This window comes from Equus asinus, chromosome 18 (genome assembly GCF_041296235.1).
Source record: "Equus asinus isolate D_3611 breed Donkey chromosome 18, EquAss-T2T_v2, whole genome shotgun sequence".
Taxonomy (NCBI): domain Eukaryota; kingdom Metazoa; phylum Chordata; class Mammalia; order Perissodactyla; family Equidae; genus Equus; species Equus asinus.
The window spans coordinates 30,334,986-30,446,907 of NC_091807.1; the positions used below are offsets into that span (position 1 = coordinate 30,334,986).

Genomic DNA, 111,922 nt, shown 5'->3' on the forward strand with positions numbered 1-111,922 from the left:
TGTGGCCCCATGACAAGGCTCTTAGGGAGGGAACATCTCCAGGGACAGTAGGGTGGTAGGCTGGGAATTCTGCCTGGTCTGGGAGTCAGGGGGGTGACAGGAGCAGCACAACGTGCCGGGAGCAGATGGGGCTTCCTGGGCACCAGCGCTAATTAACCAGCTCAGCCATTCAGGGCCCGGGCCCAAGCATATTGCCCATGGCCCTGGGGACAGAGCACACACGGCTGCACGCAGGCGGGAGCCCCCAAGCCCAGAGTCCAGCCCCGAGACCCCAGTCTGGGAAGAAGCAGAAGGAAGGCGGGAGAGGGGAGGTCCCAGGAACAGGTCATCTCTCCATTCTCCAGGCCAGAGGCCGCTGCCCTCCCCAGGCCAGGGAGCAGCGGCTTCCAACACAGATCTAGTCTTCTTCTTCAGCTGGTGCCAAGGACCCAAGGAGAGGAACAGAGGGAGAGGAGGGCAGGGAAAAGACTGAGGGGCCCCTGCCTAAGGGGGCTGCCACCACTGCCTACCTGCGCCAGGGAAAAGTGGAACTCTCAGAGATTGAGAGAGACACTGCCTGTGTGTGTGTGTATGTGTGTGCACGCACGCGTGACAGGCATTTGACAGCTTTTCAATCACTTCATTTCCAAACCCAGGCAGCTGCTGGTACCTCCCACCACTCTGGGGAGTCCCCTGGGGACGTGGTCACACTGAGCGCCTTGTGGTGTCCGCCCTGCCTCCTCCCAGCCCTCCCGTGTGCTCCCTCTCCCCCTCTTCCCTCACATCCAAGTGGAGAATTCATTTTAAGTGTTTCCGCTAGGAAACGAGAGGCACTGTGTGTGCTGTTAGGGGAGGATGCTGAAGGGAAACAGTTCAAGCCTTGTCATTGGAGTTGCATGCGTCCAGAAAGACATCTTTGGTCTGTTTGTGAAACTATAGACACCAAAAATGGGCTGCATCTTATGTGTCCCCAATTAATTATCAACACTTGAAATTTGACCAGGATCAAGGTGCATTTTTAAGTTATGAGCAAGAGAAAGAAACAGCCCAGACACAAAGCAACCCGTACACAGCTCTGCGGGGAGCCGATCGAGCTGTATTTGTATCCAGCCTGATTTGCCTGATTCTCTCCCAGCTCAGATGTTCTGTCTCTGAGTCCTCAGTGCATAGCACTTTCCTGTCTCAGAGTAGGAATTAGTATATATTTGTTGAATAAATAAATCCTCTTTTCAAAATACAGTCCCACGGGGCCAGCCCCGTGGCCAAGTGGTTAAGTTCATGCGCTCTGCTTCGGGAGCCCAGGGTTTCACCGGTTCGGATCCTGGGCACAGACATGGCACCACTCGTCAGGCCATACTGAGGTGGTGTCCCACACAGCACAACCAGAAGGACCTACAACTAGAATATACAACTATGTACGGGGGGGCTTTGGGAGGAAAAAAAGAAGAAGAAAAAAGATTGGCAACAGATGTTAGCTCAGGTGCAAATAATAAAAAAAATACAGTCCCAGGTTATACAGAGTACTAAGGTATCCTCTCTTATTGAATGGGACAAGCATGTTCCCAAGTAGCAAGTCAATAGTGACAAAATAATACAGAAATTAGCACCAGTCTACAAGGCAAAATAAATTGCTTTTGTCCTATATTGCTATGTTTAAAAAAAAAGTCCTTCCCTTTTATATACTAAAGTATTTCTGGATACAATAATCTAGTGTCTAGATTTGCTCCAAACCACCTCAGCAGACTGGGAGTAGAGATAAGGTAAGACGGCCGTGTGTGGATAACGGCTGGAGCTGTCCGAGGGTACATAGGAGTTCATAAAACTATTCTCTAATTTAAAAAAAATGTGTGAAATTTCCCACTATAAAATGTTTTTATTACCCCTGTCCTAGGAAAAATTTAACTGAAACAAAGTAGAAATTTCAGAAAAATTAAGCGTACAACTCACTAGGTTGGTATCATACTCTTTTAAGACACGTGCTCAGCCACAGCTCCCATCAGTCCAGTCAAAGAAGCATAATGTCCACAGCAGCTGTGTTCAAGGACATCCTTAGCTGCTGCCTTGATGATCTGCAAATATAAACTCTAGGCATCAAAAATGAGTACTGGTCAGTTACCTTACTACTTCCTCAATGGTAACTGATCAAAAAGAAAAAGTAGTAAACAATCCTAAAAACAATGCTTCAGTTTGTGGGAAATAATTATACCTTCTTGGAAAACCTTTTTCAGAGACAAGTATAAAGGGAGAAATTAACAACCGATTTCTAGCAAAGTTCCATTACTTCCACAAGTCTTGGACAAAACCTGAAGCAGGGAGAGTAAACATAAATGCTCTCACCTTTGATGATGCTGTTTTACTGTTAGGGAGCATCTTCTATGTTGGAGTCTGCAGGATGTTTTCAGTTTTGACCATTTGTTAAGGTTTTTATCCTATATCCTTTCTGCGCAATTTGGAAATTCGGTTGTTAAAAATAATTTTAAAGTACCTGGAAATTTAAACCTTGGTAGTGATTTCAAAAGACAATTAAGTGCCCAAATATTTATTATCTAAATAATAGTCTAAGAAGTGCCATTCATCTGAACAGCAAAATAAGTCGGCATGCTTGGACTTATTCTGGGCTCCCAAATGCTCTCTGACAGATTCAGGTTGCCCTGTTACAGGGGTCTGCAGCAGATTTCCGAAAGGGAGCACATTGCAATGTCACATAACCCATCTTTAGCCTGATATTTGAGCAAGCATCACCATTCCACAAATGCTGGAATCGTATTTCCAAATGCATCCCAAAATGACCTTGGAAATTCAGCACAGTCATATAATATTTTTGGAGTTGGCAGGGGATGGAATTAAGAGAAAAATAGTTACCAGGGGTTGGGGGGGTGTGGGAGAGTAAGAGAGATGTTGTTTAAGAGAACAAACTTGCAACTAGCGGATAAATGAGTCCTGGTGATCTAATACACAGTACAGAGGGGAGGAGATTTGCTGGACCCTGAGGTGGGGAGCTGGGCTGCAGGCGTCTGGCCTGGCTGCAAGTGGCTTGAAAGCGAATGGTCTGACTGGTCCCCCAGGCAAGCGGTTCTGAGTTTAATCTGGGGTCCAGTCCCTCCCGCCAGCTGCCTCAACCTCTGAAAGCCCTCGTTCCTCTTGTCTCACAGGCTAGGGCAGATTCTGAGGGGGCTAGGCTTGTCTGAGGGCAGCGCCTGGCTGACCAGTCCACTGGGAGTGTGAGAAAACTTCTCTGATAAGGGGACTGGCCCGGAGTTGTAGTCACTGCTCTTCTGCGACTTCCTGTGTTTTCCACTTATTCTGGAACTGTTCCTGGTCGTCATTGCATCCCTGGGGCCTAGCGCTTTATGGGTCTCTTAGAAAGTCTGGTGGAGGGATGGACGAGCGAATGGATCCTGGTAAATGGTTCCTGCCTATATCAAAGATGGGAGAGAAGAAAGGAAATGAAGTGTTTTGTTCGGGGGCTCTTGAGACTGGTCTGTGTCAGGAACGGCTGTTCTTGTCCACTTGGGGACACCTGCGTGTGCTCTCTGGCTCATCCAGGCAAGAACCCACTTGGCATTCCCAATATGCAACATTCTTTCTTCCCTCCAGGTGAAATGTGCAACTCAGCGTAAAATTTCCATTTACCTGTGGGAAGACCATCTCCTCCAATTTCCCACCCACAAGAAGGTAGACTCAAGAACTCAAGACAGATAGAAGGTAGATGGAGATGGAGTGAACTTTTGGAAGAAAGAACATTTTGAGTGCAATAGGAGTTTCCCGAAAGTCTATTTCTACCATGAAATCTAATGGGGAGGAGCAGAACCTGCTTCTCCCGTGGAGAGAGGCCTGGAGGATGAGAGGCCATTTGGGGCAGTTCCAGATTCTCCCGAGGTAAATGAGATTCACTTCAGTTTCTCTGTAAATTTATCTTTCCATCAACTGCTGTTAAAATGTACTTACTCATCGCTGTTAAGACTAAGATTTTAATTTACTTTACATTTTCCAAAGCACTTTCTTATACGTTATCCTATCTTAGGAGGTAGCGACTACCTGGTCATCTCCACTTTGCCAATGAGAAGATGTGCCCAAGGTCAGACAGGAGTACAAGGACAACCAGCTGAGTCACCAAAAGTCAACCCGCTGTGTGATCCATTTGCTGAGTGAGCAACTCACTGAATGACCATTCACTGAATGTTCACTGAAAGTTCACTAAACGTACTGATGCCTTACGGACGTCTTCATTTCCCTGTAGATTTACTGTATCTTCACTCCGGTCGTTTTACTGCGTTTGGCTTGCTCTGAATTCGTTGGCCCAGTGCAGTCGAATGTTGGTTCTCCTGGTGTGTCGCATCTCTGGAGTCAAGCACTTGCCCAGTGCATTCTTTTTTTTCCTTCTCCTTCTTTTTCTCCCCAAAGCCACCCAGGTACATAATTGTATATTTTTAGTTGTGGGTCCTTCTGGTTGTGCTATGTGGGAAGCCGCCTCAGCATGGCCTGACGAGCAGTGCCATGTCTGTGCCCAGGATCCAAACCAGTGAAATCCTGGGCCCCCCAAGCAGAGGGCACGAACTTACCCACTTGGCCAGGGGGCCGGCCCCCTGCCCATTGCATTGTGTTTGTGTGTGACTGCTCGAGCTGTCCTGCTGTGAATTTCACCGTCCTCTCTCTCTCTGCACTTACGTCCTGCCCCTGCTGCTGCTTCCGCCTTTGGCAGCAAAACCAAAATCTGCTCAGACTCAGATTTAGGAATCTATCTTACAGTTTCAGCAAATGAGTCATTCTGTGAATTAATTTTCTGCAAATTGAACTTGAGCCTCAGTAAGCAGCAGAACCTGGAGAACTTGAACTCGAAATGCTGTGCTGTGGCTCTTCAATGCTAAGTTAGCTTCATTGAGCCTTACATGACGTAAGCTGGTCACTGGGCGTTTGTTTGGGTGCTCATTCACGTTTCTGTTTTGTTTTTTTTAAAAGATTGGCACCTGAGCTAATATCTGTTGCCAATCTCCTTTTTTTTTCTTCTTCTCCCCAAGCCCCCAGTACATAGTGGTATATTCTAGTTGCAGATCCTTCTGCTTGTGCCATGTGGGACGCTGCCTAAGCATGGCCTGACAAGCAGTGCCATGTCCGTGCCCAGGATCTGAACCAGCAAAACCCTGGGCCACTGAAGCAGAGCATGCGAACTCAACCACTAGGCCACAGGGCCGGCCCCGTCCTTCACGCTTCTTGATCAGGGTCTGCACAGCCTCTGCGTGAGTGCTGGCACCTCCGATCCAGCCTCAGGCATCAGCAGGTGCAGCCTCCGCTGTGCCTTCCTGTATTTTCTCTACATCTCCCAGCACCATTCCACATGCAATTAAGTGCCTAATAAAGGCTCTCTGCTGCTGATGACGATAATGACGATGCGATGGCTGTGATGATGATCGCAACTGGGAGCAATTGAATGAAATTATGCAGAGGGATGTGAAGATACCCATCAAAATCTCCTGATGCTGAAATTTACAGAATTGTTGACTCCTCCCTAGGGTGGGTTGGAAAAACTCCTCCCTGAAGACAGCCCATCTCTCTATATCCACATCAGGGCACTTATAGCCTGTATCACTAAGCATAGGAAAGGGTTTCCGGAGAATGTGCTTCCAGACCCAGGGGCGCATGTAAGGGATGACTAGGTGCCCTTTTCTAAATCTGCTTCTAATAGTAGTTCATCAGGAATCTGTAGAAAGGGGAGCCTTGTGGTTGTAGTGCATCTAATGGGCATTCATTCTTCCTGCTCCTGCACTGAGTGGTGGAATCTATTTTGCCTCCCCTTGACTCTGAGCTGGTCTAATAAGTTGCTTTGACCAATAGAATGTGGTTTCTATAACACTGAAGTTACCTCGTGCCAGTTCCAGATCCAGACTTGAAAATGTCTTGCAGTTTCCTCTTTTGCTCTTATTGCTCAGCTGCGTGCCATGAGGCAGACTCCTGGATCGTGAGGGGTCATGTAGAGAGAGGACCTGGGTGACGAGTGGCCATCTTGGACATTTCAGCCCCAGTCGAGCTCCCAATTGAGTGTAGCCACGTATGTGATCCCAGCTGACATCACTTGGAGCAGAACAGCCTGCTGACCTCCTGAACCGCGCAATGCTGAGAACTAATACGCTGTAATTGTTTTAAGCCACTAAACTCTGGAGCAATATGTTTTGCAGAAATACACAACATGTTATTACTCTGTTGGAGCCAACAGGAAACACAGAGAATCCACCACAGACTGCAGAACTCAGACCTCTAGAGGAACTCCATTCACAAGCCCTTCCAGCCAGGACTGGTCCATCTTAGGTGTAGATGCAGAGAAGAACAGGCTGGTCAGAGGAGCCCTGGTTCCTGTTGAATTAGATGGCCCTGCCCAAGCCTTCCCAAGGGCTCAGACACCCGCATACTTACAGGGGCTAGACAAGTCATGTGGACAAGTGGAGTGGGTGGAGTGTTTGCAAATCAATCACCTAGAAATTAATATTCTTCACTTCCAAAAAGACTGATGTATCCTTCCATTTTCTTGAAACAGGCAGCCTTTCCTGGGTGTTTCATTCTTACTTTTGCTGGAGGTATCGGTGAAAGAGAAATGGTCTCTACCGTAAGACACACGACAGCACAAGGGCAACCGCAAATGACAAGTGACACTTGGCTTCGGGCTCAGGGAGGTGATAGGGTCACGGTGGTGTCGTGGATGCTTGGTGTGTGGCCCTGTCGCTCTACAGGACTGACATACTGCTGGGAGTGTGGATGCTGGGGCCTCCCAGTAGGTCGCTCTCTGGGGATGGCCCTCAGCTGAAATGATCATCTTGCCCAAGGTCATGCCCCTTCCTTGCAGCAGCCCACACAGAAATGGTCTATGTGGGATATAAAGGTCTAGCTCCCTCCCTTGAGGCAGGACAACCCTGAAAGACCATCGTACCTACCTCCTGGAAATTTCCACATTAGAATCTCAGGTGGGTCACATGGCACGACACCAGGACATCGCCTTCTGAGTGGTGAATACCCCAGTTTCTCAGCCTCTCACTCTCCCGTCCACCCGCTTTGTCCTCCATTGTCTGAACAGAAAGTCGCTAGCCATGTTGATTCTGATCAGTGAAACTCTAGAGCCTCAGCTTTAAATTTTAACTTATTTTTGAAACTCTTGGTCTGGGATCAATGCTCACATCTCAGCAAATCAGAATTCTCCTCTACGGTGCCCTGCACGTGGTAACTTACAGATGCTCCCAATAGCTGAACGAGCTAGAAACTGAAAGACAACAATGAGTGGTGGTCTGTCCATGCCCATCATCAGGCCTTCTTCATTTCTCATGTGCCTCCAATCAAGGAGAGATTTCATCTGCATCTGCTTCTTTCAAGCCACCAATCCAAAAAGGCACAGGAATGTGGACACAAACTAAGGGTCCATCGATGGATGAATGGATAAAGAAAATGTGGTATATACATAATGGAGTATTATTCAGCTGTAAAAAAGAAGGAAATCTTTTTTGCAACAACATGGATGGACCTTGAGGGCATTACGCTAAGTGAAATAAGTCAGATGGAGAAAGACAAATACTATACAATCTCACTTATATGTGGAATTTAAAAAACAAAAAAAAACAATGTTCATAGATACAGAGAACAGATTGGTGGTTGCCAGAGGTCGGGGCGGGGGGTTGGGGGGGGGTGGAGGATGGACTAAATGAGTGAAGGGAGTCCAAAGGTATAAACTTCCAGTTCCAAGATAAATGTCATGGGGATGTAATGTACAGCGTGGGGACTAGAGTTAACAATCCTGTACTGTATATTGGAAAGTCGCTCAGATTTACTGATCTTAAAAGTTCTCATCACAAGAAATAAAAGGTTCTCTAACTATGTATGGTGATGGATGTTGACTAGACTTAGTGGTGATCATTTCTCAATATATACAAGTATCAAATCGTTATGCTGTACACCTGAAACTAATATAATATTTATGTCGGTTATATCTCGGAAAAAAAAAAAAGGCAACAGGAAACTTGCCTGTTGCTCCCTTTCTGTACGAGGAAACGCTGTTGCTTTTGTGTTTCTGCAACAGGAAGGCAGCCAACTGGTTTTGCCCATTTACAGTTAAAGTTGTCATGTCTGAGCAGCTTGATGGCATCACATCTGTGACTCTGGCCAGTTAGCATTTGTCACCGCACTACTGGCACTCATTTGGCCCCTGCTCCTGACCATAGGTGACTGGACTAACCATTGAGAAGAAGTACGACCCCTTACAGGTGGCAGAAAAACAAACGCTGCCATACCGGTTATCCTTTTTATCCAAGTGTGCTAGGATGTGCTAGAATGTGGTAGGCTCTCAAATAAATTTTTGTGGAATGAATGAATGGCATCAATTCAGGCAATTTCTCAATGATATTCCAATATAATTATTTAAATGCTCAGAATTTAAATGTCAGCTCCTTGACTTTATCAAATAATTCTACTTTTTCCCCCAAATACTTCCGATGTCCAACTTTGAGAATGTTCTTAACTTAAGCGACCAGGCTACTGAAGGCCTTACATGACCTGCCCCCAACTCACCTCTTCAGCTTCATGTCTCGTATGCTCCCTTCTACCCACAGCGCTCCCACTGCATACAACTCCCTTCTCTCCTACAAAGGAGCAGGACTCTTCTTGCCCCAGGGCCTTTGCACACCCTGCTTTCTCTGCTGCAGCATTCTTTCACTATTACCACTAGCCCAGATTTGATGTCATTTCCCTAGGACACCTTCCTCAACATCCCCCCCCCCAATTCCTCTGGGTTAGGTGCACTCCTGTGTTCCTAAGGTTTCCCTATTTTAGCACTCCTCACACTGCCTTGTAACAGCCTTACTACCTGTTGTAGGGAAGCTCTTGCCAGCCTGTCCAGGTAAGGCAGGGAAGTAGATTTACTATGTGTCTTCAAGGCCTGACAAACGGGAGGTGCCCGCACTTACACATGTGAGTTTTGATTGGTTGGTTGAATAAATGAATTAATTGGACACGAGAGCTCTATTCTTGTGCCCTCCAGGAGGTAGACAATGCGGGATTCGAAGAACAGACTTTGAAATCAAACAGACTTGGGTGTGCACCCTGACCTTACCAATACCAGCTATGTGAATAAGATGATAGAAACCACTCCAGATAGCTTAAACCTAAAAGGAATTTATTTCAAAATATTAGTTAGCTCATAGAAGCTCTGTGAAACATAGGAAACCAGAGATGCCAGCTGTGCTGGTTTTAAAAATCTGTCTGACTAAGGAAAACAGTATGGAGATTCTTCAGAAAATTAAGAATAGAACTACCATATGATCCAGCAATTCCACTGCTGGGTATTTATCCAAAGAACTTGAAAACACAAAAGCATAAAGATACCTGCACCCCTATGTCCATTGCAGCATTATACACAATAGCCAAGACTTGGAAGCAACCTAGGTGCCCATCAAGGGACGAATGGATAAAGAAGATGTGGTATTTATACACAATGGAATACTACTCAGCCATAAGAAACGAGGAAATCTGGTCATTCGTGACAACACGGATGGACCTTGAGAGTATTATGCTAAGTGAAATAAGTCAGAGGGAGAAAGTCAAATATCGTATGATCTCACTCATAAGTAGAAGATAAAACCAACAACAAACAATCACATAGAGACAGAGATTGGATTGGTGATTACCAGAGGGGAAGGGGGAGGGGAGGGTGAAGGGGGTGACGTGGCACATGCGTACTGATGGATAGTAATTAGTCTTTGGGTGGCGAACATGATGTAACCCACACAGAAATCAAAATATAATAGTGTACACCTGAAATTTATATAATGTTATAAACCAACGTTACTGCAATAAAAAAAACTTTTTAATAAATAAATAACAAATAAAAATCCGTCTGAAAATTTCTGGACACACACCCCATCAAAGGTAGACTCTAATTCCCCTCCCCTTGAGTGTGGGCTGGGCTTGGCCACATGACCTCTGAAGCTAGGTGACAGCTTCTGCCTGGTTCTCTCTCTCTTTGTCTCTCTCCCGAAGTCCACCCTTGGAACCCTGCCGCCATGTTGTGAGGAAGCCAAGCGGCTACATGGGAAGGTGCATGTAGGTGTTCTGGCCATAGCCCCAGCTAAGGGTCCACCCGAGAACCAGCATCAGCTGCCAGCTATGCAGGTGAGCAAGCCTGAGGTGGTCTCAGCCACCTGCCTTCCAATCCCTCTGACGGATGCTGAAGGGAACAGAAAGATTGTCCCAGCCGAGCCCTGCCCAGCAGAAGCAGAAGCAAAATAAATATGGCCACTGTTTTAAGCCTCTAGGTTTGGGGTGGGTGCCTATACAGTAACCGATGACCAGAACAGCAGCTCTCTGGCCAAGAGCATCACCCAAGGTGCACCTCAGGAGTGCGGAGCCAAGGCCCTGTGCCTCTCCTGCTGGGCGGAGACTCCCAGATTCACACCAGGGGTGCTGGACACCGCATTCAGTGCTAGAACTCCTCCCATGGCTGCAGGGGCATCTGACTGGTGGGGCCAGGGCCACAAACGAACCCCAGTGGGAAGGAAGGCTGGGGAGGTGAATGTCTGGGGGCTTCCTGGAGGAGGAGCAGACTCAAGAGATGGAGACCTCTCCAAACAAGGAATGGATGCTTGCAGGAGCCCAAGGTCCTGGGCGTTCCTGTGGACACCTCCTCCAGAGGCTTAGCCAAGGACTTAACCTGCCAGTGATCCAACTCGGCCCACCGGAGGACAGCCGGTCAGGTTGGGGGCAGGCTTCCCAGGAGCCCACGAGCTTCCCAGCAGGGAGAGGCCCTCCAGCCTTGTGCCTGCATCTGAGCCATGGCTGGGCCTTCCTGTGCTGCCCCCAGCCTGCCCTAAGCAGCCCTGCTCACCCCTGACTAGGCCCTCCCCCTGCTGGGGTTCCCTGGAGTCAGCTCGGGAGAGCGGGGCATCCCATGAGTTTTCATCTTGTCATCAGAGCCAAATGGCCTGGGGAGCTCCCCCGCTGCAGGAAACCAGAAAGACCAGAGCTGAGAAACACAGAAGCCGGGCATCCTGATCCAAGATCACACGGGCTTGGTCTCTGGCAGGGAGGACAGGAGGGAAAAGAAAGGACAGGTGCATGAGCGGTTTCAGAGGAAGAAGTCCATAGATGTGTGACCCCCGAGGGTCATCGTCAGGGCCCACGCCATCCGAGTCCTGCTCTCGGCACTGTGTGGCCGTGACAAGAGGCAAGGAAAGGTGACCAGGCTCAGGAGCCCAGGGGCTGGCCAAGAGTGTGAACCTGGAAGCCAGGCAACACAACGCTGCTATTGACTAGCTGTGTAACCTCAGAAAAGCTTCCTAACCATTCTGGGTCTCAATTTCCCTTCTCTAGAGTGGGATTACTAGTGGCGCGTAGTTCACAGAGTTGTTGTGAGCATTAGACAAATCAACAGAGAGAAACGATGACAGCAGCACTTGCTCAATGAGTGGTCATTATCATTTTCTGACTTAGCTCCTTCATCTCTCTCTGTCTCGTGATGTTTTCCCTTCGCAGCTGTTACCACTGTATGACCTTATTATGTCTAGCTTTGGGTTTGCTTGTTTGCTGTCTGTCCTCCGTGGACTGTAAGCTCCATGTGGGCAGGGAATTTGTTCTGTTGTCCCTGAATCTTCAGCGCCTGGAAGAGTGCCTTGCACATGCAAAGCGCTCAGTAAACGCTTACTGAGCAAACGAATGCAGAGGCTGATACAATCACAGAGAGCTACAGTAGGGCCTCCAGTTACGTTAATGTGAAACAGAAGGCAGTGAGACTCTAGGAGAGGTACACAAAGCTACAAGTCTTCAAGGACAGAGAAATCCATCAATTGAGCGTCCTAGGAAAGGCTTTGGAGAAGCCATGGGGGATGGGCCCCAAAGGGGAAAGAGGGCCTCAAGGGATGGAGATGTGGTGGAAGGAGCGGCTGGAGGGAGAATCAGGAAGAGCAAAAGCAAGGTAGGGAAGGCCAGCGGATGCTCAGAACGCAGTGAGTGGTGTCCTTGGGGTGGTCCAGAGGGAGTGGATGGGGCTGAGGTTATACAGGCTGCTTGGGAGAGTGCATGGAGATTTGTTACAAATTTCCTTGTGTGCGCCTCAAAGGGAGAAATGTTCTCTGGGTCCCTGGTGGCTTCACCACGGGCGCCTGCTGCTCAGCTCCATCTGGGCCTGACCCTTCCCGTGAGCACAGACTGATCCATGGCGCCGCTCTCACGGCTGAGAGGGTCCCAGGAGCTTTCAGTCTTCTCCTTTTTTTTAAGAACGGAAAGCACGGAAGTTGGGTTTTCCATTCTGAATTCTAAAAAAAGAGAATACCCCCCACCTTTAGAGCAATGAGGCTCCCCCAACGTTATTCAACACCGAGACGGACAAGCACGCTTCCAAGAAGACCCGAGAGCGTTGCACGCCCCAAGAGGGAGTCCAGGTCTGACTTGGCTCATCAAAGGAAACTGCCTTCTCAAAGGGAAACATGGGGGACACAGCGGTGGCCGCTAGCATGGGCATTTTCTCCTATGTTGGGAGGGAAAAGAACCAAATGGGTCGCTTCTGCCCATGTCACCGCAAACAGACCCCACGTTGTGTATTTAGAAGCAGCAGCAGTGTAAGCTGCCTGGCCCAGGAGCTGACGTTCTGTGGTTGGTAGGGTAGAAAAGACGCCCTTTTCATCGGTGCGTTTAATACCAAACAAGCAGTGAAAGTTAAAATAATTACCTGCGAACGGCTGTGTATGTTTCTGTCATCTAATTAGGTAATCTGCCCAGGTGTTTAGCACCAAGGCCTCGATGCTTTAATTGGAAAAAGTCAAGGACAGAAACTAATTAGCAGCATTAATCCAAACCAGAAGTCTAATGATATTAACCACAAATCACCATTGCAATCAGGAACCTTTCTTCTAGAACATTTTCAAAGTGGGGCAGGAAGGGGAAGGAAACAAAAGATTTTTGAGCTTTCGAATACGGACTTCTAACCGCCAGTCCCTGGGAACTTTGATCCACTCTCGGAGAGAAACTGAAAGAAAGAAATGTGATTACAAACAGGCAGCACAGAATTATAAGTGAACCAAGACCTCATTCCTACCCCTTTTTTTTAGACAAGAAAGAATTAAATACCGTCTTAAACTCGATAGCACTCAGTTCTGTTCGTACATTGAGCCTCACCCCCCTCCTGCAGACCCCTCCAACTTATAGATGATAACGCACGTGTACCTGGAACTTTCAAAGGGCAGATCGATTTTCATGACCTTAAAACTCTCCTAAAATTTCCCTTTCGTTCATTCCAGTTTTTATTTCAAAGCAAGAGAAAAATAACCAAATTCCATGAAAAAAAAATCCCCAATTCCAAAGTGGCTAATGGGCTTTGGGGTTTATAGAAAGAACCACCAGGTTGTTTTTATTATGGGCCTTTTCTGCTTGCATCCTTGGCTCTTTTCCAGAATTTTCCATTTCTTGTCACATTTTTTTAGGAGACCTGGAGGTTTGAAAACACAGGTAGAAACAGAGCACACGGTTTTGGTTTGGGGTTTTTTTTGTATCGACTAACATAAAATGATATTAGCATAATTTTAGATTCCTGACACTCTGACATTTTAAGTGATTAGATAAAAAGCAAAACAGGATAAAAAGCCCAATTTGGGTTTGAGCTGAGGACAAAAGAAGCTCCACTCCAAGGATTAGGAAACTCAACTACACTCCAGTCTGAATTGGTTGTAAGGGCGTGCGTTTTTGTGTCCCACGCCTCTCCTCTGATGGCTGGGTCTTGTTCATCTTGCGGTCCAGATCCCTCACGGCCAGGGCCAGCTAGCTTAAACTTGGGCCCCACCAGGAAAAGGATGTTGAACGGTCATTTGGAGGCCCACTTCTCCTCCAATTTTCTGAACCTCATTCCCCACCTTCACTACCACCTCTGAGCCCCCAAAACTGCCCCAAATAAACAAAAATTTTTTTAAAAAATAACATTTCAAAGGATAAAATCTAGGGATTTACGTAATTCACTATCTGCCTTTTAGAAATTAAAAAAAAAAAGTTTTCACTGCCTTTCGCTCACTGTGCTTCGGGAAAACACCCCTGTGTCCCGAGGACTGGCCCTCTGAGGTGGTGGCTTAGACACGAGGGTGTAAATAAAACCTGTGTATAGGGTAATGCTCCTGGCAGCTGCTCTGGGAGGTTCTCCCGGCTTGTTTATTTATTATTTTTTTTCATCCTCTCTTTGTTTGACACACGCTAGGTTTTTCCGAGCCAGCTATCAAACACAGCTCACGTTGAGGGGTTAAAATAATGGGGTCATTATGGGGCTGTTCCCGAGGAACAGGCATAGGACCCACAGCAGCCTTGCTGCAGCTGTCAGGCAGCCCAATTGCCATCCACAAGGGAATTTGTTTATTTCTATATCACAATCTCCCACCTTGATAAAAAAGAAAAAGAAAAACACACACCCATTTCATTTGGACTGTGTACTAAGAATAATTGCCACCAATATTGATTGGCCCTTCGGGACCCCGCTGAATTTAAAAATTGCAGACGGTGAAATCCCAGCTGACGTAGCCTCGAGGAGATTGCTGCTTATTTGCGACATGTTCCTATGTTTAAACTTATCTACAAAAACTGTGAAATTAATATCCTCATGTTGAGGACAATATGGTGACACACCCGGCTGAAACGCACAGCTATTTTCGTTCTTGTTGTGTTAATGCCGGCGTCTGTCTGCGTGCGCACCATTGCCAGTCTTCCTGATGCTAAGGAATAAGTACATTTGTTTCCTGGAGTCATTTTTTCTATTTCTTTTGAGGGATTGGGTGAATGCGTGAGGTTTTTCACTCTCCTTTGCTGCACGTTTCGCTGTAGCCGGTTTTTAACCTAGCAGGCTCTCCCAGCGGCCTCTGGCTTGGTTGTAAGTTTATTCCAGTTGCCTTCTCAGTTACCCCTTCCTCGTGCATGCTTCTAACAGAGGAGGCTTGCAGCTAGAAATTTCCCAACAAGTGCTTTTGTCTGTTAAAAGCAAAGAGGAAAATGTGCTCGAGTCTTAACCACTAAATCCACAGTTTCGAGGTGCAAATACATCAAGGATGGAAATTTCCAATGAAATTAATCACAGCTTAAGAGGAAAAGTCTTTTCATTCTTATTTCGTTCTTAAATCGTACAGAAACGTGCTTTCAATTGATGCAAAAAACAAATACGACTCTGACGATGGGAATTTCATGGTGTCATGGACTGTTACTACGACGTAAATAAAAGCAGCAGAAACCACGGCACTCTGCTTTCTGTCTGTCTACAGTTCTTTGTTTCATATGTTATTATCAGAGTCGTTGCAAAACCCCACCTTCCTTCCTCTCCAGTCCACTCTCCTCCCTTCCTCATATTATACACAAATTAAATGACTGTTTTCAACGGACCTGGGCAATACCATTTTTAAAAAATAAATACATATGGAAAAAAGGATTGAAAGGATGTACACTAAAACTCACAGAGGCCCTCTCTGCGTGGTACAATTATCTGTGGTTTTTATTTTTCTTCTTCTGTGGTTTATTTTCTGCTTATCTCTATGTCCTAAATCCCCTCGAATGTCTGTGTATCACTATTCTAGTAAGAAAACAAATATATTTAAAGATACACCACTGCTATAAACAGCGTGACTTCTACAGTTTATGTGCAAATTATATATAATTTCACTTCTAAGTTACTTAATGTGAAAACTATATTTACAAACAAAAAAGTTGCCATTAATCTTCCTACTTAAATTTTATGTTTAAAAAGTTGACTTTTATGTTAAATTTTTTCAAGTTCATTCTGATATATCCCAGTGAGTAATTAAAACATAGCTCTTCTTTCTTCTTTTTATTGCCTATGTGGCGGGTTGGTTAGTTGGTTTCATTTGATGTTTGGCAGTGGTTTTCCTGTTCTTTACTTTTATTGAGGATTTCATCCTGAAGTGTCTAACAAAGGGTCCCAGTTTTGCAAATCCAAGCCATAATTAATAAGAAGGAAAGCCTGTAGCATGTGAAAAATACAAATGCAAAACACACACACACACACACACACACACTACAATTTAGGTCGCTATCCCAAATTTTGAAAGTAGTTTCAAAATCGCAAACCAGCTAGTTCAACAAAGATGCTCTAACGCACTGAAGAAGAGCAGAAAAAAGTCTAAATTCATTGACACCTCCAACAGAGACGCAAACTAATTTAAGCAGCAACTTAAGTTCTTTTCGTACAGGCCCTCTCACTTTTTACTGAAGGCAGAACATAAGAAACAAAGAGAAAGCATATTCCTAATTACTTGGGGAAAATTGTTCTCTCCGGGGGTTCTTTAGAATCAATGTATTTAAAACTGTCTGAAGCTGAGTCCACAGTGTTGATGTTACTTGCACAGAATATTTCTGCAGAAGTCATCCTTTTGTTGGGCCCACTACAGCCCCACCCCAGGAATCTGTCCCTTTTGCAGCTCAGGACGTACAGACTTGCTGCAACAGGCCGGCTGCGTGCCTGCTGCCACATGGGGCGGTCCCAAGTCAGGAGGCAAAGAGGAAGCTGTATTCCTAACCTCCGGCTGGAGGGCCTTGTTATTATGAAATGCAACTAAAGTTTGTTTTGTTGGGTGCCATTGGTTATTTTAACTTGTCATGGCAGGTGTTCCAGAGAGATGTCAAAGTGGCCCCTCAGTTTATCTCAGCTAAGTCAGGTGGTCTGTTTATAGTCATCGTCCCTCTAATTAGAAAACATAAACCCTTCGAGTTCTAGAAACTTCCTTTCAAGATTGAGCTGTGCAAAAAGGTAATTAACGAAAAGTGATGCAACACTGCTGTGATTTCAGCAGCCACCTCCTTGCCAATTGGTATCGTTTTAAAATAAATAAATGAAGGAGAGGAGGAGGATTTCCCTTATTTAAATCTGGAAGGATCACGGCTTGACCGAGCACAGACACACAAACGTTGTGTCACAGACTCTTCTGGGAAGGGGTGGGGGGGGGGGGTTGCTGCACACCCCACATCAAAAAGAGCACTCGGAAACCTGAAAATGGTGTGGAGGTTGTCTGTAAATAAACCACGAGTTTCTCGCAAACACACTAGACAGACAAAGGAACAAGTAGCAGTTTTTTTCCAATGGGTGACGTGTGTACATTCACAATGCAATGTATTCCTAGAGGTATTCTAAAATGTGGTTTTTCTTTCTAGAAAAGATTTTTTAGGAGTAGTAGTTCGTTCAGGAAATTCTTATCCGACTTCAGAAGACAGGGCAAGGGGAACCACATCCAGGCGTCACATGTGGGGATAATGCAACAAGGTCACAGCCAGCCACTGCCTCCTAGTGCCCCTGGCTAAGGCCCCAGGGGCAGGGAGCAGGGTGACAGAGAGGAGAAATGGTGATTCTGGTGATAAAGCCATCTCCTCCGGCCATGGTCTGCCCCAGTGCCATTAGTCTCACAGAGTTGCCACATAAAATACAGGACATCCAGTTAAACTTGAATATTGGCTAAACCATGAAATTTTTTTAGTATAAATATGTCCCAAATATTGCACAGGACATATTTTTTAAAGTATGCTATAATTTAGTACACAGGCTATACACTAGTAAATGTGCTAAATTATATATATATTTATTATAATATTAAAAGTTAGAATATGGGCCAGCCCTGCAGTCTAGTGGCTAAGTTTGGCGCACTCTGCTTCAGCAGCCCAGGGTTTGGTTCCTGGGCACGGACCTACGCCACTTGTTGGAGGCAAGCTGTGGTGGCGACCCACATACAAAATAGAGGAAGATTGGCACAGATGTTAGTTCAGGATGAATCTTTCTCAAGCAAAAGGAGGAAGATCGGCAACAGATGTTAGCTCAGAGTGAATCTTCCTCAGCAAAAAAAGAAGTTAGTATATTATACCAAAAACGTTTATTATTGATCTGAAATTCAACTTCAACTTCGACTTCAAAACTACAGGGCATCCCATATTTTTATTTGCTAAATCTGGCAACCCTGGCACACACTGACCCACATAGTGACTTCAGAGGAGGGTGGCTGAGGATTGGCCCCAAGCCCCCCACATGGCCCCTCCTTCACTTCCTTCCCATCTCTGGTCGGATGCCCTCTGGGGGGAGAGTCCTTCCATGACCATCCCATCCACCCGCATCCTTTTGCTCACTCCAGTCCCCATTACCCTGCCTTATTTCCCTGCCATAGCTTATCACTGCTACATGACATGCTATATATTTTAAATAAGTAAAGTGTATTTTCTGTCTCCCCCACAGCTCCATGAGGCCAAGGATTTTCATCTTTGTTCTGAGCCCTTAGAATAGTGCTCGCCACATCGTGGGTCTCAATAAACATTTGTGAGGGGGCTGTCCCCGTGGCCGAGTGGTTAAGTTCGCGCGCTCCGCTGCAGGCGGCCCAGTGTTTCATTGGTTCGAATCCTGGGCGCGGACATGGCACTGCTCATCAAACCACGCTGAGGCAGCATCCCACATGCCACAACTAGAAGGACCCACAACGAAGAATATACAACTACGTACTGGGGGGCTTTGGGGAAAAAAAGTAAAAAATAAAATCTTTAAAAAAAAAAACATTTGTGGAATAGCACTAATGAAACTATGTGGGGCAGGAGAAAACATTGACATGAAAATAGAGACTGAACTGAGTCGAAGGTTTACAGTCATTTCAGCTCGCCTGACAGAGCTGTGTGTTCTAGTCTCTCACGGTCATGGGCGCACGGCTCACCTGGGGAACCCCGTCGAGTCAGATGTGGTCCCATGGGTCCGAGGTGGGACCCGAGAGTCAGCATTCCTAACCAGCTCGCGGGCAATGTGCTGTAGCCATTTAGAGAGCAGTCATTGAAGAGAGGTGGATAAATGGTAAAAATAACGAGCAGATCACAGCCTGAAGATTCTGCGGTTCTGTTGTATCACAGGAAGGTGCAATGGGGGGAAATTTAAGTTAATTGATGAACAATATTTTTTCAGGAAGTAGAAACCCAGTCTTGCCGAATCCAGTAGACCCATATTTCAGAAATCATCTGTTCTTACTGGTCTCCCTTAGCTCTGAAGGAAAAAACATCTGCAAGAATAATAAAATCCAACTCTCCAAGACAAACAGGGGAAATGGTGCTGCTGCCGCGGAGAGAATGGCTTCTGTGTCATCAGAATCTCAAGGGAAGTTTTAACCGGTGCCAAGAGCAGAAGCACAGGCCCTGCCCTTTTTAGCGACCTTGAATTCTGTAAGACAGGCATCCAGCACCCAAAAGGACCCTCACTGGCCTCCTCTTGACAACCCCACCCTGAGAACGTAGGACACGTCTCTCACTTTCCTCTGTTATCACTATCCCCAGAGAGTAAGCAAAAGCTTACTTTAAAAAAAAAAAAGTGATTTTCACAACAGAAACCTTCTAAAAGATTGAATTCTTATTCTGTACATGCCTGTGGGGATGTACCTGCCACACCCTCTCCGTAATATGCTCCACTTTCAATAAGTTACAAGAGGGGTTAAAAATAGCTATTTTGGAATTATTTTCATTACCAGGCTGCTATCCATGAGCACCTTTTAAAAACCCACATGTTGGGGCCAGCCCAGTGGCACAGTGGTTAAGTTTGCGCACTCTGCTTCGGCGGTCCGGGGTTTGTGGATTTGGGTCTCGGGCACAGACCTACACACCACTCATCAAGCCAGGCTGTGGCAGCGTCTCATATACAAAATAGAGGAAGACTGGCACAGATGTTAGCTCAGGGACAATCTTCCTCAAGCAAAAAGAGAAAGATTGGCAACAGATGGTAGCTTAGGGTGAATCTTCCTCACCAAAAGAAAAACAAAAAAATAACAAAAGCCCACATGTTGTCTCAAGTATGATCATTTAAATAGAAATCGTGCTTACTTACCTACATTTCAAAACAAAAAAGTCAGTATAGAATAAAATTCCACTCCTACCAATTATTTTGCTTCTTTCAGATGTATAGAAAAAGAAAATAAATCATCTGTTAAACCACAGATGTATAAAAAGGCTTTTATAATAAAAACCAAAACAGCTTGAATCTGGCCTGCGATTAGGAGTAACAGATGTTTGAAATTCAATGACAATTTGATTCTTTGGCAATATCTCCAGTTTAGGTATCAATGATTCATTCAACTTTGTTTTAATCATTATTCATTGCCTGATACCTTTCAGGACCAGGAAATCCTTAGCATAGTGAAAATTGCAAAAGTTTATTATCCAAGAGACCCGCGTCTAGACTTGCCCTGTGTTGTGACTTCCAGCAAGAGTTTTATATCACTGAGTCTCAGTTTGCTTGCATGGAAAAGTGAGGGAGTTGCAGATTCTCTCCAACTCTGTCTATATCTGAAATGATGGTCTATCATTTCACATCCGTTTTAAAACAGGGTACCAGCATCCCCACGCCTTCCTTCCTTGAGAAACAGCGCCACCTTCAGGTCACGATGAGCATAACAGAGCTGCCCGAGGAGTTGCTTCTCCAGCAGACACGAGATATTTGCCAGATCCACAGAAACCCTTCCCCCTGGTGTCCTTTGGGACGTGGTCACACATTTGTGAGCCTGCCAGCTGGGTTAAAATCAATGTGTATGGACATGGAGCCAAGCTGAGATAACTGGCCCACAGGGGACAGATGCATGACCTTGGTCTAATTATGACAGCCCCCTGCGATCGGAGCTCACCCACGGAACAATTCCTGATAGAAGGAAGGGAAGCAAGGAAGGTACTGGATTAACGGAAGCCTGTGAGACAATGATAACGAGCTCACCTCTTCTTTAGGGAATTCCACTTACAACAGTTTCCACCCGTTCCTATTTCAACACGATAACTACTTGGAGTTATCACTCATCTATTTTTATCAAGAAAAATTATGTAACAAATTCTTAAGTAAATACCATTCTTTCCACCCAGCAAATATTTATCAAGCAGCTGCTTAACGCCAGCACAGTGCTGAGGGGTCTCAGAAAATTATTTTAGTTGAATTTTCACAACAGCCTTTGCGAGGGAGGAATTAAGATTCCCCCTGTTTTGACACAAGGAATTTCAGAAGCAGAGAGACCCAGGAGTGACAGCTCTGGCCTTGGAGCTCGAATGTGCAGACACACACATTCACGCAGTCCTCCTGAGTAAGGGTGGACCACAATCAACCATGAGACTGTACCAGCAACTTCCCCTTTCCAAAAGCTTATCTCTCAGCACAGAGTTGTTCTGCCAGTTGCAATCAGCAATTAAGGTAGCTCCAAAACTCGGCTTATTTCTTTGAAGTACGATCTATCTGCAGAAGATAGCCCTATCTTTGCAGCCATCCTCAGCCGCGGCTTGGCTCTGTATAAGGTGTGATATGGTGATTTGTTACTAAGTATTACTGTTTCTAAATGCTGAGTCTTCTGAGAAATAGAGTAGAGATTTGAGTGTCTCTTTGATAATATCCCCCCCCCTCAAATTCCATAGGTTTTCTTGATTGGGAAAGAGGTGGGGCGACTGCTAGCCCAGGAGGATGCATCACAACTGGAAAGACCACGGTTCCTGTGCATCACGGAGGAGAGAGACGAGGAGCCATTGCTTGGTGCTGCAGTGTTCTGGGCTGCGTACCTCGTGCTTTCCTGTACTCATGGATGTTTAGATGACTCTAGTTGGCAAGACTGGAGTTTCCAGTCTTTGTATCTCCCACCACACTTTACAGAATACTGGGCACAGAAGTACAAAGTGACTAAATATTTGTTGATGTGTTAGGGAACAAAGATATGACCTACATGCAGAAAACAGGAATTATACACGCTGGGGTGATTGGACTTATTTGAGACGACAGCTCAGTCATTTTAGGACAGAATCGAGGAAGGAGCCAGCCTGAGACGGAGATGGGAGCTGTGTCTGTGAACTTTGGATTGTGGGTGGGGCAGGAAAAGACTCAGAAGGAACCACACACGAGTTGGGTTGACCCTTTGGGGAAGGAGAAGTTAAGACATGACATCTCAACCCCAAGGCAGATGCCAGGAAAAGAAAAAAGAATAACATATTGTGTAAGCCAGGAACTTCTCAATTTTAAGCATCTTCTTAGGCTCAGAGGAAATTATGTTATTTAGGGCTGAGTGATCACCAAGTTGCAGCTAATTAGAAGTTGAGAAAAAAATGCTCCATGGTTGTTATCCAGCTTTTTCAAATAATCAAAACTGACAGTGTCGGTTCTATGGTGTTTCAGAAGCTGAGTCTGAGGAGGAAGAAATAGAAGGGAGTCAGCCTGGCTTGGGGCTGATGGTCACACTACAGAGGGAACCACCAAAGATGAACTGGAACAGAAAAGCAGAACCGTCTGCCTGGCATGTGTCTCTGGAAGAGTGTTGTGCAGCGAGCCCCAAAAGCAGCAGCAGTGGCTGAGCTAATCCTGATTGGAACCTGGTAAGACCTTTCTCAAGCCCAATAATGATGATGGTAGATTAGCCATCCATTGTCGTTTGTCAATGTCATTCATGTTTCTAACTCTGCTAGCCTCCTCTTTTCCCTCTTTCCGCCCCACCCTCAATTACCCATGCTATCTTTTTTTTTTTTAAAGATTTTATTTTTCCTTTTTCTCCCCAAAGCCCCCCGGTACATAGTTGTATATTCTTCATTGTGGGTCCTTCTAGTTGTGGTATGTGGGACGCTGCCTCAGCGTGGTTTGACGAGCAGTGCCATGTCCACGCCCAGGATTCGAACCAATGAAACACTGGGCCGCCTGCAGTGGAGCGCGTGAACTTAACCACTCGGCCACGGGGCCAGCCCCACCCATGCTATCTTTTTATAATTTCTAATCTACAGGTGGCTATGACAACAGAGAATTAGTATTAGTTATCATTGTGCTTAAAATAAGAGTTAATAAGCTAGGAGAGAGCACTGAGGGTTGCCTCTGCAGCATCCAGAGCGTGCTCCTCCATGCATTGTGTTCTGAGGCTGCTTTCTTTTGTTCTTGGTGGAGGCTGGAGGGCTGATGTAGCTTCAGAGAGATGGAATGTTAGACATGAAGAGTTTGAGTCAGCTTCGATGCATGCACAGAAGTGAGTGCTAAATGATGTTACAGTGAGGACTGCATTTGGGCAGAGTAAGAGATGTTCCCATAGGAAGGTCCCCATGTTTTTGAAAACAGATTCACTCAACTACACATTATATTGCACACCTACTATGTGCCATGCACTGGGCGTAGAGTGACAGCCACAACCAACCAAGGCCTTGGGCGACTCTAATGGAATGTAAGCAGTGAGGCATTTGGCTGGAGCCAGAGGAGGTGAGAATTTATGCAGAGGGATAAGTGACATCTCCCTGAGGGACAAGGTCGATGGATGGAGGGTGGTTTTACCTGGACAGAGAGTCTGGTACCTGTAGGTAAAGAGGTGAAGATGAGGACAGTTCAAAATGAGGAGCAGCTGGTGACTGGCAAAGAGGCTTTACTCCTGGTGAGTTGGCGCACTTTCAGTTTCTCAAATGAGCCAGGCTTTGGGACCTGCCAGCCCACAAGGCTACTTTGTGCGAGTCTGGACAAGGCATACCCTCCAGGCTGGCGCAGCCCAGGTGTGGTCTTGGCAAGCAGAGGTGGCCTCCGTGGGAACCGGGTCCCACCCACAGCCCCACAGCTGGATTTGAGTCCTGTCGGGTGTGCGTGCTGCCTGGAGCCTTGACTCGGGTTGTCCTGTCTTCCTGAAATGCTTCCTCACAAGCCCCTCTCCCCTCCTCCTTCCGGTCTCCCCCGGAGGCGACCATCTCAGTTAAGCCCTCCCAGGTCCTCGCAGCTGGAAGTTGCTTGGTTTTCCATTCTCCTGTTGCCCTGGCACCCTATACTTCTCCCTAATTAGCCTCATCACAATTCCAGGCCCTTGTGAAATTGTCTTCCTCCCCATGAGCACTCAAGCTCCCAGAAAGGAGGGTCTGTGTCCCCCGCGCTCACTGGCGTATCCCCTGCACGCGCCGGCACACAGGGTGCGCTCAGTCAATGCTTCCTGAAGGCATGACTGGTCGAATGAATGGGAGGTCCAAGTTCAGAGTCGGTGGAAGCTACTTTGTCCTTCTAAGGGGAATGGTTTGACCACACTCTCCCCTTCATGCAGCCTGGACATGGCAGGACAGTCCCTCTGTCAAAGGCCAGGTCCTCTTATAAGACTGGGTCGTGGAAGCTGAGTCTGGACAGGCTAGCCTCTTCTGTGCTTTCACCCCGACTTTTCTCATTTGTGTCTAGAAGAGGTGCGCTCTGTGCATGTTGCAGAAATGTGCTCTTGTCTTCCCCAGACTGTACAACAGACGGAGTCCTCACTTTGTCGAGACCATCTAGAGTAGCCAGGGGCCACCCAAGTTTGCAACACAGGCCGCGATGGTGTCTAATCTCCATTCACTCATTCGGAAAAAATATTTATTGGGCACCTACTCTGTGTACCAAGCACTGTTCTAGGGGCTGATTTTTCCGTTTTCATGATAGCTTTGGGGGCACAAATTACCGTAGCAATCATGCAGGCTGAAAGTGCTGGAAAGCTTAGCACTCGAACTGCGAGCGATGCACCGGGCTGCGTCTCCAGACCTGCTGTCTTGTTCTAGGCTTAGCAACGCAGCTTGACCACCAGGAGGAGAGCGGGGTAAACAGCATGAGTCTGACTTGCGGTCGCTGTGCCAAACCACAGCACGACAGTGATTTCCTGCTTAGCAGAGAGGACTTGCGTGCGGACTGTTCCAGAGCACCAGACTAAGTTACAGATTTTCGGTTTTATCAGGAAGTGTAGGAAACTATTTTTATATGATTACAAACTGATCTTCAGCCAGACGCCCAGCACAGCAACATCTTCCACGCGGGTTGGTGCATCGTCGCTCCCCCCACCCCCACTGCGCCCCACACTGTCCTGGCCACTCAGTCCCTCCCCCAGGACCCTCCCCGCCACCTCCTCCCCGTCCAGCCTCCACACTGGGCACAGCAGGGAGGAGCCACTCCCGTTGCTGAATATTTTAATATCAACTCTGATTCCAGGTGAAGGATTCCATGAAAAATTCTATAAAGATTCTACAGTCTATATTTTATAAGAGATTTTATAAAGAAGCATCGAAGTGCTTTCTTCTTAATTCTGTGCTGTCCAAACGCAGAATTCCTTGTTTCCAGGGCATTTGGCCTTAAACTTAAAGAGCCACCAGAGGGAGCTGTTCCCTAGCATAAAAGTTGACGCAGATCCTAACAAGATGGCCACGGTTGGTCCGCTAGGGTTCCCGTAACAAAGTACCACAAACTGGGTGCCCTAAACAATAGGAATTTGATCTCTCCCGGCTCTGGGGGCCAGAAGCCTACAATCGGGGTGCCAGCAGTGTTGACTCTTTCTGCAGCCTCTCTCCTTGGCTTGCAGACGGCTGTCTTCTCTCCGTGTCTGTGTCCTGATCTCCTCTTCTTATAAGGACACCAGTCCTACTGAATCAGAGCCCACCCTAATGACCTCATTCTACCTTGTTTACCTCCTTAAGGCCCTATTTCTAAATATAGTCACATTTTGAGCTACTAGGGGTTAGAACGTCAATATATGAATTTTTCAGGGACACAGTTCGGCCCATAACAGCCACCTGTTTTCAATTTTGTTAGCTTTGAAAAAAATGTATATTTTTAAATGTTTTTCCACTGTTTTCCAAAAATTAGATCACCTATGTTATTTTTACTCCCATGATAATAGGCCTCCAGGCTAACTGGTGGCGTAGTGGTTAAGTTCGTGTGCTCTTCTTCAGCGGCCCAAGGTTCGTGGGTCCAGATCCTGGGCGCGGACATAGCACCACTCATCAAGCCATGCTGTGGCAGCATCCCACATAAAATAGAGGCAGACTGGCACAGATGTTAGCTCAGCGACAATCTTCCTCAAGCAACAAGAGGAAGATTGGCAACAGATGTTAGTTCAGGGCCAATCTTCCTCTCATACGCACACAAAAAAATAAACAGTCTTTGAAGTTCAAAGGTCTTTGTTCCCTTGCCATATTGGTACACATCAGTGGTGTGCTCAGATTGATAGAAAGCCCAGACCCAGGCACCTCTTGGTAACGTCAGGCGCGCTCACGTATCTAAAGATACAGAAGGGAAACGATGAGGTCAGGACACAAGCAGGGCAGCTGGCAGCCGTCTGCGGAGGCCAAGTGGGGTTCCCAAAGTCCCCAGTGGGGAGTTGCAGATGCTGAAGCCAGGATAGTCAGAGCATTCCCAGGCATCGTCAAGCCCAGTGCCATAGGCTCTCTCCTCCCTCCTGAATCCCCTCTCCCGCCTCAGCTCCGTGCACCCAAGGCGGGGGTAGTTCCGCTCTGGCAGCCTGGGGTCGCACTAGGAAGCCTCCTCGGGCCTGGTGGGCCTCGTCGATCCTGCAGGTAGACAACAGCAATCTGACTTCAACCGAGCACCCTCCGTTCCCCATGCAAACAGGGCCGAGTCCACGACGCCCCTGACTCAGGGCGTCGGAGCCAGGACAAGGGTGTTACAAGTTCCTGAGACGTCAGGCTAACGGCCCCTAGGCCCACCACGGAGCTCACCCTGCAGGCCCAAAATGTGGTCTGCCGGTCTAAAGAGCTGTCTCAAGAATGAGCAAATGCATCTCAATAGTAACCAGTTGTCTGACTCCATAATCCGTTAATTGCAAGTAAACGTCACTAGAAAATTGTTGTATATACTTCTTTATGCATTCGTGTATCAGAGATTTTATGCAAAACACACCATTAGCACCCCCGGTGCAGTAGATGCGACCAGAAAAGAACAAGTCTTTGCTTAAAGCAGGAGTCTTTGCTTGAAGTGCACTTACCTTACGTGAGATTACTCATCTCATGGGGCATGTCAGGACATTGGAGGTTTCATTTACTGTTTGAAAGAGACTCAGAGCCATAGTCTGAGTCCAGAGGTGGGAGAGGCTTTCCATCCCCTCGGGCTGTGGGACCCGCCGTTCCACGAAATACCAGGTTGTTCTGAATCAACGCTGATTCACTCAGCCATTTGTTGCAGGACCTGGAAGTCAGCTGGGCCCCTGTCACCATCCAAGTGTGATAGTCCCGGATCTGTCAATATCTCGACCCAGGATGTGAGCTCACTGGCCCCGGGTCCTTAGAATCTCCCTCTCTTTATGCCAGTACGATCTGAGGATTTCTTTGAGCTCTGCCAGAGGACCCGCTCACACAAGCAAAGCATTGTGAGCACTCTGGATAATGATGTATTGGGCGGTGGAGGGGGGGAGTGTGGGGGGGGTGGGTGCAATGGTCAAAGGTTATGTCACATATTCCACAGCAAACAGCCTCACAATATGTGCTTTGATATTTTGGTTCTCCCTGTGCCCCAAGGGGGTGGGAGGAGTTGCTCCCCCTCTCTCTCCTCTTCTCCCACTCTGCACCCACCTCACTGGAGCCCCATCCTCCATCCTGGACCTCCTCCACCCCCAGGCTACCTCTAGCCCCCACAGCACTCCGGTGGGCATTTGCAGGGAAATCCAGTGCCCCCCAGTCCCCATGCCACCTGTCATTCCCAACCCCACCTAGGGAGTCCCCTGAATTCTCTGCAACATGATCCACCCTTTTGAAAGATCAGTTAAGGTGACATATAGCTTTTAACTTTCTATTCTCTTAACAATACATCTCACCAGTTCTCACTGAATGCCTTCTGCATTGTGTTCACAAAGGGGACTCTGAAGCTAGACCCTAAGGTTAGAATCGTGGCTTCACCATTTACTGTGTGACTTTGAGTGAGTTACTTAACTTCTCTGGGCCTCTGTTTTCTCATCTGTAAAACTGGGGACATGATAGTGTTACTGAGCAAGGGCTTGCCACCCAACACACACAGAAGCCAACCCCATGGCACACTAGCTTTTGAGAAAAGAAAGCCTTTATTGCGAGGTCAACTAGCACAGAGACAGATCAACCTCTCAAATTTATCTTGCCCATCCAAGGTGTAGGGTATAATTTAAGGGATCATAGAGGGCAGGCTGGTACGCAGATGTGCTCACAGGATGAGTTTCAATTGGCAGGTCAAATTTTCTCTTCCATACATGCTCCTGGCTGGCTCGCTGCCCTAAAAAACAGCTTTAACATCCCGTTGTTGACATGGGGTCAGTCAATGACGATGACCAGGTAAACTATGGTAAACAGGGGTAAAGTTGTTATGCAAGCCATTGTCTTCGCCGTCAATAAGAGTGTCTAGAGGTTTATAGGGTCTTTCTCTTCCTGGCAGAGACAGAGACACCGTTGCAAATGGAGATTTCTCTTCTAAATGTTTATTTCCCTTACCAAAGGGTAACTTCTCCTAGGTTTTCAGAGCTTTCCCGTGTCTGCTGTTTCTTAATAATTATCAGCTCTAAATAATCCTTGTGCCAGAGAGGCGTATGTTGGGGTGGTAAGTTCTGCTCCTGGTCCTGTGGTTACAGTAACAGCTCTGACCACTGAGGCTGCTGTGAGGGATGACAGTGGGTGGTGAGCAGGTACAGCAGCATCCAGTGCCAGGTAAGAAGGCAGGAGGGGCTGCTGCATGGCAGGCACGGGACAAGGCGGGGAATCACACAGCGTGGGGACAAGTCAGACCTCCAGAGGGTGTCACAGTGCTATCAAGGTGGAAGTATAGGATGCCGTGGACTTGACAGGAGGGTCACCTGGCCCACACTTGGGGAAGGGAAGCGCTTCCTGGAGGAAGAGACAGCTGAATCCAGGAAGGTAAGGAGGAGCCAGAAAAGAGGTGGAAGAGTCTTCTGGGGGGTCAGGGAACAGCATTTGCATGCAAACCCCCACAGAGGCAAAGGACGCGTTGAGGGCAGGACGCTAATTGAGCATAGGAGGAGCAGGGAGTGGGGTGAGGAGAGGCCCTAATAAGACTGGAGCAGGAAGCAGGCACAGGAACAGGCGGCCTGGGGGCCCAGTGGAAGAGTCTGCATTTTATTCCAAGGGCAGTGGGAGCCCAGGAGGGCTTATGCAGGGGAGCAGAGGGACCAAATTTACCTATCAGCGAAATGGTGGGGCTGCTCTGTGGAAAGCAAGTGAGAGAAAAATAATACGATAGAGCCTTACAAACACTGTAATAGGTACAGGGCTTTGCAAGGGGCTGGGGCCCTGAAGTCCAAGCTTCATTGGCCTTGGGCTAAAGCCATTTCTTTTTTTTTGCTGGGAAAGATTCGCCCTGAGCTAACCTCTGTTGCTAATCTTCCTGGGGTTTTTTTTCCTGCCCAAAGCCCCAGTGCATGGTTGTATGTCCCAGCTGTAAGTCCTTCTAGTCCTTCTGTGTGAGCTGCCCCCACAGCATGGCTACTGATAGACACGTGGTGTGGTTCTGTGCCCGGGAACTGACGTTGGGCTGCCGAAGTGGAGCACGCCAAACTTTAACCACTAGGCCATCAGGGCTGGCTCTAAAGCCGTTTCTGATTACAATCCAATACATCTATATCACATGCATGACCCACTCACACATACCACATACCACGCATGCACCATTCACCACATGCACACCCCACATATAACATACCACACACCACAGACACCAGTCACCACACACACCATTCACCACACACACACACTTGAAACAGGTCGCTACTTGTCCTTCCTGTGTACTATGTGCTCTGCTGTTTTCTATTCTACTTTTCTTATTCTATTCTAGTCCATGTCTTTCCCTTTCTTTTTTTCTTTTCTAATGATGTCTGAGACTCGCTAAATTTGGGACCCACGAATAGGTCCCAAACTTCAGTTTGGAAAACCCTGACTTGGAGGGAGGCAAAGGAGGCCCACAGGCCACTGTGGAGCAGGGCTCAGCCGTGCTGTCTACGGCTGACCTCTGAGCAGGGTCACAGAGGGACACAGCTGCCTGGGACACAGCTATGGCACGAGGCCACCTCACCTCTGTGGCTGCCCCGGCCAAGAATGCGGAGGAGAGCTGGAAGGAGAGGGCCTCTCACGGCATTGGCATGACTCCTGTGAACCCAAGAGGTGACCTCATCGGTTCTTGTTTTCAATCACCCCTTCGCTTACCGTGGCCTGTGGGTTTTCTCCTCCTTCCTCCAAACGAATGCTTCCAAGCTGCGGCCTGAGACCTACTCATGGGTCATGAAATCTCTGTCCTGAGTCTCAGACAGCATTAAAGGAAAGGAAGAAGTGGAATGGAATCGAATGGAATAGAATAAAACCAGCAGAGCACATGGTGCGTGGTGGGGATTAGTACTGACTTGTTGGGGTGTGTTTGTGTGTACTGTGTTACAACTTTTCTTCAAACTAGCTGTGAAATAGGAGAAACCATAAATACGGGGCAGAGAGAATCAATCATGTTGAGTGATTCAGACACGGAAGTACAGAATGAAGCAACTTAAGAAACTACAGACTGAAAAGTAAAGATCATATCCGATGCCCACAGCCGGGACCGAATCTGCCAGATGATGACTCAGGGAAAGCTGAATTGTCTGTCCTCTCTACCAATTCTTCCTGGTTAATATTAAATCCAGCTGATCATTCCTCCTCTTTCAAACAGGCTTGAGTAGGACCAAGCCTACAGTATTAGAGTGACTCACCCTCCTAAGAATCATTTCAGAAGCCCTCAGGCCAACATCATTCTTTGCTTTTCCTCACAGAAGCCTGTGTCAGCAACGGGCCACTGCTCAAAACGTGTGGGAATTCTGCTTCTGGAATTTCCCGCAAAGCCACAGCTCAGTCCTTGGCCAGGGTATCAGAAGTTTCCTGAGTGATGACAGCATCACTGGAATATTCAGTGTTAGTTGGGTTTGTTTCTTAAAAACAAGAAAGAAGTTTTTCTCAACTAAAACTATGATGAGGAGTCTTAAGTGGATCATTTTTCTGACTTGTCTGAAAATTATGACAAAATTCTAAAGTTTAATTCTACTAAAGTGTATTTTTAATTAATTGGCTTTGTGAGAAAGAATTAAATTTTTTTCAATGCTACTGTCCTAGAAAATCCAGGACGTGCAGCCGCCATGGATGAATATATGTATATGCACACGCATAGGTGTGCTCACGGACGTCCCCCCCCCCCGGCTGTCTTCCTCTCCCTTTTCTCCAACCACCTCACCCTGGCTGACACCCTCACCCACACTCCATGGACCCAGCGTTCCGAAGATCCTCATTGATTTCCAGGCTCTAAAATGCAACAGATACATGTTGGGTCTCCACTTGACTTCTCATCAGCACTCAGTACAATTGACCTCCCACTTCTTCTAAAATTACTCTCTTCCCTCGGCTTCCACCTGACACGGCGCATTCCTGGTAGTTCTCCTGTCTCTCTGGCCACTTCTTCTCAGCTTTCTTTGCCAGCTCCTCTTTCTCTACAAAACCTCGGTGTTCAGAATCTGTCCTAGGTTTTCCTCTTCTCATTCTGTATCCTCTCTGTAGGCTACGAGTTCTCAAGGGGAGGTGGCATTGGGAAATGCGTGAGGGCAATTCGGGGTTGTCACAACGATGGGGTGGAGGTTGCATTACCAGCATTTAGTGGGTGGGGGCCAGAGAAGCCAGAGGACAATGTCACCAAAAAGACAGTCCACCTCCAGGTTCAATACTCTCCCTGCACTGAGAAACACTGCAGCCACATCACTCCCACAGATTCGGGTACCATTTGCAGGCCAGTGACTCCCTAGCCACACCTCTATCCCCAGCTCGGGCATCTCACTTAAACATCTAACAGGCAGGTCAAAGTCAACGTGTCCAAACTCAACTCCCCATCTCCCCTACAAATCTGCTTCTCCTCCAAGATATCATTCGTCAACGCTCAGCATCACCATTTGGGCTTCTGCATCCAATCCAGTCCCCAGGTCCTACGAAGTCCAGCCCCTCCTTCCTCCACATCCACTGCCAGCACCCACTCTCCACCACCATCATCTCTATCCGGACGCCTGCAGTAGCTGCTTCACAGATCTCTTTGCTTCCGACTGTCTGTCCTCATTGCAGTGACAGTCATTTTCTAAAACGACAACTCTGATCCTGCCACTCTCCTACTTACCCTCTCCAGTGGCTTCCCACTGCTCTCACAATCCAGCCCCAAATCCTATCGCTGCCCGTGAAGAAGGCCCTGTCTGCCCCTCTAGCATCTCTCACCCTTTGTTCAGTTTATTGAGCCACGGGTGGCCTCCTGCCCCTCCTCAGTGGCACTGTATGTGCCAGCTACCATGATAGTTTTGTTTTTACCCAAAATAGCTATTTTTGTTACTTAAGAAACGATTGAGACTTATCAGCAAAAAATGGATTTATTGTTTCTGAGCTTTTAAATAAATAAACTACCCAATCACTGTATTTTTAAAAAGAACATTTTATTATGTTGATCAAACCTCTACTTTGTAATTAACTCTAATTACAAACAATTAAAAAAAAATCCCACCTTAGCAAGTGCCCTTCTGTCTTACACACCCGCCTTTATCTTTTACCCACCAACTCTCGTCCTCCCAGTGGCTAATGCTAGCATTTCTCCAGTATCTCAGGATCAGTTCAAATGCCACTTCTTCGAGGAAGCCTTCCCTAACCCGCTAGGATGAGTCTCCCATACATTCTCAAGGCTCCTAGTCTGTCTCCTTTCTAGAACTGGTCACAATTGCCATGAATTAACTGGCCGTGAAACTGCCTATTTAATGTCTTTCTTCACTGCTCTGAAAGCAACTGTGTGAAGTGAGGAATGGACCAGCCTCGCTCACTGAGGGCTCTGTGGCACCCAGCACAGTGGTTAGCAGAGTAGCACTCAGTAAACATCCTATAAAGTGGATTCCGGGGCCAGCCTGGTGGCGCAGCACACGTTCCACTTCAGTGGCCTAGGGTTCGCTGGTTTGGATCCTGGGTGTGGACATGGCACTGCGTGGCAAGCCATGCTGTGGTAGGCATCCCACATATAAAGAAGAGGAAGATGGGCATGGATGTTAGCTCAGGGCCAGTCTTCCTCAGCAAAAAGAGGAGGATTGGCAGCAGATGTTAGCTCAGGGCTACTCTTCCTCAGGAAAAAAAAGTGGATTCCAGTTCTACTTTCAATTAAGATGCTGAATCAGCAAGAGTGCTGACTCTCACAAGAGAAACCCAGGAGGAACTATAGAAGGAGAACTGATAAAATTGTGAGAAAACTCTGGCGGATGGAGGGGGGCTGTTGTGAAGGGAGGGGGCCGCTTTGACCAGAAGCAGGACTTGGTGAACTGGCTGTGGAAAGAAAAGAAACTGCGGGCTCTGCGCTTGCTCCTCCCCCATCAACACTAAGGGCAAACCGATGCTGACTCAGAGCTGTGGTCCAGATGTCCCCAGGAGAAAAATCCAGGCATCTCAGAAGTCCTGCGCTTGTGAGGAGCTGAGAAAAACAGGTGGGAAAAGACAAACCCCAGGCAGTTACTTTCCTTCTCTGACACCTCCCTTTCCATAGCACCAGGCCAAGGGAATCTCAATCCAAAGAACTCTCTTCCTGAATTGTTTATCCCCAGGGCAAAGGATGGAGAGGTGACCCGGGGAGTTTGTTCAACAGACTGACTGACGGTGGCAAGGGGGGTCTGGGACTTATCTGTACCCACCCATCTCCCTGGGCCAAATGTGGACCAAAGTCCAGTCTTCATCGATAAATATTGCCTGACAGAGACGCCAATTCCCATCCCCCAGCCCCACCCAGCTCACAAGTCAAAACAGCAAATGACATTTGAGCAGCATAGCCATTTCCAAGACAAACAGACAAAAACAAATACTGGATTACAGATTCCATCAGAAGAAGAAATGTTGTTCAAGTCCAAGAAGTCAAAACCAGCTCAATAAAGTATTAAGAAATAAGAGAGAACGAAACAATAATAAGGAAACATTAAAAAAAAAACCCACACATAAGAAATAAAATATATCAGTAATTGAAGTAAAGAGCACATTGACGGGAATAAATAACAGCACGGATGCAACTTGAAAACAAAATGGTGAACTGGAAATCCAGATCGAGGAAATCCTTTAAAAGAAGGACCAAAAGAAGAATATTAAAGAAAAGCAAAGGAATATGAGTGATTTAGGTTTCAGTGCCAACATCCAGATAATCAGACTCAGAAAAACAGAGGAATAAAATGAAAAGGAGGAAATAGGTGAAGAAATAAGGGACAGAGATTTGCTAGAATTAAAAAAAAAAAAATGAAATACTTTAGAATGAAACAGCCTATAGAACAAGAAAGAGAAAAAATAAGGGGGGGGGTGGAATCACACCTGGATACTTTATAGTGAATTATAGGACTATCAAAGACAAAGAAAATTCTGAAAGCTTCTAGAGGAAAAGAGTAGTTCATACAAAGAACCAAAATCAGATTGACAGCAGATTCCCCAACGGCAACAGTGGATGCAGGAGGACAATGGAGCACACTTTTCAATATTTGAAAAAATATTGAAGGAAGTGACCTTAGAGCCTAGAAATATATATCCAGCCAAACTGCCACTCAAATATCAGGGCATGAAATAAATATTCTGTTATACAAGGCCTCAAGGCTTGAATAAGGAGAGAAACAAATCTAGGAGTTGCTGCAAGAAACATAGAAATAAAAGTGATCAAATACCTTAGAAAAGTTGGCTATCATCCTCTAAAAGATGCTAAGACCAAAGAACAAGAAAAAACATGTTTATAGTTACCCAGAATTAAAGTCTAGATCAGCACTGTCCAAGAGAAATAGAATTCTGGCCACATAAGTCATTTTAAACAAAAGGTACATGAAAAAATTAAAAACAGGTGAAATTAATTTTAATAGTACTTTTATTTAACCCAATATATCCAAAACAATATCATGTCAACATATAATCAATAAAAAACTGTTAATGAGATCTTTTACATTCTAACTCTTCAAAATCCAGTGTGTATTTCATGCTTAGAGGGCATCTCAGTTCAGACTAACCGCATTTCACATGTGGCGTGTGGCCATTGTGCTGGACGGTGCTGCAATAGAAGATAATGTCAGTACGATGGTGTTAGAAATGAAGGACGCCAAGGACTATGAGAATGTGCTAAATATTTATCTAATTTGATGGGGGAAACAAATGTTAATTTGTAAAGACATTGCAAGAGTGGGACAAACTGAGTAAGACATTAAGAGCTATTCTGGCACTAGGGTGGTTCCTAGGGCACAAAATTTAACGAGGTACTCACCTGTAGGTGCTGACCTTGAACTTGCACAGCCCAAAGAGTGAGTGCCTTCTCAAATTTTGCACCCTGGGAACCACACTTGCTTCACACTAGTCTCAGCCCTGATTAAGACAACAGAAACAAGTCCAAGTATATTAATAATGACAACAAATGTAAATGAACTAAATGTACCAATTAAAAGACGCAGATTCAGGCTGACCCCATGGCAGAGTGGTTAAAGTTCTGCATGCTCTGCTTCAGCGGCCTAGGTTCGCAGGTTCGGATCCCGGGCTCAGACCTACACTACTCATCAGCCTTGCTGTGGAGGCATCCCAGATACAAAACAGAGGAATATTGGCATGGATGTTAGCTCAGGGCTATTCTTCCTCACCAAAAAAAAAAAAAAAAAAAGACTTAGATTGACAGATTGAGTGGGGAAAAAAATCCAGATATATGCTGTCTTATATATATGAGATACACATACTTAGGGCACACAAAGGTTGAAAACAAAAGCATGGAAATAGACATATCAAACAAATACTGACCAAATGATACCTCGCATAGCAATATTAATATCGTATGAAATCAATATCTAATTGATTGTGTAAATGACCATATCTTTGAGAATAAAAGGTATTATTAAGAATTACACCAAAAAAAGAAAGGTAAACCAGGACTCTAATTTTAGGCAAATCAGGATGTGTGGTCGTCGTGCTATATAAAGTAAATCAGAAAGAATTATTAAGGATGAGGAGGGTCTCTAAAAATGATAAAAGGTTTAATTCCCCAAGACCATATGAAGTAAAAATTGATAGAAACGTAGGGAGAAATTGATCAAATCCGCTTCCACGGTAGGAGATTTCAACATACCATTCTCAGTGAATGACGGGCCAAGCAAACAAACTGTTGATGCAAATAATCAATAACTAATCTATAGATAAGAAAGATAGAGTGGTATTTAATTGAGCTGAGGACTAGTCCAGAAGTGCTTACTTCTGCAGGGAAGAAAGCACTCTTGGGAAAATGTGGTTTACAGCATGGTTATATACCATTTCAGAACAAAGAACATACATCAACCATGACAGGAATACAATTTTTTTCCCAAGGTCACAAGGAGATGTTTTGACCCAGTTTAGCACATACACAGCAGGTCAACTTGATCTTGGTTCTCTGGGAAGAAAAGCTTATTTTCAAAGAAGAACTGGTATCGAGGTCAGAGACATGGAGACATTACATTCCTGTCTTTAAAGAGTGAACACTTTGCTTTGGGAAAATCTTCCAAGCAGATGGACAAGGCATGTTTGGTAGACCATAAGTCAGGCTGCTCTGGAAAAAACAAGTTTCAAGCCAAACCAGATTTAAACCAGAATGGCTTCCCCATATACCTCAATATGAGAAAACATTATTATTACTGTTTTTGTCAAACTAAACAAAAAAGTCATCAAGAAAATAAAAGATTTGAACATCACCTGAAAATATAGAGTTATGCATTCAAAACTTAAAGGATACATTTTTCGAGCATGCATGAAACATTTACAAAAATTGATCATATACGAGGCCATAAAGAAACCCTAAACAAATTTCAAAGAATGGATATCACACAAACCAGATCTTCCGACCATATGAGATTAAGATAGAAGCTAATATAAACAGAAATCCTTGCATATTGGGGAGGAAGGGGTATAAATTGATGTAAGACAATTGGGAGAAAGTTTGGCATGTCTTCCTAAAGTTAGGAACTCACAGACCATATGATTCAACAATTTTACTCTTAGAGAAATACCTGAAGCTCTTTGCACCTGTAAAACAGGCAAAATATGCAAGAATGTTTACAGCAAGACCGCTCTCAATAATGTAAACCTGGAAACAATCCAAATGCTTATCAAGGAAAAGTAGAATAGATTATGGCTGTGTTTGTTTTCTGCTGTATAACAAATAACCACAAACTTCAAGGCGTAAAACAACACCCATTTATTATCTCAAAGTTCTGTAGCTCAGAAGTCCAGATACATCTTGGCTGGGTCTCTGCTCGGGGTCTCACCGGGCTGGATCAAGGTGTCAGACAGGGCAGCCATCACCTCTGAGGCTGGGGTCCACCTCCAAGCTCACTGGCTGTTGGTAGAATTCAGTTCCTCGTGGTTGCAGGACTGCGGCCCCACTTTCTTGCTGGCTGTTAGCTGGAGCTGTTCTTAGCTTCCAGAGAAAACTTGTCACGTGGCTCCTCCACAGCATGACCGTCTTCTTCTGCAAGGCTAGCAGGGGGATTTGACAGCAGTTTTCAATCCCTGACTCTAGACCCAGATTTAAAGGGCTCATGTTGTTACCAAGCAAGAAGGCCCACTGCCTGATGTGAATAAAAAGCCAATACTGTGACAAGGCTTTTGAGAAAAGAAAAGGCTTCCTGGTGAGGTCGACTGGCACTGAGACAGGAGGCAAGGTTCTCAAATCTGTCTCCTGATCCAGGTTTTGGGGTAAAATTTAAGGTGTTAGGGAAAGCAGGCTGGTATGTGGAAGCTCTGGCAGGACAGTTTTCAATCAGAAGGACTTTAAACATTTATGGTAAGGTGTAGAAAGGGGCTCTGACACCAGATCTTCCTGGACAACGGACGCCTCGCTTCCATCTTTCGAGTTCTGTTTGTGTCCTGGTCCTTTTGGTTCTGTAGGGGGGAATCTTTGGTTCCAGGTGTTATTTCAGGTCAAAATTTTCTCTTCTGCCCTTGCTCTGGCAACATGTCTTGCAGTTTTGGCTCACTGCCCCTGGAAAACGACTTTAACATTCTGTTGTTGATAAGATGGGGTCAGTTTAAATTGTCCTGTGTTACCATGTGATTGGGTCAAACTCCCTTTCTTAAGTTCCATTGATTTGGGATCTGAATTATATGTGCAAAATCCCGTCACAGCAGTACCTCAATTAGCATTTGATTGAATAGTGAGTGTATACACCAGGGCCTCGGTGGCCATCTGAGCTTGGTGGCCATCTTAGTTTGGCGGCCATATTAGAATTCCACCTTCTACAATGGTCTATTCACACAATGACTAGTAGATAGAAATCAAATGTTATGAATTACAGCCACCTGCCACAATTGGGATGAACTCTAGCTATTTAATACTCTATGAAAAAATATAGTCCCAAAAGATCCTAAATTAAAAACAACTAAAATTTTAAAAATATTTTTAAGGGACATATATAGATGCAACAAAACAATATAAAAAAGAAAGCAAGGAGATGATGAAGCAGAGTCTGGAGGCCCCGATTTGGGGTAGGAAGAGGGGCGGGACGCTGGAGGGCTGGATGTGGGTTATTGTAAGGGACCTAGATTTGGCAGAGGGAGGGAGGTAAGTGGGTTCATAGATGTTATTATATTATTTACAATAACTAATTAATTTGAAGCAAGACGAATATGGACTAATGATGAGAGAATGTCCTGAACTAAAAATTCTCATTAATCGTCTTCTGTGCACCTGAGGTCTAAAAAATGGAGAAAAAATACTTGTTAAATGAAAGAACATATTACGGCATTAAAAAGTACATTCTCTCTAGGGCAGGGGAAGCCGTATGGGTTCCAGATAGCACCACAGAGGCAGTGACTTATTTCCTCAGGCAAACTCATCCCTCTGGAAAGCTTCCAACATGTAAATAGAAATCACCATTTGCTCTCGAAAAAGTCTAGACTGAAAATATCCAGGAAGATCAGACACTACCTTTACCCACTCAGCCCTCGGGGTTTTCTGTTTCCTCCACCTCCCCAGGCCGCTGGTTCCTTTGCATCAGCATTTAAACACCCTCAAGGCTCTCTTATTTTGGGGAGAAAAAAGCAAGAATAAAGCAAGACCTCTCTCCCCTCCACCCCTCCTGCCCCCTCAGCTGCAACACTGTCTCCCTCCCACACTTTCCAAGCAAAACTTGTTGAAACAAGTCCTCTGCATTCTCGGTCTCAGTCCTCAGCCCCTGGCCACGTGGCTTTCGCCCTCCCCACTACAAAAGACCCACACTCTGCCAAGGCGCCAACGGCTGCTCAGCGCTGAACTCTCCTGACATTTTGGTCCCTTTTGACTCTGTCACCACTTCCTCTATAAGCCTTTTTCCTCGGCAGCTTTGACAACACTCTGGTTTTCCTGTCTCATCTGGCAGTTCATTTTCCTCTGCCGTTCCGTGAATGCTGAGGTTGCTTATTGCTCTGTCCTCACATCCCTGGCCTCTGCTGTCTAGTCTCTTTGGAGTAGCTCGTCTGCACTCACAGCCTCAGTTGCACCTTGCACACTAGTGGTCTCCAAATCCTTTCTCGCAGCCGAAATTTTCTTCACTCTGGGCGCAGAAAACCAACTACCTTCTAGAAACTTCTTCAATGCCCTCACACCTCCTCCAACTCTCTGTGCCCTAAACTGAGCTCAACATTTCCTCCACCCCCTCACATCTGCTCCTTCCTTGATGCACACTATGTTAGTCAGGGTTCTCCAGAGAAACAGAACCAATGTGATGCACATAGAGAGAGAGAGATTTATTTTATTTTATTTATTTATTTATTTATTTATTTTTTGCAGGGAAAGATTCGCTCTGAGCTAACATCTGTTGGGAAACTTCCCTTTTTTTCCCTCCTCCCCAAAGTCCAGTGCATGGTTGTACATCCTAGTTGTAAGTCCTTCTAGTTCTTCTTTGCAAGCCGCCACCACGGCATGGCAAGCGACTGACGGGTGGTGTGGTTCCACCACCAGGAAACAAACCGGAAGTGCTGAGAGGGCTGAACTTTAACCACTAGGCCATCAGGCTGGCTCGAGAGAGAGATTTGTTTTAAGGAACTAGTTCACGAGGTTGTGGAGGCCAGCAGGCTGGAGATGCAGGGGAGGAGCTGACGTTGCAGCTTGAGTCTAAAGGCAGTCTGGAGGGAGAATCTCTTCCTCGAGAGACTTCAGTCTTTTCTCGTAAGGCCTTTAAATGACCAGATGAGGCCCCCCCCCCCATAATGGAGGGTGAGCTGCTTTATTCAAAGTCTACTGATTTAAATAATAATCATATCTTAACAAAATACCTTCTCAGCAAAATCTAGACTTGGGTTTAACCAAAAACTGGGTACCACAGCCCAGCCAAGTTAACACATGAAATTAACCATCACACATGCCATCTTGGAAAATGGTAGCACCATCCAACAGATGGGAGTTTGCCTGGACTCCTCAGGTAACCGTCACTTCACACAGCAATCTAGCATCGAATCCTCTTCTTTCATCTTTCTAAATATTTCTAATCCATCCCCACCACTGAAGTCCTGGTCCAGGGCTCCACGACATCTGAGCTACCGCAAGAACACCCGCACCACACTCACATTTCCATCTCTTCTTCTTCAGATCTTCCCTAAACACAGCAAGGAGAGAACTTGCTCATCTGTGCATTGAGTCCCACTAATTTCCTGCTCTAGGCTCACCACAAATGTCACAGCTGCCATGCAGTCTGATCCAGGCCTGATCTATCAGTGCTGTTCTTGGCATGTGATTCTCCAGAATGGAGAAGACCTTGTGGTCAAGTTTTGAACAAAACAAAGCACGGCCTTCTCTCAATTTGCACAGCAGCTAAGTTTCTGGAAAATTTAACTATATTAAAACCATACTAAGTCTGCTGGCGCTGCTATAACACAATACCACAGAGCGCGTGGTTTAAACAACAGAAATTTGTTTCTCTCTGCTCTGGAGGCTGGGAAGTCCGAGATCAAGCTTTCTGGTGAGGGTTTCTTCCTCTTGTTACAAGGGCACTGATCTCATGATGAGGGCACCACAGCATTCGTCTTGGAGTCTCTTACAGCTTTCCCTCTTGGGGACACTGACTGAACTCTCTTTGGGTGACATTGGGAGACCTTTGAAGACTGCTATACTCAAAGACGTTACTGCTCCCCAACAACCCACCAGCACTTAGGATCAATTCTAAGCACCTTGATCAGTCTTTGCCAGCCTCATATGAGCTACCTGCCCTGTTGGGCTACTCCCCGAGAAAGCAGGGTCTTCTGGGAATCCATCAGCCCCCCCCCCCCCCCACCCCAAGCACATGGTTCTCCCAGCCAGTGGCCATGGGACATTGAGAGACTCAAGGTACATGAGAAAACAGCTAAGTTTAGGGTTTTTTTTTTTTAATTAATCGACATTTCCATAATAACTCACTAGATGAGATTCCTTAATATATATGCGAAATTAATTCATTGCCGCAGTACAAAGTTTCAAGAGACTTTTAGGAACTCCTTGGTCCATTAGCACGTTCTACGTGAGAAAGCTGTCTCAAATTCCCTCACTTCCTTTTTTCTTTCCCTTCAAACCCTGGTGGTGCCCATTTCTAAAGAAAGCTTGGAGGATGGCCCCAGGGCCCTGATACCTCGCCCCTAAGAAGTCTAGTAAGGTGAAGGTATGGTTAGAATCAAGCCTTGGAGGGTGATACTGGCTTTAAAAGAGGGTGAAAGAGGAAGGAAATGAGTAATTCTGAGAATCAGATTTGGCGAAGGGGGTCACCTGCATACAACTTAGTCCCTGAGTTGAGATTGGGGGTGGTGGAGGCAGCTGCCTATTTCTATTACACACGGCCAGAAGATGCCAAGGCTGCAACGCCCGGAACTGTTAGTAGAGACATCTTGCAGCTGAGCTGGAAGAGGCAGCCCCTCCCTGCTCCATTACCTCCCATCTGCCTGGGCTGCAGAAAGAGAGGCTAAGTGCGGTCAAATTATGGTTTGGGGTTTCTCCATCAGAGACTCGGGGAGGAACTGGCCCCCACCGTCCTCATACGTGCAAGTGTGAGGGAGAGCTCATGACTTCTCATGAGCTCAGCCATCTAGAGTCTCAGCCAGGACCTGCCAAGAGGAAGCTAGAGCTAAGCATTTGGCCTCAGAAATCAACTCAGACAATGAGATGTTCATGCCAGTGTTGACACCAGATTCAGTTCTCCAGACTCCTAATTTGGCATTCTCTCCACTGTCCACCCCCCACCCCCCAGAAGAGTAGAAAGGTGTAGGGGTACAGATTTTACAAAAGGAAGGATCAAACCCACACTGTATTCTCTCCAGCCCAGAGAAATGCCTTCACTGGGTCGCTTGCCGTCATGAAGTCTGTGATACACGAGAGCATCCCACATCTATAATGTTCTTTCTGCACAAACCTCCTCCCTGACCCTTCCCGCAGATCTCATTCTCAGCAGAGGACTATGCCACATACTTCCTGCAAAAAGCAGAAAGCTATCAGATACTCTCTTACCTTCTGCCTCCAAATCTACCCACTCTTTCTACCTTCTTTTCTCTCATTACAAAGGACAAAGGTCCCTGCTCCTACCTGAGATCAGGCTCTCCAGTGTTCCTGGATCCCCCCTCCCATCTCAGCGACTTCACTCTTGCCTTTATCACCTCTCTTCCCCGTTATCAATTTATCACTCTCTACACGGTCATTCTCAGTAGACTATGAACATGCATGATAATCTCCCATCTTAAAAATATCCACCCACTAAAACAACGAGGTACCACTACACACACATTAGAATGGCTAAAATCTGAAACACTGATGACACCAAATGCTGGTGAAGATATGGAGCAGTAAGAACGCTCCTTCCTTGCTGGTGGGAATACACAATGGTACAGCCACTTTGCAAGACAGTTGCGTGGTTTCTTACAAAATTAAACATACCCTTACAGTGCAATCTAACACTTGCACTCCTTAATATTAACCCAAAGGAGTTGAAAACATCTTCACACAAAAACCTTCACACAAATGTTTATAGCAGCTTTATTCATAATTGCCAAAACTTGGAAGCAACCAAGACGTCCTTCAGCAGGTGAATGGATAAACTGTCTCACATCTATGCGGTGGGGTAGTATTCTGCCCTAAAAAGAAAAGAGATATCAAGCCACAAACAGACACGGAGAAAACTTCATATATTCCCTGAATATTGCTAAGTGAAAGAAGTCAAGCTGACAAGGTCACATACTGTATGACTCCAACTATATGTCATGCAGGGAAAAGCAAAACTATGGAGACAGTAAAAAGAACAGTGATTGCCTGGAGTTAGTAGGGACGAAAAGAAGGATGCATGGGTGGAGCACAGAGCATTTTTAGGGAAGTGAAATTATTCCGTATGATTAATGGTCCATATATCTCATTATACACTTCTCAAAACTCATAGAATGTTCAGCAGAATGAGCCCTAGTATGAACTATGGACTTTAGTTAATAATAACGTATCAAAATCAGCTCATCATTTGCAACAAATGTACCACACTACTGCAGATGTTACTAGAGGAAACGGAAGGAAGGGTAATATGGGAACTCTATACTTTCCACTCAATTGTTCTGTAAATCCAAAACTGCTCTAAAAAATAGTCTATTTATTTTAAGAAAAATAAGAATACCCACTCTTGGCCCCCATGGCCCACCCTGGCTCCCGCCCCGTTTCTCTTCTCACTTTCACAGCAAAACTTCTCCAAACTTGCCTTCTCTCTTTTCTCACCTCCCATTTTTATTCCCAATCCTCTCTCTATATATTAGCTTCCTATTGCTGCTGTAAGAAATTATCACAATCTTAGTGGCTTAAAACAACACAAATATATTATCATACAGTTTTGGAGCTCAGGAGTCTTCAAATCAAGGTGACAGCAGGGCTGCGTTCCTTCTGGAGACGGTAGGGAAAGATCCATTTCCTTGCCTTTTCCAGCTTCTGAAGGCCACCAGCATTCACTCGCTTAGGACTCCTGTCTCCATCTTCAAGGACAGCAGCCTAGCATCTTCCAATGTCTGGCTTCTCCTTCTGTTCTCCTGTCTTCTTTCTCTGACTCTGATCTTCCTGCCTCCCTCTTATACGGACCTCGTGATCACCTTGGATCCACCAATTAATCCTGGATAATCCGCGCATCTCAAGATCCTTAATCACATCTACAAAGTCCTTTTTCCCATCTCGGGTAACATGGTCACAGATTCTAGGGATCAGGATGTGGACATCTTTGGGGGTCATTATTCAGCCTGCCACCCTCTCTAACTGAGCTCCATTGGGACAGCTCTTGTCAGGATGTTACTGGTTGCCTTTGAGCTGCAAAGCCTAATGGTCACTCCTTCATCTTGCTTAACCCCTCAGCCACAGTCAACAGAACTGATCAATAAATTCTCCTCTCTCAGCTTCCATGACATCCAGTCTCTTGGTTTTCTCCCATCCACTCTGATCATATGCCGCAGTTTCCTGGGCCCACTTCTTCCTGTACGTCTAAAGATTGGTGAGACCCAGGACCTGGTCCTCAACCCTCTTCTCTGTCTGTTCTTTAGGTGACCTAACACAACTGATGACTTAACATTTCAGCGCTATGCCAAGGATGTGCAAATTTATAATTCCAGCTCATACTTTCCACCGAGACCCAAAATTGTATGTCTCACTACCTTCTTCGTATGTCATCAGTAAGTTTTTACTTTTAAACAATCACAAACTTACAGAAAAGTTGAACTACAGTACAAAGAACTTTTTTCTGAACCATTTTCTGGTGCCCCATCACCCCTAAATACTTTCATGTTTATTTCCTACAGGCAAGGACACTCTTTGACATAATTGCAATACAACCATCACAATCAGGAAATTAACTTTGATACATGAAGACCACCTGATCCTCTGACTCTCTTCAAAGTCACCAGTCATGTCCTCTCTAGTAAAAGGATCCAGTTCAGAGTCACAGATCACATTTATTTGCCATGTCTCTTTAGTCTCCTTCAGTTTCAAACAGTTCCTCAGACTTTGACCTTCATGACCTTGACCCTTATCACTTTTGCAGCCTACAGGCCAATTATTTCATAGAATGTCCCTCTATTTGGTTATGCACCTTTGGCAGGGGTGTCACAGATGTGGTACCACTGTCTTCTCATTGCTCCCTGTTGAGTGGTGTGCAGTTTTGCTTTGTCCCATCATTGATGATGTTCAATCGTACCATTTGATTAAGATAACCTCTGCCAGCATTTGTCACTGTCAAGTTACTCTTTTCCCCTTTGTAATTAGTAAGTATTTTTGTGGGGAGATACTTTGAAACTATGTAAATATCCTGCTATTTATCAAATTTCGATTTATTCAGTATAAAAAAAGGAAACCACCAGTATGGACTCATAATTTTCTTTTTTATTCAATGGGTTATAATCCACGACTAGCACTATTTATTTTGATACTCTAATTGTCCCTGTTTGGGCCAATCCTTTTGACACGCCCCTATCATTCTCTGAGCACTTCCTTGCTTTCCTGAATAAGATATTCCAGATTTACCTTGTGCCTTCCCTGCCCTTATGCTGGAATCAACCATTTCTCCAAGGAACCCAGTTCCTTTTACTGGGGAATTATATTTAGAATCAAAGATCTGGGTACCAGATGTGCTCATCACTACTGGAATGTCACCAGGCCCCTCAGAGGGCAGAGCTGGGAGAGAAAATATACACATGCACGTGAATGCATTTATATCTCAGAAGGCAGCATTAGGGGGAATATATATACACACACATACACATATATGCATTTATATCTATACTGATTTCTATATCTATCTATCTTTCTATGGACCTATCTATCCATCTATAGAAGATTATGAGTTCACATCCATACTTCTAGTTCCAATCCAACACCACAGAGTTGGTTCTAGTCTCTCCTTTTCAATATTTGTAACCTCTCTAACCGTGAGAACCCTAGCTCCCATTAGCCTTAATAGATTTATATGTTAATTGATCCCCCTGTATGTAACTGATCTCCCATCACCCCTACCACCCACTTCCCAGCAAGGATGCCCTCCTCAGAGCACCTGGGTCCAAAGACCCCACTCCAGGCTGTTCCAATGAGAACTCCCTCCTCATCCCTCTCAGGCTTTAGTGGCTTACACTGCCCCCGCCCCCAGCGTGGGTGCAACCCTCACACTCTGACATGCTCTGAGGCCTCATACCAGGTTGCCCCCACGGATGTACCCCTCACCCTGTTAAGATTCTGACACCTGTGATGGGTTTCCATGGCTCCCCCATCCCTCATTGTCATGGCCCCCTGCCTTGCTCTGCCCCACGTAGTGGCTTTAGGACTCTCTTTCTTCCTGATCCTCAATAGGCATCTCATACTTAGCACTCCAAGACAAGTTGGGTTTCCATCCTCCACCCCGGGCCGTTTCTCCTTCTCGGTCTTTCCCATGTTGATTCATGATCCCACCAGCCACTCTGCTGCTCAAGCCCACGAGCACGGCCATCTAGGATTCCACGCCAGGCTCTTTCCTTCCTTGGCTGGTTCCTGCCCCAGCGGCTTTTGGATTTTAGCATTTGCTCTTCTTCCAGCCTGGTCCTCTAGAAACTCTCGGCCTCAGCCTTCCAATGGTTCAGGTCTCAGCCCAGGTGTCCTCAGCCGAAGGAGGCCCTTCTGGACCAGCCTGTCTGCTGTAGCTCTCCAGGCACTCTCCAGCTTACCACCTGTTGCTTTGTCTTCATGCCACTCTGAAATTATCTTGTTCACTTGGGGTTTGTGTCTATACCACCGTGCCCCACCCATGGGAGTGTAGGAACTCAGCCTGTGTCACATACTGAACTATCTCCAAAACCCACAACAGTGCTTGGCATGGGTGGGTGCTCAATAAATATTTCAGAGTGAACAAATGTGAATTTTTAAAAATATAGTGGACTTTATTTATGGAAAAATAGGGCATGTAGTACCCAGATTTCCCGTACACCCCTCCTCCACCACATTTCCTCTATTGTCAACACCTTGCATAGTGTGATACATTTGTGACAATCCATGAGCCAATATTGATACGTTATTATTAACTGAAGTCTTTAGTTTCCATTAGGGCTCATTCTTTATGCATACAGTTCTATGGACTTTGACAAATGCATAATGTCATATATCCACCATTACAGAATAGTTTCACCGCCCTAAAAATCCCCTCTCTTCCACTTACTCATTCCTACCCTCTTCACACCAAAACCCTGGAATCCACTGATCTTTTTACTGTGTCTGTAGTTTCACCTTTTCCAAAATGCCATGTAACTGGAATCGTACAGTAGGTAGCCTTTTCAGACTGACTCTTTCCATTTAGCAATATCCATTTAAGGTTTCTCTAAGTCTTTGTGTCTTGACAGTTCATTGCTCTTTATTACTGAATAATATTTCGTTGTACGGATGTGGCACAGTTGGGGTATCCATTCACCTGTTGAAGGAAATCTCGGTTGCTTCCAGTTTGGGGCAATTACGAATAAAGCTGCTATAGACATTTGTGCGCAGGTATCTGCGTGAACACAAGTTTTCAATTCACTGCAGTAAGTGCACGGCTGCTGGATCATATGATAACAGTATGTTTAGCTTTGTAAGTTGAAACTGCCAAACTCTCTTCCGAAATGGCTGTACCATGTCACATTTCCACCAAGAAGCAATGAGCATTCCTGTTGCCCCACATCCTCACCAGCAATTGATGTTGTCAGTGTTTTGGATTTTTGCCATTCTAATAGGTATTTGGTGGTACCTCATTGTTGTTTTAATTTGCGATTAATTCCTCTGTTTTGGAAGGTTATCAATTGTCGATTCAATTTCTTTTTTTTCCGTAAGATTGACACCTGAGCTAACAACTGTTGCCAATCTTCTTTTTTTCTTTTTCTGCTTTATCTCCCCAAATCCCCCCCATACATTGTTGTATATCCTAGTCTCAGGTCCTTCTAGTTGTGGCATGTGGGATGCTGCCTCAACATGGCCTGACAAGCGGTGTCATGTCCACGCCCAGGATCAGAACCAGTGAAACCCTGGGCCGCCAAGGCAGAGCACATGAACTTAACCACTCGGCCACGGGGCCGGCCCCCCAATTTCTCTAATAGATATGGGATGATTCTGATTATTTCTCTTTGTGTGAGTTTTGATAGATCGTGTCCTTCAAGAAATTGATCCATTTCATCTAAGTTATCAGATTTGTGGGCATAAAGTTGTTCATAATTTTCCTTTATTATCCTTTTAATGTCCATGGGATCAGTAGTAATGGCCCCTCTTTTATTCCTGATATTAGTAATCTGTGTCTTCTCTCTTTTTTTCTTGGTTAGCCTGACTAGAGGTTTATCAATTTTATTTCTCTTTTCAAGAAACCAGTTTTTGGTTTTATCGATTTTCTCTATTGATTTCTTGTTTTCGATTCCTTTGGTTTCCTTTCTCATTTTTATTAATTCTTTTCTTCAGCTTGCTTTAAATCTATATTGCTTTTCTTTCTTCAGTTTCCTAAAATGGAAGCTTAGATTATTGATTTTAGGTCTTTCTTCTTTTTGTTTTTGTTTGGTTGGTTGTTTTTTTTCTTGAGGAAGAATAGCCCTGAGCTAATATCTGTGCCCATCTTCCTCTACTTTATATGTGGGACACCTGCCACAGCATGGCTCGATAAGCAGTGTGTAGGTCCATACTTGGGATCCCAACCTATGATCCCTGGGCTGCCAAAGTGGAGCACGTGAACTTAACCACTGCATCACCAGGCTGGCCCCTCTTCTTTTTTAACATAAGCACTCAATGCTATAAATTTCCCTCTAAGCACTGTTTTCACTGCTTCCCACAAATTTTGATAAGTTATGTTTTTACTTTCATTTAGTTGAAATGTTTTTAAATTCCTCTTAAGACTTCTTCTTTGACTTATGTGTTATTTAGAAGTGTGTTGTTTAATCTCCAAATTTGGAGGATTTTCTAGCTATCTTTCTGTTATTGATTCTTAGTTTAATTCCCTTGTGATCTGATTGGATACTTCATGTGATTTCTATTATTTCAAATTGGTTAAGATGTGTGTTTTTTTGTTTTTGAGGAAGATTAGCCCTGAGCTAACATTCATTCCCATCTTCCTCTACTTTATATGTGGGACACCTGCACAGCCTGGCTTGACAAGCAGTACATAGGTCTGCGCCCAGGATCCAAACTGGCAAACCTTGGGCCACTGAAATGGAGCTTATGAACTTAACCGCTACACCGCTGGGCTGGCCCCATTCAGCTCTGTTTTATAGCCCAGAATGTGGTCTATTTTTGTGAATGTTCCATTTGAGCTTGGAAGCTTGCCGTTGTGGGATGCAGTATTCTATAAATGTCAATTAGATTAAGTTGACTGATGGTATTGGTCAGCTCAACTGTATCTTTATTGATTTTCTGCCTGCTGGATTTGTCAATTACTGGTAAAGGACTATTGAAGCCTCCAACTATAATCATAGGTTTGTCTTTTTCTCCTTGCAGTTCTATCAAGTTTTGCCTCACATATTTTGACACTTTGTTGTTAGGCACATACACATTAAGGACTGTTGTGTTTTCTTGGAGAATTGACCCCTTTATCATCACATAATGTCCTCTTTATCCCTGATAATCTTCTTTGTTCTGAAATTTGCTTGTCTGACATTAACATAGCTATTTCGGCTTTCTTTTGACTAATGTTAGCATATCATATATTTCCCTATCCTTCTACATTTAATCAATCTGTGTCTTAGATTTAAAGTGGGTTTCTTGCAGACAACTTACAGTTGGGTCTTGTTTTTTATCCACTCTGTCAGTCTCTGTCTTTCAATTGACATATTTAGACCATTCACACTTAAAGTTATTATTGATATAGTTGAATTAATATCTACCATACTTGTAACTGTTTTCTATTCATTACACTTGTTCTTTGTTTCTTTTTTTATCTTCTACTCTTTTTTCTGCCTTCTCTGGTTGTTGTTTTTCTTTTTTTAGGAAGATTAGCCCCAAGTTAACATCCATCACCAATCCTCCTCTTTTTGCTGAGGAAGACTGGCCCTGAGCTAACATCTGTGCCCATCTTCCTCCACTTTACATGTGGGATGCCTGCCACAGCATGGCTTGATAAGCAGCGCATAGGTCCGTGCCTAAATCCGAACTGGTGAACCCCAGGCCCCGAAGCAGAGTGCATGAACTTAACCACTGCACCACTGGGCCAGCCCCCTGCCTTCTCTGGTTTTAACTAGCATTTTATATGATTGCTTTTTCTCTCCTCAGTAAGTACATCCATTATATTTCTTTTTAACATACCTTTAATGATTGCCCTAGGGTGTTCAATGTACATTTACAACTAATCTAAATCCACCTTCAAATAACACTATACCACTTCATGAATAGTACACGCACCTTATAACAGAGTATTCCCAGTTCTTCCGTCCCATTCCTTATAAAATTACTATTATACATTTCACTTAGCTATAAGCTATAATCACCCCATACATTTCTGCTATTATTATTTTGAAAAGTAATCTTTTAGATCGATTTAGAATAAGAACATAAAAGATTTTACTTCACCTTCGTTCACTCCTTCTCTAACACTCTTCCTTTCTTTATGTAAATCCAAGTTTTGGGCCTATATTATTTTTTTCTTTCTGAAGAACTTCTTTTTCAAAAAATTGTCTTTATTGAGATCATAATAGTTTATAACTGTGAAATTTCAGGTGTACATTATTATTTGTCAGTCACCATACATATGTGCCCGTTTACCCCTTCTGCCCACTTCCCAACCCCCTTCCCCTCTGGTAACCACTAATCTGTTCTCTTTGTCCATGTGTTTGTTTATCTTCCACATACGACTGAAATCCTGCAGGGTTTGTCTTTCTCTGTCTGGTTTATTTCACTTAACATAATACCCTCAAGATCCATCCATGTTGTTGCAAATGGGACAATTTTGCCTTTTTTATGGCTGAGTAGTATTCCATTGTGTATGTATATATATATATACACCACATCTTCTTTATCCATTCATCAGTTAATGGGCACTTGGGTGGCTTCCATGTCTTGGCTATTGTAAATAATGCTGCAATGAACATAGGGGTGCATGGTCTCTTTGAATTGCTGATTTTAAGTTATTTGGGTAGATACCCAGTAGTGGGATAGCTGGGTCATATGGTATTTCTATTTTTAACTTCTTGAGAAATCTCCATGCTGTTTTCCATAGTGGCATTCCCACCAGCAGTGTATGAGGTGCTTTTCTCCACATCCTCTCCAACATTTGTTGTTTTTTGTCTTGGTGATTATAGCCATTCTGACCTGTGTAAGGTGATATCTCATTGTAGTTTTGATTTGCATTTCCTTAATAATTAGTGATATCGAACATCTTTTCATGTGTCTGTTGGCCATCTGTACATTGAAGAACCTCTTTTAACATTTTTCCTTTCTGAAGAACTTCTTTTAACATTTCTTGTAAGGCATGTCTACTGGCAACAAATTCCTTCAGTTTTTGTTGACCTGAGAAAGTTTTTATTTCTCCTTCACTTTTGAAGAATAATTTTGCTGGATGCAGAACTCTAGGTTGCCGGGGGTTTTATATTTCACTCCGCTCTCTTCCTGCTTGCACGGTTTCTAAAGAGAAGTTGGATGTAATTCTTATCCTTTTTTGTGTAGGTAAGGTGTTTCTTTCTTCTGGATTCTTTTAAACTTTTCTCTTTGTCTTTGGTATTCTGTAGTTTGAATATAGAATGCCTAGGTGTAGTTTTTGGTATTTATTCTGCTTAGTATTTTCTGAGCTTCCTGGATCCATGGTTTGGTGCCCCTCATTAAAATTTTGGAAAATTCTCAGCCATTATTGCCAGAGATTTCTTCTGCTCCTTTCTTACCTCCTTCTGCTTCTGACATTCCTATTGTGTATATGTTCCACCTTTTGTAATTGTCCCACAGTTCTTGAATATCCTGTTCCTTTTTTTCTTTCATCCTTTTCTCTTTATTAGTATGGGGATTTTCTATTGACATATCTTCAAGCTCACCGATTCTTTCCTCAGCTGTGCCCAGTCTACTGATGAACTCATCAAAAGTATTCATTTCTGTTAAAGTATTTTTTACTTCTAGCATTTCCTTTTAATTCTTTCTGAGAATTTTCATCTCTCTACTTACATTGCTTATCTGTTCTTGCTAGTTATGCACTCTTCCATTAGAACCTGAGAAGTTATTTTTCCCCTTGATATCAACCAATTCTAACACCAATTGGGTATTCTAGAATTCAACTCAATTCTGACACTGCCTACCTTGAATTAGTGTCAACTTCACAGGTTTCAGGGCTCAATCCCACAAGGCTGCCCTCACTTCAGACACGAGTCACAAATACTGGGTCCCCAGGTTACTCACACTTCTCTCCAACTTGACCACAAAGTCGGGGGTTCCCATGACCCCCTCCTCAGGTTCCATAATTTGCTAGAATGACTCGCAGAACTCAGGAAAGTGCTTTACTTACTATTAATGGTTTATTATAAAGGATACAACTCGGGAACAGCCCAATGGAAGAGATTCACAGGGCATGGGACAGACAGGAGGGGCACAGAACTTCTCTGTCCTCTCCAAGGGGGTCACCCTCCCAGTGTCTCAATGCGTTCACCAAACCAGAAACTCTCCAAATCCTGCTGTTTAGCGGTGCATATGGAGGTTTCATCATGTAGGCATGATTGACTATTAACTCAGTCTCCAGCCCTCCTCCCATCCCCAGAGGTTGGGGGGTGGGGACTGAAAGTTCCAGTCCTCATTGATTATAAGGTTTGTCTTTCTGGCAACCTGTCCTCATCCTGAAGCTATGTAGGGGCCTACCAAGTGTCACCTCATTAGAACAAAAGATGCTCCTATCACCCCTATTGCTCAGGAAACTACAAGGGATTTAGGAGCTCTGTGTCAAGAACTGAGGGCAAAGACCAAGTAACTGTCTATGAGACTACAGAACCCTCACCATATTAATCATGAGGATTTTACATCCCTAGTCTGATCGTTCCAAATTCTCTGCCACATCTTAGTCTCGTTCTCAAGCTTCCTTTGTCTCTTTAGATTGTGTTTTTTCCTGCCATTTAGGATACACTATACTTCTGTTGAAAGCTGGTCAAGGTGTATTAGATAACAGGAGCTGAAGTAAATAATCCTTTAGTGTGAGGTGCTATGTTTATCCGACTAAGAGTTAGGCTGTGTTTAATGTTTGCTGTGCCTGTAGGTGTCAGAGGCTTTGATTCCATCTAGTGTCCTCTCTTTTGTCTCCACTATTGTCTTTGGGTTTCCCTAGAAACTCTCTCTTAAAAGGAGTGGTAATCTGCTGTTATTACACTAGAGTCATGTGGATGCGATGGGAAGGTATTGTGGAAGGGAGCATTCTATAAGCTGTGATTCAACCTCAGAGTTTGTTTTGAATGGACCTGAGATCCTCAGAGGAGTTTCTTAGCCCCCCTCCTTTTCATACTTCCCCTCACGACAGACAAGTAAACTAGAGGGGGCTGAGCCGTCTAATTGCCCTCCAGCTAGGTCAGATTAGGCTCTGGCAGCATAATCCCCCTGGAAGGCAGGCTTTTGCCACGGAACACCCTGAGTGTATTTCAGAATGGTTACTTTTCCCCTTCGCCTGGCCAAACAGGAGAGAAGTTTTCTCTGGGGTTCACCAGGAGAACCTGGTGGGGGCACCTGGGAGGAAAGCTGAGGAAAAGGAGACAGCCTCACTAAGACTTGGCCTCTGGGAGTTTTAACTCTCACGCTAGTCCATGCTCAGTCTCCAGCAATGAGTCAAGCACAGGTTAAGTTTTCCTTGAGTTCCAGAAGCTTCCACTCCCTGTACACTGAATCCTTGCATTTGTTTGTCTCTCCAGTTTTCGGGGCTGCTGTTTTCCCTGTGACCTCCATTCACTGATGGCTCTAAGAAGAGTCATTGATTTTCAGTTAGTTCAGCTTTTCTCTTGTTGCGAGGAGGGGAGTGACAACTTCTAAACTGTTTACATCTTGGAGCAGGCTGCATTTGCTTTTTAAAATCTCTTTCCTGATTATATAAGTGAAAATATTTACTACAAAAATTGGGGAAGTAAAAAGAAGAAAATTAAAAATTATCTATAATGGCCCAACCTGCAATTAATCATAGTTAACATTTTGATATATTTCTATTTATAATATATACATTTATATAAAAGGGGGCCTGCAGCACATGGAGTTTGGCAGGGGCTTTCCCCCACTTTCAGAGACTATTTCTGCAGCTTCTCTAAACTGCTGCTGAAAATATTTTCAATGTTGAACGCCTTTTGTGAGGAGCAGGACCCTGTGATGAGTTCCCTTCAGATCTTGTGGGGCTGGTGAGAATTCCGCTGCTCTTGAAAACTGAGGGAACATGTGTCGCAGACTGACATCCTCTCATGACCACCTGTGTGCTTATGGTACAACCGGGGGTCAGCAAATGGCAGTTGACTCAATAGATGAAAATGTTCCTTTTTTCATCTACAAAAAGTATGAAAGCTCCTCCTCCTTCCTTTCCTCAGAAGCCAGAAAATTGAGTGAGATGGAATGCTCCATTAGGATAACCTAGGTGGTTAGCGTATTTCTTTTCTCTCCTTGAAAAGTATTTTAACATTTCCATTTTAGTAGCTTTAATGTTTAAAATATGCATACATTTTACTGAAAGCTACCTCATATTCTACTCTGGAAGTTGACAGGATATAAATAATAGGTAAACAAGATAACGACGGACTAACGTGTCTTTTCTTCACCTACTCCGAACATATTGATGAGTGGGGGACTGGGGGAAAGACCCACAGAGAAGGGGGTCAATATTTACAAAGGCTTGCTAGAGCCTGGAAGTATACCAGCCTTTACAACTCAATAGTAGCTATTTTTATCCCTGTTTTATTGACTGGAGAATTACGATGGGAGAGCTTTATATAGCAACCAGTAAGTGGGGGAACCAGGAGAGACTCCATTCACATATTCAACACACTTTTATTGAGTTAATAAAAGGTGCCAGGCATTGTTCTAAGAGCAAGCACTCTTCTAGCCCCTGAAGATACTGTTTGTAGATGAACAGGCCAAATCCCTTCTTTCTCCCCCTGCGCAGTTTACATGGGGCCGGGGTCGGGGGTGCTAAGGGATCAACTCAATAAACACTAATTGCTGGATCTGGTGGCCCCGCCCCCGGCCCGCCCCCCACCCGCGGGCCCGGAGGCTGGCGGAGCCCGGCGCTCGGCGCGCGCACTCGCGTTGGGCACTTGGTTCACCCGCGGGGAGGGGACCCGGCGGTCGAGCCCTCCCGAGCGGCGTCCGCGGGCCACCACCGGCCGCTCTGCCCGCCTTTGCCCCCCCGTCGGCTGGAGGGGCCGCCAGCAGCGCGCATCCTGGCCGCGAGCGCCGAACCCGGGTGCGGAGGGGCGCCGGCGGAGCCCGGCTCCCGGGGGGCCCGAGGCTAGCACCCCTGGGGGGAGCGGTGAGGCGAAACTGCCAAGGTAACTCGGGGATGGCGGGGACGGGGGTTGGGGACCGCCAGTGCGGATGATCCCCGGCCACCGCCGCCTGCTGCGGCCGTTTCCCGGAATCCTCCTCCCCGACTCCGCCCCTCCCGCCTGTCCTCCGGCCCGCGTCCCCGGCTCGCGCGCCGCTGCCCCCTCCCGGGCGCGCCCCCCGCCCCGCGGCCGTGCGGGGCTTCAAGGGCCTCCGCCCGCCGACTCCGCGGCCCCGCTGCCCCGGGCCGCGCGCAGGCCTCCTCCACCCATCGCGCTTCCTGGAAGCCCTCTTCCTTGGCTCTCAGCCCTGCGCCGCCCGGCACCGCCGTCCCCACCGAGGATGCCCGGGACGCCCGAGCACTGGCCGCTGCAAGATGTTAGCTGTTGCGAATTTGAGGGTCACATCCTCAAGATCCTCTCCGCCTTGCAAAACTGGGTTACTCGCTCGGGCCCTCCGGTTCGGGGCTTTCCGCCCGCCCTCCAAGAGAACCCCCGGAATTAACCGTCCTTTGTTCCCGTGCGGGAGAGGGTCAGAGGGGCGGCCGGGGCTGGAGTGCCCCATGTCCTTCCAGAGCCATCGCTTGGATGCTGGAGGGTGGAGAGGGCAAGGGGACATCGTCGCGGCGGCAGAGGAGTGGACTCCGCTCCAGGGTCAGGAGGGCATGGGGAACTGGGTGCGAGTCGGCGCTTATGTTTCAACCCCAAGCCCATGGGCCAGTTAAACCTAGTTACGGTTCGATCCATCGGCTAGAGATGGCATTACTGAGAAACTCTAAGTATCCCGCCTCCTCTTCTTTCAATATTTGTTTTATTTCCTTGCTTTCGTTTGGCAAGAAGTCTTAGAAACTAATATAACGTGCCTGAGGGTCAGATCTAAGCGGGACGAGGTGGGAGGTGCAGAGGCAGGCGCGGGAGGAAGGGGGAGGGGGACAGTCCGGCCCGTCCCACGGATGTCATTCTAACTTACCCTGAGGACTAAGATCCACAGGCTGTCCCACCCCTTGGCAAGATTTTTAAGTACCCAGCCCTCTCCTGCTGTTCAGGCTTAGGGAGGAAAGAGTGGGAGCGCAGGGCGTGCCAAAATATGCTGTAAAGAAAATGTCTCTTTCCTAGCAATATGGGCATCGTTGATAAGGTTTGACCTCTTTGTCTCAGGAAATGGCTTGAACTTGTAAATTCTGTAATTTACAGGTTGCTTTTCGATTTTAGATTATCAATATATGCTTGGCTCTTTTAACTGTGTTTCCTCTAAAGTTTCTCACATACCTACTTAGAAGTTAAAGACAAGCTGCCTGAGACTTGGTTCCTGTGATTTGACAAATGATCATTTGTCTTAAAAAAAAAAGTTAGGGCCAGCTCCCATGGCCTAGTGGTTAAAGTTCCGGGCTCTCCACTTTGGCAGCCCCGGTTCATTCCTGGCTTGGAACCACACCCCTCCTCTGTCAGTGGCCATGCTGTGGCAGCAGCTCACATTAAGGAGAAAAGAGGAAGACTGGCAACAGATATCAGCTCAAGGTGAATCTTCCTCAGGAAAAAGAATATATTTTTGGAATGACCATAGCCCCAGAGGTTCTATCTCAGAAGGGAAACTTTTATTAAAATATGTATTCCATTCCTCCTGCTTGCACACAGAGAGCCACATTGGCCTCATTTTCCTGTTACGTTTATAAACCTCCCGACTATCAAAGAGTCAATGGCATGTAGTATATTCTTTGACTATCAGTCATCATATTTTACCAAAACTAAAATGCCATCGAGTAGAAGATGCACTTTTATTTTATGTAACCAAGTAAGAAAATACACTGTCCACGGCACTATGTCATGCCACTGGACGAAGCATTCTGATTTCAGAGATGTTCAAATGGAAGAAGGAAATGTGCGTTTTGTAATTTGTGAATTCTAATCTGAGCTAGAGCAGAGCTTGCCAGGACTTCTCCCTTAGAACTTTTCATTCCTTGGAAGAATGAAACTGGTGGTCTGCAATTCAGGAAGCATAAAGGAAAAGTAGTTGGGAGAGCAGGTTGGCCGAAGGAAGAGTGATGAGAAGTGGAGAAAAGAGAAAACAAAGGAGAGAAGAAGGGAGATGTTGCGCTGGGAGGAGTTCAGACCCGCTGAAAATAAGCCAGCAGGAAAATGAGTATGTTTAGTTTCCCCACATGCCAAGGTTTTACAAATGGGTGCATGGGAGAGTTGTTCTTAAGCAGTGTTGTTGTTGTTTGAATTATGAGGTTTTAAAAATATATTTAAAATATCAGTGTGCCCAACCACCAGAATCTATACTGGTGAGTCAGCAAAAATCTTGAAAATCCTCCCTAATAAACAGGAAGTAAGGAAACCAAATCTTAGTTTACTTAGCTTTTCATTTTCTGACAAAGGAGGAGTAAGTGGGCTCTTCATGCTGGTTGGAGGCAAGTGAGATGGGCAAAGTCAGCTGGGCTGGGTGGGAGCAGAGAAAGCCAACGCCACCATCAGGAGAACCACCCAAAGGCCCGGTGGTTAACCAGCCCTCACCTCTCCACCAGAGGCAGTGGACTTGCCTATAGGATGCTTAACAAAATCTTCCTGAAGAGAGCAGGGCCCAGTATCCTGACATACTGTGCACTCCCTTGACTTAGCTCCCCCAACCCAACACTGGTCCTCTGGGCTGGGAAACTGCCCAGTCTTTACAGAACAAACTGGAATCAGGTACAGTTGTGAAAAGGAGGTCAAGATTTCATTCCAGTGTATCACAGTAACCAGTGACAAAGCCATCCAAGTATGAGCAAGGTCAACAGAAATGGTGTGGGGGAAGAAAGAAAGAACGAAAGGAAAGGAAAGAACAACGTAGCTTGCAAGGAGCCTTACTAAAAAGAAAAGTTGCGCTTGGAGCAAAGGAAATTCCTTATGCTAGCCTAATATCCTACAACAACTTGATAAAAGTATGAATTCCATAAAATAAACTCAAAGATGAGAACAATTTTTAAATTGAGATGAAAAGGGAGATTGCAGACTTAAGGCAATAAATTGAAGACCGTAGAAACATAATTAGAGAAGAAATAAGAGGAAAGAGTAAAATAGATGCTACCGAAAATAAAAATGTTTTAATAGAGGAAAAGCTTGATTTAAGCCCAGTAAATGAAGATGAAAAGAGGCAAAGCTTAGGCCCACTAGAAAGAATCTGATGTAAGGGGCTGGCCAGGTGTCATCGTGGTTGGTTCACGCACTCTGCTTTAGCAGCCCAGGTTTCCCAGGTTCGGATCCTGGGCGCAGACCTACACACCGATCATCAAGCCATGCTGTGGCAGCAACCCACATGCAAAATACAGGCAGAATGGCAACAGATGTTCGCTCAGGGCCAATCTTCTTCACATACACAAAAAAAAATCTGGTGTGGAAGACAGACCAAGCACAATCAAGCATAGGATAATTGAGATCCCTGATATGGAGAAGCCAACAAATGGGATAGAAAATGCAAATAAAAATAGGATAAAAGAGATTTTATTGAAATGAGGAAAAAACGGACTGTAGGATAAAAGAACATGCCATTTTGCAGAAATTTTCTTATGGGAATGCTCGGCGCCAAGATATCTTAAATGGTTTAAATTCAAAGAAATAGAATTATTTAGGAATCCAAGAAGAAAAAGACAGAAAGGAGGGAAAACCAAATCAAGCTGGCCTCAGACTTCTCCAGTTCTAAGGGAAAGAAACTTTTCCCAAGAGGGTATTTCATCCAGCTAGGATGTCTTTCAAGTTGAGAGCCAGTAGGCAGGCCTTGTCGAATATGAAAGAACAGAAAGCATTCAGCACCCTTGAGCGCTCTTTGAAAAAAACCTACTGGATTACGAAATCCAACAAATAGCAAATTAAGAGATAAACCAAAATAAAGTACTGAGGCATGGGGACCTCACGATAAAAACGACTGTGGATGAGCACTTGCTTAAATGCAGAATTATTACAAAAATCTTTGGAAATTGTAGGTAGAATAAAATGGGATTGTTATATAAATCTAGACACAAAGAACCAAAACTTATAAGGAAGTAGGCGAGGAAGATGGCAGGAAATATGGGAATACTGAAGCTCTCGTCTTTGAAAGCATGGATCAATCAGTATGGTTTAAAATTAAAAAGTTCTGTGAGCATATAAGACTCCAACTTCCTAATGTTTTCCATAATCTTTTTTTCTTTTAAACCTTGGATATTTCAGAAAGTTTTTCTTATGGAGAAAAATTATTTAAATTTCAACAACTCCTTCAGCCTTTGCTTCAGTTTTTTTCCAAGTAAAATTAAATTTAGTCAGAAACACTTTGTGTATGTGTGTTTGTGTGTATGAGTGTTTATGTATAAAAAGATCTCGGATTGTGTTCACCTAATATTAATGATGGAAATATCTAGATGCTGAGATTTCTACTTTTCTACATTATTTTTAATTTTTTCATGAACATGTAAATTTTTACAGAAACAAGAAAGATACTTGAAAAATAGACTAGAAACAAATAGGCCAAGATATTAACAAAGGTTGATGCTGGGGGAATAGGAAATAAGGATAATTGTTACTTTCTTCTTTGTACCTTTTTGTATTTTTTTTAATTTCCAGGAAAAAATTATATAATTGTATTTGTGTAGTATTTCTGAATCGAGTTCATTCATTGCTCGTTGACTGCCACTGACGTGCCAGGCATCAGTCCGTGCCAGATAGGAGAAAAGACGCGATTATGCTCTCTACCGGGAGACTGGGAGGCAGCGAGTTCCGTGAGGGTTGTCTGTCTGTCTGTCTGTCTATCTGTTTAGGAGGCGTTAGAATTCAGAGAAGAATCACTTCACCCGGGTAGTATCTGTTTGAGCTGGGCGTTGAAAATCAGTAACATTTGTTTGGGTGTCAGTGGCAAGGATTGCTCACAGGGAGAAATGGAAAGACCCAGTAGGGAGTGATGCGTTGCCTGGGGCCCCTTGTTTGTGTGGGACAGTGACTCCAGGGGAATCCAGAAAGGCTGACAACAGCCTTGCCTTCAACCTAAAGCTCTTGGTGCCTTGTTAGGCAACAGTGAGCTACAGGCTGGGCTGGCTACAGAACTTGCAGGGCCCAGAGCAAAATAAAAATGCAGGGCCCGCTTGTTTAAAAAGCAGGAAAAAGTACCATGGAAGGTACTAAAATATACTTGGTCTCTCCACTTGTCATTTTTTTAATTTGCTTTTTAATGTCATTCTAAGTAAAAAAAAAAAAAAAAATTTAGCATGAATTTTACCATTCTCCTTTTATTGTGCAAAACCAGATCTAAATGCAAATGTGAGAAGCATTTGATCATATGGGGAGTCACTGAATTGCTCATTTCATAGCACATCTGGGGAGGGTGCCTCGAAATAGGCAGAAGAAGCAAACTTCAGCCAGACTCAGGAAGGTGGCAAGGAGGAAGGAAGGGTCCACCACCCACACAGCCAGCCCACGAAGCACTCCCTCCTTCACAGGGACACTCTCAGGCCCAGGGCAGCTCTTCACAGGCTCCTGGGGCCCCTGTGCGCTGATGATTCTGGACATGCATGAATGCACTTGGGCCTGAAGCATGCTGGGGTCCCCCTCCTGTGAGCTGTCCACACCCCAGCCTAAGGTGGGCTCTGGAGAAGTCGAGCCCTGAGTCTCCACGTCCCGAGGACCTGCCATCCCACCCCACAGCCTACTGGCAGCATCCAAGGGTCTTTAAACCACTGCTCCTGGACCTGCTAGGTACTTGGATCAAGGGCGACCCAAGTGCTCACCCCGACTAGACCACTTGCTGCCCCTGGGCGAGGCGGGGCACTGCCAGGCCAGGGCAGGGCCAGCTTCCACCCTGCCTGACCCCCATCCTCCCTGCAAACATACCAGGAGGGCTTCAAGGCAACATGGGACTCTCCGATGGTGTGACCCAGCTGCCGCCCCACGTGGAGGGCATCAGCAATCATGGGGTGTAGAAAGAGAGGTCAGGCAGGGCCTGGGACCCATCCTGCAGGGGAGGGGAGAGTAAGACCAAGTATGTGCTGAGGCTCCAAGCCTGGCGCATGTTCCATTGTCCATCAGACTTGACTGCAAAACACAAGCTCAAAGACAGAATTGTTAAGAATTTCAAGACGGCCACAGGAGAGCAGCAAACCAAGTGGGGGATCCTTCTGCGTGCAGGGCCCTGGGGAGCTGAAGCTGGCCCTGGCTAGAGAGATGAGAGTAACAAGAACTATGCTTTAGGAAAGCTGATCTTTCTGTAGTCAGGGAAAGTTTTAAGGGGCCTTGTTAACAATTGCAGGCAGAATACCAAAATGGGAAATTAGATTTCCCAAGCAAGCGAGAATGTATTTGCCAGATATCTGGTTGGAAGTGGAGTGTGGGTCACCAGGAACAAAGAGGGGGAGGAGGCATTCCCTGGCCCAGAGGCGGAAAGCGGGATTTCTAATCGCGTAATTGTGTGTCTATGTTTCTCAGCCACTGGAGGGACCGAGTGTTCTGCAGATGCAGAACAAAGGCGAAGATGTGCCATCTTCAGAACAAAACAAAGGGACCGGAGGCCACAGGGCAGATGTTCAAGTATAAGGTAATCACCCCCAACGTGGCATCCTATAACCTAGGTGCACCCAGCACCCAGGGAATGTCCACAACCATGCAAGCCCTCTGCCCAGGGGTCATGGTGGGAGATGACATATCACAGAGATATCTCCGTAGATGTTCTAAATGGGTGCAGTATGATGGCATAGGTTGTGGGCAGAGGTGCCTAGATATCTCATGGGTGGTGGAGCCTTCAGCGCGGATGGCCACTTTGTCTTGGAATCTTGGATTTCTCTAGAATATCCTGATGCTATCTGTTATCGTGATAGTCAGGAGGACTTTTTAACTTGTTTTTTGTTTTGTTTTGTTGAGGAAGATTCACCCCAAGCTAACATCTGTTGCCAATCCTCCTCTTTGTTTTGCTTGAGGAAGATTCTCCCTGAGCTAGCATCTGTGCCAGTCTTCCTCTATTTTGTATGCGGGTTGCACAGCACGGTGGCCAACGAGCAGTGTAGGTCTGTGCCCAGGAACCAAACCCGGGCCGCCAAAGAGGAGCATGATGAACTTAACCACTAGGCCACGGGACTGGCCCTTTAATTTATTTTTAGCTCGAAGTCAAGTCTGCTAGTTTGTGGTTGTTTTTCATTTTGACTTGAGGCTTGATGTTGCCCCAGTGTTTGGGGGGCAGAGAAACACCAAGAATCTGTAGGACTCAGCTGCTAGGATGGAGACAAAAGCTGAGGGAGAGAAAGAACAAGACTGACTGGGGGCTCCTTAAAGTTCTTGAAGAATTCCTTCCCTCATCTTAGAGTGAGGAAGGCTTTCTAACTATGACTCAAAATGCAGGTGCTAAGCAAGAAAATGCCTTTAAATCTGAAAAGAGAAAACTCAGAAACCCGTGTGGTTGAAAAAAAAAACAGCACAAGCAAATCAAAGGGCAAGTGACAACGGGAGGAGAAAAACAAGGTGGGAGTCAGATCACAAAAGGCCCGTTTCCCTCATACTTAAAAAGCTCCTGCAAACCATTAAGAAAAACAAGCAATGACTCCGTAGAAAAATGGGGAAAAATACAAATGGGCAGTTAACAAAAAAGGACACACAAGAAGCTCTTACATCTGTGAACACACACGCGATCTCATTCAGAAGAAGCAAAATACAGTTAACATTAGTCTGAAGACAGTTTTTCATTTATGAATTTGATTTGTAAAAGTTCCAGGAGCTTGATGATAACCTCTGTGAAGAGGCTGTGGGGAAGCCAAACTTCTCGCACACTGCAGGCGGTTGCATAATTCAGTAGAGTCTTGAGGGCGGGAGTGTGGTCGTTTCTGTGAAAATTACAGCTGCATGACCGCTTTGTGCCAGCTGTCTTCCGTCTGCCCCTCCAGACCCAGCCTCCACCTTCTCCACTCTTTACTTTGCCCTGGGATCTGTCTTATATGGGGACAGCCCCCAGCACCCTTGTCCTGTGACATCTGGTTGGGTTCAGCCAACAGGGAACCCCAAGTAAGAGAAGGGAGGGAAGATGGAGGGATATTCCCCCCCCCCACCCCACCCAGCCCCCTGCCTGCACAGTCACCTTGGGCTGTCTGAGGCTGGCTTGCATCGTAGCTCCTCACACAGGATTCTCTCCTTCCGAATTCCAGTGTTGGCACCTTGCCCTGGCCCCTTCCAGCCCAGGATGGTGACAGCCCCCACAGCTGTTAGCTCCAGGAACTACACTCTTCGTTATGGTTTGCCTACATCCTGTTCGCACGTTCACAAATAACCCCTTATTAAAATCTTCCTCAAAATACACTAACTTGAATGTGCTCTTTCCTCCTGGGACCCTAACTGATATGCCTTTTTGCCTAGGAATCCCACTTCTGGAAAGTTTTCCTATATTTACTTGCACAGATGCAGAGTGACTCATTTCCAAGATAATTCATTGCAGATAAGATCGGAAGTCACTCAAATGTCCATCGTAGGGACTGCTTATATAAACGATAGTATGCCCGTAGAGTAGACCATACAACTGTTTAAAAAAAACAAGGAAATTCTCTTTGATGCTTATGTAGAAAGATCTCCTAAAAATATTTATAAGTGGAAAAAGCAGGGCTTGGACAGCAAATATATATACTACCGCTTATGTAAAGAAGGGGGAAATAAGAATATATGTTTGTTTTTGCTTAAGCATAAAGATATTCTGAAGTACCTACACACACAAAAAATAATAAGGGGCCGGCTCCATGGCCAAGTGGTTAAGTTCGCGCGCTCCGCTGCGGCGGCCCAGGGTTCGGATCCTGGGCACGGACATGGCACTGCTCGTCAGGCCGCGTTGAGACGGTGTCCCACATCCCACAACTAGAAGGACATGCAACTAAGATATACAACTGTGTACGGGGGTGGGGGGGGGGGGTGGCGCTTGGAGAGATAAAGCAGAAAAAAAAAAAAAGATTGGCGACAGTTGTTAGCCCAGGTGGCAATCTTTGAAAAAGAAGAAAAAAAATAATAACAATAATAAAAATATTTTCTGAAGGGAGCAAGACTCTTCACTATTTCCTTTTTTGTACGTTTAAAATGTTGGAACCAAATGACTGCGTTACCCGTTCAAAAGTGAAATTTAAAATTTCTCCCTGACTAGATAGGGAATTGGCCCCAGAAGCTGGAGTAGGCTCTGTGTAAATGGGGTAAATGGTCCAGCTCCCAAAAGGGCAGAGAAAGCCTGGTACCAAAAATTTCCTGCTGGTCTTTCGTTGTCTTGTGTTTGTCCATTTTTATCTTTGCAATTTAATTAGACACTTCAGAATTTTGATCACCTAATACTGATTTCCTTTCAGATGTAACAGTAAAGACAAGACTTATAAAGTAACAAAGATGCTTCTGAGCCAGAATGCCTTGGCGATTAGACCACTAAATTTGTATCCTGTGGGTAAGTGTTACTTTTCATCCTAGCTCTTGTAGGAGCAAGCCCTGTTGGGGAGTAGAGGTTGATTTCCCTCACTGGAGGACACAGTATCAGCCTGCCCAATGTCAAGAACCAAATGGAACATAGATAGAAAGCCTGTGTTCATGGTTTGGATTCAAATACGGATTTCTGCCCTACAGTTAAGTTTAGGAAAACAATCAAATAAACAAGAATGACTTAAGGCTCAGGGGAATATCCTGGTATGTACTTTGAAGACTAAATTTCTCTTAATACCCTCCTTCTAATCCACAGTGGAGTTTGTCACTCTACTCCTCTATTTGGGGAGAGGCCAAATCTCTTATCTCCTATGTCACCAGACTGAAAAGTCATCCTTGAACTTTGGTCTCCACACTTCATTTATTATCTATTTTTTTTCTAGAGCCCTATTCATTTGTGCCTTTTCTCTACCTTCTTTTGTTTCTATTTCAGTATCACTGTGTCATCTGTCCCATGGTTGATCAGTAGGGGCTATGTGGGTGGACACTCCCCTGTGCCCATGCAGTGGAGCATTCAACATCCTTGGCCTCCGCCTACGAAAAATGCCGGTGACCCTTCCCCCCAAGTCATTGTGACATCCAGAGAACAAAGGAGAATCCCCAGTTCCCAACACCAACACCTTTCTTTGTCCACCACCCTTGGGAAATATCTTTACCTCTAAAGTGTATTAATTAGCAACATGCTTATTCAGATTCTGAGAATTTTCCCAGACAGATAAATGCTGCTCAGGAAACTCCCTCAACCAGCCAACACTTGTTATTAGTGTCAGCTCCCAAACAGATTTCTTTTGGATCCACTCAGGATGAATTCCTTGGACCATGCGCTGTGGATACCAATGCCGACTCTCGAAGAATCATTTCCTTGAGCATTCGTTTTTAGCACAAGAAAGCCTCCATCCAATATTAATATGTGTGTGTCAAAGAATGTCACATTCAGAGCAATGATTATAAATTGAGCCTGGAGAAAGCCTGGTTGCTTGTCTAACGTGTTTTTCTTCTTCCTAGTGTACATCAGCCTCCTGTTTGGTATTTTACATGCTGTGTCCGGTAAGAGATTTTCTTGGCTTCACTAGATTTTATATAAGACTCAGCGTGTTGAGGCGACCATTCAGAAGTCTAAAATGTGGGAAATTTGATTTCTGATCCAAGATCTGTTGCCCATTTTGTTTGAATCCTTTTTCTCAAATACTTTCTCTATAAAAGGTGCCAAAATTAGAAAATTCTGCTTTTCACATTTGTCTGATAAAACTATTACAAGAAATTCACACTAGAGATCAATTTAAAACCCCTTAAAAGAATGCTCAATTTAAAACCCCTTAACAAAAGAATGGGGAGACACGGACTATGCCAAACAAAAAATGATCCAGAAATAATTTCTCTCTAATTTGCATTCTTCCATCTGTTATCTGGTACTAGGTAAAGGAAAATAGTTTTTTTTTTTAACTAAACTTCTTGCCTGTATAGATTAATCTTTCCACAAAACTTCACTCCACATTCAATATGTGTCCAGCCTTGTGAACACTGGAAGATAAAGAATCGGCAACTGAGAAGCCATGGCCCCGATCCTAACCACACGAAACTGAGATGATCTTAAAAACTTTAACCATATAAGGCAGGACTTGACAAGTACAGTTTTAGACTCATTTGCTGCTGCCACATCCCAGCTACATAACATTGCATAACTCAACTTTTCTCAATCTTGCCGTCTATAGAATGGGTCTATTAATAGGTGCCTACGCCAGCATTGTTGGGATTAAATGCCGGGAGAGGGCCAGTCTGAGCACAGATTATTCTCTCCCTCCCCTCTGTGATGGGGCAGTAAGTGCGCTGGGGAATTCAGAGAAGGGAAAACTGGTCCTGGGCTGAGCTGCTTACGGAACACTGCAGGAGAAGTTGGGAGTTGAGTTGAAAGAATAAGGTGACCCAGGATGATATGAGTTATTTTGATCCCAGGAGTCATTGTGAGTCAGTGATAATTGGGAGAGCCCAAATTCTGTTTCCACAATGCTGAGTTTCTGTTCCCTAAGCTTTCCTATCCTGACAATGTGTTGCTCATTATTGCTTTGGTTCACATCTCAAGTCCAGTAGAACCATTTCCTTCCTGTATTTCTAAGACCCCAGGACACTTGGGAGGGTTTCTCTGCTGGAAGGGTGGGGTCTAGACCCCAAGGGATAGTTTGAACAGTGGCCAAGGTACAACCCTAGGTTCCAGGTTTCAATGTTTCTTTTTTTCTCCTGTTTCCTTTAGTTTCTCCAGATGAATCTTGCATTTCTTTTAATTTGACATTACGAAATTTCCGGTTAATTTTATCATGGGAATTAAAAAACCGTTCCATTGTACCGACTCACTATGCATTGTCCTACACCATCATGAGGTTGGTTTGACCTTTCACTTTTCTCTTGCTAAATATATTCTCTTCCTGTTATGTGGAGAATGGGGAAGAGGTAATCCTTCTTGTGACAGCTTCTCTCTCTTTGTCTCTCTCTTTTTGACTCAGAGCTTTAAAGGTGCCAAAACAAAACACAAATCCATTTTCAGTTAAACGAACTACCTTAACAATCTGAAGCTCTTTTTGACAAAGCTTGTATTTATAACCAAAGCCAATTTCTACAGGTCAGAGCCTCAGAAGTGAAATAATTATTGCATGTAATTTTCACAGTTATTTCTCTAATTCTGTAAATCTGATTTAAAAGTGCTGTGTTTTCTGAGGAGAGGAGTCCAAAGGTCTGGTGACCATATTGATGGTTTGTGTTCACTTTACTCAGGGAGGCATGTGGCACATCAGAAAGCTACCTGGCCCAGATTAGGAGAGGCCCAGGTCCAAAGTCTGGCTGGGTCATGAACCAGCTGGAACCCTTGGGCGTAGAGCTCAGCCTCTCTGAGCTAACCCTTCTACTTAAGGGTTGCTGCAAGATTAATGACATAATGGATGGAGGCTTCTCTGGCTCTCGTCTTCCCACATCTGGCAGTCATCCTCATAAGTCATTATTTTGATCCAGTGATCCCTGAAAGTGTCCTTTTGTTCTAGCACATAGTTAGCAAGCACCTTCTGCATGCCAGGGATCCAACCCTAAGCCAGAGTCCCTGCCCTCCTGGAGCAGACATCCTGAAAGTAGGTGGAGAAATCAATAAACAAAGAAAGATATGATCTAGCAGCTGGTGGTAAAGGGTATGAAGAAATTAAAGCCGGGTAAGAAGGATCAGGAGAGACAGGGTGGTGGGTGGGGCAGAGTGAAGTGTTCTGTTTTAATCCAGGTGCTTCAGACAGACAACTTGATACAGTGATGTTTGAGCAGAGCTGTAAAGGAATGAGGAAGTGGGGCACACAGTTAAATGGATTCTTATCACCTAAATGCTGAAGTTCCCCTTTTATCCTTTCTTTTCCTTTCAAAGTAGACCAGCAGGTGAGATGATTGTTGAGGACTGTATAAATATCACGAGATCATTCTGTGACCTCACAGATGAGTGGGACAGCATGACTGAGACGTACGTCACCACGGTAGTCGGAACCAGAGGGAACACGACGCTGGTCAATTGCTGGGACAGAGTCTTCCCGGCATTGGACAGTGAGTTGATCTCTGTTGTGTCATCTTCACTGTCATCATCAAGATCATCATCATTTGCTTTGCCATGAAATAGGAAGGTCTGCAAAGGAGCTTTAGATTCGGAGCTAGGCTCACCTCTGGGCCCTGCCACTTCCCAGCTCTGTAACCGTGGAGTAGTTACTTTGTTTCTCTGAGCTTCGGTTTTCTTATCCAAAAAGTTGGAATGATAATCTGTGCTTTGAAGACGGTTACTCAATGTCTGTATAAAGCAGACATGTGGGCAGTAGTGGCTGCTGCTTTTGGGGTTGTTTCACAGCCTGACAGGAAGTGAGAGGCCTGCATCTCAGCTATCACAACTCTCTGGGCCAATGTTTTCCTTAATACTGCAGCCCCTCCCTCAGGTCATAACCCAGTAGCTCTCATACGTGCGAACACCCAGCTGCGCATGCACCTGGGTCCCAGACTCAGAGGAGACTGGAGCCTAAGAGTGGGCCTGCTCTTTCTTTCTTACCTGATAACTGGAGTCAGCTCCCTAGGGCACTTGTGTTAACAGCTCCAGGGCACTTGTCAGTGGCCCACAGCTAGACTCCATCACTTCTTCAGTATCCTAATTTGCAACCTGTTTCCAAGAGAAAGATTAAATGTTAAAGGCTGTGTGGATATGCACTCCTGTGTACACGCTTAGCAAAGTGATGACTCCTGAATCCCACTGTAGCCAACAACTTAGATACTTCTGAGAGTCACTGGAATTGGTTCATGTGTATGTGTGTGTATAGATAGACAAATCTATGTGCGTCCACATAGAAAAGAAAGAAAAGCACAGCTTATAGATCATGGTGTTCAGACCATGATAGAAGGTATATTAAAGTAATAATGAGATATCATTTTTCAAGACTCAAAATGGTAAATATTAAAAATATGTAAATGCACAGGTTTAGAGGAAATGCAGGGAGAGTACTTTGGCATGGCCTTTCTGAATGTTTTTAAAACCTTGACACATGTCTGCTCTAATCCAGAATTCCTCTTTAATAATTTGTCCTAAAGATAGGGACAATTATGGATAAAGGCAAAGATTTAGCTCCAAGAATACTCGTTGATACATGGATACCATTCAGAAAAATGAGAGATAATCTAAATGTTCAAAACAGTGAACAGGTTAAATCGTGGTATAGCCACTTTGTGGAATAGAATTAGTCATGGAAAATTATGATGAAGATCAGGGGTCAGCCAACTTTCTGTAAAGGGTCAGAAAAGAAACACTTTAGACTTTGTGGGCCACATATCATCTCTGTCACATATCCTTCTTCATTTGTTTATAACTCCTTCAAAAATAAAAACCATTGTGAACTTGCATGCTGTGCAAAAATCCAACCCACAGGCCACAGTTTGTCAGCCCTTGATGTGGATAAATATGTACCAATATGTTTATGAAATAAGTTAAGTGAAAATATATACCATGCAAAATAGTGTGGGTGAGAATGAGTTAATTTTAGTTCAGATATATATGTGTGTGTGTACACACTAGTTCAGTTTATTTATGTATATATATATATATATTTACATATATACAGCATAGACAAAAGATGATGGACTCATTCAATTCAAGGACAATTGCCTGTCTGTATTTTCTGATGTTTCTACAATGGTTATCTATTATGATTGTACAGTCATGCACCACATAACAATGTTTCTGTCAATGACAGACTACATATATGATGGTGGTCTCATAAGATCAGTACCATAAAGCTAGGTATGTGGTAGACTCTACCATCTATGTTTTCCCAAGTCCATTCTGTGATGCTCACATGACAAAGTCACCTAATGACGCATTTCTTAGAACTTATCCCCATTGTTAAGCGACACATGGCTATAATATGAAAAGAAGTCATTTTTACTTTTGTGTTTAGAATATAGCCTGAAAACTGGGAAAGTACTGACTTCCATCTCAAAATCTGTTCTCCATTTATTTTGGTAATATTAAGCAAACCACTTTATCTTATTGTTTCTCAGTTTTTTGCCAGTGAAAAAATATAACTTATGCCTTAACTAGGACCATAGGCAGAATAAAAAGAAGATAGCTGTGAAGATGTAAGATTGTATCATGACAATGGGAACATTACTGTTGTGCAGTCATCGACTGACCGGGGTTTGTTTCTGAATTTGTTTTCTAAACAGCATCTTTGGAACCACCAGAATTTGAGATTGTTGGTTTTACCAACCACATTAATGTGATAGTGGAATTTCCACCTGTCATCCCCAAGATGCTAGTTATGAAAAACTTACAGACTCAGTTATCACTTATCATCGAAGAAAAGTCAGGGAGCATTGTAAAGCTGGTAAGTAGTCAAAACAGTTCTGAATTGGCAGTGAATACATTTGACTCTCTTCTTTAAAAAAATAACAAGATATTTGTAATGATTCGAACAAGTAAAACTAAAGGGTCTGGGTCAATGTGGTCTGATTTTAAGAAAGAATTCTCCATAGTTCATTCTTTGTGGGACTTTGTTAGCTTAGCCCAGCAGTGCAGTCTTCTTTCAAGGAATAAGCCACATGCACAACCTGAAGGGACACAGAAGAGAGCGAGGCATGTGGTGTAGAGAGGAGAACAGGCAGTTTTCAACATGCCAGGGTGAGATCTTTTTCAAAAGGGATGGTTTAGCTGCACATAAAAAGCATCTGTCTTTACCACTCCAGCCCTCCTACACTGTAAGGGAAGTGGCCCTTTCCAGCAATTGTGTCCCCTCCCGATTTCCGTGAGGGACCTAACTAAATGTCTGTGACCTCAGGGTGATCCAGGTAAAAGACGTACCTGGATCTTTAATGATTTGTTCTCTCAATCCCTCAGAATTCTGGAATGAATGAAAATGGACAAACCGTGCTCACTGGTGGGCCCTGCTGTAACAGCAGCTTACATTCATATAGCCCTTTGCAATTATAAAACCCTTGGAAGTGATACCAGCCTGCAGGATATAGGGGCAGGGCATGGTAGGCAGAGGGCACAGGGAGTCGGAGGTCCTGAGGCTGGAGTGGGCCCAGTGGGTTTGAGAAATAGCAAGGAACTGGAATGGAGTGGCCGAGATAGGAGAATATGAGGAGGTGAGGTCAAGGAGGTAATGGGACTGGATCTTACAGGGCTTTGTGGGTCTAAGTCTTTGGAGTGTGATGGAAGCCACTGGAAGACCGAAGGCTTTAACAGGGCATCCTAGCTGATGTGTTAAGAATGGACCATAGGCGTCAAAGGCAGAAGTTGGGAGACCAGTTAAGAGGCTATTGGGATGGTAATTACTTAATAGGAAGTAGCACATTATATAATTATTATAAGTTTTCCTTTATTATCCACCTGGATTATAATCAACACCCTAATCTATTGATTAGGAAAAGGGAGCAAAAATAACAGAGGAAAAAATAAGCTTGTGTAGCTCAGACTATATCAAGTTTTATTAAATATCAATTTATTAATAATAAATATTTTATTAAATATTCTGGTCACACCTAATTTATATTCAACCCGTGAACTACTAGCTCTGTTTCAGATTATTATTTCTAAAATAAGAGCCCTGTGCTTTAGGATATTGACAAAACTGTAAGAGGAAAACTATAGTTAATAAGCATCTTCTTCACTAAAGAAAATGAGTCTGTAAGTTAGAGTAAAGATAATTAAAAAGAGGCTATTGGTGTAATTCAAGTGACAGATGGTGGTGTCATGGACCACCTGGCAATAGGGAGAAGTGGTTAAATATTTGCATATATTTTACAAATGGAGTCAACAGTATTTTTGGATGGATCAGATGTGTAGGGTGGTGAAGAAAGAGAGAAGTTAGGACTCCAACACTTTCCGCATGAGCACCCGGATAGATGGAGGTGCCATGAATTAAAATGGGAAAGATTGTGGACAGAGCAGGTGGATGCTTGGATATCAGTAGCTCGGTTTTGGACATGTCAGGCATCCAGGAGGAGATGCTGAGCAGATGAGTAACTGAGACTGGAGTCAGGGGAGAGCTCCCAGCCAGAGATGTCCCAGGGAGCCATTGGCTTCTTGGTGTGTATTGAATACCTTGAGACTAGATGAGATCAGCCAGGAGTGGACATGCAAAGAGAAGAGAAGATATCCAAGGATGGAGTCCCCGAAGATTCCAAAATGTGGAGATCTAGCAAATGAGGAGGAAATCACAAAAGAGACTGGGAAGGAGCACCCAGCATGGTAGGAGGAGAACTGGGTGAGAGTGATGTCCTGGTAGCTGAGAGAAGAAAGTTCCAGAAGGACAGAGTGATCTAACTGAGTCAAATGCTATAAATGGGACAAGTGAGAAGAGGACTATGAATTGAGTAGTGGATTTAACCAAATGAAAGTCATGGTTTTGGTGGAGTGATGGGTAAAGACCTGGTGAGAGTGGATTCAGGAAAGAGAAGGAAGAGAGAAATTGGAGACAGAGGGGAGAGTTAATTCTTCTAAGGAGTTTTTCTTTAAAGGGAAGGAGAGTTACGCTGTGGTGCCTGGCAGGGAAAGTGGGGTCAAGGGAGGGACTTTTTAAGGTGGGAGAAATTACAGCATGTTCATATACAGACGGAGTGTTCCAGGGGACATTCCTGGAGCAAGGGTCTAGAGGAGATGAGGGGAGATGGCATCTCGGGAGCACCGGAAGGGGTTGGCCTAGGCTGGGAGCAGGGGCTGTGCATCCGAGTCACGTCACAGGGGTGAGGCAGCGAGCACAGGCACAGGTGCAGGGCGGAGGGAGCTTCCGTTTGCTCGGTGAAACAGGAAGCAAGCGTTGCAGACTTAATCAGGACCTCACAGTGGCAATGCCAGGTGTGGAACTCAGATGTTCTCACTCTCAGCCACCGCCATGCTGTTCCATTGTGAGGCGAGAGCCCCTCCTCCGTAACACTCTTTGTGCTCTGGCCCCTTTCTCCTCTTCATTGCCAATTTGCCACACATGAGCATTTAGTTTGTTGGGTTTAAAAAAAAAAAATTCTTCCTTCTTCCAGACGGAAACTTGCAGAAAAACATTTTTACAGAAGGCTGTATTTGAACTGCTGTAAATCCTAATTTATAAAACTGCTTGTAAGAATGTATTTTGAAAACTATAAAACATTATACAAAAATTGTTTTTCATGAACAAACCTTCATATCATCTGTTTAATTCCAAAATGAAACAGAAAGAAATTTCCCCTACCTGGGAAAGGAGAGGCAAAGTGTTTTAAGGGAGAAGACAGGGATCTAGACATCAGCCTTAATTCTGCTACAGACAGGTTGTGTGGCCTTGGGGCAGTTACTTACCCACTCTGAGCTGCAGTTTCCTCATCTGGAGAATGGGGATAGTGCCTATTTTGAAGACTGTTTTGATAATCAAATGAGTTAATATGTGTGAAAGTTCTTTTTGAAGTGTAAAGTGGACACATCATTAATGAAATAAGATAATCTCATTTTTTTTTAATTTTCTTACCTTTGCAAGCTTATCTTACTGCAAGACAGAATAACCCTGCAAAGATAATATCATGGAGACTTTTATTCCTCATTGAGACTGTTTCCCCTCATTTGTAAAATGAAGTTGCTAGACTAGGTTTTGTGGCTTAAGAACGTGTGGGTGTGCATGTACATGGAATTTTGTGATGAATTGCTTGCCCCAAGTGACTTATAAATACTTTTTCTTGCCAAGCCTATGATATTTCTATCCCTGTTTAAGATTTGAAGACAAACCCCCAAAGAATTGCCTCTATGTGCAATTCTCGCTCAGTCTTACTGATTTTTTGCTTATTTTTACAGCATAGACCCAAAATAGATGGAAACACCACTGGAAATTTCACTTATGTCATCGACAAGTTAATTCCAAACACAGAGTACTGTGTATCTGTTTATTTGGAGCCTAAAGAGGCGGAAAAAATACGTAGATCTCCTTTAAAATGTACCCTCCTTCAACCTGGACAAGAGTCAGGTATGACAGTTTTTGAAAACTTGTGTTTTGCTTTTACTCTTTAAAACCTATTTAAAGAAAAAAATCTGAAAGTCGTGGGGCACTAAAGATATTTCGTCCACTAAGGGAAGATCACAGAGGTGTTTTCTTTCTTTTTCTTTTTCCTTTTCCTTGAGGAAGATTGATGCTAAGCTAACATCTATGCCAATCTTCCTCTATTTTATGTGGGATGCCGCCACAGCATGGCTGATGAGTGGTGTGTAGATTTGCACCCGGGATCTGAACCCACGCACCCCGGGCTGCCGTGAACTTAACCACTATGCCACCAAGCTGGCCCCCTAGAGAGGTGTTTTCTGCTGGTGGTCTCTACTATGTGGTGGAGTCACTTTTGTGTTGCCATATCATAGGGACAATCAGATGTCTACCTTTATAAGGTCAGAAATCCTTCTGAAATGGAAACGCTTTGATTTCAGGGGGTCAGGGTTAAATTGAGTTCTGGGTACCCTGAGTTTGGCCATTATTGGAGCTGAGTGCTAGAGGGGGCCGGGTTGCTGGAAGCATCTGCATGCCGGAGAATCGGTGAAAGGATGGAGGCAACCAGGTTGGGTGTGGTTCATCGAGGTGGCCTGGCTCTCGGGAAGCTTGGCTGTAGCTCATAGCTGAGAGGGCGCCTGATCCGTGTGGACGAGATAGTCACTGATGAAGGCTGAAAACCCTTCTGTGGCAAAGGCAGCAGAATAGTAAACAGTGTGACCCCCGAACCTTCCTCCACAGGGAGAAATTTGCGGTGACAGCAATCAGGCCTAGGATCAGTCACTGCTGATTATTTTCTCAGGAAGAAAACTGTTTTCTCGATTCTGACACCATGTACCCGAGGGAGCGTCAGATCCCACAGGTTAAGGCCTCAGTCCCACAACACTGCCCTCCCCACCACCATTTGAGATGCCAATCACAGGTCCAAGTGGTCACCTGGGCTTCTGCCCAACCGGCTATACATCAGATTCCCACAATCCCCTCCTTGGGTTTGATAATTTGCTGGAATGGCTCACAGAACTCGGAAAAACAGTTTCCTTACTAGATTCCTGGTTTATAAAAGGACACAACTCAGGAACAGCTAGAAGGAAGAGATGCCTAGGGCAAGATATGGGGGAAAGAGCACAGAGCTTCTGTGCCCTCTCTGGGCACACCACCCTCCCAGCATCTCCATGTGTTCACCAAGCTGGAGGCTCTCTGAACCCCATCATTTAGGATTTTTACAGAGGCTTCATTACATAGCCGTGACTGCCTCAATCCTTGGCCGTTGGCAATTAAGCAGCCTCCAGTCCCTCCACCCTCCCTAGAGGTTGAGGGGTGGGGCTGAAAGTTCCAACCCTCTAAGGAGTTGGTTGGTTCCCCTGGCAACCAGCCCCCAGCCTTTGGGGCTTTCCAAAGGTCACCTCCTTAGCATAAACTCAAGTGTGGTTCAAAGGGGCTTGCTATAAATGACAAGACTCCTTTCGCCTTCTTTGCTCTTATGACAGGAAATTCTAAAGGTTTTTGTTACTCTATGCCAGGAATTGGGGACAAAGACCAATTATGTATTTCTTATTATAAATCACATTATCACACCAATAAAAACTCAAATTAGTAATATGACAGGACAGATGATGATTTGCTGAAACTCAGCCCCCGCTTAGAAACTGAACGTAAGGCTGACCGAAGACACAGTTTCCTTTGGAGGTTGATGTGCTCTGTGCTGATGCGGTTTCTCCCCTGACTTTTCTCTGTTTCACCTAAGAAATGGTCATGCAACAGCATGCTCTCAGGTCATTTCCTCTTTACTTGGTGTGAACACATCATTTGGCATATTAGGTCAGCCTCCATTCTTTTATCATTCCCCAAGACAGTAACAGTACCGGTATCACTCACTACCCAAATATCTCATGTTCCGATTCTGGCTGTCTGAAACTCAGGAACCAAGTAGGTCCAGATGTCGTGGCCTCTCTCACTGTCCAGTCTTGCCATCTGAACTACCCTCAATTAGCCAGACCCAGGAACCAGACAGGTTTGGATGGGCTCGATTCTTGAAGGACACCCTGGGACCGGTGTTAACTTCCTCAGACTCAGCTGTGACCGATGCTCTCTTAGGGCGCTAGTGACGTGGGGGGATTTTAGTGCGGAGATCTGGAGAAATGCCTTCCCTTTGGCAAGCCTTAGATCAACTGGCTGGCTCTTTTAGTAAGGCCTTGAGGGCAAGCTGTGCTCATCCATTTGACAGCTATTTACTGGGGGCCTACTATGCGCTGGATTCTCTTCTGGATACTGGGGATGCAGCAGTGAACAAAACAGATAAAAATTGCTGACCTTGTGGGCTTACCTTGCAGTAGAGAGACAGAAAAACAAGATTTAAAAAATTACATAGGATGTTAAGTGATGGTAAGCGCTGTGGAGAAAAATTAAGCAGGAAGGGAGTGAGGCTAATGTCAAATAGAGGGTGGTAGGTCTCTGTTTTAAATAGGGTGGTGTCTTGGTTTACATTCCCTAGAAGCCGAGCCTAAAAGGAAAATCTGGTTCAAGTGATTTACTGGGGGCAGGAGACAGGGTGAGGACACAGGGGTGAGAATCCTATTACATCATTGCTGCTCCAAAGAAATCACTTGGGTTCACAGAATCCTTTTCAGGAGTGTAAATTCTATACGTGTAAGAATTTTGTCTCATGAGTGTGTGCCTTTGTGGCTAGATGTAACTCTAGAGCCGTCATTGATAAGACGTTCCTTCACTCTTGATAGAAAGCAGCGAGGGTTCCTGAACCCTCCGCTCTCCCACAGTGCAAGGGTCTCCCCTGGGTTTCTTTCTGTTCATTCCTTAACTTTCCGAAAGACTTTTAAAACGCAATCCACCTTTATTTCCTTTTTTCTATCCTGTATCTGTTTTGCCTGAGGCTGTGGTTACAGGATTAATGTTAATAAAGGTCTTTCTGGAAATTTAAGAGAAGCTTAGTTTCGTAATTACTGAGATCTTCTCAGTCCAGTCGGACTTATGAAAAAAAACTGTTTTCAGTCAGAAGGTTGGAATTTTCCAAAAGGAATTTTGACAAGAACCTAAAGGGGGACCCATTATAGCACAAAGTGAGTTCTGCAGAACCCTGATTTGGGGACCCCGTGTGACCCAAGTCCAGCCTCATAAAGACCCCATTGTTTTCTTCAGGCAAACCCCTTTTCCACTTCCACCTTCCTGCACTGCCTTCTAATGTGTGGCTATTGAGCACCTGAGATGTGGCTAATGTGACTGAGAAACTGACGGGGTTTTTTTCAATTTTGATAATTCACATTTAGATGGTCACATGTGGCCAATGGCTACCGTATTGGTCAGTACAATCACAGGACAATTATAAACTGGAAGCAATTTTACTTTTAAAAACTAAATTTTGTCATTTTTTAAAAAATGTATACTTGTATTACTTTCCATTCTTTTGTATTTAACAAGTTTTTCCAACTTTTGCTCTTTTCCTGTCTTCTTTCACCACCAAACCAATGTGCATTTATTCCCACCTGTGATTGTTTATTGGATTTGTTTTGAAATAAAGTCATCTAACTTTTCATCAACAGAGTCATCAGAATCTGCCAAAATAGGAGGAATAATTACTGTGTTTTTAATAGCAGCTGTCTTCACAAGCACCATAATAACACTGAGACGGATTGGTTATATATGCTTAAGAAATAATTACCCCAAAGTTTTGGTATGTAGTTTTTCTTTCAGTTCTATCTTTATTTTTTATTTTAACTTAAGAATTTTTCTTATGTACTTAAATATTTTCACAGAAGAAAATCCCATTTTCTAAAAACACTAAGGTGTTTTATTGCTCTGGGTTCTTTCCATCCCTATAAACGTGTATTTTGCATTTTATGTTTTCTTTTCACGGTTTGTCTCTGTATTATTTTTATGATCACGTAGTATTCCATTGTTATTAGTGTATCATTTTTCCCTTAATCATTTCCCAGCTGTAAGGCATTTGAATTAATTTCTTTTTCCTTTCCTTCTCTCTTTGGCAATTAGGAATAGTGCAATGAACATTTTTGTACAGATTGTCTTCTTATTTTGGATTACTTCAGTGGAACATATACACAAAGTGGATTTATCTTATAAAAGGAGAAAGAACTGGGCTGGCCTAGTGGTGTAGTGGTTAAGTTCATGCGCTCTGCTTCTGCAGCCCAGGGTCCATGGGTTCAGATCCCAGGTGTGGACCTACACACCACTCATCAAGCCATGCTGTGGCAGCATCCCACATATGAAATAGAAGAAGATTGGCACAGATGTTAGCTCAGCAACAATCTTCCCCAAGCAAAAAAAGGATGATTGGCAACAGATGTTAGCTCAGGGTCAATCTTCCTCACCAAAAAAAAAAAAGAAGAAGAAAAGAAAGAACTAGTTTATAATGCCAGCAGTGACATATAGGTGCACATATTTCTCCAAAAGCTCTGCTGGTGTTGATGAATCATTTATACTACTTTTTTTTTTTTTTTTGAGGAAGATTAGCCCTGAGCTAACATCTACTGCCAATCCTCCCCTTTTTGCTGAGGAAGACTAGCCCTGAGCTAACATCCGTGCCCATCTTCCTCCACTTTATATGTGGGACGCCTACCACAGCATGGCTTGCCAAGAGGTGCCAGGTCCACAGCTGGGATCCAAACCAGCAAACCCCAGGCCGCCAAAGCGAAATGTGCACACTTAACTGCTGCACCACTGGGCCAGCCCCCTATACTACTTTTTTTCAATTATCTTATGTATCATGGTCCCACCTAGTTGTTCTCGTCTGTATTAATTATTAGTGAAACCGGCCACTTTGCTTGTCTGTGTTTCCTCCGTGCTCCCCGAGGCCCACACTTTCCACTGAGAGTTTTTAACGAGTCAGCCACATCTGGGTATTGATCTTACGTATTTCCAAAACCTCATGTCTTTTGACTCACTCCTTTTGCCCATCGTTAATCATTATATCCCATTGCTTTCTTTGTATATCAGTTTTGTAGTATTTCACACAGAAATATCTTATTTTTCTGTGTTTAAGCTCATTCGCCTATTCTTATAATGTGTTAACATGTTCAAATACCCCTCCACAGTTGATAAAACTGTAGTCTTCTTTTTCTTGTTGTTTTTATGTGTTCGGATTGGGCTGGGGATGGCATTTTTTATTGGGTGTATGTGTGTGTACTTTGGGAGATTTTAATTACAGTTAGTATTTGAACCTGGCTGGCATTTGGGTCTGCCTTTTGAGATGTGATGGCTCTGTGCTGGTGTCATCTACACTATGATCCCTATCTTACAGGAATGGGCGTTTTTTTACCTATCAGTGCACTATATCTTTTAGAGCCTTTTATCTTAGTCTTTGGTTGAGGCTTTGCTCTCAGCCTTCGTTCCAACTCTTCCTGTCTGCCATGCATTACTTGGGCTTCAGGTCTTACATAAATCCTACTCCAACTCATTTTTCTCATGCAGCCTTGAGGTGTAAAGGCCGTTATCCTCTCCTAGATAAATCTTCTGCCTGAATCACCTCAACTCGTAATTAACCCTCCTCCCGGGTCTCCCTGGGGTTCCTCCCGTCCTTAAGATGCATCCAAATTATATGCCAATTATTCACATGTGTGTTATTCTGTGAACACCAAGTAATGACTGGAGTTGTTGTTATTTTATGTCTGTCTGGTATTTCTCCATTAAAAATTGTTGCTCCGTGTTTCAGCAAAAACTCTAGGAATAGTAAAACAGAACACTCTAAGCCTAGTGTGTTTATATGTTTAATCAAAAATAGACGTTAAAAATTTTAAATGGCGTCTTTTCTCTTTTTCTCTTCTGCTTTTTTTTTTTTTTTTTTTGCATTTAACAAGTATTTTCTGAGTATTTGCTATGTGTCCACCTGTTTTAGGTGGCGGGGCTATAGAATTGAAGAAAACAAACCAAAATCTCTGCCCTCGTGGAGCTTAAAGCCTGGGGAGCAGGGGGACAGACAGCGATAACTGATAGATGACACGACTGGCTAAGTCAAAAGTTCATGTGATCCTAAAGATAAATTCTTAGGATTAATAAGTTTCGTGAAGTTACTACATACAAAATAATCAGTTCAAAAGTGCTTGCATTTTTATACACTAGCAACAACTAGAGAATAAACATGAAGCTGCTTTTCAACATCTGAGAAATTAGGTCCACAAGTCATAGTGCAAAGCTTTGTGAACTTCCACAAACTCAACATGCCCATGTAACTCTTGCACAGATCAAGAAAGAGAGTATAACCAGCCTCCCCAGAAGCTTCTCTCCTGCCACCTTCTAGTCACTATCCCCCACCAAGGGTAACCACTATCCTGATTACTAACAACATAGATTAGTTTTACCTGGTTTTGAACTTGGAATCATACAGTTAAGTGGAATCATATGGTTAAAAAAAAAAAGAGTACCATTACAATAGTGATAAAAAATATTTTTAAAACATTTAAGGAAGATATCTAACAGAAGATGTTACAAGCCCTTTGTGGAGAAAATTATCAAACCTTATTGAAAGGTATTAACAAAGATCTAGTCAAATGGGGAGCCCAGAAACTGCCCCACACATATGGAAACATGAAAAATGACCAGTACAAACGGGAGTGGGAAAAGGATTGGCTAGTCAACAAATGTTATCTATGTTGGGGAAGATGAAATTGGATCCCTACCTCACACCATACACAAACATCAGTTCCAAGTAGATTAAAGACTGTAATGTGAAAGGCAAAACTGTTAAAGTTTTGGAAGGCAATATAGGAGATTCTATATGACTTTGGGGTAAGGAAGTTTCTCTCAGACACAAAAAGCAAAAAACCATAAAGGAAGAAAATTGATACATTTCCTTACATTAAAATTAAGTATTTCTTTTTGTCAAATGTCATCATAAAGAGAGTAAAATGATAAACCACAGACTAGGGGAAAATATAGGTAACATAAATAATTGACAAATAACTAGCATCCACATTATATAAAGAGCTCCTATGAATCAATAAGAAAAAAGATGAACAACTCAATAGAAAAATTAACCCCAAGGCTGGGGCTGGGTGGAGTAGGAGAAGAGCAGTTTTGTCTAATTGGGCAGTTGAGTCAGGCAGGCATGGGAGAACAGAGAGGAGGAGAGTGCTGATGATGATTCCAGGCCTGTGAAAGGCATCTCGTGACCACCCTCCTCACCAATGGCCCCATTGTAGTCAACCTGGATACACTGAAATGCAGCCTGCCTCCTGTTCTCTTTACCTCACCCCACCCCACTGTGTCGTGCAGACATTTTCTTCCAAGGGCTGCAATAGAGAAGCTCCAATCTCCCTGCTCTTCTCATCCCTGATCCTTAAGGGGTCATCATCATCTTTAAGGTCCTCCAGTCCAGAGGGCTTTGACCCCAGTAGAATCGGCTCCCTAGAGTCTCTCCTCACCCACAGTTTCCTTGACACTCCTTAAGAATGTCTTAGCAATCCAGAATTGAAGTCTATCCTCATTTGAGATTCAGCCCCCACCACTTACTAGACAGGAACCTTGGGCAACCTTAACCTCTCTGCCTCATTTTCTCATCAGTAAAGTGGGGATAAGACTAGTAAGTGTGCTTCATAGAGCGGTTGTGAGTGTCGAGACAAATAATCAATAACCATTCTGTAGATGAGAGGGAGAAGGTGAGTTTTGCTTGAGCCAGGGTAAGGATTACAACCCAGGAAGGCAGTCCCCACAAAGGGAGAAAGAATTCGGGAGAAGCATGATTTCCAGTACAGTTTTATACCTTTTGGGAACAGAGAACAGACATTAAACACACCCAGATACATAATCATCAAAGTTTCAAAGAGATATTCAGCTGCAAATTAGCAGAGCCATGTGACCCTGTCCCAGAAAGGAAATTTAGGAATACTGATGAAGGCTTACGGATACTGGCATCTTAGGAGGGGAGGGTTGCATTCTTATCTTAAAAGAGTGCATTCCTTTATTTTGATAGAGTGTTTAATGCATTCTTTACTTTAACGGTTAAAGCAGATGTATCATGTATGTCTACAGGCCATAAGTCAGGCTTCTTTAGGTCAAGCTGAATCACTTTTAAACCAGCATAGCTACCCCGTAGACCTCAATATGTGGAAATATCTTGTCCTGAGGATAAAACGAATTACAACGTGCAACGTACTAAGAGCAGTGCCCAGCAAATAGTAAACACTGTGGTATAGCTGTTAGCTATTATCATTGTTGTTGTTGTTGTTGTTGATGTTGTATTGATGGTCGTCATCGTCACCATCCTCATCACTGTGCAGTTAATCTCAGTAAGTTTTATTATGTCAAAAAATAAAGAACAAACCCTCAGAATTGATCATCTCTCTCTCTCTCTCTCTTTTTAAGAATTTTCGTAACCGGTCAGCCTGGGTATTTCCCGAGCTACCGCCATTGGAAGCCGTGGCTATAGTGAAGATCATTCACATCAACAGAAAGAAGAAAGTGTGGAATTATACATATGATGATGAAAGTGACAGCGATAATGAAGCTGTTCCCCCGGCGAGCGCAGGCGGTTACACCATGCATGGACTGACAGGCCTGTGTCCGGCCTCCATGTCCTCGGCCTCCTCTGAGGACTGCTTCAACCCAGACCCTGAGGAACCTCCCCTGCCCCAGCCTGGGGCTGAGTCTGAGCCCCTGATGGCACCAGGGCCTGGCCCCTGGCAGTCGGAATGCACAGATGGGGCCTATGAGAGGACAGGGAACCTGCTTCAGGACCCCTTCCCTGAGGAGGACAGCTGCTCCACTGAGGGGTCTGAGGACAGAATTATCTTCAATGTGGATTTAAACTCTGTGTGTGTGAGCACCCTCAACGACGACGACCCAGAAGTCCCTCCAGTGTTATCATGTATTCCAGAAGAGACAGTGGACCTAGAGGATGCCGAGGAAGTGGAAACGAGCCTTCTGGTGGCTGGTGGAGAAGGCATGCAGCTGCCCTTCCCCAGCCCCCCTGTGGAGTGCCTCTGGCCTGAAGATGCTCCATCTGAAAAGAGCGACACTGCCGAGTCGGATGTTGACATAGGGGATGGTTATATAATGAGATGAAGCCAAAAATATTTAACTTGAACTGACAAATACCTCCAGGGTTCTCTCTCCTTGTACCCCCAGATGCTCCTTTGTGGTTTGCAAGTGTTCTCTGAGAGAAGGAGCAGGAGACTGCAGAGTTGGCTGGGTTCTTCCTGGTGACGCCATCTATGCAAATTCGCCACATGGAGGCAGGGGAAGTGGGAAACAGCAACGCCCGGTGCATTGTTTACAGTACAGTGTATTACAAAGTGATACACTTTGATGGGAAAATGCCCATTCCCTTTACTCTGATGCACTTATATAATGTTTCTGCAGCATGTTTCCCAGTGGAGGGAGCAAGGTTCCCTGTGGTTTTCAGAGGTGGTCCAGGGCCCTGTAAGATTTCTGGGAAATAGTTAAGTTGGGCCTGAGTGGGAGTGGGGAGAGAAAAGGAAGACACTCAGCAGGGTTCATAGCTGGAGCAGTCAGCAGTGTGGAGCCCAGCAGGCTCAAGGAAGGAGCCGGAAAGAAAAGAGGCAAGAAAAGAGGAGGGAGGAAGGGCCGAGGAAGGGAAAGAAGGGGGATTCACAAGGCAACAGAAGCACATGCACTGAGCTGGAAGTAGGGCAGGTCCAGCTGAGTCTTCGGCGCCTCCCCGATGTCCTACTCTGTCGCCCGTACTCTGAGAATTTAACTCTCAGCCCTCGTGTGAATGAGGATGACAGATTGGCACACATAAATAACTCTAGCGTCAGGCGGGTGACTAAAAGAGGAAGCATTTGCATGAGGGAGAGGGTTGGAGCCTCAGAGCCGTATTTTAAGATTTAGAAAAAGCAAGTGAGAGAACGAATGCAAATGTGCTTCTAGGTCTTCAGAAGCAATAAGGCGTAAAATTCCCAGAGATCCTGTTTAACAATTTAAGAAGTGCTATATGTGCTGACTCCAAATGTCCTGCACCTGACTACAGTTCCTGTGAATCTGGGGGTAGAAAGGGGAAGGAAAGCTCTAGAAGAGCACGTAGCAAACAACACAAGGACTGGGGTGAAGGGTCTGCCTGCCATTTCACCGTGTAACCCAGAGCACTTGGCTTCTCTGAGCCTCAATTTCTTCATTTATGAAATAAGGGGATTGGACGAGGTAATCTCCAAGATCCTATGATGCTAGGAGAAATATTAGAAAACACATAGGAATAAAGGATCTGGTGGAGGTACTGCAACCCTGAGGGGCTCCCAGACTCTCCTATCCCGTACCCCTCACCCCAAGAGCAGGGTTCTCAGATCTTTCTTCTGGGCCCCTTCAAAAGGGGGAAAACAAAAATTATATGAGTCCCAGTTCAAGGACTTTGAATAGATTTCTTTTATAATTGCTCTAAAAGAACTCAAAGGAGAGGGCTGAGACACGGGGAGCTGTTATTTGATAATAATCTAACAAAATTCCATAGGAAAGGGGCCTTATCATACATGAAGTCCATTTCTCAGCCCTCTGAATGCATCGATCATATTTTGAAGGATTTCCAGAGTGATCTTCTGGGATAACCTTTGTATGGCTGCTTTTATCTATGGGCGTGTGTGTGTATTTTTAAATTTTGTATAATGGTTGGAGGTTGGGAAAGGATACTACAAATACACTTTTTAATACAAACTCGGTAATGTCTCCGGAGTTGTTTCTCATCACAGAGCGTATATATGCAGATTTGCGGTTCTGCCGGCATCTCCGGGTTTGCACAGGGCCCACCCTAACTCTGTGCAGTGGTCTACAGGGAGCAAGGGCACCTTCCGTCCGCCGCCTGTGCTCTTTCACGGAGAGTGTTCTAGGTCAATGTCAGCCGGCGGTTACATCACCCTGTCCTTACCCTGCTCTGGTTTTCGCCCCTCACCACAGAGCCAAAAAAAAAAAAAAGAGGAAATTCAACCTTTCTCAGCAGGGTTGTGAGAGAAACGATTTATTACCAAATAAATGACTTGGTTTTGTGTTATTTATCCCTTGCGGGGGAGGGGGAGCAAGGGGGGAGGGGGAGCGGGGGGGAGGGACGGGGGCGTAAAGAAGACCCTCTGCAGCTTGATTTGCTGATAGAGTGCCTGAAAATCATTTTACATGTGGGGAGAGAGAATTATAGGGGCCGTGCTGCCTCACTGGAGAAAACCTGGGAATACTGAATGGCGTAAAGGAAACCCACCAGCACCCAGAGTTCCACCACCCAGACATGGCCTCCGGGTTGGCACTGCGGTGTATGGATTTAATTTGTACGCTCATTTCAAAGCATGCATTTAATGTTGGCGGGCGTCCCCCAAATCGGGACACTGTGCGCACAGTTTCGTAACCTGTTTTACTAGCGGTGTTTTCCACTCCCGCGGAGGGAGGGGCAAGGTCCCCTTCCTCCTCTGCGTTGCCCTCTGCCAAGCCGGTGACACCGACCTCTCGAGCAGGGCACGGGGGGGCGCAAGAGGACCCCGGCGGGGGGCCGGACTCTGGTGAGCGCCCGGGGACGGGGCCGCAGGGGGCGGGGCCGCAGGGGGCGGGGCCCCGGATCGCCCCGCCACACGCAGGTTCCCGGAACTGGCTGCGGGAGGGCCGGGCTGGCGCTCTCCGGCTCGGGCACCGGGGCTTGGGCCCGGCGGCCCCCGGAGTGCCTTCCTGGGCTCCCGGCGCGGGCATGGCACGGAGCCTCTGGAGCTGGCTGGGCGGCTGCCTCCTGGTGTCAGGTGAGGGGTCTGCGGGGAGGGGGCGCCGGGCGATCTCCGGGGCGCGGGCTCGTCCGCGCGCCTCCCCAGGCCCGACTGCCGGCCCAGGGACCCCGACCCACCTTGGCGCCGCGTCCGGCCCCGGGGTGCGCTTGGGAACCGGGAGGCCCGGCGAGGTGCGCTTGGCTACGACGCGCGGCCGCGATGGCCCCAAGGGGGACCCCCGAGTGGACCCCATAGGCTCACTGATCGGGTCTCCAGGACCTCCCATTCAGCCCTCAGCACCCCAGGATCTGAATTCTGCTCCTCAACTCCGCAGCTGTGTGGATTCTGAGCTCTAAATCCTGTGAAACCTCTTCTGGACTCCTCTAAATTGCCTGCCCAGGTTCAAACAACACAACGGACCCGTCCTTCCTTGCTGATGAACTCATCCCTGGCCTTCCAGGGTACCACACTCGCCGGGTTTCCTCCTACCTCTCACGCTGTTTCTACTTGGGGTCCTCAGGCTCTCCCAGATATCTATATAGATCCTGCCGGAGCCCGCTTTTCTTCTTCCCCTACAGTTTCCCTGTGGGGGAGAGCAGGAGAACCCTGGCACTAAATATCAGCTATACACCAGTGGCTCTCAACTGTAAAACTCTGTTGGCACTAGTTGGGTGATGGGCCGGTGGTGGTTTATTATACTCTCCCTACTGTTGTGTATGTTTGACATTTTCTATTTAAAAGTTTAAAAATGATTTGTATCTCTAGCTCAGATCTGCCCTCTGGGCTCCAGGCTCATTCTTCCAGCTGTCTCTGACATTCCTAATTGAATATTCTCCCTCATCTCAGATCCCATGCAAATTCTGAAATGGAACTCTTGATTTCCCTGCCCCCAGCCCCGATCAGGGCATCAGATGCTTAAGCCAGGAATGGATATTAACTTCTGCTTCTCCACACCCAGATATTGGGAAATCTAGAGCTTATACCTCTGGAAATAGAGCTAAAATCCACTTACCCAGCCCCTCACACCTTTCTACCACCACCCAAATCCACGTCTCCCTCATCCATCCCCACTTCCCTCTTGCTCTCTGCCCCACCACCCCTCCCAGCAATTTCTTCCTGTGGCTCTTCAAATAAAACCCAGCCTCCTCAGCACAGTTACCACGTGTCTGCCTCTCACCCACATGCCCATTTAAAGACCTAGAGCGTTAGGGGAGACCTGAGTGTAGTGTATGGTCATTTGTTTGGGCATCCCCTTTGAGGAAAAAAGTTGCAAACGTTTTCCCTTTATTTTCACAGCATTAGGAATGGTGCCACCTCCTGAAAACGTCAGAATGAATTCAGTTAATTTCAGGAACATTCTACAGTGGGAGTCACCTGCTTTTCCCAAAGGAGATCTGACTTTCACAGCTCAGTTCCAAAGGTGGGTGTAGGCAAGGAAGAACAATTCCTCTACCCTCCAGGTCCTTCTGGCTGGTCTAAGAAATAAATTGACATCAGACAGAGTAACAGGAGAAAATCAAACAAAGTTTAATAATATGTATACATTGGAGAAACCTAAGAAAACTCAGTAACTCACCAAAAAAGCTGAGGCTGCCACCTTAAATACCATCTTCTGATAAAGACAAAGGAGGGTGTTGCGGGTAGGAGTTTGGGACTTCGAAGGGGAGGAAGGCAATTCACGTAGGGGTGAAAAAGTAAATGTTTGATAAATAAATGTTTGCTGGGCCATCTCCAGACCATGTGACCTGAGAGAGAGAACTTTGATAAGAATGGGCTTATGGGCCTCCCAGTTTATTATACCCAGAGTTATCTATGGTGATGGCCTGTCCTGGGGACAGGCCTTCTCTCTTGAATTCATTTAAGCAGTTAGGGGGAAGGTCAAAGTTTCCTTCAGAATCTTTTGTCCTCAAAAATAATTAAGCCAAAGAGACGCATTTTGGGCTGGCCAATTCTGATCTCCTGTATGGGTCTGAGGCACTTAGCAGGAAGGTAGCAGAGGATCATGGCCCTGGGCTGGGCCACAGGAGAGAGGCTGACTGCTGTCACTCACGTGACCACAACAGCTCATGGGGAGCATCCGTCCTGGGTTTTTTCTTTCTGTCCAGGAAATTCTTGTGAAAGCTCTGTTCTCTGGAAACAGACAAGTAAAATCCTTTTTATTTTTTCTTGGTGTGATGAGTCATGGTTCAGTGATCACAGGGCCACTGGTACATGCAGTTCATCATGTGGGCGTGGATGTTATCAGCTGCAGTGGTAGCCTACTGCAATGTGATCATATCATGTTTGTCACAATAGATGTTTTTTAAGAGAAAAATGCCACTGATAACATCTCCAGTTATTCGAGTAATATTGCTAGAAATCAACAATGTTTAGTTGGAAGCTATGCAAGAAAATTGATGTATGCAAAGCAGTGAGGAAGACCCTTGCTGTCTTACCACCCACTCCCTCCAATAGATTGTGACTGCATGCTCCAGGGCTGTGGGGTGCAGATAATTTGCATAGTGCGTTCTCAGTGACTTCATGGCTACGTCCTGAAATTGAAAGTAAGGCTGCTACTGGCTGTTAAAAGCTCTGTTCTCTGAAAACAGCAGAGGCTCATGAAGGGTGAGTGTCACCCAAGACGGCTGGCTCAGTGGTGCTTCATCCCCCTGCCCTGCCTCTCAGTTTTTCCCTGTGCCAGCCCTCCTTTGGCAGCCTGCTGTCATACAGCACAGGCTGGACTTCAGGAGACCCACCTTTGTGCCGGGTGCCAACAGCTGCAGGAGGCCAAAGGCTGATGAGCCAACACACCTGCTTCCAATGTGACTCAGAAACATACAAAGATGGACAACTCCTTCAGTGGGGCGGGACCAAATGTGAGTCCAAGATCCCATTAATCCCATACTCCTTCTCATCCAGCTTTCATTTTACAAACATATCCAAGGCCTGCTAAGTGGGAGAAGAAGTAGAAGGATGAATAAGATGGTCCTTGTTTACATTTTTTTTAACTTTTTAGTTCAAAGTAATTCCAAGCTAACAGAACATTTCAAAATTTCAAGTATAGTACAAAGAACTTCCAAACAGCCCACATCCAGATTCACCAGTTTTTCAAGTTCGCCGTATTTTCTCTCTCCATCTCTCGCATACATAATGCCTTTGCCCCTTAATATTTCCTTGTGTATTTCATAAGAGCAAGGATAATCTTTTGCATTCCCTCAGTACAGCTATCAAGATTCGCAGCTTTAACATTGATAAAATACTTTCATCTAACCTATGGTCCACAGTCCAGTTTTGTCAGTTTTCCCAAGGACTTAAGCAGAGTCATTCTGCGACTTATTTTTTTCCTGCGGTAGATTTTCCAGCACTGATTGGTTTTATCATGTCATCTCTGTGTTTTCTCCACTCAATCTTGATAGCTCTAGAGATTTCACTGTGAAAAATTAACTTCCCTCTCCGTCTGCCTCGCTCCCCATCATTTATTTCTCGGTTGTTCTGTGTTTTGCTTCTTGGCCTTTGGAGTAGGGGTGTTCGTCTTTTAGATGAGAGTTCCAGTGACTCCCCCATAACTGAGAGTCAATGGCTGGGTTCCAGTCTCCTCAGCATGGAAGTGCACACCAAGCATGCCTGTGCTGAGTGTGTCCTTGGGGAAGAAATTTGGTGCTGAAATATCTGACTGCTTTTCTATGGCTCTGTAAAAGGTTTGTTTAGAATTTAGCCTGAGCGGTTGCATAGCACAAACTCTGTTATATGTGTGCGTTGGGTAGGGGTGGCCAGAGGAGGGGCACTTGAGAGGATGTATTAGTGACTTTAACATGGAACTGTCTGAAACAATTAGGTAAACGTGGGGAATGGGTCATATTACCTATTTACTGGGAAGAAAAATATTTTAAAATATCATAAAAACAACCTAATGAAAGAGAAGTTGTTGCAAAACAACTTTTGAAATACTCTGTGCTCCAGCCAAGTGATGCGTTGGTTTAAATGAAGGAAATGACCCTATGTGAGACAGCCCCCTTAATGAAACGACCCCTGGATTTTCCAAATGATGGGATGTGAGGCAGCCATGAAGAAATGATTGATGGAGAAATGTTTGTGGTATATTAAGTGAAAAAGAGGCAGATTGTAAAATAGTATGAACCTAATTATCGCTACCTAATAGGAGCACAACGGGGTGTGGTATGGTGCCTGAGACCGTGGGCTCTAAAGTCAAACTTGAGTTCCATTGGGCAAGTTTCTTAGTCCCTCCATGTCTGTGCCTCAACTGTAAAATAGGAGTGATTTCAGTTCTGCCCACCTGGGGTTGTGAAAATTCAATGAGATCATACTGATAAGACACTTAGCGCCCTGCCTGATGCCTTAAGTGCTTGACCAGTGTTGGCTGTTATTATTTTTATCAGCATCACCATCATTGTCATCTCTAAGAGCAGCTAAATTGGCTTTGGCACCAAGACCAGAAGGAATACTGAGGAACCAGTCAGAGAAAATCTTAACTTTTTGCAAGACAAGAGCTTGGGTTTCCTTAAGTCTGGTGGAGCTTATTACACCTCCTTAGGCTGTTGTAAGGTTAAGTTACAGCACCTGGTAGGTAATTCCAACCATCCCTTTGCTTCTTCCATTTTATGTTTCTGCCACCCTCCCTTCAATGTTTGGTGTCAGGGCTAGAGATCTGAGATCAACAAATTGTTTTATACTTTTTCCAGAATAATTAAACAGTTGTCACCTACAGGATATTATTTGAAATCATTGTAAGATACTTATTTTGGCTAATCTGTGTATATCGATATTTCACAAACTGTGCCCCACTGCTTTCAGAAATACATAGTCAAGAAAGGAATCTTTCTTGGTCAAATATGTAGAATACTCAACTCCTTTTTGGAGGGGCACCTGTTCATTAGGATGTGAAAGTCTCTGAGAAGTTCTTTCGTAAAGACAGACACCAATTTATGTTTCATCCAGTTTTTACCCAAAATTGTTTGACCACGGGATGGATTATTTTTGAAACTGATACTGAACCTCTTAATCTCAAATTCCTGTGCCCAATGTACAATAAGCCAGGCACTGAGACACCAGTGCTTGGAGATGGAAAAAAGTGTATTCCAACTGGCCTAAACGAGAAGGCAGGAGGACAGGTTCTCTCAAATCTGCCTTAACAAAAGAAGAAATCATGGAGTTTTGTAGAGCTAAAGGGCTTGGGAGGAGAAACTTCAGAGAAACAAAGGGGAAATCAGCATTTCTTTCATTCCAGATAAACCCTTGGGCAATCAAATTTAGCCCTTGGGCAGTCAGACTTCTGGTCATCACCAGCAGCTGGGAGCTGGTTATCTGCTGATCATAACTTCCTTGGAGGCATTCTTTTTCATCTGCAAAATAAGCTCATAAATCCTTGCGACCCTGAGTCACCCCTCGGATTAAACAAGATTAACTTCCTTTCATCTGTGTCTGTGTTGGGAATAAAGTCAAAGGGTAATCATGTTCTTATTAAATATATACAGTAACCCTCAGGTACCGGCTTCAAACATCTTATGATATCTCAAGGCTCATTGAGGTTTTACGGAGCACAGTTTGGAAAATGCTCATATAATTGATGCATACTATTCATCAAAACTGATTATTAAGTATTTGCTTTATTTTTCTCTCATTATCTTCCATTATCCTTTGCTAGCAGGGGGACTAAAGCCCTGGTCAGCCTCAGAGAGACTGGAGTTAGAACTCTCATGATTCTTTCTGATTTTGTAGTTATAGGAAATTTGAAGATATATGCACAAGTACCACCTTGATGGAATGTGATTTCTCAAGTATTTCCAAATATGGTTACCATACCTTGCGAGTCAGGGCTGAATTTGAGGACGAGCGTTCAGACTGGGTAAACATCACCTTCTGTCCTGTGGATGACAGTAAGCCTCTTTGTTTCCCATTTCATTGTAATGTCATCATCTTGCATGGTTGATTTCCCATTGGTTGGCTCATCGACAAGAAATCTTTGAGTGCTCACAAAGGGGGTGGCCCTGCACAAGAAGCTTAGGGAAGATAATAAAGAGGGCTGTGGCTTTTAAGAACTTCATGGGAGAGACAAGAAAGGATAAGCATAAAGTCAATAAAATAAGTAAATATACGTGTAATAACTTTAACGCCTTGAGGATGAGAATGAGTTGGGGCCAGTGCTGTTAATGAGAAGAACTGAAAAGATTAATGTTGCAAATTTTCTGGGAGCAAGTCAGTTTGGAATTATGACTTAAAGAAATGTGACATGATAGGCAGAAGAATAAAGGTTATTCTAGACAGATGTGGAGAGAGGAAGACCAGACGCAGATAGCCAGCTTGTCCGGAATGAAGGATAGAGACATGGATGCAGCTGAGGGCAGATGGATTGAGTCAGGCTGACTGGTAAACATCAAAAAGAGTATTCCCAAGTTAGATCTGGAGGGTCATGGGAACCCACCAGAGGTCATGAGATGAACTCAATTAGAGTATCAGGAATGGAAAACTAATTAAACCACCATATAGCAATTGAGAGAATAAAAGGATAAGGGGTTATAAGAACTCAAGTGCAGCCTTCCAAGGAGTAGATGGAGAGAAGCGTTAGGAGGATTGTTAATGTAGGGAGGGGTCTGTATTCCATTCCTGCTCTGGACCCCCATGGCTCCCACAAGTTCACCCTCCCTGGTAGGAAATGTGGCTAGGATGCCCTTCTGCCCTTTCCCGATTCTGTCCCAGGCTCAGGCAAAGAACTCTTATTTCTGAAGTCAGAAATTATCAGTTACATTATCTTTCCTAAAGGTATCTTTATATAAACTAAGGCAAAATGAACATTAAAATGTACAAACAGCTTAACAATAAACAAGTTTCCAAAACATAGTATAGGTCTCTGCTCTTATAATTGCTAACTGATTTACCAGGTCCTGACTGGTTCCAAATTTTAGGGCCCATCTGTGGAAGTTCCCTTTAGAAACTGACACACAATAGATAGGCAGCTTGCCCAAAGGTCACACAGGTAATGAGTGGCCGATCAATGAGTCAGACCCAGGCTCCTGCTTCTGCACTCTTAGCAATGACTACCCTACACTGGATATTTGCCTCTTGAAGTTTATGATAGGAATGTCCTTCAAGATGTCATGTGGAACCTATTTATGCTTGCTTTGGGAAAATATCTAATTAAGTTTTCTTATCTGATTTTCAGCTACTAGCAGGTTAGAAACAGGGCAGAATGCCAGAAGCAGGCCCATTAGCAGCCCCAAAAAAGTAACAACAGCCAGAGAAGAATACAGGCTATAACTCAAACAGCCTGCTTATCCAGAGCCATCTATTATTCATTCTACGATTATTTTTGAGCACCTATGTGCCAGGTACATTCTTAGTACTAAAGCTACAGCAGTGAATGAGACAAAATCCATCCCCTCAGGGCATGCATTCTAATAGGAAGACAGATAATAAACAAATAGACACATATTATATGACAGATAGTGACTATGGCTCTCAAGAAAATAAAGCGAGGTGCTGGAGCAGGAAGTGTTGGGAGCTGCTCTTTAGATAGGGTGTAAGAGACAATTTCTCTGAGGAGGTGATGTTTGAACCGAGACCCAAACAAAGTGAAAGGGCCAGCCATGTGACTATCTATAAAAGAGCGTTCAGAAGACAACAGCTTCAGAAGACTTTGTTGGAAAAGATATATGGTTAATTATATACGTTAAACACTAAAAATAATAGAAATACCATGTTTAACTTCCAACCCAGCAAAGGAAATAGAGAAAATTCAACCCAAATGAAAGAAAAAAAATGCAGTCTTTACAGGAAAAACAAAATCATGTAGTTGGAATAATTCCAAATATATCAGAAATCACATTGAATATAAATGGACTAAACCTGATTAATAAAGGCAAAGGTTATCAGATTTTCTTTAAGAAATAAAACCCAGCTACCCTCCTTAGCCACATCGATCAACATCATAGCGATGGTATATCAAAGAGCAGAGCACTTCTGTACCAAGTGATCTACACAGTTATGAAAAATAAATGTTGACGTTTCTAAAAATGTGATTTTTGATTGTCATTTTGCTTTGTTCTCTTACTTAGCCGTTATTGGACCTCCTGGAATGCAAGTAGAAGCACTTGCTAATTCTTTACATCTGCGTTTCTTAGCCCCCAAAATTGAGAATGAACCTGAAACATGGACCATGAAGAACATTTATAACTCATGGGCTTATAATGTGCAATATTGGAAAAACGGCTCTGATGAAAAGGTAAGCTCGGCAAATTGTATGCATTTGAGATGTAAGCTCCCTGTTCTTTGCTCAGTGTTGGTCTGAGTCCCTGACAATGGAGAGAGGAGGCCAGGAGGTCATCCAGTCAGGGTCTTGCAAGGTGGCAGCACCTTTCCGTCCAGAGGGTCCAAGGCCTGGTCCTCTGAGCACCGGAAGTTCCCGATCTGAAGGATGACCAGTATCTCTGGCACGCACTTCCCAGACGCCACCAGAAATTCGTAGAGACTTCCAAGGTTGCTAGTGCAGTGACAGCAGGCTTTTTTCTCCCTGAAGGGAAGTTCCAGGAGAAGACAGAGCTGACTCAGCAGTTGGCTGGGGGAACTGGGAGTCTGCGTAATCAGATGGTCAGCTGAATGACTACCGTTTCATGTCACGAACCCTTGCTCCCCACGCACACCACAGAATGGTCAAGTCCATGGTCAGGGCAGCCCCACCTCTGGATGCTGGATGAACAGGATCACATTTTACTTTCTGACCCCACTTTTCCCCATTGCTCTCCTCCTCTTCACAGGATAGTTCCCTTAAAAACATGGGCTGGGAGTGGAAAGGCCTGGTTGGAATGTGGCCCTTGTCACTGACTCTGGTCATGCTCTTAACCTCAGCTTCCTTATGTCTGCAAAATGAGCAGAATAACCCACTTCATTAATAAACTGGAGATAATAACCTGCTTCATAGGATTGCTGTGGAATTTAATGACATGAAAAAAATAAATTTGTCCCATTGCCTGAACAACGTATATGGTCGATATGTGAGGTTCCCTTCCCCTTATGTAGACATCTTAAGGCCATTTTCATTTATCCTTGGTCAAGCTTTATTCTTATACTTAGTGCTTTTGAGCTGAATGCCATCTCTGGTCCTAAACTGACTTACATGTATGTTATGTAAATTAAGTTACATATATGTTATCTTTTCTACGTTAAATGTTGATTTTATCACCTAATTCTCAAGAGTTTGGGAGGAAAGGGTCCCCTATATGTATTGCCTTAGGAGTGATGTAATTAAATTTATATGTGCATACTGTGTAGCCCAAAAAATCTCAAGTTAATTTTTCCCACCCAAAAAATGCTCCATTAAAAATGATGAGGGCTATCTGCCTTCTTCACAGAATAGATTATTTTGCTTATAGTCAAGACCCCAGGAAATGTGCACCTAGAAAACAATACAGAAAAATGAGTTTCATTGTCACTTATCACATGCAGGTGTCTCTGCTAAGCTCTGGGATGCAAAGATAAGACAGGATTGGCCCTCTGAAGGACATAGCAGCGTGCTTGAAATAAGGATGGGATTCTGTAGTTACCATGCCTGAGTGCCTGTTGCACTGGGCATGAAGCATAAAACCCACTTTATATTTAGCTTCTTGTCTAGAATGCGCCCACAGCACAGATATGTGGTTACCCATTTGTTCACGCTGTTGTATGCAAGCCTTTGATGTGACATGCAGAGAGTGTTGGAAAGGCTGCCGGCGCCCCAGTTCCTCCCGCACTGGTGCCGACAGTGTCACCATTTCCAGTTTCTGTGTGTTGTAAACTGAATGTGTATGTCTTCTCTGCAAATTCGTGTGTTGAAACCTAATCCCCAGTGTGATGGTATTAGGAGGTGGGGCCTTTGGGAGGTCATTAGGTTGTCAAAGTGGGGCCCTCATAAATGGGTTAGTGCCCTTGTAAAAGGGACCCCAAAGAGCTCTCTCAGCCCCTCTACCATGTGAGGACGCAAAAGACAGCAGCTCTGAACCAGGAAGCGGTCCTCACCAGGCTCCAAATCTGCCAGTGCCTTGAACTTGGACTTCTCAGCCTCCAGGACTGTGAGGCGTAAATGTTGTTTGTAAGCCACTCAGTCTGTGGTGTTCTGTTACAGCAGCCCAGAGGAATAAGACGATAAGCTTCCCTTTGAGAATGCACATGTTTCTGAGAGGCGCCGTGTTAGGTCCCTAAACTAAGAGCATAGAAGACTTTTGGAAATTCTATTTCTTCCTGATGGGAGGAAGTGAGAAGATAAACCCAGAAGTTGCCCAGAAGTGAAAGGCTAGAAAAAGCAATCCAAGGGACGTAAGCAGGTCCCCTCACATCTGTGCTGCCTTCTTCCCTGCCTGCCACTTATGGGCCAGCCTCTGAGTTCAGTCTTTGAAAAAATAGCGTTGTAAGGTTTTCGAGGTATTGGATTTCTAAAAATGAAAGCCAGGACTTTTTGTGTTTATTTCTTTCTTTCGAGGAAGATTGTCCCTGAGCTAACGTCTGTTGCCAATCTTCCTCTTTTTTTTTCTCCCCAAAGCCCCAGTACATAGTTGTATATTCTAGTTCTAGGTCATTCTAGTTCTTCTATGTGGGATGCCGCCTCAGCATGGCTTGATGAGTGGTGTGTAGGTCTGTGCCCAGGATCCGAACCAGCAAACCCTGGGTCACCAAAGGGGAGCGTGCAAACTTAACCATTACACCACCAGGTCGGCCCCTGTTATTATTGTTAATCATTAGAAGCTATACTGTACTTTTTATGTATTCAATTGGTATAATCCAATTCTTGCCCTCAATGAGCTTAGCTTCTCATTGAGAGAAGATGTCAATAAACCCAACCCCAAATGAAAAATAACTAATTACTAAAGTAAAAAAGAGTCTGTGTCCACTTTATATTGAAGTTCCTATTCGTGTAACAAATTTTACATAGGACCCTTCCATAAGGAAATTATAACCACGGTGGAAATACAGGTAATATATAGTCTTTTAATTTCCTTTATTTTGCCTGAAACTATTTTGGTTTCTCAAATTCAGGAATATGTCATCCATTATGATATGTTCGAATTAAACTAGGCTGAGTCAGAGCTGCCTGCACCAGAGACAGGCTGTAGCATGTGCCCTCGAGGTGAGGTGGGGCCTCTTGGGGAGCACAGCCCAGGTGCACCAGCAGAGAAGTGATTCCGAGGAGAACCCAGCAGCCAGAGTCAGAAACATGATTTGACTTAGAAAGAAAACCATCTTGAGTCTTCCTGGTGTATTAGTTTGTTAGGGCTGCCGTAACAAAGCACCGCAAACTGGGCAGCTCAAACAACAGAAATGTATTATCTCAAGGTTCTGGAGGCTGGAAGTCTGAGATCAGGGTGTCAGCAGGGTGATTCCTTCTGAGGACTGTGAAGAAGGACCTGTTCCATGCCGCTCCCTGAGGTTCTGGTGGTTTCCTGGTAATCTTTGGTCCCTTAGGTAGTAGAAGCGTCACCCCGATCTCTGCCTTCATCCTCAGATGGCGTTGTGTGTGTGTCAGTGTCCAGATTTCCTCTTCTTATAAGGACACCAGTCATGTTGGATTAGGGTCTGCCCTAATGACCTCATTTTAACTTGATTGTCTCTATAAAGACCCTATATCCACCTATGTCACTTTCTAAGGTACTAGGAGTTAGGATTTCAGCATATGAATTTCGGGCAGACACAGTTCAACCCATACAACTGGTTTATCTTTTAAAAAAGGGAGGTGGGATGGTTTGCATGTCATTTAAACTAGAGAATTCAGGGTATGAGAGGGTTTATCAGGATCACGGTCAGTCCTTGCCCCATCCCTGAGAATGGTATCAGGGTCCCCCGAAATGAACTGGGAGGAGCACCTGCTTCCTTCATCTTCCTATTTTGAGCCTGAAGTAAATATTATAACTATTAAATTGGGGCGGGGGGAGATGGTGTCCCTTCACTCTGAGCCTTGTTCTTATTTTTGTCTTTGTTACTAGTATCCGATTACTTGTCAATATGACTTTGAAGTTCTCAGAAATCTTGAGCCGTGGACAACTTACTGTATTCAAGTTCGAGGGTTTCTTCCTGAGCGGAACAAAACCGGGGAATGGAGTGAGCCTATCTGTGAGCAAACAACTATTGATGGTGAGTCTTGAGATGCACCCCCGGTGATTCTGCCCCCTCTGGGCTTTTTAAACAGCTGTATGGACTCCCAATGGGTGTTCGAGTTGGAAGCCTCCTTAGACATCGTATCCAGCTCAAACTCCAACCTGGTTCAGCCCTGGTTGAAGGACTTCATGCTGGGAAGGAGACCACCACCTTCTGAGCCAGTTTCTTCGCTCTTAGTCCCAAGGGATTGGTGGACACAGCTTCTGTCCACGGTGCTGAAGTCTCCCTCGGTGCGCCCACCTCCACTGCACTCATTCTGTCCTCTCAGGCTCCCCAAAGCAAGTCTCGTCAGTCCTCCTAAGACCACCCAGCAAGGTCGAGCCCTGTCACACCCCTCAGAAGCCTTTCCTTCCCAGGCTGCACACCTCCAATTCCTTCATACACATGATGGGGAGAGTTTGGAAACTCTATCACTATCCTCAGCAAGCACTGCTTGTCTCAGGGTCCCTCGTGAAATACGGTGCCAGGACCTGAACAGAGTCCCTCACATGTGACGTGGAGCTCAGTGTCTAGCAGAGTGCCTCCACACTTGGTGTTTCTTAAAAAAAGACAAAGTGAAAGAAAAAGAGAAGGAGGAAAAGAGAGAGAGGGAAGGGTACCAGTTGCCCTAGACACTGAGATGATTTACATACAGACGCATTGCAGTTGCATACAACGTGATAAAAACTTGTGGCCTAGATGTCTGCGTGCAAATGACAGGACTTTTTATTATTTTTATTTTTTGTTTAATTTTTTTTATTTAATTTTTTTGTTGAGGTAACATCGGTTTATATCACTATTTACGTTTCAGGTGTATATCATTATATTCCAACTTCTATATAGACTACATCATGTTCACTACCAAAAGTCTAGTTGCCATCTGTCACCATACACATGTGCCCCTTTACCCCTGCCCACTTCCCCTCTGGTAACCACCAATCTATTCTCTGTGTCTGTGTGTTGCTTGTTGTTGTTGTTCTTATCTTCTACATCTGAGTGAAATCATGTGGTACTTGCCTTTCTCCATCTGACTCACTTTGCTTATCGTAAAACCCTCAAGGTCCATCCATGTTATCACAAATGGCAAGATTTCATCTTTTTTGTGGCTGAGTAGTATTCCGTTGTGTATATATATATATATATATACATACCACGTCTGCTTTATCCAATCATCTGTTGATGGGCACTTAGGTTGTTTCCAAGTCTTGGCTGTTGTGAATAATGCTGCAGTGCACATAAGGGTGCATCTATCTTTTCAAATTAGTGTTTTTATCTTCTTTAATAGCCATTCTGACGGGCTCACGTGAGGTGATATCTCATTGTGGTTTTGATTTGCATTCCCCTGGTAATCAGTGATGTTGAACATCTTTTCATGCGCCTCGTGGCCACAGGCCTTTTTATTGTTTAAAGATGTTATCGTGAGGCTCAGCCAGCTCAGACCACAGAAGGATGAATCCGTGCGGGCCCACTCCTGGCCATTTTCAGGCCCTCCTGGGAGCAAGGCACTGATCCGGGGTTACAAAAATACAAAGGAGATTAAGAAAGAATTCCCTCCAGAAAGAGCACAGAGCTTTTCTTCTTCTGCGTCACTGTGCATTTCTGAGAAAATTGCGATGCCGCCTTGATTCTTCATTGCAGCTGATCACGTTCTTCTTGAATGTTGGTTTTTGTCATTGAACGTATTTCTCACCCAGTTTTGCTTGGTCTCGTCTACTGACTTGCAAGGAAGAGCTTCAGGATCCTCACCAGTTGCCATTTAAACTGTTGCTGTGTTCTAGGACACACCTTCCTCCAGACTGCCTAGCTTCTTGCTTTTTGGTCACCAATCCATGTGAACATAGTGGATATAGGCTCCTTGGTTTTGTGGTCCACAAAGTCATTGTGAAAGACTTTGGCAAATATCAGCTGAAATCAATACCCAGTGCCAAGTGCAGCGTTGCCCCAACTGTGTTCCCTGAGTGTTTATGGAAATGTCTCAAGGGAAGAGCCCTGTAGTCAGGTGTGCTTGGAAATGGTGGCGCACCGTATTTCCCTCTCAAAAAGTGGCCCTGTATATTAGCATTTTTAGCCTATTTGATCTTTCAACACCTTTTTTGAGAATTAGCATTCCAAGAAATGCAGCTCGGGAAAAACCAGCCCATAATATGCCATAATTTACCAACAAGTAACCGTATCCAAAAAAGGAAAGGCAGCCACTTTGAGCTAGTTTCTGCTTGGTGCCCTAATGTTATTATTTTTAGTTATCATTCTTACTTTTTTTTATAGGTCTATAATTAGCCACTTAATTATCCATTCTGGAATATTTGTATTTTTTCTGGAGATCAGCATCAGTAAACATCAAGCTTCCTGGCCTGTAGTTTCCTGAGTCTTGTTTTATTTTATTTTTTTTCCCTTCTTTTGTAAATGCACAAATTATTTGCCAGAATTCAGCCTTCTTTCACCTCTCTCAGGTGTGTGGTCTTTCCGGGGCCATCCAGAGCTGTTCTGCAATTGTATTAGCTTCCTTCAGACTGCAGAGCCCCATTGAGGATGAGAGTCTTTCCATCTCTAGGGAATTCCCTGTCGCTCTCCTCCCTTTTTCTGCGGCCTCAGCTCAGGGCCTTGCCTCCACAGGCCCCAGTTCAGTGGCTGAGTGGCCTGCCTGTGTTAGTCCTTCCGTGCTCTGAGCTGGCTGAGCCTGTCAACAGTGCCTTTAAATAACAAGAAAGCCTACTTCTTCTGTGCCTCCAGTTATTTTCTGGGCCATAGGTTGTTTTCACAGACTCTCTTGATGTTTTTCCTCATTTTGGTCCTCTTTTGAGTCATTTGTATTTGAATCAGAATTCCATATCTTGGGAACCCCCCATTCTGCTTGCATCACTAGAATCTCCGATCTTGGAGTCATCCCTCTTTCCTCTAAGCATCTTCCTTCTGCCTTCCCAGGGCCTTGAGTACGTGTCCTGATCACCTGGTGCCCCTGCCCTCGCCGCTGTGAACTGCAACAGAACGTGTGAGGTGGGGCAAGTCCTGAACTGCCCCATGCCTCAGCCACCTTGTCTGCAAAATGGGGGAATAAAATGGTGCGACCGCCCATGGGGGTTGGGAGGACTCAGAACAGAGACCAACAGAGTGAGCCCTTAAAACATGTTACATATTTTTACTGTTATTATTAATGACATTATTAAAATCACATTGTTAAATATTCCCAAACATTTATGTCATGAAACATGGCATGAGGTGTACAATTTGACCAAAAAGAAAAATATTTCGAATATTGGCTGTAAATGATCATCCATTAACTGACAAAATCCACACATTTTATAAAAGGAAAGGAAAAGTCTAACCCATTGAAAACCTGCTTCTGTCAAACATCATTTTAGGTTTGTTTAAACATAGTTATCTCATTTAAGCCTCACAACACGTTTTCAATGAGAGCATTGTAAGGATCTCCTTCCCTTTTACAGACTGGAAAATGAAGGTTCAGAGAGGTGAAGTAACTTGCCAAACGTTGCTCAGCTAGTAAATGACGGGGATGAAATGGAACACAGGCCCATCTAAGCCCAGGTTGTCTTTCCTGTAATTTACTACCTACAGATGTATTCCGTAGGTAAACAAAGGCTTGATTTCCCTGAGGATAAAACAGAGAAAGATTGTCTGCCAGACAACGTGGTCAGATGGAACTGAAACAAGTTAGAGAGTTTTACCCAGAGGGTATTGGTTGATAGATTCTCCCACAATTCACAGCCTGTGTAAAGCAGTGTCCTCTCTCCTTCCTCGGGGTGAGCCACAAAAGTGTCCTTTGAATTTTGTCACCATCAACCAAGTGTGCCTGAGGAATGTCCTTGTCTAAGATGCTAAGACGTCCTGGCTGGAGACACAAGGACACCCAGATGTTGCCTTCCAGGGGGTCATCACAATGTCATCCACAGTGCCAGGGTGGGGCCCAGCAATCAGTGTTTAATCAGCATTCAATGAGAGATTCTGATCGTGACACTGAGAGAGCTCCTGAAATACTCAATGGAACCACAGATGGATGAGTGGGATCCCGGAACGTCCTTCCGAGCTGGGAAGTCAGATCCCCATCTGACCTCCTGTTATTAGCTGGGATACAGCCTGGGGGCCACTCCCCACAGCTCACTTGCCACATGACCCTGATTCACCAAGAAAACACGTCTGAGTCGAACGTGACTCAAGTGTGGGTTAGGCAACACCTCCCCTTGATTCTAGTGTCCACACAAACGACCAAGAGCCATTCTGTACATAAGAGAGAGAAGGTGAGTTTTGCTTGAGCCGGGGTGAGGATTATAACCCTGGAAGGCCGTCTCCACAAAGGGAGAAAGTGTTCTGGAGAAGCGTGGTTCCCAGTACAGTCTCAGACCTTTTGAGAACAAAGAAGAGACATTAAACATGCCCAGGATACATAATCATCAAGCTTTCTAAGAGATATGCATTTGCAAATTAGCAGATCAATGTGACCCTGATGTCCAGGAAAGGGAACTTATCTTCAGGAGTACTGATGCAGGCTTACGGATCCTGGCCTCCTAGAAGGGGAAGGATGCCCTCTTATCTTAGAAGAGTACATTCTTTTACTTTGAGATAATGTTTAATGCACTCTTTACATTAATGGGTAAAGCAGATGTACCACCTTATATGCGATAGGCCATATGTCAGGCTTCTTTACGTCAAGCCGAATCAGTTTTAAACCAGCATAGCTACCCCCATATACCTCAATATGTGGAAATAAATGAAACGAAAATTCACAGGGGAACTGGGATGAGGAGTTGCTCTGAACTCAGCAAGGGGACAAGCTGGAAAGATTTTGAAGTCACTGCTAGCGTGAATTGCAAAACGAGAGGACCAAGGGGGAAAGGGTAGGCTCGCCTAGCCTCTTGCCCCTTAGAAATGCCATATCCATTCATCAGCTATTTAGGGAGCATCTGAGCCCCACCCTGTGGTGAGCGCTGCGAGGGCCCAGCAGGTGACGGCCGTTGATGTCACTCCAGGACCATTTGCTGTTCCAGGGTTCTCTGATCTGCTCTCTCTAAGTAGGAATTGACATTTCCCCCCCAGATAGTCCCCTTCAAACAACTTGCTCTTACAGGACAGGGTTTGTTCTCTTGGCCTCTTGCAGCACCAAACGCTTTGGGTTTTGATCAGGAGGGTGGGGCTGGTTGCCAGGGGTTGGTCACAGGGAGGTTAGGTGGCCAGAGCAGCTGGGGAAGAGGCCTGGTGCCGAACCAGGGAGTTAGGACTGCCAATGACCAGGGCAATGTTCTGGATGTCAAAGATAAGGACAGACATTAGTTAGAGCACTCAAAACAGATTTTATTCGGTGATGACTGCAGGAGGGGCAAGAGCTGACTGGGCATTTTAAAGGAAGAATGGGGGGGGGAAGGGAGCGGAGTCAGGGAAGTGAAAAATTGCAAAAGCGAAGGAGAGGGCTAGTCAGTGTCAGTGCAGTTTGGCCATCTGTGTCCAATGCTAACTGATGTTTGTCAAGTTAGGCTTCTGCCCTCCCACAGAGGCTGGGAGACAGGCCACCTCTTCCTGATGATTCTGTTTTAAAGGAATGGCTTTCAGGTCCTTGAGAAAGAGGCTGCTGGCTTGTAGGAGAAGCATATACGTCCCAAAGGGACAGAGGAAGGATTTACGATCATAAAATTGTTATAGTAAGTGCTCTAAGAAAGGAAGGTCAGATATTAGCAGAACAAATGCTAATTCTTTTGGCAGCCTTGGGTTTTTCCAGGCTGGTGCTGGGCGGTCCCAGCAGTGCGGCCTCAGGCTGGCGTTTGGGCCAGTGTCTAGTGCAGGGGTTTGGATGGGGTCGTCCGTGCCAAGGGCTCTTGCAGTTCTCAGTAGAAGGCGCTGCCGTGCTTGTGTTCAAGTCGGGCTCTGGGACCCAGGGGCATCCTGTTTTCTGCTTTAAGACAAAAGACGTTTATCCAGAACGGGAACACTCATTGCTACCTTGCAAGTAGATAAAGTATATTGGAGTTCTTGCTTATTACTCTTTTTGAGAATATTAGCAGTCATGCCAGTAAGCAAACCAGAAGAAGACAGGAGAGGGATGAAACTGGTTGGAAGTCTCTGGATCCTCGAGCAGCCGCTGTATATCCTCCCACCTTCCCGAGATGAGCATATGGGCCCTGTTCTCAGGGATTGCCATGGGATTGTGATGGTGAAAATAGCGTTAAAGGTCACTGTGACCAGGTCTGTACATGACAAGAGCATAACACAGCCCGTTGTCCTTGCAGAAACACCCTCCTCGTGGATCATCGCTGTCATCCTCGCAGCCTCGGTTTGTGCGGCCTTCCTGCTGCTCCTGGGCTGCATCGCCTTGGTGTGGTGCATTTACGTGAAGACCAAGTACGCCTTCTCCCCGGGGAACGTGCTCCCTCAGCACCTGAAAGAGGTAGGCGGTAGGCTGGAGCCAGAGGTAGATGAGAAAACCCTGACTGGAAGGGCTTTCCTGTACGTCGGGAGTGCCCAAGTCAGCACAGCATCCTTTCCTGGAGAATGGCACACGTGTTGCCTCCTGGTCCATCCCCCGATGCCCATTTCAGGGAAGTCTGTGGTCACAGAGCAGCTCTGAAGAAGGAGGCAGAGGTTTGTTCTGGAAGGTCTTCCTGCAACCTGGATGTTCCTTCTCTGACCTTCCCTGCCTAACACCCATGGGGTCAGGGAGCAAAGGTGAGATTCCAGGACAGGAAGAGAAAAAGCAGAGCTCAGAGTGGAGAAGGTGAGAAAGAGAAAACCCTGGCAGAGAAAATGGGAGGAGAGCCAGGCACGTTTTCAGTTTGGGTGTATCTGAGAGTGACTGAATGATGGGATGTGTATCCCAGACTTTAGGAAAGCTCTTTTCAAAAGCTTTAGAAAGAAGAAAGGGTCTACCTGGACAGAGACTGTATGATGGAAGAGGCCCTAAAGAAATGAAATTCTGGATATACACTAACGCTTAAAGTTGAAAATATGCATGGGCTGGCCCCATGGCCTAGTGGTTAAGTTCGGCACATTCCACTTCATGAGCCTGGGTTTGGTTCCCAGGCATGGACCTACACCGTTTGTCACTGGCCATGCTGTGGCTGCGACCCACATACAAAATAGAGGAAGATGGGTGTAGATGTTAGCTCAGGGCGAATCTTCCTCAAGCAGAAAGAAGAAGATTGGCAACAGATGTTAGCTCAGGGCAAATCTTCCTCAGCCAAAAGAAAAAGAAAATATGCCAAGCCCAGCCTAAAAAGAACCTATCTTTGGTCTCATTCCCCAGGAAACACACTCTGCGATGGAGATTTGCTTTCAGAAGGCTCAATGGGGAGTACCCTTGGGAATAATACCTCTCAGGGAGTGAGGGCAGCAGGATGGAGGAGAGAGAGGGTTGAGCTGTGGTACAGTCACCACAAAGGGCTCAGCCAGTCCAAGTCTGGAGCCAGGGGAGCATTGGAGAAACCACATTTGCAGCAGGAAGAACAAGGAGGGGGGGCCCTTTGCACCGGGTGGGTGTTTTGTAAATGAAGAGCCAAGAGGAAGCAAAATTATTCACCTGCTAGTTTTGCTTCTGGCTTCGCCATCAAATAGAGGGGTCAGACAGGAAAAGACAGAGGGGACGAACATGCTGCCAAGCAAACCAAAGCTGGAGACAAGCGTCATCCCATCCAGAGGGGCTATTTGGAGTGAGCGCCCGCCTCCAAGGCTGGAAGACTTTGCAGACTTGACTCTGGAGCCTACCCCTGGAACTACAAGGAGTGGGGGTGCTGGAGAAGGCCTGGAGGAGTGAGGACGAGGGAAATGCCAGGGAACTACGCAGCAAATCAGGGTCCTCAGATCACCAGATTCTCCAGTTTGACTCATAATGTAGAGAATTTGTTAACCATGGCCCAGAGAATAATTCTGAGTTTAGGGACATTTGCTGGGGATGCAGACTTAGTTGAAAAAGCAATAGGGAGATTTATCCAATACAGACAGACTGAGCCAGCTCGCCAGTTTCTGTGCGTGCCTCCAGCCAGGAGACCAGCCTGCTGTTTGCTTTCTTGAGATTTAGCACATTTTCCTTTGTTCTTCTCTCCTTTTCCCGTTTTCCAGGAAAAGCAAGGGTAGCTTCCAATCTGTTCTTAGCAATCCACTGGATCTGAGGATTTGGGGAGGTTCTCACCCCTTCCAGCTTCCTCTCTTGCCCAACAGAGATCTGGACATAATTCTTCTTACCCCTCCCCCTCCCTTCCATCTGCTGGTCAAGGCTGAGGCAGGTGGGGGTCAGTAACTGGGGGGGGGAGGGGGTCCTGCAAGTTCACACTGGTAGGCAGTGCACCCAAGGGCTTGGTTAAGTCACATCAAAGGGCTTGAGTGTGGAGATTACATTAAGAGAGGAGCAGACTGATCGATTACAGGTGCAACTAGGAGTAAATAGTTGGAGGGGAGAAGTTAAAAATGCAAACCTTTAAAGAATGTTTCTCCATCTCAACCTGAAGATTAAGAGTATGGACCTATGAAGATGAAAAATGGGGACCATGAAATCAGATATTCCAGGAAAGATAGATGGGCATCTTCATTGTTCAAACAGTTGGTGAGACAAGAATGATTAGGCTATGGTTCCTGTGCATGGCTAGCCCCGTCTACTGGGACACACAAACTGTGAGGAGTCAGTGTCCATCAAATGTGCTGGATAAAAACATAGCACAAGCTACATATGTTTTCCATTTGCTAGTAGCCACATTATTTTAAAAAGTAAAAAGGAACAGATGAAATTAATATTAACAACATATTTTATGTAACCTAATATATCCAAAATATCATTTCAACATGTAATCAATATTTTTAAAAATTGTTGAAACATTTACATTTTTTGTACAGTCTTCAGAATCCCGTATGTATTTCACACTTAGAGCCCACATTGATTTGGACAAACCACATTTCAAGGGGTCAGTAGCCACATGTGGCTCATGGCTACCCTACTGGACAGTACAGGGCTGAGGGCTGAAACTGAGGGACACACAGGATGCTGGGGAGCACCAACGAGGGCCCCCTGACCTATCCTGAGGACACAGGAGAGGTTCTGCTTGTTCCAAGACACATTTATCCTGGGCCTGTGACATCCCAGCTTCCTAGAGGAAATGATGCCCAGGCTGTGTCAGCCCCACAGCATCGTGATCGTCCTAAAAATCTCCCTCTGTGTTTACAAGAGGAACTGTCAGAGGGCAACCTGTGATCATTTAGCAAATGAGGTGCAGATTTGATGTCAAATTTTTTTTAATTGTGTTAAAATATTCATAACATAACATTTACCATCTTAACCATCTTTAAGTATACAGCTCAGCGGTATTAAGTACATTCCCATTGTTGTGCAGCCATCACCACCATCCATGCACAGAGCTCTTCTCGTCTTCTAAGACAGAAACTCTGTACCCACTAAACAATAACTCCCCATTCTCCTCCCTCCAGCCCCTGGCAACCACCGTTCTACTTTCTGTCTGTGAATTTGACTACTCTGGGTCCATGATACAAGTGGAATCATACAGTATTTGTCCTTTTGTGTCTGGCTTATTTCACTTAGCATAAGGTTCATCCGTGTTGTAGCACATATCAGGATTTCATGACTTTTTAAAGCTGAGTAATATTCCATTGTATGGACATACCACATTTTGTTTATCCATTCGTCTGTTGATTGACACATGGGCTGCCTCCACCTTTGGCTGTTGTGAACAATGCTGCTCTGAATGTGGGTGTACAATATCTCTTTGAGACCCTGCTTTCAGTTCTTTTGGGCGTTCACCCAGAAGTGGAATTGCTGGGTCATATGGTAATTCTATTTTTAATTTTTTGAGGAACTGTCAGAGTGTCATGGTCACGTGTTTTAAAACAACATTTTCCAGAAAGGAGTTCTGTATAAAATCGTTGTAAGCCCAGAAAAAGAAATGGGAACATTTTTTATTAATTTTCTTTTTTTTTCTCCTACAGTTTTTGGGCCACCCACATCACAACAAGCTTCTGTTCTTCTCTTTCCCACTCTCTGATGAGGATGAAGTTTTTGACAAACTGAGTATCATTACACAAGTCTCTGGAAACGGCAAGCTGAATTCAGGGGATGGCTGCAGCCTCGGGACCTGCTGTGGGCAGGGCTCCTTCGAGCTCGTCTCTGGGGAGGAAACACACTCACCTGGGTACAGCGACCCCCTGTTTCTCACATCTGCCTCGGACGATGATCAGAGCAACAAACAAGGGCCGAGGCCACCTGGGCAAACCCCAACTCTAGAACTCTCAGACGCTGCGACAGCGTCCGAACAGGCAAAGAGCTAGATTTCAAAGGCTCGCTTGGCAAAAATACTCCATCTTGGCACCTTGCTCTTTTAGAAAGGCCTTAATGATTGAAAAAATTACTTGGCCCCTGAGAGTATAATTTTCAGCCCCTGAAGCTTGCTAATATAAAGAACAACTTTTAATTATGAGGAATAAAAACTGAGATGCTGTAAAATCCTGTCAGACCACCGATAGACTGATCCGAAAGACAGTGTCAGCTCAGAAGGGGTCAGCGGACACTGTACGGAGCGTGGGTGTTTGGATTCTCAGGGAAACTCCGACTGATTTATTTTTCTACCTGTGTATGTCTTATATAGTGCTGGTGCTCTATAGTTTTGTTCTCTATTTAATCTGTATGTATTAACGATAACACGTTTGTATAGTTGTCACATATTGAATGAGGCTCTTGTGTGCCATTTGTGATATCCATTCATTCAACAGGTGTTCCTTGTCCCTGCCCGCCGTCACCCAGGAACCATGCCAGGTGTGAGGACCTAATAGCATCTGCGAGCTCTTGGTGTGTAGGAAGCTTCAAAGAATAGTAGGACTCTGGGCTCTGAATTCCACCTCAGCCACGTACTGGTCTATGACCTCTCAGTTTCCTCACCTGGACAAGGATTAGCGATATCCCATGAAAAATGCCTACCCCAGGGCCAGCACAGAGTGGGCACCGCATAAATGGCAGCTGTTCTTACCAGCAACATAATCTCATGGGTGTGACTTTAGCTCCACAGACTTAGGTCAGCAAGAAATGTCCCTTCCTCTGTGCCAGATTGCCCAATAAAGCAGATTCATCAAAGGTCCCAAAAATAGAAAAAACACTTTTTGAGATAATTTGACATTTCAAAAATGAAGCATCATGGAGGGAAACGTCAAGAGTTTATTGATCTTTCTTGTATTCATCTTCCAGTTCAGCATTTTTAAATTCTTTTTAATAACGTTGTAAGGGAGCACTCAGCACGTTTTCAGTTCTCAGTGCCCCCAGAGATCTTACTCTGGTCTGGGGCTAGTCTTGGGACAAAGGAGAGATTGATTCTCTTCCCCAGTTGAGCTCTTCCTCCCGGAATGTGGAGGGACAGGAGGCCTGTCAAGTTCTGCACCCTGCGGATGCGTCTGGCTCTGGAGAAGTGAGGAGATGCTCTCGTTCAGCCTTTCCCTGCCGTGGACACTGGGCATTCTTTTTGCCTACCTTGCATCTGAATCCCCTTCTTATGTCTGAGGAATCTCCTACCTTCTGAATGTAACCCCGTTTCCCTTTTTAGGGGCTCAAAATGCCGCCTGCTCATTTCCCAGCCCCCTTGCTGCTGGGCTGTGGGCACACAACCCAGGCCACCGCCCAGCCTTGAGTTAGAAGACCGGAGACAGCCGCAGAGGCAGCGGTTCTGGTAGAAGCGTCCGGTGGCCAGGGGGACTCAACACCAGCAGCAGGGATGTCCCCACCAGACCAGGTCGAATTTGGACCTTGTTCCTGCCTGTGTCCCCCCCCCCGAGCCTCTTCCTCCAACCTTTGCAGAGATGCTGTGAGCTCCCCAGCCGCCTACTGAGAAACACCTTTTCTCGTACATCAGCCACAGGCAGTTTCTAATGTTTGTAACTGAAACCCTGAGCAAGGCTCTGAGAAGAAAAGAGAGAGGATGCGGGTTTCCCAGTCCTGAAAATCCGCCTGATCAGGCGCAGGAGTGAGAGGAATGAGACATCTGTCTGGAGGGGTTCCTAGCAGAGGGAGTTGACAGCACACCTTCCCTCCAGAGTGGGGAGGTCCTGAAGGGCTTCTGGGGGAGACAGTTGGAGACTGATGGGCTAAGAGTCTCCTGTGCCAGGAATGAGAGACACAGTGCAGGGAAGACAAGGGGAGAGAAAGGCATAGGCCCTCCTGGGCCAGGAGCTGACCCCTGGGCTGCTGCCCCACCCTGCTGGGGAAGACCCTCGTATTCTGTGTTGTGCAGGTGGACCAAGAGGCATCTCAGTGACCAAGGACTCCAACCACTGAGAAACACACTGTCCATTGTCTGCTCACCTCCCCCTTGCACATGCATCCCCATCTCCCACCACTGATGGATATTTGCTTAGTGCTGAAAACACATTCTCCCACGTGTTCGCCATCCTCCTAGTAACTGTTTATCTTTTGAGAGACTCTTTAATGATGAAATGTGCTCATGTCTCTGGCATGACAAACAGCAAGAGGACGTTTGAGCTGCAATATATCAGCGATCTTAGCGATAAGGAATTCCATTTCCCACAATGTGGCTGATTAGGCAACCTCCCTGCCCTTCAGATGAAATCCACAAAAATGCTGCATGTAATGTTTTAAAAACAATGTTTCCCAGCAAGGAAAGAAGGAATATTCAGAGGCCAAAACCCACAGGAGCTGGTCCAGTGCCACCTTTCACCTTGAGGGCATTTGACAAAGCCTGGAGATTTCAGCCCCTCACAAGGGCTCAGGGGACAGAAGACAAAGCTCAGGGCTCAGCCAAGATGGCATCTAAAGGAGACCTCCCGCATAAATCTGAAGTCCTAAAGAGCCACCCCCTCTGTATAAGGGCGCACTAGGAATAAATGAATCACATCACACCCTGTATTAGTTTCCTGCAGCTGCCAAAAGAAAGTACCACAAATTTGGGAACTTAGAATAACAGAAGCTTATTCTCCCACAGTTCTGGACTCCTGAAGTCCAAAATCAGTATCACTAGGCCGAATTCAAGGTGGTGAAAAAGACTTCATAGGTTCTAAGGGACATTCTGTTCCTCACCTCTTCCAAATGCCCACGATCCTTGCCTTGTGGCAGCATCACTCCAATTTCCACCTCCATATTCACTTGTATTCACATCTAAGGCCCACCCAGATAATCCAGGATAATCTCCCCATCTCAAGATCCTTGATTTAATCACATCTGCAAAGACCCTTTTTCCAAATAAGGTCACATTCACAGGTGCCAGGGATTAAAATCTGGTATCTTTGGGGGTCAGGATTGAACCTATTACATACCGCCACCAGGGATCACAAGGGAACTTCTTTGGTTTTGGTTTTGTCTTCTGATTGAAAGGGCAAAGTATATCTTTCCCAAGAAGTTATCATCTCAAACAGTTGGTTTGCAGCCCCAAATCACACTATCTGGGTCACCAAATAAAACCCGGGGTTAACTGTTAGAAATCACAAAACCCCAAAGGAAAGCATCATAAGCAAGAGCCAGCAGAAACCACAAGCAGCTGAGCCAGACCCACAAAGACTTCAGATCCTGACATAAACAGTCAGAGAATATACAGTGTGCTTAGTATAGTTAAATAAATGTAAGAAGGCATTGGTAATGTCAGGAAAACACAAGAGGCTGAGCAATTCAGCTTTGTTTTGGTAACACGTGAACCCCAAATCTCAGTGGCTTTTAATAACAAAGACTTGCTTCTCACTCATTTTATGTGTGGCTGGAGGTCAATTGTGGGTCTGCTGTAATCTCAGTGACTCCTTCATTCTAGGATCTAAGCTGAAGGATGTGCCAAATTGGAAAAGAGATACCAACCCCCACTGTAGTTCTTAGAGCTTCTGCTTGGACATGAGGCATGTCACTTCCGTCCACATTGCTTTGGCCAAAGACATGGCCAAGTCCAATATCAACAGAGTGGAGAAGTGTACTGCTCCCCAGGGAAAAGCTGCAAGTCACATGGCAACAGGTGGGAATGTGTAATTCTCTTACAAGCAAGGAGAAAACGATTGGAAACAGTAATTACAATCTATTACAGACTAAGAAATAACCAAACAGATTTGGGGAGAGATGGCAAATAGTCCTCTAAAAGTCAGAGGATGAGCTTAACAGCCAATTAGACGCAGCTGAAGAGAGAATAAGTAAAGTGGGCAGAAGGGGGAGTGTATTAGTCA

The 111,922-nt window shown here is 45.0% G+C and overlaps 1 protein-coding gene across 12 annotated transcripts; it reads left to right on the forward strand.

Moving 5' to 3' along the window:
- Positions 1-21,749: 21,749 nt before the first annotated feature.
- LOC106832843 (interleukin-10 receptor subunit beta) lies at positions 21,750-108,445 on the forward strand. 12 transcript variants are annotated; one of them, XM_070488797.1, is made up of 14 exons: positions 60,508-60,819; positions 61,546-61,654; positions 64,422-64,513; positions 65,551-65,592; positions 66,794-66,920; positions 67,940-68,112; positions 70,267-70,427; positions 73,856-74,024; positions 86,987-87,110; positions 91,406-91,563; positions 93,739-93,905; positions 97,633-97,780; positions 104,017-104,174; positions 107,714-108,445. In XM_070488797.1, the coding sequence occupies exons 1-14, from the start codon at positions 60,636-60,638 to the stop codon at positions 108,050-108,052; spliced, it is 2,151 nt and encodes a 716-aa protein (XP_070344898.1). In that variant the 5' UTR covers positions 60,508-60,635; the 3' UTR covers positions 108,053-108,445. The 12 variants fall into 12 exon arrangements, with proteins under 12 accessions (XP_070344894.1, XP_044606759.1, XP_070344895.1 ...); XM_070488793.1 differs by lacking the exons at positions 60,508-60,819; positions 86,987-87,110; positions 91,406-91,563; ... (2 more) ...; positions 104,017-104,174; positions 107,714-108,445 and adding exons at positions 21,750-21,947; positions 22,127-22,323; positions 77,591-77,721; positions 82,365-84,668; XM_044750824.2 differs by lacking the exons at positions 60,508-60,819; positions 86,987-87,110; positions 91,406-91,563; ... (2 more) ...; positions 104,017-104,174; positions 107,714-108,445 and adding exons at positions 21,948-22,323; positions 77,591-77,721; positions 82,365-84,668.
- The last annotated feature ends 3,477 nt before the right edge of the window (positions 108,446-111,922 follow it).

What these genes read in the sequence shown, in the direction of transcription:
- LOC106832843 (XM_070488797.1), top strand. Translation starts at nt 60,636, where the DNA reads ATGAATGCACTTGGGCCTGAAGCATGCTGGGGTCCCCCTCCTGTGAGC. An exon ending in AGTCTTCCCGGCATTGGACA is followed by an intron (nt 68,113 to 70,266) that starts GTGAGTTGATCT and finishes TTTTCTAAACAG; the next exon opens with CATCTTTGGAACCACCAGAA. An exon ending in TCCCTCAGCACCTGAAAGAG is followed by an intron (nt 104,175 to 107,713) that starts GTAGGCGGTAGG and finishes TTTCTCCTACAG; the next exon opens with TTTTTGGGCCACCCACATCA.